This window comes from Glycine soja, chromosome 12, assembly GCF_004193775.1.
Source record: "Glycine soja cultivar W05 chromosome 12, ASM419377v2, whole genome shotgun sequence".
NCBI classification, from domain to species: Eukaryota; Viridiplantae; Streptophyta; class Magnoliopsida; order Fabales; family Fabaceae; genus Glycine; species Glycine soja.
Genome location: NC_041013.1, coordinates 5109434 through 5230543, shown reverse-complemented (window position 1 = coordinate 5230543; position 121110 = coordinate 5109434). Strand labels below are relative to the sequence as shown.

Here is a 121110-nt window from a genome sequence, read left to right as displayed (position 1 = left end):
TATTTAGTTTGGATTCAAGGGCTTCCATTTGTCTTCATAAAAGTTCAAAGAGGTAAACGACACTAGTCGTATTTATCTACTTGTCATGCTCATGCATGAATACGAAAGAAAGGCTATTGGACCACTAAAGAAGTTTCGCTACTTTCTCCTTTTTCTAGCCCCTAGCTTCCACAAAAATATGACAATTTTTAAATAAAGTAGTACTAAATTAAAGAAGGTTTAAGTATCATCCATTATAGACACTACTCAGTAGTTAATATATGTAACTTTTTTTTAAAGAAAATAACATTTTTATAACTATCAAAACCAGGGTCAATCTCTCCTATGATTAAATTATATTATATAACTTTAATAATTATTATGTTATTCTATAATTTTTAACTAGATAATATTTTCTTAAAATTTACAATTGGATTGAAAGTTTTTTCCATATTAATCACATATATAAATTTCATATTAATTCAAAATTATTTGTTATTTCATTTATATAAATAAAAATTAATATAATATAAGTATTTTAAAATATACTAAAATATGAATTATTTAATTATCTTATTATTATTTAATTTTGATAAAATGATTTTGATAATATGTAGATATAATTTAATGATTAAATAAATAAAAATCATATTTTATATAAGTTATAAAAATAATATAATAATTATCAAAATTAGATTGATATGATTTTATCTCTCATTATATATATATGGAGTGTATATCGAAGTGCTTTACGAGTACTTTTCCTTTTACTCCATCATGTTTAGCACTCTATTGCATGAAGAAAGAATTGACCATAAAGCAGTCTCATTTGCAAACTAATAAAATCTTAGCATGTTCATTCAGAGATCTAGGTGTGAACGTACGTACCAGCCACTTAAAAAATCATTAATTATGAAAATATAATGGAAAAGAGATTATGATAATGTTTGATTTGAGTGTTTTTTATTTTTAAAGAAAGCAGAAAATAAAAATAAAAATACGGTTTGCTTAAAATTTAAAAAACATTTCTTTTAAAATATTAAAAAAAAAAACAGGCCAAAAAATAAAAACAACAAATCAACATTTTGTTTTTAAAAAAAATTAAAAACACGATAACATCTTAAAATATATTTTTCTTAACACATCATGTCTTATAAATCTTAAAATTTTTAAAATAAATCCTCAAACAAAACGTAATTTACAACTTTATCTCACACACAAGCACACGAGTTTATACTCTTTTATTCATTCCATTTTACAACGAAACTCTCTTTTCTTAACGCATTAACTCACTGAACTTATTACATATGCATATACCTTCAAATCTGTACAAATAGGTAGAAAACAAATCGACATGGACATCACCTAAAGCTTTGTCTGTCCTCGTGCTAAAGCCATACAAGTTTTTACTTAACCCCCCAAAAAAAAGAATCATGCAAGTTTCAGACGAAGTTGCTTTAGTCCACATCAAAAAGTGGGGATATACAGATTGAACGAAAACTCGGGGGGTGCGATTGCATTTTTCTCTTTTGGTGTGCCAATATGAAAGGTAAAACCCAAAAAGAAGAAGAATAAATCGACTATGTTTTGCTTTATACTTGTACTAATTTGTAACCGACAAGAAGTATCTTACACTTTGCTTAAAGTATATCAATTTGTGTTGCATTTCTAAATCAACTGTAGTAATTAACATACATTAACTTTCAATTAATTAACATTAATGTTTTATATATTTAATACTGATCATTAATCCTTTTAATTAATACTTCAAGTGTTGGCCTTAAAAATTCAACAAAGAACACCTCATCAAAACACTATCCAAGAGCTAATTTAGATGTTAGATGTGTTGCCACAGAAATTTCTAATATAACTATATTTAGCTCTTTAAATTATATATTTTGGTCTTGATCAGGATGACGACAATAATATTCTTCTACAATAGGTTCCATCTTTTTGGGGGTGGAGGAATGTTTCCAATTTTCAAGTATTGGATCTTCATAATATATACCTTCTGTAACTTGCAATTTGTTTCTGGCCCGAGATTCAAAATTGTTTATAAGATATTTTTTCTGTGTGTGAATCAAGGTATATATCTTCTAACTAGAGACTAGTTTCTTTAAAAGCTTAGAAAACATTGAAATAAACTTTGCCTTTATCCTCAATAAAGCATTTTTTATACACATTTAGGACTCAAACCTGATCGATATATATGTCTAAGAGATCTAACCAAGCAAAACATGAAATGTGTCATACTTTAGCTTTTTTTTAGTATGACTACAAATTCACAGAATTTGGTTGCCTGGTGACAATTGAGATGGGATTTAAAAAAAAAAATGTCACCTAATGGAATTACAAAATATATCTGAGAGTGGTGTTTATATATGTATAAATCTAAGATACGTACGTAAAAGAGATATCAAATTAAAATTCCAGCGTAGGTACACGCTAAAATTTAAAAGCAATATAAATTAAATTTATTAAAATAGAATAAAAACTTAAAAATTCTGGATATTGAACTAGGCAAGGCATACTTAATACAAGTTCATATGAACTTCCGCCATGGTGGAATTAGTCAATAACTCATTTTACACGTACATGACCCTTTTTTTTTTTTTGTTATATAAAACTATTAGACGTTGTTTGTTGATTATGAGAGTCACATCTAAAAGATGCAAAATGGTAACTTTTTTAACATTTATTGGTGAACTACTCCATTAAAACAATATAATAATTTTACACATTAAAACACGCCCACATTTTTAAATGTTGTCAATGCATAGTAGCACGACAGATTGTATTTAAGTCAAACTCTGACTCTTAATTATTAAAAGTGGTGTGAATGATGCAAGTTTAAGGAATCTTCTGCATGTGGATATGTTTAGTATTTAAGTGACATTCTTTTACTTTTAAAAAAAATCTCTTTTCTTAATAAAATTATTTTGTAATTTTTTAACGGCTACATGATTTTGGGTGTGCATTACTAGTACTTCATTTTAACTTTTATACAATAATTTATACCTATTTATCATATATAACAACTCTCTCTTTTTTTTTACATTTTTCTTATATTTTATTTGCACTCACTTTTTATTTTTTTTAATTTTCTTTTCTTTTTATTGCGAGATCTATTACATTTTTTTATTTTACTCTTTTATTTATTTATTTATTTTTCACCCTACTCAGATTTTTTTAGGTTGGGATCATAAGTTTATTTTTAGGAGATAATCATGTTTTTTTTATACCATGAGTATCTTTTATTAAAAATAATCTATTTAAGCTAAGTAGAATTATTATGAATAATAAAGTTTTACTTATAAATATTTAATATAATTATATATGTGAAATTCGAATTTGAGAATTAAAAATATTTATTAAACTAAAACTCGAGTCTGTTCACGAATTGGTCCACATATTTAATGATAAAAATAATCTTATTTGAGTCTATTAAGGCTATGACAAATACTAAGGATCTGATTAAGAAAATAAAAATATTTTTTTTTATTGAATGCATGAAAACACTCTTCTATAATTTTAAAATATGTTCTCATGTTATTTTTAATAAAATGTTTATCCTTTTAAATCCTTAACTAACAAGATCCTAAGACTATAGTAAATAGGAAAAATCTCCATCTACTACTATCAAGACCCTAAGATCGTATTAATAACAATTCATACATAAAATTTGAATTATGATATTAACGGTTAAATGAAATGTGTGTAAAAAATGGTTAAATTAATTTTTTAATCCTTTAATTTATTTTTTAATTTAATTTGATCTTTTAATTTTTCAAATCAGTTCAATTTGATCTTTTTCTTTAAATTGGATCAACAATATTAAAAAATCGCTCATTATATTGGTTTAAAACCGTTATAAAATACAATTTTTTTTAACATTGTCAATTTAATTTATACAATAGGATTAAATTAAATTAATTTTAAAAATTAAAAGATTAAATTGAACTTAAAAAAAATTAAAAAATCAAATTAAACCTAAAAATAACAAATTAAAAGAGAAAAGACTAATTAAAAAAAAGATAATTATCCCTTTGATTAAAGAGAGTCATGGGTGAAAAATCAAGAATAGAAAGAATGAAAGAATAGTCCTAGTAGCTACAACTACTTTGATGCGGCATATTGTGCAAACATTCATAATTACAAAGTTGATATTCATGATCATGATGATTTAGGGACCTTTTTTTTTTTATAATATTCACGAAAATTAAGGATGTTTGTGTTGTTGGGTGGTGCACGTGGGAGCAGAGCAGGAGGGGCAGTAAAATTCCCGGCCAGTCCCCCGTGGTTTTCTCTGAAGTCTTTTTGGGATTAGAAACCAGAAACCAGAAAGCTCAAAGCTGTGGCTCAGACAGTGACATCTATATCATCACTTTATTAAAGTCATAGCATTGCATTGCACCAGTCTTCAACAGAGAGACTCCGAAACAAAGAAAGTTTTGTCTCTGTGACCCTTTTATGTTATAAAAACCAAACGCTTCTCTTTCTGGGCCTTGCTACCAAATACACACAAAAGATAACTGACATGTTGGTTTCAGTTGGGTTGGCTGAACCAATTTTTTTCTTTTTAAGCTTCAGTCTTTTTTTACCACCTTCAATTCTTTTATTACAACCTTTTAATTGTAATTTACTGTAATTAAGTAAATCAGTTCATTTAGTTAGTAAAGTTAAATTCAGATCCAGCTGGCCAGTACTTTAAAGACATTGACTAGGGAATCAATAAATAAAATGTCTTAATTGAAGATTAAATTGATATTACATTAGAAATTTTAAGAGAGTAGACTATTATATGTTTGTATTACATGATTTGAATTGTATAGAAAAGTCACTTCATCAATTTTGTTTCTCACGTGTACACAAATTTAATAATATTAAATAGAATGAACAGTTTGAAATAAATTAATATTTAAAAATATCAAATTAAACTAAAATAATAAAAAAAATTAATTTAACCTCTTGTTACTTTCTTATTTTCTTCTCTCTTTTTTTCTCTTTTAATCCACCCCAATTTAAAACGGACTAATATGATTACTCTTTTTCATTTCCTCTAGTAAAGAGACCCAAAATGGGGAACAGACTTTTCTCTTTCACTACTTTTTAAACTAAAAACATGATGCATAGAGAAGTAATGATTGTTATAAGTAACTTTTATTCTATACATGAATGAAGTAAAAAAAAAAAAAAGGAGTTAAGTTGAGCAATTAGGAAGTTATTGATGGTAGTAGGGGACTGATGATGGTCACTTTCCTTCACAATCCAATCACTGGTCGACAAACACAACACAATAATAATCCCTCTTTCTCTTTCTCTCTAATCAATGGGACTTTGTCTCCTCGATTGATTTTGTCTTTTGCTTCTCAATGACCAGCTTTTTCCCTGTTTCTTTTTTAGTCTTATTAATCGCCCGCATTCATCGTACCCCCCATCATATGTCCATGTCTCCCTTCCCACCCCTTTGCTTTCCACACTCTTTTTACGTATGTAACCAAATTTAATCTCATAATAATACTCAGTATTATTTACCTTACATACATGTCCTACTTCATATTTCAATTGACTACCATGTTTTCAATTTCCATGTTGACATGTTCATAATATGTCCCGTTATTGGGAATCAAATTAAACCAATGACTGAGTGCATGTTTAGAAATGTGCTAGACCACGTCAAAAAAATCTTAGATAAACTTAAAGCTACTTTTTGATGTGGTGAAAAACTGTGGGGAGAGTGAGACATTGTAATTTTTGAATTTTCGCTATCAACCCTTACACATGTAAATTTATGGAGAAGACTTAAATTCAATTTTTACATAATTCATTTTCAGAGAGAAATAAAAAACTTTACGTGTAATTAAATTTTATATTAAATATTAGTTTCATAGTCCAGTACTCAAAATCAAAATTCACAAAAAATATAGAGATTCTATCAAAAAAATCAAAAGTTCTAATTATAATGGATATTAAAGAAAAGAAAATACGAAGGACAAGTCGTATCCTATTTATAATATGTTGATATTTAAATTTACAATAAATAAATGAAAGTCTTTAAAAAATCTTTAGTTTGAAGAATTTCTTTGACTTTTTGTATAAAAGAAAGAAAGAAAGAAAGAAAAACACTAGCATGGGCAAGGATGAGTAGATGCTGCACAAGTGAGTGTCTAATAAGGATTGTATGCCATGAAAAGTTGCTCTATGCTTTGCTTAGTTCCAAAAGGCAAAGAGTTGGTGGGTCCATTATAGGAGACAAAGGGTATCCCATGATCAATGACCTGCGATTGGGGCATCACGTACTGCTACAAGCAAGTGCTTTTATCAAAGTTGAGCTTGGGAAAAACATCAAGGAGAAAAAAAAAAGGGGTGAGTGGGTGGGTGCCCATAGTCATTATCTTTTTGGGATATTAAATACTAGTTTCAGGAAGCATAATTATAGATGAAAGATTTTAGTTGAGGTTTAGATTTGTTTCAAGATCTTTCATTATCACTGAATCCTGATAAGGTTATCTTAATTAAACCGGCCGGACCTACTCATGTGGTTTTTTTAAGCTTAAAATTACATAAAAAAGCCCCTAAGCCCTAGATCTTTATATTAGGTCGGGGAATTAGACACTAAATGCATCTACCAAGTAAACGAGGATGGTAATAAATATTAATTAATTTTTAACTATATATATTCATTAAATATTAGTACAATTTGTTTACTTGCCAATAAATATTCATAAATTAAACTATTTTTATTTAAACTATGCTTATATATATATATTAATATTTCACAATAATTTCCCCAACTTTTTTGCCAATGATGATTCAACACAAACACTCAGCATTTTGACAAGAAGACAAAAGAATATTTTTGGGATCTGAGATTAAGCAGGAAAAAGATTAGGACTAAAGTGTACTGATATTTGAGAATAATAATCAAATAACCGTCTAGTGATAATATTTATAAATATTATAAATTATTTTAGGCTGATCCTTCACTATACATGGTTTTCCGGTAAACTCTCAAAAGTTATTGAGAAATTAATAATGATAACTACAATATTCACTATTTTGCTTAAAAGTCTAACTTCATGTAAAGAATTGTTATATTGGTAATTTATATATTAATAAAACGTAAATTAACCGATAAAAAAATTGTTAGAGGAGATAAATCCTCCCAGTAACTATTTTGATTCTTACGAATTAAAAAAAAATTACTAAGAAGATAAAAAGGAAAAATATTTGCTTTTAAATTGCGTACTAAAAAAAAATAAAGGTTCAACAATATCTCTAATTTATAAGATAACAAAACAAAAATGCACACAGAAATGCAATCTCCCTAGTCCTTAATTGGATCCATGCCATCAAGTGCTCACTGTCCCTGCCCACATGTGAATGCTACTGCAACTTCAGAGAATCAGAGTACTGCAGTGGTGTTTGTAAAACCCCACTAAAACCATACATATGCTTAATTGGGGTTCATACAAACCTGATGGATCAGGTTCAAAATTTATTAAATAAAATGTAAGAACAAGATTAAAATTATTTAGAGAAGTCCCAACTAATTAATCGTGTGGTGGAACTATGTCAATTAATTTTTTAGCAGAAGAAAAACAGTGAGATCTTACGTACCTTTTCATGTATTGCTGCCACTCTCCTCCTAAACAAGCTTCTATGATGAATTCCCTTAATTCCAGACACACAAAAAGAAATGGTGGCCCATTTTGTGAGAGATAATGAAAGGAATTATTTAAATTTTCTCTTGAAAATGAAAAAAAAAATACACCGTGCAATCATGGGTTGGTTGTTAGAAAATCAATTTCGGGTGTTAGACACATCTCAATCTAATCGGCAGAACCATGTCTATGTTCAAATATTAATCATTGTTCGTTATTGGGTCATAATCTTTTTTTCAACCATCAATTTTGCACGAACTTGAATGGATTGCTTGTTTTTGTTCACCCAATTGTTTAGGACTTTAGGCTTAGGGGTTTCCCAACAAGATAAACCCAACAAAACAAAGTGTATTATACTATTATCTTTTTGCTTTTAATTAGGGTGCCTTTAATTTGTTAACAAAATGAAAATTAATTTAGATATTGAAGTATATATAAAAGAAGTAATACATAAAAGTCTAAATTAATAAGTTATGAAATCTGAATTACACACAGTTTTATCCAAAGTGAAAATATATATATTAATTTGAGCAACCTCGTCATCTTCAATGGAAAACAATTAGTAAGCCTAATTAATTAGTTATACATGTTACTCCACCTAATTTGTTCTTAATTTTATTGTGTATTGTCGGTTTTAGTGTTTAATGATATGTTATTATGATTTTATCGTTATTAAAACATTTCTTAATGGGTTAAGGAAAAAAATATTTATAAACTGTCATTAATCTTATCTTCTAAATAATGTGAGACTTTTTTAACATACTGAAATAATTTTTTATTTTTATCTCTTTCAGTAAAAAATAATAATTAATAAGCCTAAAATTATTGACTTGGGGTCAACCACCAAACGGTGAACACAAATTACACACACATTTTAAGAATAATTTGTTTTTCATTAAATAATTTTATATTTTTAGTATAAAGGTACTGATTTATATGTGTATTATTTAAAAATAAGGGACACTTAAGAATAACACAAACACTTCCGTTTGAAAAGAAAACAAAACTATATACAGCATTAGTAAATTATTAAATATTAATATAATACATGATACAATCAGTCTAAATTTATAATATTTATACTAACAATTTACTTTTATTAGAGAAAATCATACCAATTTAAGAGATTTTTTGCATTCTTTAAATATAAAAAATAATAACTATTTTAAAACAGTAGTAGTATATCATTTTAATTTAAAAATGAAAAATATGTTAACTAAAAAAGGGTTTAACATGTTAAAAATAAAAATAGTCTTAAAAATAATTAAGATGATATTTATAGAAGAGATGGGGGGGTTCATTTATTTTGGTACGTGGAATCTGAATGGACAAAGCAGAGTTGGTAATGTGTCATTTCCTTTCTATGTTTTGGTTTGCAACAGGAATTGAAGGTTATTGAGTTGCGTCGTAACCCACAACTCACAAGTGATGATGGGTCGAGAGTGTCGGAAGTACTTACTTGTCAAAATGGTATACAAAACTTAGACATCAAGGTCTCCTTAACGGGCCAAACATGCTCCTTAATCAATTTCATTTCTCGGATCTGATTTCAACCCTGAAACTCTCTCTCTCTCTCTCTCTCTCTCTCTCTCTCTCTCTATTATATTTTAATCTATTCAAATATAATATATATATATATATATATATATATATATATATATATGACATGATCCATTAACACCCTATGTTAAATGTTTGTAGTCACCATGTAATAAGTTTGTGTAAAGTGTGAAATTAATCAATTCAATTGTTAAATCATTTTATGATTTGTAAATCAAATTTTACATAAATTAAATACTTATTGGTAAAAAAAAAGTGTTTGATTCTTGTATGTTTGGTTAAACTTGGTTTTGATTCTTATATTTTTAAATTGATGAATTTAGTCTTCCACTATTATAAAATATATGAATCTAGTCTCTCTTTCAATTTGTACATATCAAAATCACAACTAAATGTTAAGTTTAAATTTGAATAAGGACTAAATTCACATATTTTAAAATTTGATGGATTAAATTTTTTAATTTGAAAGTACATAAACCAAAACTAAGTTTAACCAAAGGTATAAACACTAAAAACACATTTTTTTTCTTATTATATAGTAATAGATATTTACTTATATTTTAAACAACTTAATATTTTTTAGAATAAAGAACTACGGTGGTGAAGTATTAAATAGATCTTTGTTTGCGTACAATTTTATAAACTTTATCTAGTTTAAGAGTACTTTCAAATTAACAGTTTGATTATAAAATATAGAGACGTGATCATTTGACACAAAGTGTCAAATTTTTGTACTTGCATAACTTAATGCTTCCTTCGGTGCTTTTTATAAGAAATAAGTATCAGTGTATTTTAAAAAAAATTATTTCTTATTAAAAGGATAGACAGTAATAACATTTTGTAAAATATAAAAAATTAGATTATCTATTGATTAAACATGACACACCAAATTATATTAACGTAAGTTACACAATTGTTACACTACTCAACATTTTTTTAAGGTACTACTCAACAATCTTTAGTTAGATACTTCAAAAAAGAATTTGAATTAGACAAATTTATCTATGAATTAAAAGTTCATTTCATATAAATCATGTTGACAAAAAATATTAATTTTAAAATATTTGAAACCTCAATAATGTATATTAAAATAAAAATAATATATACTTTCAAAATATATAACATATGAATGATAAAACTCACATTTTATATAAAATTATTAATAATGTACTAGTTGATAAAATTTACAGCAATAAATATTTCTCTCCCTTCATCCATAGGCATAAAAAAAAGACATTTAGACAAGGTTGGGTGATAGAGTACTCGAATCCCCAACTATAATATGGTGTGATGAAAATGAAAAACTAATAGGCTGAAGGACCATACTATCAACTAAGAGAATTAATTACTTTTTTTTTGTTCACAGGATGTAGTGTAAATTCCACAAATAGCGTAAAGATATTGCATTATCCATCAACTTTACTGACAATCTTTTTGAGAATATTAGTCATTCATTGATTTCATTTTCATCTATGATTAGTTTTCCTTTTACAACTTCACGACCTGATTCATTTAAATTACTAAAGATTAGCGTTATTGGTTGGTTATGCTTAGAAGCAGGCGAGACTACGAACATCAGATAAAACGGTAAAAACTACAATTAGAATGATTAACTTTGATTCTATCAAAAAGGGAATTTGGTCTAGCCGTATGATTCTCGCTTAGGGTGCGATAGGTCCCGATTTCAATTTTTGGAATGCCCCACCTCTAGAAGTTTTAATCTATTTTAATGCTTAATCTATTTTAAGCCTATCAAAACGGCCTTCATTTCACTTTTTTTCCAATAAATCAAACATATAAATTTTTTGTAACGAAACTGTTTTCTCTCACCACATATATTATTTCATAAATTCTGATAATGGAGATTTTCGAAAATAAAGTTCAAACTGGTATTTTAAATCCATAAAATTGACTTAATATATCTTTATATATAGTTATGTTACACTCAATTTATTATTTACTCTATTTTTTATTTTATTATTTCATAAAAATAAATTTTATTTTACTCCTTATTAAATTAATAAATAAAATCTCCTTTTTATTTCCTAAGAACATATATTTATTTTATTTACCTTAAAATTATTATTTTAATTAATAAAATTATTTCTTCTTATTTATTTAATTATAAAATTCTCACTATTTTTCTAAAACTTTATTTACTTTTAAATAAAATTATTTTTAATTTATTTTATGAAAAAATGGGATATTACCCAATGTGTCTATCTCTATTTTTTTTAATAAAACATAAAATAGAAAGAGGAAAAGAGAAAGAGGGTAGACACTGAATAGAAATGGGAGAATATTCAGTTACATATGTAACAATTAAAGGGTAAAATAAGTAAAATAAATGCGTATACAAAAATGAAATATTATCTTTATTATTGCTATAAATTGTGTATAAAGAGAAAGGAACTAGATAAAATAAAAATTTAAGTACCAAATACAAACTACCTATAATGTAGCAAAATGATCTATCTACCTGTCACAATCTACAAACTAGAGCTAACTGAAGCAAAGACACTGGAGGATCAAGTCCATTTCACTAATGTATTGTAACTTTCCTGTTACATCATCACTTACATTTTTAGATTGATCAGTGGTTGATTCCATTCCACTAGTGTTTGTTGCTTTCAACCTTCAGTAGCCCATACCTAGCAGCAACTTCCCTCCATTCCTTCTGCTCCGATAGGTATCCATGCCTTAACAAATACCTTTTAAGCTCCATCCGGAGGTTCCTAATTGGCTACCCAACACACCAAATAACAAATATCAGGTACAATGTGTCAGCACTTTTTTTTGAATCATAACAAGTTACACACCAAATATTTAAAGATCGGTAACAAAGTAACAACACTTTAATTTTGAACACAGATTTTGTGGAGTTTAATAGACTAGTGTAAAACGTTATCAACTAACGAGAAAATCATCTTTAACCTGATTTTTAAAGATAATTATTATGAGATTTTAATTTTTATCCGCCGTGAGTTTAAAAAAATCACGATATTAATATATCATAAATTATATTTATATGATTTTGTAAGATAATTATCATGAAAATTAACATATTTATTATGCGTGTTAACTTGTAATTAAATAACATTATATTTATGTACTATTAATATATTAATTATTTTTTTATTATAAAAATCAACAAACTTAACATACACGTTATTAATTTATTTATGATTAAATGAAAATATAAAACTAAAATGAAATTGTGTGTCCATGTATTTTTTATTCAATTTTGTGGCATTCATTCTACAGAACACAACATTGCAAATTTTGGTGAACGGCAAATAACTTGATTAATTACCTCAGCCTGAGATTCCAAAGCAAGCCTAAAGAATTCAGAGGCTACAAAATGCTTGCCCACGGACTCAGCCATTTTGATTTGGCCAACCCAATAAGAAGATGTCTCAAGCCTATCAAAACGGCATTTGCTACAATTCAGTGCAGAGTAGAATGGTGTGGTTGACTTGGTTCTAACATGGGACGATGATGCTACTGGAGTTTTTGGCTCTGAAGCAGAACCCTTCTCTTGGGAACTGTTCTTTGATGTTTTTTCAGCAAATTGTTGTGGGAATGTGTGACTTTTCTTGTTCAATCCGAGATTGGCATTTTCTGTGGATTTTTTATTATGTGTGTCAATGGGAAGTTGAGTTGTGCTAATGGATTTGGGTTTTCTCTGTGAAACATCAATTTTTGTTTTGGTAATTGACTTGTCCCACACGGGTTTTCCTGGGATAATGTTTGTGTTCCTAGCGGTACCAAAAACCCGGTTGTGTCTGAAACCAAAGCTAATAATTGAAAGAAAAAAAAAAAGGTTATACTTCATAGCAAGTGAAACTAAATTGGTGAATAAAAATTGTTACTTACCTTTGGGCTTCAGCCGTGCCAATTTTGGTTGCTTGGTTGGTCTTTTGGTTGATTTTTGGCTTCGAATCGTTGGCTTTGCCTGGTACCATATAATCGTATCAAAAAAAATGTAGAGGGGAGGATCAGTGATGCATAATATAACATTGAAATAACAGGATGAAAAAATTGTGTTGTAACCTGGAAGTATAGAGAGAAGAGAATCCATGAAAAAGATATCAGCAGAGTTCAACAATCATGTCTCTGAGATTGTGGGTCATATGCAATTACCACTTATTGTAACCGTTAGAAACTTAAAATGCATGAGCGGGAACAGGTTTTCCTACAAGTTTTTTTTTTCTTCCTTTAAATATTTTTTGGTTATTTTTTTTTCAACAGTAAAAAAAAATTGGTTATTAGAATGTAAAAATTACAGAAAACGGGCCCAGTGACCCAAACCTTATATCATCCATCATTTTCTCAAAAATCCATCATTTTCTCAAAATAATGAATAGAAAAGGGGAAAAAAACACCGCATTCTTGCTTTTAATCTGTTTTGAAACTCCACCGTATTTTCAAATATAAGGTCACCATTTCATACGCAATTTCTCACTTGTCTATATTGTGTATGTATACTAAAGCAGCTTCTCATTGATTTGGTGAACTTGAGAATCAATTTAAGTACCCCCAAACATAAATAATGACTAACGTCACGAATGAAAATAGGACACACATGTTGCAAAAACAAAATTAGTCAAAGATGAGAACAAAATCAATAAATGATTAATGTCCTCACAGGATTATTGATGAAGTTGGCGACCATTAATAATGCAACAACTTTACATTGCTAGTGGAGTTTACATTATATCCCTCCTGTAATTGGTGTGATGGAAACGAAAAACTAATAGGCTAAAGAATCATACTATAAATTAAGATAACTAATCACTTTTTTTTAATCACAGGTGTGATGAAAATGAAAATGAAACGGAAAATTAAGAATGTGTTTGGTTTGCATTTTTATTTTTTGTTTTGATTTTTTGTTTTGATTTTTTGAAAATTGTTTTCATTTTTAAAATATTAGAATTTTGAAAACATGTTTGGTTTGACTTATTATTTTCTGCTTTCAAGAAATAAAAATATTGAAAATGTGTTTTTAAAAGGAAATGTGTTTTTAGATTTGCTTAAAATTACATTCCTTGTCACCGCGTGTTCATTTTATCCAAAATGAGGTTCATGGTTTCAACTGAAAACATTGAAAATGAGGTTTTATTATTTCCAGTTTTTGGTTTGTTTGGGAAAATATTTTCACTGAAAATGAAAATAGAAATCCAACCAAACATATTTTCATTATCATTTTCTATTTTCAGTGAAAATGAAAACAGAAAACAACTAAACCAAACACCCCTAATAGATTAAAGGACCATACTACAAAATGGGAGAACTAATCACTTTAATTTTTGGGTGTTGCTAGGTGCGCTTAGAATTTTTTTAAAATGCCAAAATTGTCTTTGCGCTTTCTTCGCATTTGTGATGAGTGTGTGTAGGAGTGGTTCGTAAATCGTACGGATCAAGTTGATCCATAAGGTTGATATGGATCAAGTTGATCCGTATGTTGATATTAAGCGCATACGAATCAACTTGATCCATAAAAGACTTACGAATCAAGAATATTTCAGTTTTTTTCCCCTTAGGTGTTGGGTGCACCAGCAATAATGCTGGGTGCACCTAGCAACACCCTTAGTTTTTTTGTCACATGATATAACGTAGATTCCACTAGCAGCATAAACATGTTGCATCACCAACTTCACCCATAATCCTTCGAGGACAATAATCATTCATTGATTTCATTCTCATCTATGATTAATTTTGCTTTTGCAACTTCTATATCTGTGTCTATCCAATTTTCATTCATGATGGTGAGTTATTATTTATGTTTAAGTTCATTCTCTCTCTCTTAGTCCCTAATTTGTATGATTTTTATGCCGTGCTTGATTGAAATAGTAATTTCATTAAAATTACACAACTCTTACCAGTTACTAAATACAGATTATCATGTAAAAATATGGATTATTATGTGCCTGGGTTACACTGAAAACAGGTCTAGTAACATTGTAGTCTTTAATTTGATCGTATGTCATGTAAAATCCTATATCATTTGTCATTTTCTCAAAATAATGAAAAAAAGTAAATAAAACACATTCTAGCCTTTAATTTGATCAGTTTTTGCACCGTATTTCTAAGGTCAACATTTCATACACAATTTCTCACTTTGCTTTAGTAGAATATATACGAGAGAAACTTTTTTTTATGCATAAAAAAATAATAATTTGTGATTGATTACTGTTCGCTACAACGAAGAGATAATGCAGCTTATGAATCAAATATTCATAGTATATATATGTTTTTTGTTTGCTATAAAGAAAAGATAATGTAGTCTATGAGTCGAACACTCATAATATATATGTATTTTTCCGTTTGTTGTAATGAACAAAGAATGCAGACTATGGGTTGAATATTCATAGTTCCTAAAGATCTGTTTGCAGTAACGAAGAGATAATACAGCCTACGAGTTAAATGTCGTAGTTCTATAATTACCGTTTTCCACAACGAAGGAATAATGTGGTCTATGTTCACACAGTAGAATGGAAGCTTTTACAAAGTTGTTATTCTTGAATACAAGTTTATATGTAGTTCTAAAAGTTTTCAAGGGAGTATACAATAATTTCTAAAAGTGAGTTATATTTATTTTTCTTTTATTTAATATTTTTTTATGTAAAGACTCGTGCTATGTTTGTGCTTTCTTTCCTGTCCGCTTTGTATTTTATATTCTCACTAAGTCTTCACGACTTATCCCTTTCTTTCATTTTTTCCTTCATATACACAGGTGGTTGAGTAGTTGACTTCCTATGATTTGCTGACTTACCCAAGAATTTGTTTATCTTTTTGGTTGACCTCCATTGCGTTTGATGGAGAGTATTTTTTTTTTTTGCCTCCATTGCGTTTGATGGAGAGTATTTTTTTTGTGACTCCAGTATAATGCAACTATAGGGATAAGGGTATGAATAGATATAGAGAAAATCCCTTTATTTTGAGATGTAGATGATCCTATCTTTTAAATATGCTTATGGCGTAATTATGATATTTTTTAGACACTTTGATGATTAGTATGTATGACCAATATCACTATTAGTTGATATTTTGGATATTATGTCAAGGGTCTATATTGTGATCTCTGACTTTGATATTTTACTCTTGGATCTAGATATATATATATATATATATATATATATATATATATATATATATTCATATGGATATTTGATATGTTTTCACAAGTTATTAATTATGTGATTTGTCCTGTTTTTAAGGAAAACTTTGTTGGATTTTCGATAATCCCTTTTTGTTGATCTTTTAATTGTGATTTGGAGTGAGGTTCTCTTAGGCTAGTGAAGCTAAGAAAATTATAGTGTGTGCATTGATCATGATCCAAGAGTAGGTCGTGACAAATATCTTGTTTATAAATCATACTACAATATAAGTAAATGTAATACTAACAAGCAATTGGTATTAAACTCAATATTCTTTAAGTAAGATGTTGAATTTGAGTTTTGTGGATGAAAAAAAATGTGATTGAAAAAGGAGGCCCACTAGAGATGGACAAATATTTTCTAGCAAAGATTCGTCATTAACAAAATTAATATATATTTTCCACCAATATTAAGTGATCTGTTATATGAAAAAAAAAGTTACTACCTCAAAAGTCATAAAATTAGTATATGAAGTCAAAAGTTATATTCGATTGGTTATTTTTTTCTTAATATAGTTTTATTGTTACTATTATTATTATTAAAAAAAATTCTATTAATAGTGGGAGATTTATAAATAAAACTATAAAACAGAGTGAATTTTGATAAAGTTTTTTATCCCTTCATAAATTTTAATAAAAAATTTGTTTTATTTTTATATATAAAATAATTACACCAGAAAAAGAGGACTCAATTTGTTGATGGATTACAGCTTAACATAGCTTCGCCTCTGTATATATAACATATCTGTCCATTGAAAATAAAAAACACATCCTGGATATATAATTGCAAACCTTATATAATACTAATTCTAAGCTAAATATTAATGTTAAATTTCTGCGCTTTAATCGTAATATATTGCACTTGTATGATATCATCACATGTTTTGGTCCAAGGCATGCTTTGTTCAAGTAAAATGTTATATTATACTTTTCTAAGTCATATCCATCATGAGTGTCTAAGAATTTCAAATTTTCAATTAGTATGTGTAATGCCCTATGTCACTTATTGCGACTGGTATTTCTATTAAGGCGAATTAAACTTAAGACTTTATCATAGTGAGGGCCATTTTTCATGTCTTTATAATGATATTTGAAATTTATATCCTAAAATATATCAACTTTTACTTTTTTTTCCCTTTCCAATACAATGACATTTTTACTTCATTTACTTAAAGATTTAAATATGTTTTTAGTCTTTTAAATTTAGATAATTATTTTTTTAGTCCTTAAAAAAATAATTTATTTTTATTAATCCATCAAATTTTTGAAAAGTTAATTTTAGTTTCTCTTTATTTAATGTGTTCATCATTTTATAATTTGTATAATCGGCAAATATTATTTTTTAATTTTTTTTTGAAAAAATAATTTTTACTAATTTTAAACCGTCAAAATATTTGACTATGATTTGGTGGCCATTTTCTTTTTTACATATTCTATTGATTTTAAAAAAATAGATGTAGAATTGTTACAATTTTTTTACATTCTGATTATTTTAAACTATCAAAAATTATTTTAAAAAAATTAAATTAAGAAAAATAATTTTTGACAGCAACAAAATATCACAAGTTGTAACATCATTAACATAAAAAATGAGACGGACTAAAAGTAATTTTTTGAAAATTTAAGAAACTGATAAAAATAAATTAATTTTTAAAGGACTACAAAAATAATTATCTAAATTTAAAGAATTAAAAATATATTTAAACATTTAATTAGTGATAAAATGACACATTGTATGTATGAGGCATGACTTCGTAAATTTATTTACCTAAGTAAAGTTTATCTGTGGAAAGAACCAAGCAAATGTCTACATAATATATTTTTTCTGGTGCTTAGAGGAGATGTTTACATAAAATTTAATCCCCACCCCAAATAAACACAAAAAGTACACATGATATAGGTTTAATTTGTTTAAAATTAAAAAAAAAAGTATTTTTAAAAATTAATTTTTACGTGGATAGGATTTACTTCTTAAATAATTACTTTTTAAAACAAAAATAGTTTAAACAAGCACATTAAAAATAAAAAGAATGGCTTATTTTTTTTATTAAAAAAGTTTTTTTTTAACAAAGAAATTTAAACAAATGAATCCATTGTCTTACACTTTTTTTTTTAAAAAATATCTATTGAGGTACCATATGTCCAAAATTTGTGTTTGTATTTTTGGAGAGGAAAAAAAAATATGATTAATTAGTTGACATGTTTATCTTAGAATTTAGATGTTAATTCTAAAACAATAATTGATGTTGTTCAGTTGTTGTGGCTACTGGCTATCATTCAAATCAAAACTAACTTGTGTGTACCAATGAATGACATAGATGCCGGACGTGTTTAATTATTTGTCTTCCTATTTTTTGACATGGCGATATGTAGATGTTTATTTCTGTACCTCCGTACAACGTACATACATTTTTTTACAGAACCGTAGAACGTACATGATGAAGGTGATATCTGTAAAAAAATATATAGCAATTTTCATCTCATTATAGCAGAGGTGTTAGAAAGCTTTTGAATATGGAAACATGAAAAACAATTCAAGGAAAAAAAAAAAAAAAAGACAACGTAGGCAAAGTCAAATAGAACAACCGCTAGTCATAAACGAGTATAAAATAAAATCGTTTATTTAGGATTCCTAATTCAAAGCTGCGACGGGAAGCTTTCCTTTTTCTCCCTCCTTATCATTTTCGTACTTTACTGCGATTAAAATTAAGGGTTTGTGATTTTTAGTTACGTGTATGACTCATTAATTTCATTCACATTAAAAATTTAAATTATTCTTCAACAATTTGGGCCACGACAACTGACTTCACTCATTTTGTCACCTTCATCTCCATTTTCATCATCTCTTTGTCATTCACTTTTTCCTCATGTCTTTGTCATTCACTTCACATGCGCATCCGTGTTTGGTAAAAAAAAAGTATTTGAATTAAAACAATGTATAAAAATATTTCACCTTGGTGAAACTTATCATATTTTTTTTTTCTACCAAACACACTCTTGATTGTGTTACCGCCTAATTTTGATGACCTTCCCAAATTTTGATGTTGCTCGCCTGATGTCATTAAATCATAATTTTCTGTGTGCGATTACAATCCTAGATATTTGTGACATGATTTGTAAATATATATTTACTTTTTTCTCTTCATAAACAAACTTAAAATGTGATTGGTGATCTTATTTTGTTTGTAAGAAAAGAACAAATGACTTAATCATTCTGATGAAATCACATATCGACATATGATCATATGATTAATTGGTTATGAGAGAATAATGATTTTTCATAGTTGTAAAAATTTCAATGATTCCAAATATGATTATGGAAACTAAAGAGGATTTATCCTCTTAACTTAGTGTTTGATAAGTTTATTATTAAAAGTTTATTTTTTTAAAATGCGCATTTTAAGACGGTTACGTCTTAAAATGTCACATGGTTATAATTAAGAAAATAAATTTTTTTTGACACAACAATTTTTCGGAATCGTCTATTAGGGAGAACATAAGCAACGGATTTATACGTAAAAACGTAGTTGTTTTTGTTCCCCTAATCACATAATTGTCACTCCCATTTACTTTGAAATCCCTAGCCTCCTTCGACTACACAACATCGACGCTTTCATCGCTTCCTACAGAAACTTCCTCCAATCGCTCAAAGCCACTGCACTTGAAGTCGTGCGATCTCAGTGTCACGCTTTCTACTTCACACTTTCCAATCAGTAACTTAGGATTTACACTCTCCGACGCTCTTCTTGATCTTTCTCTTTCTCTTTTTCGTTCTTTTGCAGCCGAATTAGCAGAGGTTAAAGCTAAACTGTGAGAGGCTGAGGATGAATTGGTAAAGGCACTTGCAGGTACTCACTCTTATATCTCTTTTTTTTGTTTTTTTTTTAATTTTAATTTTTACAGTGTTTTGGTTTGCTCTCTTCACTGCACCACACTGAACACATCAGTAGCAAGTAGCAACGAACATTCCGAGGATGAGATGAACAAAGCTCTCGAGGTTCATCCCTTTCTACAATTGTTGTGTACAAATACAAGCATTAGTATGATTAAATACTTTCTGATGTTGAGGAGTATATAGTAGCAATTAGGGTTGATGTTTTAGACGCAACTTGTGTGTCATGGATTGCTAACGTAGGTTTCACATGTAAGCCAATGTGCACCCCGTGTATGGATATCCTTTTTGCTTTTGCTTAGTCAGATTTGGCGAGAGTTAATGTGGTTGAGCACATCTTGGTAATTGTTAGTTTTAGAAGTTATAACGAATAATGATTTCATGCTGGTATAGATTTTTTACTACATATTTAGGTGATATTTTACCATTGGATAACTAACTACTAAGCATTTACTATTATCGGGGGCATTTTCATGGCCAACGTTAACAAGTTGATTTTTGCAAATATCATGGTTGTTGATAATTCATCGTGTTAATTTCAAATTAGATCAAATTTTTTTACACTTAGAAAAGTTTTGATATTTGACATACATTTTTTTTTGTTGAACTCTTCAACAAATTTTTTTTTGTTGGTGTATACCTTTGACAAATACGATAATTCTTGTAAGGAAAATGCTAAAGAGTACGAAATTCTTTTACACGAAGGCCGCACGAATGTTACATGTCAATTTTTGGCAAATAATTATTTGCTCTCTCTCATTTTTTTTATCTTACCATGATTTTTGTGCTTTCCCATTCATTAGTTAGAAATCCAACTTCTTTTTTATGAAAATAGGTAAAAAAAAAAACTATTCACATAAAAAAGTATGAATGATTTTGTCTTTTACATGTTACAACCAATATAAAAAATACTTATTAAATTAGTTGTAGATATGACAATGTAAAAATTATCTTTTCACGTTGATTAAGTTACAACAATTACCCTTTTTTATATTGGTTGAAAAGATAATGGATATAAAAAATATATATATATCGTATAAATAATTTTTCTATAACACCTTTTACCTAAATAATTTTTTATTTTTATCTATTTTCATCAAAAAGTCTATAATTCTCAATTGATATGAGACATAGGTTCCACAAGTACGTAGGAGATACAGTCAAGAATATATTAATTTATTATCTTTTAAACTTAATTTATTATTTTTTAAAATTAACTGCGCATCATAAACAAAAACACGTCAGCCTTTTGTTTTGAACTAAAACCAAGGCATTTCGTACTTCCTCACTTTCGCAGCATATAACATTGTTGTTCTTGTAATAAGAGTGAGGAGGAACCAGACAGAGGAAGAGATAGGAAGATGAAAACACGATGAGCGAGAGAGGATAAAATATGGAGGGAGAGAAAGAACGGGGAGAAGCTATTTTTCTCCCCCTAAAAGTTCGTTCACTTGGTCTTTTAAAAAATAAGTTGCTTAATTTTTAAGAATATCTTAAAAGTATATTTGTCCTTTGAAAAAATTTATTTGTCCCCACTTCTCCATTAATGGAGAAGTAAAAACCAAAAAAAAAAAAAAAAAAGAAGAAGAAGTCAAAAACTGCCTAAATCTAATAAATAGAAAGAGTTAATTTCTCATAAAATAATAATTAAATTACTATTAAGTTTTTTATTAAATATTATTATTTTACTTTTTCAATGCATAAAATAAATGTTTGTTTTAAATTACTAAAATTTATATTAAATAAAAAATTTAGGTATATAAATATATTATAATTAAAATTTGTAATAAATAAATATTCTTAAAGACATAAATTGTATTTTAAAATTATAATAAACAATTTATATTACGAAACAAAAATTTGTTTTTAACTAACATCTTTTAAAAAAATATTTAACTTCAATTAGAAATAAAAATGAAAATTATAAATTAAAAGAGAAAACGGTAAGAAAATAACTACTCTAGTTAAAGATTTTTTTTTTCAAAAAATATCGCGTTGAAGAATAATTTTTAAAATAATATAGTTTGAAATAATTTTTTTGAAGAAAATTACACAAATATTCCTCAAGTTTAAACATATTACATGTACATTCCTTCTCTTAAAATACATTTCTTTTACACCCTTATCCGAATCCGTTAATTAGCATAGTTACTGTATTTGTGAAAAAATCTAAGCTATCCTTTATAGTTTTGAAATTCTTCATTTCGTTGTTTTCTCACATGTTCTAAAACCCTCCAAATTAGAAACCCCGAAATGTGTTATGCTAAGGTTTGAGTTTTTTCTCAGATTCGATGACCACCGTCTTTGTCTGCTAGGATTTCAACAACCACCGTATGCATCTGCTTGGGTTAAAAGTTATTTTTTCATGGTGGTGTTCGACTTCTGCTAACTGTGAGACAAATTGTGATTTACGTCAACATGTGAAACCTTTAGTACACAAGCAAATAAAACCCACGATCCATGATCAATAACTCATGATCGCATGAAGAAATTGAACAAGGATATGAAGAAATCGATTTGGCCAACAGGAATCAAACAAAAACCAACCAAGAAATAAAGAACCCCTAAAATGTATGATTTAAACTCTTGGTGAAGAGAAGACATAAGTATTTTTATCATAAAAATTCTTTTAAAGGATCATGTGACTAATACGTAACTATTATAGGTAAACGAAATTAATACCGTTACTCTGGAGAAGAAATACTAGTATAACTGGAATCCCAAAATAATGTATATTTGTGTAGAGTCAAATATGAGGAGAATGTATATATAATATATCTAAACTTAAAGTGATGTTTATATATTTTACTCTATTTTAAATTATATATATATATATATATATATATATATATATATATATATATATATATATATATATATATATATATATATATATATATATATATGAGGGCGAGCCCTGGTGCAGCGGTAAAGTTGTGCCTTGGTGACTTGTTGGTCATGGGTTCGAATCCGGAAACAGCCTCTTTGCATATGCAAGGGTAAGACTGCGTACAATATCCCTCCCCCATACCTTTGCATAGCGAAGAGCCTCTGGGCAATGGGGTACGAAGTTTATATATATATATATATATATATATATATATATATATATATATATATATTAGTCACATTTAATATAAATAATTATAATTTAAACACTATTATTCATTATATAATATACAGTAATTAAGATACTCGAGAAGGAAACAAAAGGCACAAAGACGACCATATGTTACTCCCTCTCTTCCCTTTTAAACGTCAAAGTCAAGAGTAAGACCCTTCAAGTTATTTTTAAGACAAAAAGAGAAGTAAAAAGCGCTTATAAATAAATTCTCTTCTTCCTCTCAAAAGTCTTACATAGTGTAATAAGCTATATATATAAAGCGCCCTTGCTTGCCCGAAACCGTACTTCAATCATTAATAGAAGTTGAACATAGATTACCGCCTGCATAACTCCTCCACCCTCTCTTATAATATTTGAACACTTATCTCTTCAATATTTTGCATAACTTTTTCCTCTTCTTCTACCCATCATCGTTCATCTATTTATTATGAACGATTGAAACCAAAAAACCCAATATTATTTAAAGTTGCCAAATTAAGAAGGAATATAATCCATGGCAGGAGGAAGCGGAGGAAGAAACTTGGAGGAAACGCCAACATGGGCTGTCTCCGCTGTTTGTTTTGTTTTGATCTTAATCTCTATAACCATCGAGCACATCATCCATCTCATAGGAAAGGTATATATTTACATATGCACCTTATTTATATATACAACAACTTTTCAACTTCAACACCGTATTTAATTTAATTTTATATATAATCTGCAAGGTGTCTCCAATGTTGTATAAAATATGTTGTTCAGACAATTTTTTCCATATATATATATGAGTGTGTGTGTGTGTGAGCGTGCCATTATGTAGTTAATTTCAATTTGAGTACGAATTAAGAAGGTAGTATATGTTATACATACGATAATGATTATTAATAATATGTGCATGCGTGCAGTGGCTGAAGAAGAAGCACAGAAGAGCTCTGTACGAATCACTTGAAAAGATCAAATCAGGTTCGAGTCCATCTACCGTAATTTAATGATCAGTGTATGAAATTAAACTTAATTTGTAGTTAATAATTAATTGGTGGGTTAATTGTTGTAGAGCTTATGTTATTGGGGTTCATATCGTTGCTTCTAACGGTAGGACAAGGTCCAATATCAAGAATATGCATATCAGAAAAAGTTGCAGGGACATGGCATCCCTGCGACGATAGTAGCAACCATGAGTCAGATAGTGAAGAATCAGAAAACAGAACCAATAGCCGCAGATTATTAGCGGCGTTCTATGGTTCAGACGACGTAAATCCACGACGTGTTTTGGCGGGAGGAGGAGCCGACAAATGTCCCGAGGTTAGTACTATTCTATTATTATTCTTGTTTTCATTATTCAAATGTTTAAATTAATATTTCTAATAAAATTAACAAATCGATAAAAAAAAATTCTTGATAATAAAAAACAATTTGAAAAAGCAAGTCGACTGTTAAAACTACTACTTTAAGAAAAAAAAATTTAATAATTCGAAATCCAATTTTAGATTGAGATTCGAATTAAACATTGATTAATGTTTTATTCCAAAATTATGGCAATTCAATTTGGGCGCTCTCACTTCTCACACCATATGTAATTTCTACCATATTTTCCTTCACAAAATTTCTATGGTTTTTTTTTTTTATAGCTATACAAATCAATTTTTCCGTTTGATTTACACGTTTTTGAAGTACATATGATTTACTACTATCTTAATAACATATTATCTCACTCATTATTTTTTAACTTACTCTCATAATTTTATAAATTTAATATGTTAACAAATATACTATTGTGCTAGTTGCACTCCGCTTTTATTAGACATGCACATGCGGACGAAAGTTTAATAGAGATTGAGTGCGATATATGCGAGTGTTGGTTGAGTCCTATGATTGCGTAGGATATGGTCTATTGTATGTCTATATATTTCTATCTTTCCAACTCACTACAAGAAAAAGCGCATACACTTTTTTAAAACGAAAATTAAATTGTTAGTATATACATTAGATCTATACTGATAGAAAAATCATACTATATATTAATAATTAATATGATATAATGATAATATATAATAATTCTTATATTTATAAAATTATTTATTTATAGACTTATAATGCCTATATTATCAATAATTCAATTTTTATTAAATAAAATTTATATGAACGAAGATAATTCAAATGATAAATAAATAATAAATAATTTTTTTTAGTGATGTGAATGTCAATGTTTAATTAAAAAGACCGATAATAACACCGGAAAAAAAATTAAAAACAGTTAATGTCAATCCAATTATGTCAAGGTTTCTTAATTGTTTTAGAAAAAGTCGTTTCTACATTAAAATATACTACAGTGATACGTATTATATGACTGCTTATTTCTTCTATGGTTATGCCACTTTGTCAAAGGTACTAATTTCTTGTGGGGGCCAGTGTGTGAAAAGCCTTTATGTATAGGAAGGACAAATGCTAATCCAATGGAATCAAACAGTGAAAACAGCACATAAATAAGCCAATTAGCCAACGAAATTTACCTTTCTGCAGGGGTCTATATTGTATAGGATTAGAAAATTATTGCTACCATGTTACGCGGTTGCAATCTGTATATTATTTCACATGCATGTGCCCTTTTTTTACTTGTTCTTATTTTGTTTACGTCATCTACTGAACATTTTATTTAGAAAAAGACTAGAACATCATTAAAAGTTGAAAATAAAGATGAATTTTATGTGGATGCCTATACTTGCACGTAAAGAGAAATTAAAAAAAGGAAAAAGGAAATGAAAGTGATTAAGAGCATACGCGCATGTTCAATAAAATAAAAATACGTAGTATATTTTATTGGTATGATTCACTTATCATTATGAAACCTATTAAACAGGGTCCATACATGCACCAAAAGAATAATGGTATGTCCCAACAGACAAAAATCGTTATTACTAGTCAATTGGATATTCGCCTGTTTTCACTTTATTATAACTTTTTGTTTAATGAAAATTGAATATTTAAACCATGACTTGTCCGACTTGCTTGTACTAGTTTAACCCAATTTCCCTTTTTTCATAAAAAATATTTATAAAATTTGAATATCAATTAACAAATAAGTATATAATTATTAATGTATAATTTTATTAATATAAAAATTTGATGTATATTATTAATGTATAACACCATCAGCACAAATCTACAATAGTTATATACTAATGGATTTAAACAAAGATTTTATTACAATAACAAGTTTAACTAACATTTTCTGTCGTTTGATATATATGATTTTTTTTATTACATATATACAAAATGTGCAGGGTAAAGTCCCGTTTGTGTCATCGGATGGCATTCATCAACTCCATATATTTATCTTCGTGCTGGCTGTTTTTCATGTCCTTTACTGCATTTTCACTATGGCCCTGGGCAGAGCAAAGGTAATTAGAGGCATAATTTTCTTTTACCAAAGCTTTTAAAAAAAAAAAATTCTTTTACCTAATATATCTCCGAGTTACTATTTATTAATTGGTTGCATTGTGAATAGATGAAAAGGTGGAAGCGATGGGAAGAGGAAACCAAGACAACTGAGTACCAATTTTCACACGGTTTGTTTCTGCATGAATAAAAATATACACATACAGTATGGTATATGTATATGCGCATTTATAATTGTATACATTTTGTCAGAATGGAATATATATATATATTTAGATTATTTATACGCTACGCATAACTTAATTATGGTAGTTTGATGTATTTGTATATACATATACGTTAGGTAATTTATTTAATTTTTGTCCGAATTATGTGGATATATATCACAGATCCTGAGAGATTCAGATTTGCGAGGGAGACATCTTTTGGAAGAAGGCATTTGAGTTTCTGGACCAAAAATCCTGTCCTCATTTGGATTGTAAGTCAAATCCATTTTATTAATTTATTTATTTATTTTGATAACTTAAGCCTCATGCATTTTAAGCCTCACTCATTTAATATATTTTAATTTTTTTTCCTATACTTATTTATGAACTCTCTGACTTTATAGAAAGCATTTTATTGTGGTTTTTTATAATAAAAAATCACTTCATTTTGTTAATGACATTAAAGTAATTATATGAATTTTTTTATAAAGATGGAATTAAATGAAGATTTTAAAAAAGTAGAGACTAAAATGACTAACACTACTTTAGTAAAGTAATGTGAAGACTACTACATTTTCATGGTACATGCTCTTATTTTTCTGCATACTTCAGGAAACATGGATTTTAGAAGACTATTCTATGAAAGCGTTCATATATAAAAGTTCGAAACAAAGATGATTTTATTCAAACAAAACACGTTATTTTTCAACATTCAGATAGGGCGTATATGAAATTGAAAAATAACGTTCTAATGCAGAAGAATATATATTTTTTTAAATCTAGAGGGGAAATACCACTCATAAATTCACAAATGGAAGCCACTTCACAGTGGTCCTTGCTGAATTGGACCTTTCTTTTGTGAATATTGTTGCCTTAGGACCACACGGCCTCTTGACAATGGTGTTTGGAAGTTCCAGTAAAGAACTAGCAGTAGTTTCTCTCCTAACATATAATTTAATGATCTTCCTCTTTTTTTAACTCCTGTTCTAAGAAATACACAAGAATTTCTAGATATACTTATTCAAAGTAGTTGCTTAATTTGTCTATTATTCATTCTTGTTAAGTTTTTGCTGAGCTAAGTTGTATCGTTCTTTTACGCCATGATTGCAGGTTTGTTTCTTTAGGCAATTTGTGCGGTCAGTTCCAAATGTGGATTACTTGACCTTAAGACATGGATTTATAATGGTAAATGTACCTCCTTTTTGATAGTTTCACTTGTGGTTTCCTTTAATCAAAAGACCATTAATGATTAATTAATGTTACTATTTTGGTTTTTTCATTTTAGCTTCCCAGACAAAATATTTGTAATTTTTAATTTATTTCAACAATTTTAAATTAAATATTTTTAAATTATGTGCATTAATTAATTGCAATAATTTTGATGTCAACAAGGAATTTATTTACTTATATATACCCTCGAAACTTTGCATGCTTGGGGATTACTACATTTTCCGTATGCAATACTCCAAATAACTTGGAATTTTACGTTCATGACAGGCACACTTGGCTCCTCAAAGTCACTCGAAATTTGATTTTCGGAAATATATAAAACGATCACTGGACGAGGATTTCAAAGTCGTAGTTGGAATCAGGTTTTGTGCACTAGGTCTCTTTTCATTTTGTATTTTCCAATTGAATAATTTTATTACTTTCGTTTTATTTTAATTGATGTTTAAGATTAATTTGGAAAAATTAATTAAGAAGGATTTAATTAATAGATATAAAACGTTGTTATAGTTTAATTGGAATATCTATATTTAACATCTTATTTCCTTGTCCCGTTACATTTGATGTTTAAAATTTGTCACAAGAATTAGGAAATATAATTAATAATTCATAATTGATAAAAGTAGAACAAGTTTTACTAGAACATCAAGTAAAAGGAGACGAAGGGAGTGTTATTTGTGGCGAATTCCTATTTAAGTTTTAATAATTGTCAAATAGAGATATAAATGCAAAAAATCGTTAATGAGAATTCGAAATTATAAAAATTAAAGTTAATAATTTTAGAAGAAAAAAAGGGTTAAAACATCAACAAATCTAGAGAAAACAATCAAAACATATTAATATATTCTTATAAATCTTTATATTTTTCAAATGAAGAAATAACTGAATGCGTTTTACATTTTTTAAAATATTAGATATATTCCTAAAAACAATTAATATATTCATTTTTATTTAGAAAACAATATTTAATTCGATTTGCACGTCTGTATTATAAATTGAGTTTGACTTCTCTTTTTAAATTTTTCAGTCCTCCATTCTGGTTCTTCGCAGTGCTGTTTCTCCTCTTAAACACTCATGGTAAGCAACTACATCTTTCTAACGTGTTGCCGACGTATTTGACTCATTATTTTTTTTCGTTTTTTTGGGTTAAGGACTCGTTATTATTTTTATATACTTACTATAATGTGTCTCAATTATGCATGGACAGGGTGGTACTCTTATCTGTGGCTGCCATTCATTCCTTTGATTGTGAGCACATGCAATTCCCACTTTAAATTAATTTGGTCCAAATGAACGATGATGATATATCCATCTAATTTAATCTTATAATCTTCATAAAATGTAGATAATCTTGTTAGTGGGAACCAAGCTTCAAGTGATCATAACTGAGATGGGTCTAAAAATTCAACAAAGAGGAGAGGTCCTTAAGGGTGTGCCCTTGGTACAGCCAGGGGATCATTTGTTCTGGTTTAACCGACCAGGCCTTATTCTTTACCTTATCAATTTTGTGCTCTTTCAGGTACAACTCATGTTACTTTCACGCTATTAGTTAATAACAATTTTTTTAAAGGCAAGTGTGAAATTCATCAAAAGAAGCGAAACTTGGCACAAGGTGTGTCCAAGTTTGGAAAGATAAAAAAAGGGGTACAAAGCATAAAATATAAATACAACCCCACACCACGCTATTAAATAATAACAATTAAACGAGTAATAACGTATATCTGAGTAATATGACTTTTTTGAATAATGAGGACATTTATTAGTAACTATTTTTCTGTTTCTTTATGTTCAAGTTTTTTTTTTTTTTTCTGCAAAGTATAGTATTATATAATAGAGGGTATAATAGATACCCTGTGAATTACAAAGAAAGAGAACCTATTGTTCTCAAACACAGCCAGAAACAAATGGAACAGAGACTAGGATTTACTAAATCACTGTTCCCACCAAGTGTTTCTAACCCAGCACCCAACTAGCTAGACAAAAAGAAGCATTTGTTTCCTAACAAATAAAAGCTTCCGGCAGTCCCAAACACAGTCTTTAGCATACAATCATATCTCCGAAAATAACTAACAACCACCCCTCTAAACACATCGATCCATCTCATTAGGATTCATTATGTTGTTCAAGATTATTGCACCTAAATTAAGAAAAATAGTTGATAAATTTATTTGTTTTTATTAGAATAATTTATATTAATTTTTAATGTTTTTTTATGAGTTGACCTTTTCTTATTATTGTCCCCTCACGATGGTGATGATTAATTGAAGTCTCCCTGCTTTTGTTTTTGTCTGTTTTTTCATGACAGAATGCTTTTCAGCTGGCTTTCTTCGCATGGTCTGCAGTAAGTCATCATATATATATATATTCACATACAATTGAAATTAACTTGATGAACTTACATTAAAATATGATTAAGACTTATTAGTGCGTTTATTATCTTAATAAATGTTGGTATGGTAATTAATGTACGTTTTCATGTTTGGGGAGGGGAGGGTTTCTCCTTTTTCTGTTGCTTAATGAAACTATATCTTGGTTTGTATTTCGTTTTATAATTTTTATCCAATATTATGAAGCTCTGTTTGATTTAACTTTTATTTTTTAAAATTAATTGCAGCTTCAATTTGGTATTAAATCCTGTTTCCATTCGCATACGGAGGATGTAGTGATCAGAATCACAATGGGGTACGTAAGTTTCATTTCATTACATTTCATCTTAACTCAAACTATACACATCTTTACCAACCTGTATTAAAATGTCAATTATCTTAATAACTATGCATGACTTTGTCAGGGTCCTTATTCAAATCCTCTGCAGCTACGTTACTCTTCCTCTCTATGCTCTAGTGACACAGGTGGTTTAATTTAATTATTATCAGTAAAATCGTTTTTTATTTTTTTTTGGAAAAATTAATATTAGTGGTTAATGTGTTAGATTTTGTAGGCGGAAGAAACTCAAATTCGAACTGAGACCTTTTTTTTCCTCTATAGAAGAGCCAAGAACAATTAATGATATATAACAAACTGATTGTGATTCGGTGAACGTAACAGATGGGTTCGACAATGAAACCAACGATATTCAACGAACGAGTAGCGCTAGGGCTGCGGAATTGGCACCAGACGGCGAAGAAGCACATAAGACAGAACCGTGTGGGGCCGCTGTCGTTGTCGGGGACTCCGACGTCGAGCAGGCCCACAACCCCAAGCCATAACTTGTCGCCGGTGCACCTCTTCCGATACTACCGCTCTGAAATAGACAGCTTCCCCACGTCTCCGCAAAGGTCAAACTTGGACGATAATAATATGGATTCCCCTTCTCCTTCTTATTCGCACCATGAATTGGAAATGGGACACTTGTCACAGCAGCAGCAACAACAACAACAACAAACAACAACCAATGATAACACCACCACACACCATGAGATTGTCGTGGCGGTGCACAGCAAGGAGTTTTCTTTTGATAAAAGACCTACGAGTAGTAATACGTAAATACAATTAGCGACCAAAAAACATGAAAATATCTAAGGACAAAGGATGTTCACTAGCTAAGCTTCTAAATCAGGCCAGCATTAATCTTATTAGATTTATTTAATTAAGGTGTTTCATATTTCTGTAAATGGATTATTATTATTATGTTATTATATTCATGAAGCAATATAAGTTGATCTCTTTTTTTTTTCCCCTTGGTGTAACATTGAGTTGCCTATTATCAATAGTTGGCATCGTATGTAAAGAGATGTATGACGCGATGTAAATCAATTGTCATCTAATGACTTGAGCCTATGGTGCTGTGAGATGATAGAAATTTAAGATGGTAGATTGGAATGAGAATTGAGTCTATTGATTTTATTATTGTTGTACGTGTAAATGGTTTAAGTTAGCAAATATAACACTCACTAAAGTCAACGTAATAGTGCAAAATTTGAGTAGTATATACAAAGTTTTGGATTAAAGTCTTGTTGTCACATGACTGCATACACACACAAAAATAATTGCAAATAAGATTATTGGAACTAACTCCTGCAAACATGCTATTCTGGTAGCTAGCTAATGCAATAATAAATTGTTAACAATTACTTAAAAAAATTGAATAATAATTAGTTGCTAAGCATTTTTTATCAGTTGCATCTAGCTAGAATCTTGATCATATCATACTTATTTTGATGCAACAACTTAACATCTTATACTCCAAGTTCAAACGAGTGGGTGATTGTATTATACCGAGTTTGTTCCTGAGTAAAAATGTGAGTTGGAGAAAGCTTTGGTCAACCAATCAGATGTTGTGTTTGCAGAAGGCACATATGTTATATATGATTATTTGACGATTTGATCTTGCACGGAACATATATGTTGACTTCAATTTGTTATGTTCCAGTGTGTGCAATATTACAAAGATTTGAGAGTAAATGTTAATGACTTTCCGATCAACTTTATCAGTATATCGATCACACCAAAGACTTAATCCAAGATTCCAAGCTATTTCAGCTACCGAATTTGCTAGAGCTCTATATTCTAATTCTGTGTTGGAACATTGTTTATTTGGCCTAGACACACAATGGAAATTAGCTAGTTTCCTTGGAATTGGTGAGTGCTGACAAAAAAAAAAAGTAAAGAAAGTGAAACATGGGAAGGGGTGTTAAGAGGGGTAATTTAGTACAGTAATGTAAAAAAAACCAAAATAATGTGGGGTGTAAAGAGAAAAAAGAGATTGTAACCAATCCCAAATGTAATCGCTAATTAATCCTTTTATTTTTAAATTACCAAAAATAAATTAAAAAATATTTTCCAAGACTTAACTCTGGATCCCAATCACTAATTAAGGGCATTAATCAATTGTTACAATTTAATAAGTGGTATTGAGTTAGAATTCTAGGATAAGCTTTAACTATTTGTAGGAAAAGTTTTACTACCATTTATAATCATCTTATTTGACTTGAGTGGGATTATTTCTCATAAAGCATACTCATGAACTTATAATCCAAAAACCCAATTGGTGTAGTTCAACTAGTAACACACTAAGTTTATGAAAAAAAAATATGAGTTTGATTTCCGTAAAATATACTCTTAAAAAGGGATGATAAGTCTTAAATGTGACTAAATCTCAAAATGAATGATTATAATTATTATTAATATATAAGTTATAATAAAAAAAATCACCACACAAGTAGAAAGTCTAATAAGTCAAAAAATGATAATACATATTTAATCAAATATGATTAATAACTAATAATCATTGTCCTGCACCTATTAAAGGAGAAGAGATTAAAAAAACCATCTTTCCTTTAGGTTGTCTTGTTCATAACTTCCTCATAGGAATTCATATGTGATACCTATTGTGGATGGACTTACCCTACTCATAGTTCGTTAGTGTAGTTGGGCTTTGGCCCTCCATTCAATTAAAAATAAAATCAAATCAAATCAAAAGACTGGACATTTAAATGAATTCATCCACCTTAGGTCAAGGATCTAATAAAAATTTGAATTATCAAGGATCTAATAAAAATAATATATATTGAAATTTGTGAGTTGGGCTTTAGCCCTACGCCTTTTACCAATCACCAAATGATTTGTGAGTACCTGATGTTCTCAAGAAGTGAAATTGGCTTCAAATTAATTTATATTGAAATTTTGTTGTTTTTTTTTTTACTTTTTATCTAATTTTTTCAATCCTAAAAATTTCTATTATGAAGTTCTTATATAGAGAGAGAGACATAACAATTCGATATCCCAACCTAAACTAAATCAAATTTCATCACATTAGTTCTGAGTTAAATTACTCAAAAGTGATACTTATATATATATATATATATATATATATATATATATATATATATATATATATATAAAAGGTTATTCAAAAATGATTTGTAAAACTAACTAGAACCAAGTATATTAATTAATTATATATTTATTTTTCCTCGGATCAAATCTTACCCAACCCACCCATGTGTTGATCCACTAGTAAAGAGTGCCAATTTCCTTTAACAAGTACAACATCACCCCCTTTTTTTTTCTTTCATTTCTTTTAACAATTCCAAGTCCTATTGTTACAAAGGCCATGCACCACCATACAAGAACAGAATCAATTTCTAATCCTTAATAAATCACATTTTATTACTATAAATACATTAATTAACAAGTGGATAAGTGAAGCCAATGATGATAAAATAAACATAATTTCGGGAAACATAGATAATTATGTGCCTCTGTTGAGATCCCATCACAAATCTCAATTCCCAAAACACTGTTTCTTTCTCCCACACCACCACCACCTTTTCCCTCGTGATCATCGACATGGCGAGAGGCGCCTCTCAATCTCAATCCACAGCGTCCCACGCCACCACGCGACCGGGCGTGATGGCTCCTCGCGGCACCGCTGCCGCCACTGCCGGCATGCGCCGTCGCCGCCTCGGCGGAGGAACCAGCTCCGCCTCGGTCAGCGGCGGCTCCGGCGCCGGCGGAAGCAATATGCTGCGGTTCTACACCGACGACGCCCCCGGCCTCAAGATCTCGCCGACGGTGGTGCTCGTCATGAGCCTCTGCTTCATCGGCTTCGTCACCGCGCTCCACGTGTTCGGCAAGCTCTACCGCTATCGTTCCTCCGGCGCCACTGTTTGATTCCACTTCACGATCACAGAGAATCTGATCTGGATCACGAAATTCGGTATTCGAAACCTACGTTTTTTGTTTTTTGTTTTTTTTTTTCTAATTTACGTTATTTATTTTTAATTTTGTAAATTTTCCTAGGGCTTGAATAGGCTTCCTGTTTCTCTAGCTGTGAAATGATTGGATCTTCTTCTTGCTGTTGAAGGAAGTCGCATTTGGCCTTTCCCTGAAAATCGATGACTGCATTCATTTATTATTTTATTCATTCATTATATTATTACACTTTTTTGCTTAAATTTCCTAAACAAACAACGGTTGCATTTCAGCAATTTCTATTATCACATTGCGTTCGTTTCTGTTAATCACGTTTTATTAGTTTATGAAGTGCCACATTTGTTGTTAAGCAACGATGCAATTGAATTGTAATGGTTTTTACTATATTTTATGCTATTGAGTTATATGTTGCTTTTGAAAGGTTGTTGAAAAGGCTCAACCTGAATACATTAATGTGGTTACGAAATTGAATTTAGAAACTATTAGTAAGTTAATTAAATTAGCAACAACTATTGTCTATGTCTATATATAAGGAACATGAGGTAGAAGGGTGTCTAACTCATAGGGATGAACATGATGCCTGAGTTGGTATAAACTTTACTCGTACTATCTTTGATTGCTAAATATATATATATATATATATATATATATATATATATATATATATATATATATATATATATATATATATATATAAAGGAAAATGAGGCATGAGCCTATATTTGAACCTTGCAAATCATATCACTTTTCAGGTACTTGTTAAAATGATGTATATTTCTAATCTGTGATATATTGACCTTTGAAGAAAGGGATTGGAACTGTCTTTTATGGATATAGCCAGGTTTATCATTGGATGGACCTTTCTTTAAAGGAAAATTCTTTTAACTCTTGAAAGTTGATGGTGAGTTGTCACTGAGTATATCATGGACTGGTTTTGTTCTCAATGTTGAGCTTTCTGTTAAATTGATGAGATTGCCATCCTCATTAGATTTTTCTTTTCAGAATGCGAGTGTAACTGCCTTTAATGCGTCACATTTTAACCGTCATGAATTTTCGTTTTAGTGCACAGCCTTGCAGAATTACCTGCTGGTGCCGTTCATCTATGTAATTTTCTCTAATATTATACGTAAAGATCAAAAGGCTGTGTCATGAGTTCTGAAGAGAGCAACACCAAAAAGTAATCCTGAAAAGGCCACATGTCTCTATCAGATAGATAAATTGCCTTTTTTTTTTTCTTTTCTTTATTAACAACAATGTTTTTTTCACACAAATTTAATGTGTGTTGTTAATTAGGTTACATCTATTGAGTTAAATCACCTTCTTTTTGCCAGAAGACCCGTTATACATAAAACTTTGCACAGTGCCATGACCCGTTAAATTGCCTTCTTTTTACTTTTATTTCTTACTGAGCATGAGCCCAATCCATATAATTGGTAATCTTGATTCAAAGTGTTGTCTCAGTCCGCAATTGAAAGTATCATCAACTCAAGTAATCGCTTAAGCACATGATCCCTAAAATTTAATATCTACAGATATCATATTGAAACTAACAAGAATGAATGAATTTCATTTTTTTTAAAAAAATTAACTACAAGTATAAATTGTCTGACTAATATAAATTGTCATAACTACAACTAACTAAAAGAACTCTTGTAAAAATAAACTAACTAAAAAAATAAAAACAAAAACGATAAACAATGTATCTATAACGAGCTGTAATAGCTTTCCTATGCTTGTGGGCCTGGAACAGTTGCACTTGTTTGCAAGGCCCATGGAAAAGGTCTAGGGTAAATGTTCCTGGCTTGGACATTCTGAGGTTAATATATGTTTATTTTATCTCTAAAATATATCACTTTATTAAAAAATTTCGGGCCTTTGTAAGAAAAAAATTCAAATGGTACCGGTGTTTTTTTTATCCTTCTTATTTTTAGTCCTTGTAATATACTGCTAGTATTTTTTTATTTTAGTTTTTATAATATTTTGATAATTTTGAATTAGTTCCTTTCAAAAGAAAATGATAGGAATTAAAAACAAATTATTTTGAGTCAGTTCATTTAATTGAATGTTTTATAAAAATTAAAAGACTAAATTGGATATTTCAGAATAGAGAGACCAAATTAAATACTCCCTATAATCCTTAATATAAAACACTTATAACAGAATTACAATTACCCATAAAAATAAGTAAATTAGTTGATTTTATTGGATTTTAAAAAAATATTACTCAGTTTTAACCTTGTTAACAATCGTTAACTTGTTATGCAAAAATATTAAATTATAAGAACATTATACATCACTATAATAAAAAAAGCACAAATAATTAGAATATTTAATAAAGACAAATAATGAAATGAAAATTAAATGTTTCATAAGAATTATAAAATGTCTTATAAAAAACACCATTTTTTAAAATGATGTCTATATTAAAGATCAGAGAGAATAATATAAATAATCAAACGGACCAAAATTGGTTACCCCGAATTCAAACTGTGAAAGTTGATTACAACGTTGTTCATTAATTGTTGCAAAATTACTTATCACTTTTCAATGCAAAACATATTAATTGATTGTAGCAAGGACATAGCAAGCCTATAAATTGCATAGGATTTTGCTAATCAGTGCCCTTAAGACATTAAGAAACTAAAAAAGAAAAATATTTATTATATAAATCACAAGAGAATGTAAAATTTTTTTGGCTCCCAGTAAAAATATTTACTTTAAATTCCTTAATCAATGCTCTCAGAGATGGGGTGAGTACACAATCAACAATCAATCCTCAAAATTGATGGTTGAAGTAGGTAAAGAAATTATTTTCTCATACTTCCCCAGACCAAGCGAAAAATAGCTTATACTTCTGAACCTAAATTTTTTTAAAAAAAATTAAAAATAAAGACATCTCCCTATAAGGTTGTGGAGGGTGAATAAATTTGTATCCAAGCAAACTCATGTTTGTAAGACAAACTTGCCTCGCAAGAGGCTTCACATGCATACACCACAATTGAAGCCTAATCCAGAGAGTCCATTTCATTGTCAACGCCGAAGTAATACAACAGTTGTGGCAAAATCTGGCACCACCAACATTAGCAAGTCAGTATCTAAAGGAAATAAGCAAACATTTGCTTGAACAAGCAAAAGAAAAAGTTTTAAATGCAGAACAACATTCAGCTTCAACCACTGACATCTAAAATAACTACCTGAAATTCACAACACATAGGTCCGGTGCAGTAACTACAACTAGGGATATCAGCATTTGATGGCAGATCACTTGAAACAGGCCATATTGGCTTAGCATTAGTATTCCTATAATACCTGTTTCACCAAAACTGTAATTAAACACAATATATTGATAAATTGATAAAATCAATACAACCAACAATCTGGTTAGTATACAAATTAATTTTTTTTATCACACTGATTTTAAAGCAATGCACTTTTTATAAGGTGATTCTGAGGGAAACTAAGATGCATAATCTAAAATCCAACTTTCGTCTCTTATAAATTATAATTCAATAAGATAGCTTGATAGGTTTTAGCTAAAAACAAGCATTTTAGCTTTCAGCTAACTTATCAACTACTTTTGCCAAGCATAACCATAACATGTTCCTTCCAAATGGTTGGTATGCCTCAAATGTTAGGTTAGCCAATCAGAGGCAAATGGCTATGAATATATTTCTACTATCTTCCTGCTTATTTTAATTTTTATCTCCGAAGGAAAGATATTTGTCAATCATTTTCTCCCATCCGGTTTAGCAAATAAACTGCCTCCATAAGGGCACACGAGGAAATTCATAAAAAGTTAAGCATTCTAATTTTGCTGAATCTGTATCACCTCAACACTTGTTCTGGGGCCTTGGCAATGCATTGCTGGAAGGAGGCCCAACTCTTTTTGTCATCATCACCCTGTTCACAAATAATATAATTAAAAAATAATATACTTAAACAAGAAACATAATCTTATTAAAAAAAAAAAGATGATACCTGAAAGTTATCCAAAAGTGAATTCATTGTGTCATCAGTCCTGTTCCTTGAAATCAAGGAATTAGCTAAGGTATTTTCCTCAGACATGTCTCTCTTATAGTCACTTTCATCTTCAATGGTGATCTCAAATTCAGGCCATAGATTCTTGCTTCCAACTGTATGGTAATGAAGAATGATCTCGTGTAAAGTAACAAGAAGCTAAATAGTAGATGTCATAAAATTTTATACAGTAATGTCTATGTTTTATTTTGGAATGGTGTCAAGCGTGTTTTAAGTTTCCTGGCAGATACAAATTTAAATATCTTGTCACATTCTTCTTTTTTCAAATTCAGGATTAGATTGTTATGTATGAGCAATGAGCAATATTATAATTAGCCTTGTCATTTTTATATTTCATCTAAAAGTGACTAATAATTTCGTTATCAATGAGAAGCAAATGAAAGTTGTAATAAGAAGTACACAAAACTTTAAACCATTGTGACCTTTATGAGAATCCAAGGAGGCGGTTCCACTTTTGTTGGGTCCAGAAACAGGTGAAGAAACTTTCATCTGCTGGCAAGCAATTTTATGCCCTGTGCGCCAACTCATAACCTGTGAGTTGGGAGAGAAAAGGAATGCTATGAGAATCAAATTTGTGGAAGAAAAGAAACGGATACATTTAAGTAACTCCATAACCTGGTGTTTCTCAGAGCAATATCGTGCTTGTCTGCAACCACTACAAAGCTTGTCTCCTTTCCAGGTGCCGCACCAATCACAAAGAGCGGCTGAAAGTAAGCAGAGATTCTATCAAAATGGAGGTAGATTCAGAACAAATTTGTTTCATAGAATACAGATACATGTAGTCCAACACCTAAGTCATCAAAACTGCTAAAGTATAATAACTTATATGTAAAGTATAATAACTGTAGAAATAATGTAGCAAATCACAAAAATAAGAATATAATGCAACTATGCGAGGGTCATGATCAGGGTAACCAAATTATGTTTGAGAATGACATCATATTATTCTTTTTCTTGATAATAGCATGGTGCCACTATGTGCAATAACAGAAGGAAGGCTAGCAAGTAATCATGAACTCTTATTACTTCATGCAGGGCTCCTTGACACTAGTACTTAGTACTCACAATGAGACAATCATGAGTACAAATATTCAAAAATCAGCATACACAAACATAAGCAAGCAAATAAAGATCCAACAAAAAACAATCTCTCTTCACCATACCAAAGCAGAGGATCTCTAGACAATTATGAACAAAATGTTTCCCTCCGGGGCACAATTTACCCTAAGGCCTAAACAAGTAAACATTCATAAAACTCAAAAAGAATTTACATAAATGGTCACAAGTCACAACAAATACTTCTAAGATGAGATTAGTTAGTTTCTATAAATGAAGCAAAAATACTATAATAGTGATGAGCAAACCAACCTCCACTGCCAGCAGGTTTGTGGCTTTTATTATACTGAGGGCATTCAGGTGAGTAAAATGGATTAGCGCGAGGTAATTGACAACGGAAAACCTTCAAACTTCAATAAATCATTACAAGATCAGAGATCAACAATCAAATGAACTAAAACAATGGAAAAGCTTGTTTTACAGAGGATGATCACTGACCTTTTAGATGGCTTCTCTGGATGGCGTTTCCATTGCTCATGCTGATCCCTGAGAAGACATTTCATGGAGGGACACATAAAAACAAACAACATTCTGTGAAATGTAGTTTCCTTCTCAGTTGGTGCATAAACCTAGCAATTCAAGGGTTTAATACTATATATCACAAGACACAATCCACAGGTACAACACAGACCATGTTGAGGCATTAACTTCATACCTGAAGCAAGAATTGTAAAGGGTCTCCACAATTGTCACACACAAATGATCCCCCTGATGGTATATTCAGAGGGTCAAGCCAAGCCTGTTATTCACATCACAACAGATCATATGACCATCAGAAACTGACTCTTTTGTTCGTTGAATAAAGCAAGATAGAAGAAAAGTGTAAACAAATTCAATGAGACGGTACAGAACCGGGACTCCTCCAGCTTTGCTTGGGAAATATTGACGGCGAAGAGACCAATTATTCTTGGGCTTATCAACAAAACCAAGTGTGATAGGTTCATGTTCTTCGTCGTCATCATCATCATCATCAAAATCATCATCTTGATCTTCTACATTGTCATTCTGGATAGCCTTGAGCTTGTCAACAAGATCTCCAATGGCATCAGTATCCATGTGTTTAGGACTGGAATAGAAAGTGCTAAACACGTGCACCGCATTCACATAAGTCATTGCATTTTCATTATTCGCATGCCATGTTCACCCATGCATGACCCTGGCATATATTTGTTCATGTCATGCATTTTCCCCTGTGTTGCCAGAAGTCGCAATAAAGCGCGAAAGCTTACACCGTGTTCTTGGTTATGTGCATTGGGTACTATGGTGATAGCTATAAACAAACCATGTTGGGGGTATACATTTTTTTCCTGAAAATGATAAAAAAAAATCATGTGAACATGGTACCCAGCGCGTCTAATAGCAAGAAATGATGGTCTTTCGGGCATCTCGTGCTTGTCTCATAAGTACATCTGTCATGCATCACATAAGTATATCGAGCTCATTCACCATATCTCCTCTATGATAGGTTGTGGAAGTATTGGTCATCAAAATTTTTATTCCTTGAAAGATGGAGTTGAACCAAGCGTAATCTTTTAAGAAAAAGGTTTTACAAAGTCAAGGTCAAAAGTATGAAAGTTATCAGCTTGCGAAAATTTGGGCAGCGGATGGAGCTAATGACTTACATAATCAGGAACTACTGATGTGCACGTGTTTTATTTTCAATTGTACTTTGACCTTGACATGATGTGATATTGTTTTAATGAAAATTAGATTTGATTCGACCATATGTTTTATTGAGTGTTCTATGTAAAATTCGCAATACTTCAACAACTTATCATTTACATGCATTCATGCATATTTGATTGTTGCATTGCTCATTACATTATTTCTTTGAAATCAGAAAAAGTAATCATTGTACTAAGAAAGAAAGATTGTGCTTTACAGCACCCATACCACGTGTGCTAAGACTAAGATAATGAGTGACATAGAACAAGTACAATAGCAGATGAAGGCCTATATGGAGGCCATGAAGGAGCAGATGACAACGATGATGGAAATGATAATGAGCATGAACATGATGATGAAGCAGTTGTGTGAGGATTTCAATATCCAACACCATAATTTGACACCTTATTGGCCCAACATGAATGATGCAGTTGAGGCCACCAATATGAATATCAAGAAGATCATTTAAAAGATAACAGTGACATACAAAGACTGGTATGAGATGTTGTGTTTCGCATTATATGGTTATCAAACTTTTGTGCGTACTTCTACTGGGGCAACCCTGTTTTCGTTGGTGTATGGGATGGAAGTTCTTTTTCCTTTTGAAGTAGAGATTCCTTATTTAAGGGTCTATCGGAAGTAAAGTAGGAGGAAGCGGAATAGGCACAGGCATATTCTGACCAGTTGAATCTTATTGAGGGAAAGAGATTGACTGCTATAAGTCATAGGCAGTTGTGTTAAAGAAGAATGAAGAACATTTTCGAGAAAAAGGTGTGGCCAGGTAAATTCACGAGGGAGATCTTGTTTGGAAGAATGTGTCACATGTTTAGAAAGATCTTCGAGGGAAATAGGCCCCAAACTATGAAGGACATTTTGTGATGAAAAAGGCTTTCTTGAGTGGAACAATGATACTCACAAACATGGATGGTGAAGAGCTGTCCTCGTTTGTGAATTTTGATGTCATCAAGTGATACTATGCATGATCCTTAGGGAAATTTGAAGGTTTATTGTTGGACATGCCAATGACTCATTAGGATTTTCATGTTTATGTCATTATTGTAAACAACAACCACAACGTTAATAATATGAATGAATTTGATGCCATCATCTCTCATTCTCTCACAATTATATCTTTGCATATTTATTCAACCTTTCATTGGAATATGAATGCACGTCATTGATTTATTTGCTCATGTGACATGCGCTCTAGAGTTGATCTTCAAGTCTGCCTAATAAGAAATTATGCGTTTTGCCCGTCTGGTGAGGGTGTCATAAGCGATGAGTAAATTAAAAATTGAATAAACATCTAATCGACTATGCTTCAAATTAATAAATACTGAATATAGACATGCATGCGACTTCATCTTATCTTTCTTTAAAAGTTTTGTGAGGAGTGAGTCATTTGGTTTAATTTGTCAATTGAAATTTTTTAGATATTTTCTCGTCTTTGAGAATTCTTTTTCGAAAACCTACACATTTTCTTTCATTTCTTCTTACTACAAAGGCGTGACAAATGTTAGCAGTGGATACCTCTAAACCCTATACTGGGGCAATGACAAACATCATGCATGTGCTTCAAGTGAACCTAAGGGTAAATAAGAAGTTCTCACCCGATAGATTGAAAACCAAAAAACGACAGCCTAGGCAAAAGTTAGGGTATATATATAAGAAAAAAAAAGGAATAAAAGAAAACAATCAGGAACGTGTTTATCAAAGGTTCTATCCCAAAATTCAAACCATAAGAGTCTCCGGTCAAGATTTGAAATGACACATGGTTGTGTTTCTTCATCCCAAACGCTAATTTATCCCTTGTTACCTACTCTGAGCCAAAGTATAATTGTTTTCTTAAATAAAAAAAAAAACAACGTAGGAACCACTGCTAAACTGGCGAGAAGAACAATGCAAGTAACATATGTATGAGGTTTACTAAGCTTTAGGTTGGGCCCCAAATGATGTTAAAGAAAACAAGTCTGCCAAAAGGGAACAGAGCAAAAAGAGACAAAAGTTTTCCAAATTTCACAAGGAAGGCACAAAGGTGCAACGATGGTCAACGCATAAGACAAAGGGAGTAGAGCCCAACCCAAAAAATTGAAATGAATAATAGTGCATGCAAGACACTCAAGGCTCTTACTCTACAAAATCCTTAAACACTCTTTGAGCCTCTTTGACCTTTTCTTTTATAATTCTCTTAACCATTGGTCACGTTACAAGTCCGATAAAACCTATGTGAATCAAAGAAGAACTAATTTTACTTTTAAGTTTGAATTCTTGAATCAAACACGCGCACACTTATGATTGTTAAAAAAAAAAGGTACTAGGCACACTGCTTTAAACTAATTAACTACCTAAGTCAAAGATTGGAATATTGCAAATTATCTATCTACACGCATATTGGTATATATAATCAATTTCTTTCAAATCAGACCTACGACATGAAAGATTTTAAAGGTCTGATAATTGCTTAAAAATTAGGTAGCGCTTATATCCTACGCCGTCCCTGCTAATCAATGCAAACCATGCATATAGGCATTAAGCAATGGCCAAGGAGTTAACCTGTTGTGTTTAATTTTGTTATTGTAGTGCCTAAAGGGTTGGGCGTTTTCTTGTTTGATTTGACTTAAGACCAAAATAATTATGTTATTAATTATCAAATTAATTTAAATTAAAATATAATTTTGATTTATCTATTTCACTGAACCTTTAACCTAACACTATATTGTTGAGTTTTTAATTATTAATTTGATTGGTAAAATGACCTTTTTAACCATTAACTTGAGCATAGAGCATTTGGGAATGATTCCTCTTATGTTAGTAAGGTTAGGATCGGAGCTAGGAGGAAGGGGCAATGTCACCATAATAACTGACCCTTGAGGAAGCATGTGATGACTTCCCCAAAAGTTGTAACAGAAACAATTCCAGTTTTAAATATGCCAAAGCATAGTGGGGAATGAAACTTTGTTGAATGTGTAGTCAAGGACGACGACGTACGATATTTACGGGGGTATATGGATACAGGACCGAGTCAACTCAGTCGAAAAGGGTATTCCTTACTTGTTTTATGATTATTGGCATTTGTCACATTTGACTGGATAGTCAATCACTGGAGGCATCAGTGTGTGACTGACAGAGTAAGTACAGCAATGCACAATAATTTTTTTTTAAAATATTTTCATTCTTGTGACCATTTCAATTTTATTTTATTTTATTACTTACTGGTTTTTGACCTCTGTAATGCTTCGTAGGGGCCGGGTTATTGTGTGTTTGTGTATGGGAGGTGATTTTTTTTTTTTTTTTTTTATATACAAGCAAGAATCATCTTAAAAAATTATATTTTTATTAAATTGTTTATTGTGACATATAATAAATAAAACATCCAAAAAAATAAGTTAATATAATAAAATAAAGATAACATAAGAAAGCAACTGAGTTATTATTATGTAATAAAATATGTATTGATATTTAAAATTAAGTCTCTCATCATTATTTAAACTTAATTTAAACTTATTTTTTAAAAATGACTATAAATTATAGAAACAGATTTGTAATTCTTTAATTATTCATCACTTGTGGAAAATACATTATCAAAGAAAATATAAAAAAATAATTTAGTACAGTGAACTTAATAATAATTTTTTAATCAATTAAGTTATATGAATATATAGTTAATATGAGATATCACATGCAAGAATACGTGATGAATTATATTTTGAAGTTTAACAGAATAAAAATCTTTGTCCTAGTATGTTTTTTATTTAAAGGATGTCAATGTTTCAATCTTATGTGCAATTTTCGGTTAATCTGAAAAATAAATTAATATTAAAGAACATACAAATAAAGAAATAAATATTAAAAAAGTAGACAAAAAATAGTGATAGAAAATAGTAACAATACATGATTTAAATTTTAAAAGATTTATCGATAACAATATTTGAAATCATATTTAAATTATCTCCATCATTAATTGTATATAAGAATCTTCAATCACTTACATGTTCTAACCATTAAAATTACAACATACAATTATTCATGTGAAAAAGGTGATGTTGAAAGATAAATTTTCAACATATTCAAGAGATAAAATTAGAGATTATATAATTTCAACATAATCAATTATTCAAAACTTACTAATGAAGAATACTTTTGTTTGATAAGAGGTCAATTTCTTCTCAAGATCAAGAAAAATAAGAACATTTTCTTATTCACCATCTTCATCATCTTTATAAGCAACCTCATTCTCTTTTTTGTCAGAATCATCTATAGCTATAAGATAATGATTTCGTTCTTAATTGAATCCACAATTTTCATTTTAAAATCATTTTTCCCTAAAGTGGAACCAAACCTCATGTTTTAATATTAGCTTATAAAAATTAGCCACATTCAACATACCACCTAAAATATTTTCATAACGCTAGTATCTTTAGACAAATGGATGAAAAAAATATTATTTTTAGGGTCAATAAGATTTTCATCGCCATCAACCAAAAATTTCTTCCAAAAGAAATAAAAATGTACTACTAAATTTCACAATGTCCTGCAAATATAGCATGACAGTTAGTATTGTAATGACATTTTTATTATTATACAGGAAAATGGTATTTAAAAAAGTAAATTGATTATTGTAAATAAAACTAATATACCTCAAAAGCATTCAATGTAGTTTTAACAGTCATCATAAAGTTATTGAAAAACATAGACAAATTTTTCTTGATAGAAATTCGGTAATAAACTTTACCAAATTCATGTAAAAAATCCTCATTTCAAACCAATTGTTTATAATATATCATCTGGTGAAAAAACATATAGAGTAATTACAATTCTGTTGGGATTAGTTTCGTATGCTAATCCAGACTGCAGTTGATCTCCCCAGTAGAAAAAAGTAGTTGGAATTTTCATTTTGTCCTATAAAATCAAAGAATAATTTAAGAATGAAATATTTTAAAATTTAAGGTAATTACAAATTTACAATTATAAATATACCACTTTAGGAGTTAACTTTGTTGTAAAACTCCTAAACAAATCGGTGAATTTTTTCCTTGAAGAAAACACCATCCTAAAAAGTATTAAAACACACATATAGTTAATAATAAATACAATTGATAATAAATCCAAATCGGAAAAATATAAAACAAATGTAAAAAATCTTACATAAAACTTACAATGAAATTCTTTAGAGGTAGTAATGATGCTAAATAACAAAATAATAGAAAAAATAAATAATAACCAAATCATCTTGCATGCACTATCTTATTTATAGAAGGATGAATCTTGTAACTCCAGGAAATAAATTAATTATGGTTTGTAAATATTTTAACCGTTACAGTAGAAAAACAATAACCAAATCATCTTACACTATCTTATTTATAGAAGGATGAACCTTGTGACTCTAAAAATAAAAATTATGGCTCTAAATATTTTAACCGTTGTTAAAATATTCTATTTTAAAATTAAATAATTTAATATATTGTATGGTCGGGTACATTACAATTTATTCATTAAATATTTAGGCATATTGAAGGCATATTAAATGGTGCAATACGTTACACAACAATTAAGTTATTAAAAATTGAATATTAAACATTTAATTTGAAAATTCATTATTCATTATGAGTGTCACTTTATTTCATCTAGAAATGATACAAAACCACATTTAATTTCTTGATTTCTTTATATATATATATATATATATATATATATATATATATATATATATATATATATCCTTTCATCTCCTAATCTCCAGCACCAGCACACTCATTAAAATCATTCTTCGTAATGATCAGTTACACGTTTATTTTGTTTGGATTCATTAATTTTTTTAATTAAATTTTTTGAAAGGGTTTTCCAATCAATTTTTAAAAAAACTATAATATGATTTTATAACATATCTTTATATTTCCTACAATTCAACATTTATTATAAGGATTAGTTTTAATTTTTTTTAATATGGATATTTTGATTTAAAATTATTTCTTTTATGGTAATTAATGTGAAAATTTGACCAATACAATTTCAATATTTGTTTCAATCTTGCCTTTGAAAATAACTTTGGTGGAAAAGACATTTTTCAATGGCGGATAAAAATACTTGGCAAGTCCAACATATTCCTTTATCAACACAATAATTTAAAATTAGAACACACATTAAAAATATCACAATATTACAAACAATAATAAAATTAAAATCTTGATTTTATAAAAAAATACTTCCAAATCTAGGAGGTTACAAGTATAATTTTTCCCTTCAGAGGATATTTTTACTGTTGTCACTGTATCACAATAGATCAAAAAGTGAATGTTCCTACTAATAAGCACATTAATTTTAAAAGGATTTTTTTTTCAAGTAATCATTGCAAAGTTTTTCTTTACAGCTGATTATTAATAAAATTATTTTTTTTCAAACTATCCACCTACTTATTCTTTTTTTTTTCAAAAGTACCATACCTACTTCCTTTTACATATATAAAGATTATTTTAAGGATATAATAATTAGGAAATTGAAAAACATAAAATGTTTATTAGAAAAAAATACAAAATTTAGTTTAAAATATATCTTCCCCTTGACTTTTACTCTTAATATTTTTTATTTATTTATTAAGTTACTCTAACCATTCTAAAGTTTCATGAAATTATATAAGTTTTTCTTGTTTTTTGTTATCCCTACACCAACCTTCCATAATTGATTAAAAATATTAAACCGACACTCTTTTATATCATTCTAATCATCTTTAATTGTTTGAAAAGTCTACATCTGTTCCCTAAAAGGAAGATCGCAACAAATGTTACAAAAATAAGGAAAGTTTGTGGATTTTATGAAATCTTAGGGATGATTAGTGTAATTTAGACTTATAATCATTTATAACAGAATGAATAATAATGTCAACTTTAATTTATAATATACTTCATTTGGTCTCGAGTATAACTAAACAAAATTTTTGTGTTAGTACTAAATATAAATAAATTTCTAACTAATTAAATTTATTTTATCTTATTTAATGAGATTATTTTCAAATTATCTTTTATTTGGAATTTTATTTCTGATGTCTTGATATCAACTTTGAAGGAATGGTAATTCGGAAAAATATTTACTCTTTAACTAAAACTAGTGCAATCAAATGATGCTATTAAATTTTTTAATAATAATAAGTTATCCCCCTTATATTAATTAATACCATGGGAAATACAGTATTATATACTTACGTTTTTAAAACAATAAAATCATACTTCCAAATTTTGTAAAAATCTCATGTAATGCAAAGGGTAAGATTAAAAATGTGCATGCATTAAATTTAATAAAATTAAATTTTTTGGATCAGCATGTAATTGGTATTGAGTGTCTACTAAATTGTTAATAAATAATATTTGTCCACATTGATTTTTTTAGTAGAGTCTTCTCTACCAATTACTTTTTTTTTTCTACAAGATTTGAATTCTAAGACATTACTTAAGAGGACCAAAACTAGTATCGCTACGACTAACGACTTGTTGGTCGATAAAAATAATTAAAAATACTAAACATGATTAAGATGACCAATAAAGTGAAATCGAAGAGGGGTTGTAAATAAAAATAGATGAGAAATAAAGTAAAAATAAAATGCTTGATTTAAGAAAAATAAGAAAAAGATACTTCTTCCATCCCTGTTTATAAGATCATTTCAATTAATTCATGCCTATTAAGAAAAGTACTTAGTTTAGTCCATGGTGTTAAATTTATCATTTATTTATATCATCATTTCAAAATTACCATTTTCTTATCTCTTTATTCACTTGATGGTTTTTCATTAATGTGTGGAGAGAAAATAATTAAGTAAAGATATATAGAAAAAATAATTAATGCATCTAGAAATGAATTTTTTTTTTTACAAAAAGAGACAAATAAATTTTTGAAAATTATCTCATAATTAAGAATGGAAGAAGTAAATATGTAAATGAGAACAAATGAGAAATAAAATAAAAATAACAATAGCAAGTGAATCTCACATGTTTTTATTTATCTTCTTTCATTTTCTCTCTATCAAATATACTTATTTTTTATTTTTCACATATTTCTTTTTTCTTCATCCTATTTCTCTTTTATGACTTTATCAAATAATACCTTGAGTAAAAACTTAAAATTTAAGTTTTATAAATAAAAAAGCATAATTAAAAAGAATAGAACATAGTATAAGTAATATTCATTCGTAAAGTTAATAAATATTTTATATATAAAAGAAAAACATGATTTGATATGTTTAAATTAATTTAAACAACAAATTTTACTTTAAATATGTAGTATTTTAATAAAAATAAAATTTGAGTGTTTGCCAGGCAAACACGTAATCCGCCTTTCTTAATTGACTCAATAGTTGACATAATTTCGTTGAATCTTGCATAAGGTGCTACTACTACGTGGCATAATGAATTTGAATGATTGGATGAATTAATTTCAAGCATCAGAGTATGCTAGTTCCATTAAAAGTAGTAACATTTGAATCATTATGGTAAGAGAATTTCACGAGGACTATCTGACAAAAAAAATTACATCAAAAATCAAACTCAAATAATATTAATATTCAAACGATTTAATTTAAATTTATCATCACTATACTAACATGTGACTAATCATTTAGTTTGTTGGCGAAGATTTAAATGGTGGCACAGGATTTTTCTGTCAAGAAAATTAATTAATGATATCTATAAAAACAACTTGTTTTTGTATTTTCTTTCTTTACATTTTTTCTCCAATCAAACTAACCATAAATTACTGTTGAGAAAAAAAAGAGGGGAGACAAGATCAGAGATGGCTCACTGGGGGAATTTCTGGAGAAATGTGAAGCGCACACGATAAGTAATTTGATTTCTTTATTGTATTTTCTGTATTGTCTTTTGTGTAATTCTTTAAAATTATATAATTTTTATGATTTTTAAAATTAAATATCGTCATTAAATATTAATAGAATTTTTATGAAGCAGAAAATAAACAACAAAGAACATAACAGAAAAAGAAAGGTTCCGATAAGAACTGAGTGAGTGAGTCACAGTGTGGTTGGGGAAGAGAGAGAGAATCGGAGGCTGCTGGCTCGACACATGAAGCAGTAGCAGTCATGTCTTGTTTTTTTCTTTTATGAAACTCTCTCTCTCTCTCTCTCATTCTGACAGTCATTAGGTGGGCCCCTACTCCCAGCCAGTGAGACCTCACGGACGGCACCACCCTCTTTTTCTCTCTAACTTTTAGTGGAATTACGGTCCTAATACAATTATGGCATAATCATTTTCATACCTGGCTGTAAAGTTCCCTTTTTTAATACTGTTTCCTCTCACCATCTAACTCGCGTTTTCCTTGTCCCAACTTTTTTGTCAAGGTAAAATTTGTTAACAAGTAATACTACTAGGTTGTAGTAAAATAAAGGGATGCTCTCTGATTCTACAATCTCCCATTCAAAGTACACATCATCTTCCTATCGAAGATGATTGATATAGTCGACATAGTATTGGCATTAATAACAATATAAATTCTAAAGAACAGAATAATCACATGTACACAAGATTAACGAGGTTCAGTGCTTATGTTCTCAAATACAGAACTGATGTTTGTATTATTGATTAACAAATAGAATTACATCAATCCATATAACATAAAACAATACAGATTTACAATAATATTATTACTGTTGTATCATATCGTGGGGAGTTTTGCCTCCCGCATTCCTAGTTTTTTGACGTCGTAAACCAACATGGCTATCCAACATTTGTTTGTCCTTATAATATGAACCAAGTATAACAAATTGCATACATAAGTGAAAGTAATTTTCATTGTCTAAGCAGTTAAGTTATGAATATTTCAAATTTTAAGAAGATATTAAAATCTATTTTAATGATTATCATTATACCTATTGAGTTACCTAATATTGGATTATTGTTAATTTTTTCGCAAATTAAATGTTTAATTTTACAAATTGTTTAAAATATTCCATTTTTGACGTACAAAAGTACATGGTACAGATATTAGATTGGTTAATAATTAAGTGAACAACAATCATTACTTCATAAACTAATTTTTAAAGTTGAATTAAATTCAAGACTTTAATTTTGGTTTTAAAATTATGTTTGACAAATAATTTTAATTAGTTTATAATTTTTTTATTAGTTAAAAAATTTATTTAAATTTTTAGTTTGTAAATAAATTTTTTAAATAGTTTTTAACGTTTTGAAACATTATTTAAAATGATATTTTAAAACGTTAATTTTTAACTTTTAATTTTTTAATATTTTATTCCTTTTTATCTTTAAAATATTTATTCAATATTTATTATTTTTATAAATATGTTATTTTATATTTTTAGTTAACTTTTTAGCCTTTAAGTAATATTGTTAAATATAACCTAATAATGTGACCAACAATCTTTATAATCTTTATTTTACTCAAACTTAGTTTTTTAAAATTAAATTTAATTGGAATAAAGCAACTTATTTTTTGAAATTTTTTATTTCAAAAATAAGTTTACACTAAAATTTAGTAGTATTACATTTTTAACCCAACATATGAATGTAATGAACACACACATTTGATAATAGTTGTAACAAGACATTTTGACCTAGCTTAATTGGTCATTCAGTTGACTTGGTAGAATTGAAATCTGAACTGTTTCTTAATTGGATTGATTTATACTGCCACTTAGTATATATAGAGCGAGAAAGAGAAAGAGAGAGAGAAAGTGGTCCGCAAAGTCTATGGCTGACTGACCCTCATCAGAGCAGCCGTGTTAGATAAGGAGAGAATGGAAGAGATCTATCGATATTTTTTTTGATAAATTATTATTCCCTTCTCTCTTCATTTAACTCTCTCAACTATGACTTTGCTTTCCGCGCGATTCACCAGCTAAACCAATTTCAATTTCTTCCCCAGACACACATTCTTTTTCTTTTTCCATGTCTCAAATGATCAGAAAATCAATGGAATGAAGAAAATGACTATCCATCTATCTATGTAGTCTTGCTTTCAATAATATCTACCTAGATATTATATTATCATCTCTTTTCCCAGCACAAGCACCGGTTATAGAGGCTAGCTTCTAACATGCTGCTTTTTGGTTTTATATATATTTGTTTTGGCAGTACCTGCTTCCTCAAAACTACTATTGGTTTTGGAATTTGCCCCAGGTAGCTAGTTTAGGACACACGATTTTTTTTTCTCTTCAAAAATGATGTCTGAAGAAACCTTTTCTGTTCCTCCCAACTCCACCATTAGAGCCACCTCCTTGGTTCATCATGTTCATGTTCAACCCCCAAGCCCAAACCCTAATTCAAATCCAGCTAAGAGAAGGAGAAGTCTACCCGGAACACCAGGCAAGTGATTATTATTAACCCACTTCTTATATATCTCTCTCAATTAATCTCTTTTATTCATTAAGAAAAAAATCTTTTTGATTGATTAATTGCTAGTTAATTTAATTATATATAAATAATATCACTAACATGGATTATATATATATATATATATATATATATATATATATATATATATATATATTATATTATATTACAAGCAGATCCAGATGCAGAAGTGGTGGCTCTTTCACCTAAGTCCCTAATGGCCACCAACCGTTTCTTATGTGAAGTTTGCAACAAGGGTTTTCAGAGAGACCAGAATTTGCAGCTGCATAGACGTGGACACAACCTTCCATGGAAACTGAAGAAGAGAACGAACAATGATCAAGTAAGGAAGAAGGTGTACGTGTGCCCTGAGAAGAGTTGCGTGTACCATGACCCCTCAAGAGCCTTGGGGGACTTGACAGGGATAAAGAAGCACTATAGCCGAAAGCATGGCGAGAAGAAGTGGAAGTGTGACAAGTGCTCCAAGAAATACGCTGTTCAATCCGATTGGAAGGCCCATAGCAAGATTTGTGGGACTAGAGAGTACAAATGTGACTGTGGCACACTTTTCTCCAGGTTAATTAATTAGCATTTCCACATAAATACAATATAGTACTAATAATTTAATTAATACTCCTACAATTCCTTTAATTAATGTCTCATCATCTTAGTAATTACATATGCAATTAAATATTCGGTTAATTCATTAAATCTAGTGCATGCCAGATAATTAATGAAGGAATTTAAAGAAACTAATGTCACATATGAAATGAGTAGTAGTAGTAACTGAGAGAGAATATTTGTTTGGAATAATAAACGAGGGTTCTTAATTGATGTGTGTGTATATCTACATGTTCTAACAAATCAGGAAGGACAGCTTCATAACGCATAGAGCTTTTTGTGACGCTTTGGCTGAAGAAAGTGCGAGGGTAACAACAATTCCAGCAGCTTTAAGCAACTTGAGAAGTGATCACCATCATCATTTGACCAATGCTCAAGCTTCGAGAATCCCTCAGATTTTTTCAGGGTTTCACTCATCAGATCAATTCGGTGGTGGCTCATCAGAAGCATTATTGGCGAATCATCATTATCAACAAAAGCTAAGGCTACCACTATGGCTAGATCACCACCAAGTCAATAATCCTCAAGTACTTCACCACACTCTTGACAACTTCTCAACCGAACCGAGTGCTTTCACTTCAGGAACAAACTCTGTGCCTCATGATCTAGTACAAACAATGGACATGTTTGGGCCACAGACACAGTTTGTGAATTACCGTTACCCAGAAGCATCATTTGGAGGTGGCAATGCCAACTTGTCTGTGCTACCACCACATGGACTGAAGCAAGAACAAGAAGAAAACAAACAACACTTGTCGCATAGCGGAGCCTCTTCTAATAACTTGTACTTGAGTAATAGTATTCAGAACCCACCTCATCATCACTACATGTCAGCCACCACACTGTTGCAGAAAGCGGTTCAAATGGGTTCTACAAGGATCAGCGACAACGTATTTGGCTCCATCGTGGGTACCACCAACAGAAACAACAACAACAACAACAACACCAACCTTGAGGTTCAGAAGCTGAACGAGTTGGTGAGTGTGGAAGCTGGGTGCAACAACAACCTTGGAGGTGGTGGTGATGGGTATTTATTAAATGACTCGTTTGGGGTTGTGAATGGCACCAATAAGGGTTTGGAGCACATGGTGATGCCGGTGGATGAAGAGACACAACAAGAATCAATTGTGGGAAACTCACTATGCTCAAATAACAAAAATCAACTTGGTTTAACAAGAGACTTCTTGGGTGTTGGAGATAATAATAATAATCTTGACCCTATAAGAAGACCTTTTTTTCAACAAGACCTTGTTGAATTTAATGCAATGGGGTCAGCCTCAGCCTCAGTCATGAACCTGCAGAGCCAGTACGGTGGACACTACTGCTAGCGTTAGCTATAGTTTCAGTTTCAACTTAATTTCATACTTTCCAATTTAATGAAACGTAACATAGAGCTAAAGAAACTAGTGAAGTTGTGTCATAGTGATATATATAGCTAGCTAGTAGTATCTAGTAGCTACTCTTATAAACTGAACAATATATTAAACTCGAGTAAGAGTAAGATATATATCTTTCTACTCAACTCTATTATAAATCTTTTTATTATTTTTTAATAAGTATTGAATAAAACATACATATATTTTAATGTCTTAAAAATATAAAACACATTTATTACTTATCATAAAATACAATAGCTATTATTAATTAGTGCTTTTACAATATTGATTAAAAAATTTAAAAAATATATTTAATATAAAAATAATAGAAAAATATAAAAAGGTCATAATTAATATAATTTTATGTATTTTAATAATTTTTTTAGTTTCTTAATTAATGTGTTAATAGTGGTAATTAACATTTGCCATAAAATAATTAGTGAATTTATAAGAGGATGCATAGTTGTTAAACTCTCGATTTAAATCGTAAAATCTTACGATTTTACGATTCTACTGAGGGTTGGCGAGTTAAATCGGAAGTAGAATCGAAATCAGAGTAGACTCGTCCGATTTTGTGTAGACTCGGACGAGTTTGGGTAGACTCGCGAGTCTGCTCCGAGTCCACGAGTTTATGAAAATCTGAAACGGCGTCATACAACAACCCTGAAAAAATTGACACTCACAACTCTCTCTACTCACTTACTCTACCTTGTTCAAGCTACTAACCCCCTAAAATGACTCTCATTGAGCTACTCGCGTCGTGGTGGTTGTCGTCATCGCTGTCGTGCTGGACTGTTGAGCTAATCGCGTCATGGTGGTCCTCATCATTGTTTGAAACTTGAAAGCCTTCACTCGTCGAAAGCCCTCATTTCCTGACCTAGCTCCAAGCTTTGCTCCATGACACTAAGGTGTTTTCTTTCTCAAAGCTTCTTTGTTAATTCATCTCTGTTAATAGAAAGTTTGAAACGATGTTTATTAAGGAAGTATCTGTTAATTGAAATTCTGGCAAGGCTATTGTTAGCTTCATTATAGTGTTGAGTTTTGGGTTCTTTTTGTAAATTAAGGGAGTATCTGTTAATTGAAATCTCTGTTAATTGAAAGTTTGAAACGATGTTTAGTGTTGAATTTTGACAACTCTAAGGTGGTCCCCCCGAATATAGACAAATTATCTGTTAATTGAAATTTTGGCTTCATCAAGGATGGGTAGTGGATTTTGTTACTACTTTTTGAGTAAACTCTTATGAGTTTACGATTTGATTCTACGAGTCGAGTTTACGGAACCTTTACGATTCTACTTAGAATCGTGAGTTTAACAACCATGAGAGGACGAAATCGGAGAATTTAGAATTGTTATTAAAAAATTAAGCAAGTGATCAAGTGGATGAGTAGGTGTCATGCACAGTGAAACGTGGAGGGAGAATTCACGTGTGATATCAAAGAGGGGTCTCGTGAGTTAGGTGGGGCCGATGCATGTGAGAAGGGACAAAAGTAATAGATATATAAATCTATGAGATCAATTCAAAACTCAATGGGTGATTTGATTCTCCGTTATGGATAGGTCCCTACTTAATTACTCTTCCCTCCATGGCCATGCATGTCGATAAGAGGTAATAAACTGATGCAGTCCAAAAAATTGATAAAAAAATTGAAAAACTGAATAAATAAAAAATCAAACGATCTAAATTTTGAAAAATCAATTTTTTTATTAGATTGAATCAGATTTTAAATTTAATTTTAAAAATTGATTCAAATCGAATTTATGTATATATATATATATTTTTATTCATAAATTTATAATATTATTTATTTTTTATTTCTTAAATATTTATAAAATTATTAGAAACTTATATCTATTTTTGAAAAATATATTTAAATAAAGATACTTATACTAATTATTTGAGTTAAGATATATAAATATTTTATGGTTAATTATATAATGACATATAAATAAAATATTTGATATTTTAAATTATTTTTATTGCATATCTTCCTTTTTATTTAGTATAAGTAGGATTAAAATTAAAAATCAATTCAATCTAAATTATTTTAAATTAGATTGAATTAAATGAAAAATTTAAATTATACTGCTTAAATAGTAAATTAATAAAATAAAAATAATTTTTCTCTTCAAAATATTGGATGTATTCGAATTAGTGAACACTCCAAACCTGAATTGATGGATGAAGCAGTGACCCTATCTTTATCTTCTCTTTTACCAAGCTAGCTAGACTTTTTCTCTGACGTGTAACGTTGATAAAACTTTCCATTGTCCTACCATTTACCTGGTGGCTGTGACCTAGTTTTTCTTTCCTTTTCAGTGGCCTTTTAACTGTGCAGGGCGTGAAATGCTCTTTCCACCGTGAAATAAGAAAGACTATATATAATTTATCTGTAAAAAAATCACATGTGCATGATTCATGAGTGGTTGCAACATGTGGAAGTGATTTTAATGAAGAATAATTTTGTAAAAAAGTTTAGTTTTAATATATTACTAATATGAATTGAAGAATTACATTAAATATAACTTGTGAATGGCTTTACACACTTTGCGTCAGCATATAATTGATACTAGTTTCGCGTAAAAAGTATTATAGATTTCATTTGTGTGTGTCATAATAGTTTCGGGTAAAATGTCTTAAAAAACACACACACAGTTCAATGATAAATAGGAATATATGAAGATACTAAAAAGGAATTAATCCGTTTCACTCCCTTCAAATATTAAAATTTTGTGTCCCTTACGTAATGATCGAATGAATAGTTAAATAAACAGAATAAGACAAGAAGATACGTGAACACAAAACAAATAAATGAAACAAAGCTATTTTGCCTCTTATTTCGAAAACAATAAATCTATAGAACAAATTATTATTATTATTATTATTATTATTATTACTTTTATTTCATTCAATCTTTTTTACAATGGAATACAAAAATTGGATTTATGAATGAAAATCACAGTGGAAATGCTTTTGAATAAATTTGATTTTAATAGAAAAATGGAATTAAACAATATAAATTAATTTAATTTAGTTTTTCTGTACCAATTTTTTCTAATTTAGTGACCATCTTATGAGTCAGAAGAAAGCTTTCTCAACCTTAAAGGTATACTATATACCTTGAGGAATACCACAAGTAATCACTTATATCTGCAGTTGTATTTATTTGCTCCAGTAGCCAAAATTTTGAGAATGAATGAGCCTTTGAAATACCGATAGGTTCACTAATCCAACTCCATCCCGAGCCAGAATCATCCAAAGAGCCAACCTCTTCTTTTAAAGATTCAGTTGTGAAGCTTGAAATCATAGATGCAGAGTTAATCTGTCATATCATAAATAACTATAGGATATGCCACTTCTTGTACTAGAAAATGAAAGAAAAGATCTAAACTATAGACTATAGATAGATTAATCACATTATGCATTCCGAAAGGAACTTCATTCGATTGCATCATCTATTTTGATCGCGAAGTTGATAAGGCAAACCTTTGCGGTATTAAGCACTACACTCTTGCAGTCTGGTAAGGTGCTCACAGACCACATGCGGGCAAGTGATATGAATTTCCATTGAAGCTTACTTTTGCATCAGTTTTGGCAATGTTGGCAAGGAAGGCAGCACTTACAGCTCCTATGTTGTAAACTGCAGCCTAAGTTTGAATAGTAAATGTTAAGAGATGTAATTAAAGTATTAAACCATTCATATCATTGAACTGTTTAAGCCTTTGGGATAATTGATTCTAAATGTTAAGGAGTTTGACACTCACGCTTCTTTACCCAACATTTAAGCTTACGGATGGTTCACTAAACAGCCTACATTATGTTCAAAGAAGAGACTAAATCTTCATAAAGCATGTAAAACAAGTATTAACGCAGAAAAGAAAAACTAGCACCATCAGACAACAGTATTTTTCCACAATCAATGTAAAGCAACATAAAATTGGGAAGGAGACAAGAAACATAGAAAACTATGACAAATTGACAAAGATCCAGTGGACCTCCACATTTTTCAAAGCATTTCTTGAGACAGAAACTTTAAAAATAATAAAATAGAGACATTTAGGCCACTAAGATAATCCAGAAAATTGTGGCCGCCTAAATTTAAAACTACCACTTATTACCTCTATATTTGGTCCAAGATATGTAATTGTTGGACCAGTAGCTATCAGCGCTTTTTCACAAAGTTTTATTGCCTTATGCACATTTTTAAGGTGGTCCCACTTAGGCTGTCTAATAATTCCTGCATCATGCAGTTCAGATACTTTTAAAATAGCATACTCAAAATTTTCACTCTAATTATTGTCATCTACATATAAAATGAGAATATGATGTCAAGTTTAAATACTGTTTATTTTTCTTTTTGACTGCATATGGAAGCAAGGTTGACTACTTTTTGTAATTTTACAGAATTGGCAATAAATATGAAATATGAAGATTGAAAGACTGCATACCATACTCATCAATTGGTGTATCAAAATCATAACTAGTAGAAATGAAAGGTCCACCAGTAGTTCGGCCAAAATTAGTCCCTCCATGGTACTGTTTCCAAGCAACCAACCAAAAAAGTTGTGGCATCATCTCGTTTCCTATCTTGAGTAGCTTAAAGTTAAAGCCTTAAACATCATGTAAGGTTGCATGAACATATAGTAATTTTGAAAAGTTCCACCTCGCTGGTAAAAGCGTGCCACAGCAAATGCAAGATCTTCCACTGGTCTGTGAGGCACAACATCACCAAATGAAACAAACCTACAGTTTTATAGAACGCAAAAGGTTACAAGAAAAATAAAAATAGAGTTGAATGTCAAAGGAGATACATTACCAATGAGATCATATTTTGAGTATGACATTCAAATAACTAATGATTTATACAGAAAATGACACTAACCTCCAATTCTCAGTTCATATTGGCAAGTGTACCAAATTTGTCACAAGTAATAAAGTACTCAAAAGTCAGAGTATCGGATCCATCAGAATTTTGTTTGTACTTAGATTAATGAAAACCCAATTTAAGAAATAATAAATTTAAAATAACAAATAAAAAAATATAGAAGATAAGGTAAAAAAGATAAAAGATTTAAAGATAAAATTAAAAGATAAAGAAAAAGGATAAGATAAGAAAAGTGAAAAATGAGAAAGATAAAAGATTAAGATAAAAAAGATAAATTCAAGATAAGATAATGTTGGGACCTAGCATGCCCTATTTGGTTAGGATGTATGATTTTATGATTTTTTTTATCAATTCAGATGATTCTATCATATCCACATCTATTCATTTACTTGCCTTACGATGACAAGCCTATTTTACATATATATCTCTCAAACGCCTTTGCAAAAGACTCAATAGATAAATGCATGAAGTTCTAATTCTAATTCTAGATGTTTGCTTTGACACATGGGTATAATGTAATACTCTATGTCTAACAATGATTTTATTATGGTATCTTTTTTTCTTGTTTTATTATAAGTTATCTTCTCCCAGCGTCTAACTCCTAAAACTAATGCATGCATATCTTTTTTAAATCTTATTTATAAGTTACTCTCTCCCGATCATTTAATCCCTAACAGAATAATAGGAAAAAAAAGGAAATAAAACATCCGATAAATAGTAAAGAGTACATATATGCTTAACTTTCAACATTCATTATATGTATGCATATATGTGATGTTGAAACTCGAAAGTAATTTGATTTTATTCATTTGATCAAAAAGGGTTGTTTGATTGGTGTAAATCTGCCCCTTTTTTTTTTTTTATCTTCGCTTTATGTTTCTTGCCTCCTTTTCCTTTAAACCAAGGTTTTTTTATTTTCTATTTTTTATTTTTTTTACGAAGATTTAAAAAGACTGGTGTAAATTTTTCATCTTCCACGACCCACGTTCCGGAAAAGAAAATCAAAGTTCGTGTTTTTCTTGTTTCTCTCTTCTTCTTCCTCTTGGTCTTGTTTTATTATTTATTTAAGGCCTTAATTTTTTGCAGTTCATTATTGGAGGGGCTAATTATGGTGTTTTGTTTTGTTGGTTGTTGCATGTGCAGAGAGAAGCGTCACGGCTGCAAGCTGTGAACAGGAAGCTAATAGCAGTGAATAAATTACTGATGACGTCTTAAATATCATGGACTCACGAAGGCTAACATTCAAAGTTAGAAAATTAGGGATTGAATTAAGAAGATAAGAGATAAAGTTGTCTTTTAATGAAATATTAAATTAAAAATAAAAATATGAAATTTGTTATAAGGTCCCAGATTTTTGAAACGGAAAAAAAAAAATCAAATTTTATTGATCGATATGATTGTATAATCTACGTAATATTTTATGATTGAACTACATGATAAAATGTGACTTGCAAAATATTGATCCACTGAAGTGTGCATCAAAAAAACATAGAAGCTGTCATAACATATCTCAGAATAAATTCATTAAGGGATACAAATCTCAAATCCTCTAAACTAATCCACTCTGATCATTCAACAAAGTAGTACTCACTCCTTTCTCGCAATCATATATAGGCAATCTCCAGTATTAGCTGTATGATATGTAATAGCTTGGATTCTTTTCTGGTTTATGATAAGAATACGGTCATGAGAACTAGTCCAAGAACAAGGGACACCCACTTGCCATGCGCATAGATTTTCACAGTGCCAGAATTCTCATTTGTAGAATTAATCTGAGATGATTCTGAGGAATCTGGGCACAGTGAATTCTCCTTATCCGCTTTAGGAGCCTTTGCTGAAGGTTCTGGAGGCAAAGAGGGTGATTTTTCGTGGAAGACAATATATAACAGAAGCGACCATAGCATAATAGTCTTGTTTTAGAATAATTTCATAGATACAACAATAGATCCCGTGATCCAGTATTCAACAAATTCGTCACTTCTTTCTCACAATTACATAACTCATCGTAACACTCTCGGTATTAATATATATAGCATATGGTGCAGCAACTAGCTAAACGGTGGAAAATTCAGATATGATATTTTCCTGGTTCTGGTTTATGTTGTCATCACACTCATGAGAAGTGCTCCAAGTCCAAGTGACATCCACATTCCGTACACAGCGATCTTCTCGGTGCCAGAGTTCTGTTCAGTGGGATTAACCTGTGATGAATCTGAAGATGATGACTCGTCCTTATCAGCTTTAGGTGCCTTTGCGGTGTCACTTGAAGGTTCTGGAGCCAAAGAGGGTGATTTTGCAGGTGCCTTGGTAACTGCAAAGAAGTCCATAGGAAGAAGCACTTTCCCCACCTTATAAATAGCAAGATGCTTATCGGTATATATAATGCCAGTGATGGTGGTGTTAACCTCACCCGTTGAGATGTTCACACTCCCTCCGTAACTTATCACATTCAGTTCCACCTTTCCAGGTTTAGCCCCTGCTAGTGTTCTAACAGGGTTCGTCAGTGTATCAAAGTTGGAGCTAGAGACATAGTCTGAAAGAACATGGAACTGTAAGAGCTCGAGCTTTTGCCCATCAGAAAGAGAGTTGAGAAACCCTGCTTTGAGTTCTGAGAAGGCACTGTCATCAGGTGCAAGAATGGTAATGCCACCTGATTTAGTAGTGAGGAGCTGTGCATTGAGTTGGTTGATCAATTGGGTGGTTTTCATGAGACGGATTAGGATGTTGAATGACTTTGCCTTCCTCAGGATTCCAACAATGTCAAGTGCTGGAGTACTTTCAGGAGTGGAATCACTTGGTGACTGTGGCAATGAGGGAACCAATGGTTGTTGAGGAGCCGCAGCTGGTATGGTAGGAGCAGGTTGGGGCGGTTTGAGAGGGGCTGAAGCTGGTGATAATTGGGCTAAGGTGGTTGTCGAATACATAAATGAAATTAGCATTACTAGTGAGAAGGACAAGACAGATTGCTTCTTCAACATGGTTTTTGTTTTGTTAAAAAAAGGTTGTGATGCTTTTGGATATGAATCCAAATGGTTTAATTTGTATTGGCAATGAGGACTTGATGCATTTGTTGTTATGGTGGAGATGGGTTTTATGGAGTAAATATGGGAGTGGAAGACAACGAAAGGTAGGTGATAGGCTTTGTTTTAAAACTATAATAAATTGTAATTTGTGATCATACAATGAGTTAATAGGTGGCATAGGAAATTGAGGTGTTGCATCAAAGAAGATATAAGGTTGTAAGTTACAAACAAAACTCTGCTAAAGGGTTACTTCAGTTCAGATGCTTCACCTGGTTGATTTTTTTTTTCTCTCTCTTTATATTTTTTGTGAGATGGGAAGGCTAACAATGTGTGAAAACTGCTTTTGTATAGAGCATTTATATTTACTCATGATCATGATCAGGATTCATAATGTTTTCGGGAAATTGTGAGTAAATGAGCTATATGAATGGGGGAGTAAACCACTCTGAGGAGGACTTTTTTAATCTCACCGGTGTTTCTTTTTATTTTATATAATTTATTATCATATAATCAATCACAACGGATTAATATGTAAAAATTAGAGTTGAATAGTTTAATATTTAAGTTTAATTTTTACTGAAAATAATTATTAGTAAGATTTTATTTATTCCTCAAGATTTTTTTTTCTCTAATAGAAGAATAAAGAAAAAAAAATTATTGATAATATAAGTTTAAAAAAATTCTAAAATAATGTAAGTTGTAGCTAGAAAATGTCACTTGCCAAAATGAAGTTATACTTATAAAATGTGAATTAATTTTTTTAAATATTATTTAAGTGCGTCGCTTGTAATGAATATAATTTACATATTCTTTAATATATTACACAAGTCATATTTCCTCGATACGACTAGCGTATTTTAAAAAGTAAATAAGTTTGACTTTTAAATATAACTTCGTATTTCTGATGCGACTTTGTATAAACTATTATTTCCCAGCAAATTGGATACACAAAAATACACACAGTAGCTTTCGGTAAAATAAGTATTAATATGTTTAAATATATTTTCGTTTTTTCAGCTATAAATTCACCATTCTCTTCCATAACTTTTTTTGTCTGCGTGAATATTCTCTTCCATAACTAGTAGTTATTTACAATTACAACTTACATTATTTTTTAAAAAAATATTAAAACTTTCACTACTTGAATCATTAAGACAGTCAATTGCACCATTTACAAAAATAAAAAAAAGTCCCATCAAAGCTTATAATCTCCTAAAAAAATTGAAAAAATTAGACAATATTACTTTAAAATTAACAAGTATTTATTTTTAATAAATAAATTATGTTTATAATAACTCATATATCTTGCTTAACCAATTTAAGTATACTCCTTGGTAGTAGCCTAAGAACTAGGGGTACTCATGAGTATGGATTATCCACAAACCAAAATTAACCTAAATAGTTTAGATTAAGTATTTTTTGTGATTGGATTAAATCCAATCCAACCCATTTAAAACTGCTAAATTTTGGGTTGAATCACAGATTTTACTACCTGAACCTATCAACTCGTCCCCTTAACCTATTAATTTGTATTAAATTATTATTATTGTTATATATATATATATAATTTTAAAAATTATCAAACTTAGTAACTAAGAGTGAGATTATCTCTTCTTTTTTCAGTTCTTACGATTTCATTTGGTCACTTCTACAAAATTAGAATTTCAACTCTCAGTTGATTGTAGAAAATCTATTTTATTTTTTTAATTTATTTTAAATTATTTTAGATTTAGTTGAAGTTTCATTTATACTACTCATTTGACTACTTGAGAATATTAAAATTTTTAAATTATTGTAATAGTTTTTGGGATTTTAAGCTTCTTGGGTGTGATTCTTTAATTTGTTTATTATATTTTAATTTTTAAATTATATTTAACATAATATATGTTAGTCTATGAAATGATGATAAAAACAATATAATTTCCTTTATCTTTTCTTTCACTATTTGACTATACATATTTAATTAAATTGAATCATGAATTTTGTCAAAATCAATCCGAACCGACCTACATGCCTCCTTACTAAGAATATACAAATAAGCTTGTAGGTGTTTGTTTTATTTTTTTAATCTTTCCAGACAAACAACCTTTTAAAGAAAACCGAAAACTCATTGAATACTTGTGACACAGTGGAGGACCAATTTTAAATCGAGTTTTAACTCTGACAAAAAAGAAACTTCTAACAAAACACTCGATAGGCTACATGACTTTCTTGAAATTGTGAAATGTCCCATAATTGAAAGGAGACACGAGGAGCTTGGAATTATATCAACATTGGAATTCATACAATGCACGGTGTTTTTAGTAAAAAGAGAGAAAAAAAAATAATAGAATAAAATGTTTAAAATTTTTAAAAGCAAAAATGAAATACATTAAAAAACAAAAAGAAAGTACAAACTGTCCGGATATTGACACGTGATAACTATTGGACAGTTTTTATATATATAATAAATATAATAGACAATCCAAACTATTTTTTTTATTTATAGATTTAGACATTTAGTTCCTCGAGAAAACAAGTATATAAAGCCAGAAAGTAAACATACATTCACCATTATCTTGGAGTAAATACCTTCTAAATTGAACTAAGAATCAAATAGTAAATAACCTCGGACTTCATCATTATATATTCATTCAAAGGAGTCAAATCCAATTTTCATAAAAAAAGAAGAAATGGCAGTATTACAAAATTGATTGCGCCTTAAACCACCATCAGTTTATATAAGGCAATGAATAAATACAGGATTGAAAAAGTATGATAACACAAGTTCATTTTGCATTACTTGTACTTCAATTGAAAAAGAATCTCCTCCATATTCATGCACTCAAATGTGGTGAAACTTGTTTGAGGAACACACTTGAGAATTATCTCCACCCGAAATGAAATGAACTGTAACTATAACTGAAACTAATGGCTGATCATCTACTTTGTTTTGATCGTTTCTTATATTGTTCATATAGCTGTAGTGATAGAGTAGTCCTATCCAACTCCTTTCTCAACCTTTCGTTCTCCTTTATGTCATGAAGAACCATAAAATGGGAACAAAGTTTCCTTTTCAACTCATTGTCATCAAATGAATTTGTAACTGTTGTAGAACCAATGGAAGGTGAAATAGCAGGGCCATTTGCTCGTCTCTTCTTGTTATTTAATTTTATACTGTCACTCTGTTGTGTGAAACATAATTCCTGGTCCAGAGACATTTCCTTAAAAGCTTGTTGAGGAGAGGACTTGGATAAAAGGACCTGGTTATTTGCAGTACTCATGCTTGAAATGCCCGAAGCCAGTGTTGATATAGCTGGATGATAATGACTGGACAAAAGATTGAGTTCCCAAAGTACTGAGGCAAGGGCACCACTTAAATTGGGGTCTGTGGAATATGGTAGATATTTCTGCATACCAAAGAGGGAGACAATCCATAAAAGCATACAGAAAAAGAATGGTCCTCACTAAAATATTTTGCAATGAAATTCACAAGTTTAGCATTTTTACCATAGACCCTTCGACATAAAAAAATTCATACCCAGTCTTTCTTTAAAAAATAAGCTACCTACAAAATAATCTTTTAAATAAAAAGAATAGCTTCAGGCTGATGCAGATTACTTTGGAAGCATTTCTCCCTCCTTCCCCTTTCCTTTATAATTGTACCAGATTCTTGTCATTATCATTCATCTCTAAACAAGAGGCCTCATGCTTCAACACTTTGTACTTTAGGATTTTGAACTAATGCATAGATTTGTTGTATTATTAGCAATTACATAATCCAGAAAAATAATTATAGTACACTTTAAGGTCATAGATCTGAAAGTAATTTAATAATTAATAATATATTGAAAAGAGAAGAGGCACAACCAAAGAACACTCAAATGTATTTACCTAGCAAATATGTTTGTAACAAGAACTTTATTGAAATAAAAGACTACCTATTTACACAATATATACACTGACAAACCAATGTCACAGATTATCCTTAACTTCATATAAATGCAACTTCAAGAAAAATAAGTATCACCTTAAACTTATCTTTTTGGCATCTTAACAAATTCTAGAAATGGAGTTTCAAAAGAGAATATCACTAGTGGATGGATATTTACAAGGAATGGAGGACTTCTTTTGGCATACCCAGTTTAATTTTCCTTTTTTTCCCTTTTATTATGACTCCTTAGGAGGATGTCTTAACATCTGCACTCTAGTTGTACACCCTCTTCTCCCCATTTAATTAAATTTCTCAAACTATATAAAAAAAGGAGAATATATGAAGCAAAGATTCTGCACTTAATGTAAACAAATAATACATGAAAGAAGCTTACATGAATTGTGCCAGAAACAGAGCCCCCTCCAATGTCATTTTCCAATAAATTTCTGCATTTGACATTCTTCTGAAGGAGATGCTTTACTGTGACCAAGGCTGAAATGGGTTCAAAGAAAAACTAAATATAAGTTTGTTTCTCTTTTGTTTTTTTAGTTTTCTATTTCCTGCGATTTCTTACCAAAGGTAGTAGGGCATATGAAATTGAAGGTTGATATAAGAATATTAAAATACCAGCCATGGAATCCGCTGATCCAACACACAGTGAAAGCGTTGCTAATCGTTTTATAAATGCAGCAGTCTTCTGCATGTCATGTTGCTTATCATCACACAACATTATCTTCAAAGCTTCTGCCAACACCTCTCCTTGATCTCTGGTTCATAAAAATAAAGCATATAAATTAAGTGGAATAAGTTAAAAAAAAACTGAAAAAATTTACTAACAAGGTGCATCTCCTCGTACAACATTAAAGTTTAAAAAAGGAAAAAATTAAAAAAGACAAAAACAAAATTCAATACCACTTTATGTTTCCATGCTTCCATTGGATATATATATATATATATTATATCATGCATATATGGAACTAACTGATTCTAAAAGCACTTGCAGTTAGGTGAAGGCCTGGTAATCATTTTTATCTCCAAATCTCTAATGCATTCATTCATGAAAAAGTCGCTGGGGTTTTAGGTGTCAATATATGCAAGCACACTTCACCTCAGGCTAAAATTTTAATTTAATTAGAAAATTGAGGGCAGAAAAGACTGTATTCCTAACTATAGGATAATGAAGAGTTTGGTACCCACTTATTCTAAAAGCTCAAGTCGTTAGGCAGAGATCTGTAGGATGAATTGTAGTCACTAAATTTATAGGCATACTTATGTGTGTAAACTAGCATGTAAGACAACACAAAAACAAGTACATTAATATCATATCCAGATATCCACAGCAATGACCTATCCTGCATGCGTCTAGTAGATTTTCAGAACAAGAACATACTGGTTATTTGGAAAAAAAAATTGAAAAAAAAAATGAATGGGAGACTTCAGACAGAAATTTAATGCAAACCTTCCTGGCCTGTATTCAAGTACAAGATTGTAAAGATGGAGAAAGAAGTCCTGTAAATCAACATTCAAGGCATCAAGATTGTTCCTCATCACTTTAAAAGCAACAATGCAACACTGGAGACGTTCTGATACGGTCAAACATTTAGAACACTTGTCAGAAGTGTTGCCTGAGTTGCTACTTCCAGAAGCAAGTACTCTCAGATGGTTCATTAGATCACCCATGAAATCAAGGTCAATCAAATGTGAAAATTTTGCCAGTCCTTTCAGACATGGAGCAAGCAAAGGGAGGGGTTCCACTGCAGCAGATAATGCCCCAGCGTTTGCTTCAGGCCTGAGCAAGAAAGTCAGGGAAAATTATCAACCATCATGACAGAAAGTGATGAATGCTCATTCAAAAGTTACTTAGTTACACACACAAACAAAAACTACACAAGAAATATTAACACAGCAAAATATAAAGAACAAAAAAAAAATAACGAATCCAATTCAATGGAAAACAGGGTTTATGAACTGAGAACACTAATGTTTCCCTCTGATATAGTAATATACGTGATATAAAAACACACCTGGCACCTATGGACTGCATTGTCTTCTTCAAAATGCGAAAGTATGTCTCAAAGACAGCAGAGAGTGTTTCAGTTTGCATCTGTTTCTTCTCCATAACATCTGGGGCTAAGGATGCAGCCTTGTAATCAGCTTCAACCTACAAACACATAACTAACACATCACTACAATATCATCCATCCCTAAGAAAAAACCAGAACAGTGATTTTTATGGGGAAAAGTAATAACCTCCTCTCTTGTCTTAGAGATCATTTCTTTCTTACTTTTCTTTCTATCATTCTCCAACTGATTTGATGCCTCCAAGTTTTTCCTTTTCTTACTTTTTTTGTTTTTAAATTTCTGATCATCTTCTATCCTTTTAGCCATCACAAGATCCTCATCAAATGAAAGGGACAAGAAAACCTGAAAAGGCATGCAAAGAAGAAGCATTACTAAACAACTCTGTTAAACATTACACAAAATAAAATAGGTTTCACTAAAATATAGCTACAGGACACAATTTGTTTGTGCCTTTTTGAAAAAAAAAACACTTTTTGTTATTGAAACATGTTAAAAAAATACATCATAAGTTTTTCAGAGGAAAAAACCTACAAAAAACTATTTAAGTGCTTTACCCGTGGCATGAGCTAAAATAATTACTTGGGGGGAGGGGGCTCTAAACATAGTTGTATCATAGAATAACTTTTTTTCAGCTTAAACAAGCAGCCCCTTGATGATTTTACCACACAAAAAAGTAAAATAGCAACTGACTAGAGAAACAGTAAATTGACATAGTACAGAATTCAAATGAAAGATACAAATATAGGAGGGGGTGGGTCATACATCAACGGAATCTGGGTGCATTTGGCAATTATGAGCTTTAACATGATCGGCAATCAATCGAACAGCCTCCACAGTAACTTCACCCCCATGTTTACCCTCATTTGCAAAGAGTGAATTAATTGTGGAACAACAAAGTTTCCTGTATGTGTCAATAATAAATTTCAATCAGGTACACAATAGCAAGTATCATGAAATAGAAAAATCATTATCCATATGCATTATCTAAGCAAGAAAATAACTGGTAAGTGGCAACCAACAAGGTATTGTTTTGCCAAAAGATACAGGGATCAATGTTAAAAATTGACGCTGAGTATACAAAACTGTATGTCTTTGAGTCATTCCACTACTTGAGAAATTGAAATTAGAATCCTGCCTGGCCTTCAGAACTCAGCTTCCATGGAAAAGTGAATGATGTCCCAAAAAATGTAACTAATACCAGAAATATTGTTACAGTGCTTAGAGACATAACTTACAATCATGGAATAAAACAAGATATTTAGTTATGAAACTTGGCAACAAGTTCCTGTGGTAGAATTCATTACTGACTACACACCTGAAGCATGTAATATTTTTAAACGATAGTTTTAGTAGTGCAAGCTAATCAACAAGATAGTTGGGGTTGGGGGGTGGATCCCAGTGGGGTATACACAGTGGGCAGTGCTTACAAAGTGCTCAATAGGCACTTATCAGGGGAAAATAATGACAAAGTGTTTAAGGAATTATGGAAGCTCAAACTTCTAAGTAAAGTGTCACACTTTGCTTGGAGGTTGATTTTGGATAGGCTACCAACAAAGGTCAATTTAAGGAGGAGGAATGTGGATTTGAATGATGTATCTTGCCCTTTCTATAGATCTTGCGAGGAGGATGCATCTCATCTATTTTTCAGCTGTGATAAGATTTGGCCTCTATGGTGGGAAGCAATGTCTTGGTTAAACATAGCTGGTGCTTTGTTGGAATCGCCTAGAGACCACTTCCTTCAGCATTCTCACAGATATCTCAAGGGTATTAGCATTCAGCGATGGCAAATGTGGTGGATTTCCTTAACTTGGTGCATATGGTATCAAAGGAACAAGACTGTTTTCTCAAATGAATGATTCAACTGCCAATAGCTGATGGATGATGCAATATTTTTCTGCTGGATATGGCTCAAGAATATGGAAAAAGGATTTGATATCCCTTTTCATTCATGGGCTAGCAATATAAGGGTCGGGTTTTGTAATCAGGGGGGGATTGCTCTATAGGTTACTTTTGGTGGAGGGATGTCTACTTTAATCCAGACCTATGGATGCTTAATTCTTGCAATACAGCTTGTATTAGGACTCCATAGGTCTTTACATAGTACAGGAACAGTATATATATATATATATATATATATATATATATATATATATATATATATATATATCAGTACCACTTGTACTAATCTTATTATAATAATACAAATTAATTTTGCTGATTAAAAAAAATAAAATTCACATCCTCCAATTCTTCTCGATAAGGTATGTTTTCCAAAACTTGGCAAAATATTATGTATACTCTCCAACACTGCCTCAATCTCAAGAAAAAAATATGCACACGTTATTTCCCCCAATAAATGACTCAAAGGAACTTCCATTAAGAAAAATCTTTTTCTGTACATTATAAAATCCAATGGCCAGTAAATTATAAACAATTATCTATGTACACTAGAACTACACAAGGCAGTCTAGCATATTAAATTTTAATCCAACAAGAACCCAATTACCATAGACTTTTGCCTTATGTCCCAAATGAAAGCATACATAGTTTCCTTCTAATAATGAATCTTCACCCTAAAATTTGAATAACATTTATAAAACTAATTTCATGCCTTCCATAGGAAACTCCACAAAATTCAGGAGAAAGCTTATTATAATGAAGTATGGTCAACAGCAAACATACAACATAACCTTATAGCGTCATTAGGAGAGCTTATGTTTCTGACAGTAGCATCCAACAAACTTTCACGAAAGTTGAAATGGGGATTTGCATCAAGCAAAGAACAAATACAACGAACTGCTACATGCTGAAATAAAGGCTTCTTTTCTAAGGCTACTAGCCTTTGCAAGTATGCCTGACAACATGACAAAAGTAAAAAAGAAAACATCTTAGTCGCACAAATATTAACAAAATTCATATTTTATAACAATTTCTAACAAGATATCTCAAAAAAATTGGCCAATGGAGCAAGTAGGTTCAAGAAAAAGGCAATAAGCACCATTGCAAGCACATGAACTGGAAGTCATATATGACAGTATAACTATGTTTCAGCTAAACAAAGTAATTATAGTAAGCGTAACACTTAAGCATGAATATGAACCTTGTATGCAGAAAGAAGAGTTGACTCATAATAACGCATCTTTCTAACAGTCTTTGAAACCTTCATATCTAGTTCCTTTTCAGTAGGAAGCCTGATCCGATAGCTGCCACGTTGTATCCATTGACATGAAAGTTGAAATAATAAGAATAGAATTAATACTGATTGTCGAAGCAAAATAATCATACTATCATCATTACATATAAATGTGCATTATAATATAATACGTAATATATAACTATCAGGCAATACCCAGGGACAATATCTTTGAAAACAGCCAAGAGGGATAGAAGTCCAAGTTTAACAATGGTATCATCATTATCTTTAGATATCTGCACCATCTCCTTCAAAAATTTAATATTGGACTCTGGATCTGTAAGCAAGGCATTCCCCAATTCTGCAAGTTTATGCTTCTTACTTTCAAATGCCTCCTCAGCTGTAAGATCTTCCTTTACCTCAGCCTAAACAAAAGTAAAGAGACCATACAAAAAATTATGCACAACATCAAGTTCTATAATTTCTAGTCTTGCAAAAGTTGGCATTTCAAGAGAATATATGAAAAAACAATTATTTTTACTTTTAAGTGGAATGCTTGCAACACAATATTTCCAGCACATTCTACTATTAGGTGAATTTATGTGGAATGTGGATCCTATTAAATAACTTGGGCACACTCTTTATTTAGGGGGACACACATGAAAATAACTTAACACTAGTGTCTGCTGCTAGCATTTCTCTGTTTTTAATGGATATTATTGTTTAAGTGACATGCTAACATTAGATTCTTTTTAAACAAAGCATTCTATTTGAAAATTGATACAGTATCAGATGTAAAGAAGAAAAGGATCTTTGGTAAAACCATAAAAAGAGTAATATGATAGTCAATTTGATTTGATAATACCAATACTGCTGCTTGTGGTGTCTCTTCCACTTCTGCTTTAGCCACCTCTTTCCCTTGTTGTTTTGCGTCTTTTCTCATTTTCTTAAGCTTGGCTCTCTTTTCAGCCTTAGTTAGCTTGACCATACCTTTGTCTTTTTTGACATTCTCTCCAGTTCTCTCTTCACTTGGATCATTTTCCAATACTGTCTTCGTAGCTACAGTGTGTGAGAACAGCATCCATTACCAAAGCACTTGATAAAAGTAATAAAAGAGCAATCAGACGACAACAATGCATAAATTATATATTGAACACTAAATACCTGTCCGGTAATGGATCTTTCCATCCAATGTCTTGATTGGAAGAGCATCTACACGATCAACCTGCAAACCAGTTTCTTCTTTTTCTTTCTTGAGAGCATTCTTTTGCATGCGTTTCTCATAAAGTTTCTCCAATGCATCGTCTTTGGCATCAGCAACCCGTGTAACATGCCTAAGGATGTGTGAGAAAGTCATTTCCAAAGTAACCATCATATAAAACTCATAACAACAATGTACATTCACATAAGCCAAACAGTTACAATTCAGAAGACATTTCCGCACTGTACAAGTGATAGGGAGGAGATAACCTATGAATCACAGACACTTACACTGAGACACGGCTAAAGTCTAAAACATAGATAGGACATGGGGACACATTATATCTGATCAACATGACAAATTTAAATTGATAATTAAGATTTATATAGTATATACTTATATATTCATCTTAAGACAAGTTGTTAAGCTTTATAATTTTCATATGAAAATAAGCCTCACAAAAAAGGTATTAAGAGTCATCATTTTCCACAATGCAAGAACTTTATCTCATTACAAAAAGAACATAAGAAAACCACTTCCTAAGGTTTTTAATAGAGTCTCACAAAAAAAAAATTACTAAGAGAAAACATCATTGAAAAGAGAAAAAAAAATCTTGTTAATATTAATTTAATCTATAGGTTATTTAAAAAAATGTGTTCGGTGTCCAGGCAATGTCTCCGCTGTGTCCAAGCATAAAAGAAAAAAAAATTGGACACTGCAAAAGCGTGTCCGTCGCGTGTCAGTGTCGGGAATGTCGACACTCCTTCAGCCGACGTGTCCGTGCTTCAAAGGAGATAACAAGCATGCTACATGCCTACTCTAAAAATTCAAATAGCAGGCGCAAGAAGCTTTTTGTCACAGTACATGGACTGACAAAAAAAAAATACAATGCAAAAGGAAAAAAAAAAAAACCTTTTCATTGCCAATCTAAAGCTTAATGATGCTATGGAAATTTCTGACTGATAAGTCTGTAAAAAATTTCTGCTTTCATAAACGGTGAAGTAAAATAATTCAATTATTTCACCTAATTATGCACCTAAACAGTCAAAGTCGACAATAAACAAGGATAAGCCGAGTTTCTCAAATACTAACATAAACTCCGCTACCACTGAAAGGTTTCAAAGAATCCGAATATGCAAAATTTATAATTTTCCCTATTTATAACAGGATATTTTAGCTAACAGTTTACACAGAATATAGCATTGCAAGTAAGGAGTGACACTATAAAATAATGAAGAAGAAAAAAAGGAGAAAAGATTAGAAAAAGGGTTGAAAGCAAGAAGCGAACTTGGTGATTGAACGGGTGTCCAAGGTGGAAAGCAAGGAGGCATAGGCGCGGTTCTCCTTGACGAATTGGAGGTCATCGTCGGAAACTTCAACTTCCTCGTCAGGAATCTCCGGCGGAAGCTCCGGTGGAAGAACGATTCTATCCTTCTTCTTCCCCATCTATGAATGAGAGTGGGGTTTTGTTAGGGTTTAATGCTGTTAGGAAGAAGAAGAAAAAAGCATTGCCCCAATTTAACGTGTAAGCGAAAACGGGTCGAACCGTAAACCCGAAGAACCCGAAAACGGGTGCGAGGATAGAAAATAAACATGGATCCAATTGTCGGTTAGTTTGGTTCGAATTTGCCTATAAAATATCAGAAAATCCATATCAATATAACCCGACACCATTTCAAATCCAACTGCATTAGATTCCAAATTATGAGATGATTTAATGGAAGATTTAATTAGGGTCTTCCTATATCCACTTCCCTTTTCTAAGTAAATAGGGAAGTATATTTTGAAAAAAGGGAAATAAATATAAACTGTCTTTAATTTCTTAAATTTTGGATTTAATTTTAGTCTTTAAAATAAAATTTACATTATTTAGGCCCTCAAATTTGCGAAAAGCATTTTTTAATTAAGTCCATCTTCACTATCTTTTTACCGTTTAGATGCACAATTTGTGATAATAGTTGACAACTAAAAAGATTAAAAAAAATCACATCGGGATTTGAGAGACTAACAAAGAACTATTTTTAAAATATGTTTAAATCTTTTATAGCTATTATTTCAAAAGAAATTATATTTAAAATTTATTATGAGTTATTATTTTTCCTAAGAATAACAATGATGTAATACTTGTTTAAAATTTATAAATAAAAATGTAAATATTATAAACTAACTGATTAAAGATAAATGGTTAATGCGTTAAAATTAATATTAAACCATTTCACATGATTATGACAAAAAAATATAATATCATACATATATATATATATATATATATATATATATATATATATATATATGCACACTTAATATTATGAATAGCATTATTTTAAGATATAAAATAAAAAATACATATAATAATAATAAAACATCTTTATTCTTATAATAGAATTATATATTTATCAAAATAAATATAAAATTAATTATGTAAACTTAATAAATACATACAAAAATTAATATTACATAAAGAAAGAATATTTATATTTACAAAAATACTACATAAATACCATTGCAAATTACATTATTTTCTTAATAAGTTCATTTTATTTTTAAATTTTTTTATTTTAAAATTATTTACATCTAATTAGGTCAACAACTATGTATTTGTTACATCTAGTATAATTACATTATTCTTTGTTTTAATTAAATGCTAATTTAATATAATTAAATTAGTTACATCTAATTAGGTCAACAACTATGCATTTGTTAATATAATCAAATTCATTATTGATAACTAAGCTAGTTAAATTTGATTAAACCAAATGAACATTATTGTAAAATTCAAGTATCCATCAAAACAAGGACTCACATTACATTTAATTATTATTGTTCGTGAAATATATTTTAATAACTGAATTTTAAAAATAAATTATATTAATGTATTTATACTATATACACGAACATAATAATTTATATTCCCTTAATTATAACATATTATTGATAATTAAGAAAAAAAAGTTATATATTGATCATATAAAAAAATTTACATGATTATCTAATTATAACTATCATGTATGATAAGTTTATTAACTTTTAAAATAATTATTTTAAAATAATTTAAACAATAATGTATAATTAGACGAGAGTTTAAACATCATCATATATAGGGCATTTTCTTGTTGCATTCACTTAATCGAGCTCTTCTTTGCTGCTCACATAAGCGAACTTAGCTTATAAGCTCAGTTACTACTGAGTACAAAGCCCAAGGAAAGACAGAGCACCAAAAAAAGTGTTTCAGAGAAAGAACAAGAGTCTAGCAGCTTCTATGCTCAAGGACTCCTCCGTAGTCTTTTCACTGGTTGCTTCTCTTATGGCTATGAATAACTAAATTAACCTTTTGTCAGAGTTAAATGTAATTAGATTACCTTTTGTGTAATTACTGTTTTTCTTATTAAAAAAGCAACTGTTATTGTTCTTCTTCAACCGCAATTATGTATTTTTAGATTGATCACTTAATTTCGTGATTCATTATGTTCAATTGTATTAGGAAAAATTGTTCAAGAATAAGAAAACCAATAACCCATATACGTAGAGATAAGATAAAGAGGATTGAACATCATTAAAGTTCTTATTCTTAATATAAATTATTTAATTATATTAATCAGAGATTTATTGAACCTAAAGAACTAAAGTTGTTTTGCTTAAGAAATTAAAAATAAGTTAATTGGTATATATATTATTTGATCCCAAGAACCTTATTAAAAGTAAGATATAATTAATTATTCATTTGATTTTTATAGTTAAAAAAAAACTTTTTTTTAATTCTTATATTTAAAAATATCTTATTTTAGTTCCTATAGATATCATTTTAATTTCTTTTATTCTTTACACATCATTTTAATTTTAAGCATAATATAAAAAGGGAAGGTAAACAAATGAATAATTAAACCTAAAAATAAAATATAAAATGAAATATATTCTTACAAATCAAACAATAGTGTTTGGTGGTGGTTGTCATTGAAGCAAGAACTTACTTCTCCACCATCCAAATCTCTTATTCCCGTATCTAGCTATCTTCATTGACACAACACCTTAATATGATCTCATAGCCACCATAATCTCCTTGTCGGGTGAGTATGTCTCGCAGAAAACCTCACCTTATTTTTCATGTTCCTTTCAAGCAAGAACTTATTCCTCTGTCACCCTAATCACTTATATATATATATATATATATATATATATATATATATATATATATATATATATATATATATATATATATATATATATATGTATACCCTTATATATCATCTACCATCATTGACACAACACCTTAATATGATCTCATAGCCAGATATGTTCATAAATCACTATTGAAGGTTTTAAAACAAAGCCTTTTCACCTAACTGTCATTCTCTCAGCCTCAATATATATAAAGCCTACTCCTGCATGTCATCAAGGCAACAAGTCCTCATTGCAATTACAAATCCTATCATTTGCAATCATTTCCTATGTCATCTAAACCTTCTTTTAACAAAACAAAAACCATGTTGAAGAAGCAATCTGTCTTGTCCTTCTCACTAGTAATGCTAATTTCATTTATGTATTCGACAACCACCTTAGCCCAATTATCACCAGCTTCAGCCCCTCTCAAACCGCCCCAACCTGCTCCTACCATACCAGCTGCGGCTCCTCAACAACCATTGGTTCCCTCATTGCCACAGTCACCAAGTGATTCCACTCCTGAAAGTACTCCAGCACTTGACATTGTTGGAATCCTGAGGAAGGCAAAGTCATTCAACATCCTAATCCGTCTCATGAAAACCACCCAATTGATCAACCAACTCAATGCACAGCTCCTCACTACTAAATCAGGTGGCATTACCATTCTTGCACCTGATGACAGTGCCTTCTCAGAACTCAAAGCAGGGTTTCTCAACTCTCTTTCTGATGGGCAAAAGCTCGAGCTCTTACAGTTCCATGTTCTTTCAGACTATGTCTCTAGCTCCAACTTTGATACACTGACGAACCCTGTTAGAACACTAGCAGGGGCTAAACCTGGAAAGGTGGAACTGAATGTGATAAGTTACGGAGGGAGTGTGAACATCTCAACGGGTGAGGTTAACACCACCATCACTGGCATTATATATACCGATAAGCATCTTGCTATTTATAAGGTGGGGAAAGTGCTTCTTCCTATGGACTTCTTTGCAGTTACCAAGGCACCTGCAAAATCACCCTCTTTGGCTCCAGAACCTTCAAGTGACACCGCAAAGGCACCTAAAGCTGATAAGGACGAGTCATCATCTTCAGATTCGTCACAGGTTAATCCCACTGAACAGAACTCTGGCACCGAGAAGATCGCTGTGTACGGAATGTGGATGTCACTTGGACTTGGAGCACTTCTCATGAGTGTGATGACAACATAAACCAGAACCTGGAAAAGATCATATCTGAATTTTCCAACGTTGTAGCTAGTTGCTACACCATATGCTATATATATTAATACCGAGAGTGTTACGATGAGTTATGTAATTGTGAGAAAGAAGTGATGAATTTGTTGAATACTGGATCACGGGATCTATTGTTGTATCTATGAAATTATTCTAAAACAAGACTATTATGCTATGGTCGCTTCTGTTATATATTGTCTTCCACGAAGAATCGATTAACAGAAACTCTGTATACAGTTAAATATTTGTTTGTAAGGTTAGACATTAAATTAGTTATAAAACATTTTGGCTGATTAAAGGTGGTGAGGGAAGATGATTTCCCTATCTTTCTTTTGTTTTCCACTGTCTCCTCTTTCTCGATAATCCTGTTCGAGACACTATCAAACATTAAATGTGAAAATGTGAGTATCTCTCCGAGGAAGAACTCGAACCTTGGTTTACTAAGGCTATGGGAGACTAACCTCTTCCACTGTACCCAACCCACGTTGGTTATGATTTCCCTATTTTAAGCAAACAAAAGGTTGCAATACAAATAGATTTAACTCCTTTCAAAGAGATAGTTTGTTTCTTATTAAAATTTAGATTGAAGGCCAGATCTTCTGTTAATCATTAAAGCAGCTCCATAATAATATTCGAATTCTTATAATAGGCTAATGCAAAAGTGGCTCATGTGACGCAGGATAATAGGTATATGACAGTTTTGTTAATATATAAACTTTTAGGACTGATTTTAAGTAATTAAAAAGTGTAAAGATTTTACTGAAAAAACACTTTTTTGACACCTTTGTATGTCTTATGTAATAAATATATTTTTCTCAATAAAACCTTTTACTTTTAATTGCTTAAATTCAATCTTAAAGATTATGTTATAAAAATCCTTAATACAACAGACAGCTATAATTTTTCAAAAAAAAAAATTACACTTGTTTGATAATTTTAAAAGTAAACTACTCTAATTTAGCAGTGAGAAAAACCTTAACTTCTTTCCTTCTTTACATGCTCTAAAGTTAACCAAACAAAAGAACAGACTATACAAATGCACTTTAATTTTCAATTTTAATGGGGCTTCAAATTTGTGAGAATATATAAAATGAGTGAACCAATATGTAATTTTACTTTTGTGTACGATAAAGGATATGATAAATTAAAAAGAGTGAGTCAAGGAAAAAATATTGTATATTCTGAAATTACGATATGTTTATGTTCTCAACTAATTTCTATATGATATGTAGTTGAATTTTTTAATTTATAATTTTTTTAATAAAACTTAATTACGTGTAACATATAAATTGATCGAGATAATTAATAAATACACAATAGTATTGGATCATACAATCATTTTTTCTAGACAAGACCTTAACATCTCATTTTCTTAACTGAAAAATATTATTATTATTATTATTATTATTATTATTATTATTATTATTATTATTATATATATATATATCCTTTTATTATAATTTTTATAAATATTTTTAATACTCTGTAAAGTAAATATTAAATGATAGAGTGAATGCATGTTAAAAATATAAAATATATTGAACTTTGTTCATTTAATTAGAAGATTTATTCAAAGATACTGCAAAAAGGATATAAATAATTTATTATAATTAATATAAGGCTTAAATATGTTTTATCCTTAATAAATATCTGAATTTTATATTTATTTCTTAATAAATTTTTACTTTGCATTGAGTCCCTAATAAAATAATACTTTTATTTTTTATCCTTAATATTTTATTTTAGTCCCTAATAAATTAGAAAATTTTGTGTTTGCTTTTTAATAAATTAGTAAATTTTATTTGTCTGTATCAATAACAAATGAGAAATATTTATTATGGAATAAACACAAAATTTGTTAATCTATTAGAGACTAAAAATAAGTATTAAGGACCAAAAATAAAATTATTATTTTATTAGAAACTCATCGCAAAACAAAAATTTATCAAGGAACAAATACAAAATCAAATATTTATTAGGGATAAAAATATATTTAAGCTTTAATATAAATAAACCAAAGGCTTAATTGTAAATTTTACCACCCAATTTTTATGATTTTGGAAATTTTACCACCCAAATTTTCTTTTTACGGAATTTATCATCCAACTTTCATCATTTCACATATTTTATAACCAAAGTTTTCTTTTCACAAATTTTGCCATTCAATTTTTATCATTTCATGAATTTTACCATTCAACTTTTTAGTTTTTGTGCATTTGATAATTACATTGGTAAGAAAACAATGTCGTTTTATTTTTTCTTTAATTAGCATTTTTTTTACAAGTCAACAATGATAAAATATGTCAAAATTATAAAATTGATTAATAAAATTCGTGAAAAAAAATTAGGTGGGAAGATTTGTAAAATCAAGAAAGTTGGATGATAATTGCAATTAAGGCTAAATGAAACTAGCCTAATGACACTGAAGCCATTTGTGAAACGGTCCCCCACAGTTTCAGAAACAATTGCTGACTGTGCAGTTAAAAAATTCATAATTCAAGCAAATCTCTCTCCCCTTCTTACATTAAAATTACTCTATTGAATTATATAATACAAAACTAAGGGCAGGGGGTCTTAATCAATTTGGGCATATCGTTTTTTTCAGATGTTAGTACTCAACCTACATATATACAGAGTCACCTTTCAATTTACATGTCCCATTATATGCATGCATCCAATTGATATATATAATGAATATTGAAAATGATATGAAAGCATAATAGTTCACAGACAATACTTTTGATTCTCCCTCCCAACTAAATAATCCTCCCTCATCACTACAATAATCAGTGGTGCATTACCTGTACCGGACATCATGCTAGGCAGAGGGAATTTTTTTAGGAATTAGGAGCAAAGCTTTATCATTCTCAACACAATATGTACCCATCATTCATCCCAATAATAATTAGATAAAAGATCCTAGTTCTGCATGACAGATGCGATATACCCTCACACTCCACAACTAACAAATTTCACAGCCATAACATTTCACCAGCCTATCATTTCCTTGGCCTCTATATAACCCGTCTCCTTCACACATGCCACTCATCAAACACAAATTGCAAGAACCATTAATTCCAATCATTCACATTCATCCAGAATCATCAAAGCCATCCACAGGGCTTGACTTGGCAACTGGAAGATGAAGCAAGCAACTCTTTTCTCCTTCTCACTCTTCCTACTCCTTTCCTCCACCACCATGGCCATTTCACCAGCACCTGCAGCAGCACCAAAAACACCTCCTACCCCAAAGGCAACAGCACCATCACCAAAACCATTAGTTCCCACACTACCTCAGTCTCCAGACTCTCCTGACTCAGTCCCCGACGACATCACCAGAATCCTGAAAAAGGCCAAAATGTTCTCAGTCCTAATCCGCCTCCTCAAAACCACAGAAATCATGAACAACATCAACTCACAGCTCATAACAGCCAAGAGTGGCGGCATAACCATCCTTGCACCAGATGATTCTGCCTTTTCCAACCTCAAAGCAGGCTTCCTCAACTCCCTAAACGAAGGCCAGAAAATCGAATTAGTGCAGTTCCACATATTGCCAGAGTTTGTGTCGAGCTCAAACTTCGATTCCCTAAGCAACCCTGTGCAGACAGTGGCTGGTAAAGACCCTGCAAGGCTTCCGCTGAATGTGAATGCATTAGGTAACAGTGTCAACATTTCAACTGGGGTAGTCAATGCCACCATTCTCGGAGTAGTCTACTCGGATAACAAGCTTGGCATTTATCATGTGGACAAGGTTCTTCTTCCTCTAGATTTCTTTCTAACCAATAAGGCTCCAGCTTTGGCTCCAACAACTCTTGCAAAGGCTCCTAAAGCTGCCAAGGAAAACTCTTCTGACGATGATCAAGAAGAAACAGACCAAAATCACAATAAATCCGGGGCAGTGAGTTTGGTTAGCCTTGGTGGAGCAATGTTGATGTCGATTGGGATAGCTTTGGTCACAGTGGCAACCATGTGGAGTTGATCCATATGGCAGCTGCATTTTGAGTTTTCTTTGTCGTTAATTTCTTTTTTCTGCTTTTTATTTTTGTTTAAATTTTTGCATCTTTTGTGGTTTCTTGTGTGTTAATGTTATGAAAAGGGAAAGAATCCTTGAATGGTTAACGATTATGCTGTTAAACCATAATTGTTTGTTTCTAACATTATGGTTTATATGAAAGGCTAGGAATGATTTCATCTTTGACAACTCCTAACTTATTACCTAAGCTAACCTCTTAGCAATAGCAACTGTAACGTCGATACAAAATGTTGAAACTGAGTGCCTTGTGTTTTACAACTAATGAGGGTAACGGAAGAAATGGAGATGTTAGAAAAGGCTTTACAACTAATGAGGGTAACGTATAGACATGGCAACGGGGCGGGGACGGGTATTGTCTCCCCATTCCCCGATCCCGACTCCCTAACGTATACCCGTACCCATCTTCGATATTCGTCGGGTTAAAATTTTTGTTACCCCATTCCCGTACCCGTTGGGTATCGGGTATCCCCGTCCCCAATTAGATTTGTAATTTTTTTTTTAAAATTATATTGAAAATCTGATTTAAAAAAAAAAATGATTGTTACACATCTATTTTTAACTAATTGTATTTGCAAAACATTTGTCTACAAAAATCATCAAGAAAACAATTTTAAATTATGTAAAAATTATAAAAAAAATTAATAAGTAACTAATAAAATTTTAATAATTTTATCATTGGGGCGGATACGGGAATAGGTATGGGACGGTTAGTGACATCTCCGTCCCCGATCTCGACCCCGGTTAAAAAGTTGGATAATCCCCGAACCCGTATCCGATCAACTCGGGTATTCCCCGTCAAAATCAGGACGGGTTTGGGCGGATATCCACGGGTACGGATTTCATTGTCATGCCTAGCAACGTAGTGTCAATCTTTTCTTTTAATGTAATTGGTGTAAAGAAAAAAAGTATTTAGTTAAATCCATGGAGAAATTATGGTTTAAATTCTTTTAGGAGAAGCAAGTAAACTTCAAAATATATTCTTTTGTGATCTTTGAAATTTTAGGAGTACCTGAGAATAAACTAAAATAATTATTTTCGCTTGATTGAAATTTATTCTGAGATTTTCAATAAGGTATTTAAGAATGAATATTGGATTATAGTTTGTTTTATTTATTGTCAATTGATGATTGATTGTCGTTTGCTACAACGAATCGATAATGTAGCCTATGAGTTAAATACTCATAGTATATATATATATATATATATATATATATATATATATATATATATATATATATATGTATGCATGTATTTTTTTCCGCTTGCTGCAACGAAAAGAGAATGCAACCTATGGGTTGAATATCCATAGTTCATAAAGATTCGTTCGCTGCAACGAAGAGATAATGTAGCTTACAAACTAAGTGTCGTAGTTCTATAATTATTGTTCGTCACAACAAAGAGATAATGTGGTCTATGTGCACATGATGGAATGAAAGTTTGTTTATAAAGTTATTATTCTTGAATACAAGTTTATATGTAGTTCTAAAAGTTTTCAAGAGAGTATACAATAATTTCTAAAAGTAAGTTGTATTTATTTTGTTTTTGTTTAATGTCATTTAAATTCTTTTTGGATGTAAAGACTCTTGTTATGTTGTGCTCTCATTCCTGTTCCCTTTTTATTTTATGCTCTCACTAAGTCTTCGTAACTTATCCCCTTATTTCATTTTATTTTCTCAAATACATAAGTAGTGGAGTAACTGACTTCGTGTGATTTGCTGACTTATCCAAGAATTTCTTTATCTTTTTGGTAGATCTTCATTGCATTTCGATGAAGAGTGTTTTTTTTTGTGAATCCAATATAATGCAGCTATAGGGATATGGGTAGTAATAGATATAGAGAAAAATTCTTTATTTTGAAATTTAAATGACCCTCTCTTGTAGATATATATTGATGGTGTAATTATGAAATTTTGAGACACTTTGATGATTAGTATTTATGACCAACATCATTATTAGTTGATATTTTGGACCATATGTCAAGGGTCTATATTATGATATGTGACCTTGATATGTAACTGTTAGATCTGAACATATATTTATATATAGATTTGTTTGGATGTATGATATGTTCTTACAGGTTATTCAATGTGGGGTTTGACCTGTTTTTAGAGGAAACTCTGTTGAATTTTCAATAACCCCTTTTGGATGATCTTTTAATTGTGATTTTGAGTGAGGACACTTAGGCTAGTCAGACTAAGAAAATTATAGTTTGTGCGCTGGTCATGGTCCAAGAATGAGTCGTGACCATGAATAACTCTTGAAAAAAACTCTATTCTACTTCCTTACATAGTAGTTTTAGACCATACAATAATTTTACCTACACAAGACATCACCATCTCAGTTTTCCAATCGAACAATATCATTATATTCTCTTATTATATATATATATATATATATATATATATATATATATAATGCTTTGTATTTTCTAAAATACTTAATAATAACTTATTAATCTTCTATCATATTTTCGTTGTAAATAATTTTTCACTCATAATTTAACTATGACTATGTTGGAGTATATGTGAAGTCTCATAGTGTAAAAATGAGAGGGTTGAATATCATACAAATAAAAATTAAAGTGTAATATCAGATTCACTTATGTGATTGCTCATGACTCATTAATATAAATCTTGTGGATTTATCTCCCTCCACAACAAATCAAATGTATAAGGTGGAACGGTGATGCAGGTTGTCCTTCCCTTTCTCCAACTACATCATTTTTTCACAAAAGATGTAAAAAAGCATGTGCCAATTATTAGAACATCATTATCAAATGTCAAGTATCTCAGTTGTCCATTATCAGCTCATCGTTACCAGCAAAGATGCCAATAATAATTAGATAAAAAAATCCTCATTCTCCACGACAGATGGGATATACCCTCCACAGCTACAAATTTTACAACTTGTTAACCATAACATTTCACCAACCCATCATTTCCTTGGCCTCTGTATAACCCTAGCCCTCCACATATGGAACACAAAATGTACGAAGCATTCCACTCATTCACATTCATTCAGAAGCATCAGAGCCATCTACAGGCTGGACTTAGCAATTGAAGATGAAAAAAGCAAAACTTTTCTCAATTCTCACTTTTTGTACTGGTTTGACTTAACAACCATGCATAATTTCTGATATGCGCAACAATACGCTTACACGTCAATACTATACCTTAGGGAATTTTTTTTAGGAATTAGGTGCAAAGCTTTATCGTTCTCACCACAATATGTACCCATCATTCGATAAAAGATCTTTGTTCTCCATGACAGATGGGATATACCCTCACACTCAAAATCTGGCAAATTTCACAACCATAACATTTCACCAACCTATTATTTCCTTGGCTTCTATATAATCCCTCTTCTTCAAACATCCCACTCATCAAACACAAATTGCAAGAACCATTCACATTCTTCCAGAATCATCAAAGCCATCAACGGGCTTGACTTGGCAACTAGCTGGAAGATGAAGCAAGCAACCCTTTTCTTCTTCTCACTCTTCCTACTCCTTTCCTCCACCACCATGGCCATTTCACCAGCACCTGCAGCAGCACCAAAAGCCACAGCAAAAACTCCTCCTACCCCAAAGGCAACAGCACCATCACCAAAACCATTAGTTCCCACAATACCTCAGTCTCCAGACTCTCCTGACTCGGTCCCCGACGACATCACCAGAATCCTGAAAAAGGCCAAAATGTTCTCAGTCCTAATCCGCCTCCTCAAAACCACCGAAATCATGAACAACATCAACTCACAGCTCATAACAGCCAAGAGTGGCGGCATAACCATCCTTGCACCAGATGATTCTGCCTTTTCCAACCTCAAAGCAGGCTTCCTCAACTCCCTAAACGAAGGCCAGAAAATCGAACTTGTGCAGTTCCACATATTGCCCGAGTTTGTGTCCAGCTCAAACTTTGATTCTCTAAGCAACCCTGTGCAGACAGTGGCCGGTAAAGATCCCGCAAGGCTTCCATTGAACGTGAATGCATTAGGAAACAGTGTCAACATTTCAACCGGGGTCGTCAATGCCACCGTTCTCGGGGTAGTATACTCAGATAACAAACTTGGGATTTATCACGTGGACAAGGTGCTTCTTCCTCTAGATTTCTTTATAACCAATAAGGCTCCAGCTTCAGCTCCATCAACTCTTGCAAAGTCTCCCAAAGCTGCTAAGGATAACTCTTCTGAGGACGATCAAGAAGAAACAAATCAGCATCAGAATAAATCTGGGGCAGTGAGTGTGGTTAGCATTGGTGGAGCAACGTTGATGTCGCTTGCGATAGCTTTGGTTGCAACCATGTTGAGTTGATCCATTTGGCAGCTGCACTTTCAATTTTATTTGTCAAACACGCCATTAATTTCTTTCTTTTTACCTTTTTTGTTTAAATTTTGGTATGTGTTTCTGTTTTCTTGTGTATTGGTGTTATATATGAAAAGGACGTGAATACTTCAATGATTAATGATTCAGTGGCTAAGCCATAATTGTTCCTTAATAATTTTTTATCTTCTAAGTTCTATGTTTTAAGAATTTATATCTTGTAGAGAGTAGAGACTTTACGTAAACCATATATTTAGTGCTAATAATTAAACTTTTATGTGGTTTTAACGTGGAGATAGTATTTTTTATTTTTGTGTGTATTAAAAATATCTGGCAGTAGAAAAATTGAGATTGAACTCTTTCGAGACAGAAATTATTGAAGTAAGCTTAGTTAATGACTAGAAAGCGAATCTTAGTTAACATGTTTAAGGGACCACTGATTTATCTTCTAAGTAGGTCAAGCTTTGTTGATATGAGAAGATGATGACTTTTGGGTAAAAATAGGAACTTCTTGATAACTTAAAAAAAAATATTTATTATGCATCAATTTTTTACACTCTTACTTTCTTTCTATTTCTTTCCTCCCTATTTCAATTCCTATCCAAACACAGTGTAAGAAAAAAGTGAAGAGGAAAGATACTAATTTTTCAGTGGGTGTAAATGTGTAGGTGCATAAAGATACTATTTATTGATGAATGTGTTTCTTCTCTGGCTGGCATTCAGTTGATCACTGATGATTGCTACGATTTACGTCCCTGCTACTCTCTTATTCAACACATCCATGGATCCTATCATGTGGAATCTTCTATCTTGCCAAGGTTGAGAGCATTTGGTCCTTGGGGCCTCTTTGGATTTGAGTTTTTCCTAGCTTTCTTTCTATTCCTCTGTTAGCTGATGTTTTTAATGTAATTTTCCCTTGGTTTTTAGTTTGGCCTTCAGCCCCCTCACACACACAAAAAGAAAAAAAAAGGTTTAGTTTCACTTCTATTCAAATTTTGATTTTGAGTCTTGTGTTCGAAAGATGACTATTGAAATTTGAAAAAGTTAATTTTTTGTTAAAAAAAATAACTTTTTCAATAGTGATATTTGGTACTCAAGACTCGAGACTTAATCATAATTGAAAGAAAAAGAAATAAATTTTCTTGTGTAAAGACTCATCATGTATAGAAAAATCCCTTGTGTGATATTCTTGTGCAGAAACAACAAATCACATCCTTAGAGGCTGTAGCTTGGTTTGCCCTATCTGGTATGACTTAGCCAGATTCTATGCACTTGACATGAATGGATTTTTTTGGCTCCAATCTCAACCGATGGATGGCCCTAAATATTTTTAAGGGACCACCAAGGTGGAATACTGTTTTTGGCATCACTGTTCGGGTGATCTGGCAGGCCAGGAATCAAGTTATTTCAAGTAACTTGTTTTTATTAAAAAAAAATTGTTAGCGTTAAACTTGGTTTCATAACCGGTTATTTCAAGTAACTTGTTTGTCAGATTCCTTTAGATTTCATCTTTGGAGTTCTCATAGAGATTTTGCATGCCATATGGATTTTTAAAGCTCATTAGTGTCCTATGACTTTTTTTTATGCTCCTGCAACAGTGCTTCAACCAATGACAATTTTGTTAGATTTTTGCTTCTGCGATCCAATTATCCAATTCTTTATATTACTCTCTTTTGATCTATATTAGCCTTTTGTCTCCACTTTTTCCATTAGTGATGTCACGGAAAGATTAAATTAGTTACTTTGAATGAATTAGTTGAATAACTCAAAAAGCAGAAAGTTAATTTCACGCATATGAAAATTGAAACTTCTAGTATGGGGTGATTCATGTTGCTAGATTGACAAGTACACCAATTTGTATAAGCAGTGAAGTTAAAAACTCTCGAAGGATTTAAAAAATGAGTAGGGATAGTTCCTATTGTTTTTGCTAGTTAAAGATTTCGTACAATGGAGAGTTGGACAAGTGTCGAGTCCACGATAACTTTATTTATACTTAGATAGATGAATATATAATTATCAAGTAATAATTAAATTGGTTTAAAAGGTTGTGAAAAAAATAGTAAAATAATTGGCATAAAATTAAATTAAAATAAATAACCAAGAAAAATAAACATAAAATTAAATTAATTAATTAAAACAAACAAGATGAGAAAAGTCAATATTAGAAGCAAAAGTTAATTCAAAATATGAGAATGTTAGGGGTTTAGTCTACTAGAACTACTCTTGACCCAAATTCCTTTAAGAGGTAAAACAATTAAATTACATTAAGAATAGAGATATATAACAGGCTAAATAAAATCATTCTATTCCTATAGATAATTACTTAGACACTTTTTTCCGGTTCTATTATAGAATAACACCTCCCAATGTTACCCCTAAAACTTAGGATGCATATGCTGATGAAACCATAAACAATAAAATTAAGCACAAAAAAAGGATAATGAAAAAGTAACAATTTTAAATAGATATAAAGAGTAATTACATCAAGGACAGTTGGCTGCTAAGCTCCAATAAAAGGGATTTTAATCTCTCATTGTCACAATAGGCTTTACAATTGGAAGAGGATAATGGGTAATGAAGGGAGTAGATAAGTAAGAGAATGGAGAGAAGGAATAATTGCTAATAATTGCTTCTCCTGCTTCTAGCTTTTGCCTTTTATAAGAAATTATATTCTCTTGAATATTGTGTGTGTAGATGTATGCCTTTTTTTCTTTTCCTCTTCCTCTTTTTATAGGTGCACTTTAGCTTGGATTTTACGCAACCTTCGCGTTAAGCGCAATTGTCATGCTTAACAAGTATGGCGATAATCTAGCACTCAACGCGTGACTCGCGCTGAACGGGCCTTCATACATTAGACTTCTCCATACTTCCTGGCGCTAAGCGTGTTTTGCCCGTTGAGCGACTGCGTCGCGCATCTAAGACGCGCTAAGCAAGCATCTTCAGATCTTCAATTTGTTTTTGTTGGAAAAAATTAGAAGTCATAAGTACAAAACAGAAACATATAACACAGATTGGAGGTTTGTTGTGCCGTGAAAAATCACTGCCTTGAAAGCAAAATTCGGCTAGACCTTGATGCAATCTAGTTTGCCGACTGCTCCTCAAGGTTAACACAACGAGCCTATGAACACGTGCACTCGTGGCCTTAGGCTATGGAAATCACAGAACAATTGCCCAAAATTTTAGAAGTAGATAATAAGAAAAGAATTGAAAATTATTTTCTGCCTGTGCAAGCCTCTGCAAGACTATGACAGTCCTCTTTTTAATAGCAAAACAATGAAAAACGTCTTTCTCTTTTCCTGTTCACAAATCATAATTATTAGCTACACATTTAACAAATTGACCGTTAGAGAATTGCTAATAAAGTGGAGGTTATGCTATTTGGTTTATAGCTAATCAAGAGCATTAAAAAAGGAAATATTTGTTAAAAGAATAACAATCAAAACTGTTTAAAATCAGTTAGGAAATTTGGGAATAAAGAAAATGAATATTATATTTCCGATGTGGAACATCACAATGAAACAATTGTGGCTTCAGTTTGCCATTGTCCAACAATCCCCCACCAATGGTAAAGCTGGAGTTAAAAAAAAAAAAAAAACCAATTTCTGGGCAAAAGAGAGAGTAACATTTAAGTATCAATATCATAATGATTGAATTGATACATAGTGAAGTAAGGCAACAATTGTGTCTAGGTAGTGAATTACTCTTGAACTACCAAGTTTTTAAATGAGACCCTTACAACACATGTATTTCTCTAATATTTGTGATTTCTGCGATATTACAAACCAGTGCTTTTAATGGCCATGCGCACACCTTGGATACTAATGAGAGCTCTAGAAAGAAAGCCTAATTCTTTCATAGAAGGCGGCCCACCTTCACTCTCACGAAGTTGAATCCATCAAGTGCGTCTCAAAAGCACCACCAAAGAGGCTATGGATTCATTAAGAGCAAAAAAATTCTCATCTTTCAAAATAACAAGCGGTGAGTCCATCAAGTCCAATTCATATGGACCACCTAATAATTAAGGCTATGCACTCATTAAGAACTAAAAGTTCAACCTATCCACAATGTATTACCACATGTCATGGAGATGAGAAATGTAATACAATAGAGTAATCATATGGTTTCGTTTGACCATTGATGGTATCCACCATACTTTCCTCAACACAAAGGCTTAAGCCCCATCCCCCTCGACGATTCAAGTACAACTTTCTTTGTTAGACCTTTAGTGAACGGATCTGCCAAGTTGTTCTCTGATCTAACAAACTGTAATGAGATCACACCATTTTTTAACAATTCTCTGACTGAACTGTGTCTAATGCGTATGTGTCTTCTTTTTCCATTATAAACACTGTTCTTAGCAATTCCAATAGCTGCTTCAGAGTCACAATGAAGAGAAACTGGTATAGGCCGTTTCCCCCACAATGGCACATCTGCCAACAAGTTTCTCAACCATTTAGCTTCTTGACCTGCTAAATCAAGAGCAATAAATTCTGATTCCATAGTTGAACGTGCTATACAAGTTTGCTTGAAAGACTTCCATGATATGGCACCTCCACCTAAAGTAAAAACATATCCACTAGTGGAACTTACTTCATCATTATCAGTAACCCAATTTGCATCACAAAATCCTTCTAACACAGCAGGAAATTTATAAAAATGCAAACACCAATCCATAGTACCTTTAAGATACCTGAGTAAGCGACGAAGTGCAGTCCAATGTTCATTACCTGGATTGTGAGTATATCTGCTTAGTCTACTCACAGCATATGCTATGTCAGGTCTAGTACAATTCATGAGAAACATAACACTCCCTATGATTTTAGCATATTCAGTTTGTGAAACACTAGAACCATTATCACTTTTTCTCATTTTAACTCCAAGAATCACATCAGCTTCTCCTAAATCTTTCATATCAAAATGAGAAGATAAGAATAATTTGGTCTTTTCCACTACAGTCACATTAGTACCGAAAATTAACATGTCATCAACATATAAACATATTATCACACATTCTTGTCCAAACAATTTAGAGTAAACACAAGTGTCAGATGAATTCACAATATAACCATCACTTACCAAAGTTTGGTCAAATTTTTCATACCATTGTTTGGGAGCCTGTTTAAGGCCATATAATGATTTTCTCAACTTACACACTTTGTTCTCTTGACCTTGAATCACATAGCCCTCAGGTTGTTCCACATAAATTTCCTCTCTCAAGTCACCATTAAGAAAAGCTGTCTTTACATCCATTTGATGTACTATAAGACCATGAATAGCAGCCAAAGCAACAAGAGAACGAATTGTGGAAATTTTAGTAACAGGAGAATATGTATCAAAATAGTCAATTTCTTTCTTTTGTGTGTAACCAACAACTACTAATCTAGCCTTAAATTTATCAATGGTTCCATCAGTTCTTAATTTCTTTCTAAAAATCCATTTGCATCTAATTGGTTTACTTCCCTTAGGTAAGTCAACTAAATCCCAAGTATGATTATACATGATAGAATCTAATTCACTATTAATTGCCTCTTTCCAAAAATTGGCGTCAATGGAAGTTACAGCCTCATTATAAGTTTTAGGATCTTCCTCAATGAGAAAAGTAGATACAAAAACATCATTTATTTTATCGACATCATTGTTTTCAACCACGAAGGTAGTAACAAAATCTGGTCCAAAACTACTTTCTATTCTCTTCCTTTTACTTCTTCTAGGTTCATTAACTTGTTCATTTGTTACAGAGGAAGAAGTATGCAAATGTAAAGGCACTGAAGTAGTATTACAAGAAGAAATCAATTCATTAACATGTTTTGTTAAAGGAAATTCTTGTTCAAAAAATTCTGCATTTCTAGATTCACAAATAGAATTATCATTCAAACGCAAGAACCTATAAGCAGCACTATTTTGAGCATATCCAATAAACACACAATCAAAAGTTTTGGTACCTACATTAGTCCTCTTGAAATCTGGTAGAGCTACCTTAGCAAGACATCCCCATACTTTTAAAAAATTTAAATTTGGCGCAAATCCTTTCCATAATCCATAGGGAGTTTTATCTAGTCGTTTATGGGGAACTCTATTTAGTATATAACAGGCCGACAAAATGGCTTCCCCCCACATTTGGGTAGACATACCAGAACTTAATAACATAGCGTTCATCATTTCTAGTTATTACTACTTTGTCAGCTTCAAAAACCAATTTTAATCCAGCTCTATTTAGACAACTACCAGAAATTAGGTTCCTACGCAGAGAGGGAACATACAAAACATCACTCAAAGATAATGTTTTTCCAGAAGTAAGTTTAAGGAGAATCTTTCCTTTACCAAGCACTCCAGCTGTAGCTGAATTTCCCATGAAAACACATTCTCCGTCATCAGCATCCTCAATCTGGTGAAAAAGCTCTTTGTTGGCGCATAAGTGTTTAGAAGCACCGGTATCTAGAATTCAGTCCACCTTGTTGTCGACCATGTTTGCCTCCACTACCACAGCAGCTATCACTTCTTCATTTTCTGCTAGATGTGCTTGAGGAGCATGTGGTGCAGCAGGTTTCGAGTTGTTAGATTGTTGTCCCTTCCTCAGTTTGCACTCATAAGCTTTATGACCTGTTTTGCCACAAACATAGCACTCACCCTTTCTTTTCTGAATCTTGTTATCACCTTTGTTGATATTAGTGTGTGTTTTCTTTTGTCCTTTTTTCTGAAATCATTTTTCTTTTCCTTTTGACCTGTATTGATAAGCAAACTCAACAACATTAGCATTAATTGAATTTACAGAATGTAAAACATGCTTATCTTTAAGTCGGTTGGCCTCCTCTGTCTTCATATGATTTATTAATTCTTGAAGTGACAAGTCCCTCTTCTTGTGTTTCAGTTGGTTGCGGTAGTCACTCCACGAAGGTGGAAATTTTTCTAGAAGCACATTAGCCACATATTTCTTTCTTCCAGCATCGTCATCGCCGTAACGTTTCAGCAGAGTGTCCCATATTGTTTTCGCAGACTTTTGATTAATGAAAAGATCAAACAGATTATCTGCCATGAGTTAGCAAATGGCCTCTAGCAGTTTTGTTGTCCTTTTCATATTTCTTCTTTGCTTCTTCGTCAGCTTTCTTGGTTTCTGCAGGAAGCGGTGTGACGACAGGGGTAGCAGGAGTTTCAGGAGTAGATGATTCAGAAGCGTTGACATCAGCGGGAGGATCTTCAAATAGCACATAATCAACCTCTAAGGCTTCAAACAAAATCAACAGTTTTTGAGACCATCTCCTATAATTTGAGCCGTCTAGAGGTTCTATTTTCGACATATCCGGAATGATTTTTGACAGACTTCCAGCCATTTCTGTTTAGTACTTGATGCAAGGAAAAAATAAAAATTTTGCTTTCAAATTTGTTGGAAAAAATTAGAAGTCATAAGTACAAAACAGAAACATATAACACAGATTGGAGGTTTGTTGTGCCGTGAAAAATCACTGCCTTGAAAGCAAAATTCGGCTAGACCTTGATGCAATCTAGTTTGCCGACTGCTCCCCAAGGTTAACACAACGAGCCTATGAACACGTGCACTCGTGGCCTTAGGCTATGGAAATCACAGAACAATTGCCCAGAATTTTAGAAGTAGATAATAAGAAAAGAATTGAAAATTATTTTCTGCCTGTGCAAGCCTCTGCAAGACTATGACAGTCCTCTTTTTAATAGCAAAACAATGAAAAACGTCTTTCTCTTTTCCTGTTCACAAATCATAATTATTAGCTACACATTTAACAAATTGACCGTTAGAGAATTGCTAATAAAGTGGAGGTTATGCTATTTGGTTTATAGCTAATCAAGAGCATTAAAAAAGGAAATATTTGTTAAAAGAATAACAATCAAAACTGTTTAAAATCAGTTAGGAAATTTGGGAATAAAGAAAATGAATATTATATTTCCGATGTGGGACATCACAATGAAACAATTGTGGCTTCAGTTTGCCATTGTCCAACAGTTTTTACGGGCTTTACTTTGTTTTTTTGTGACAATTATTCACCAAGCATTATAAATTAATAAAAACTTAACTGATGTTAAAAATCCAATTATTCACAAAAGAAAAAGAAATAAGAGAGAAAAATTAAGAATTCCTTTATGATTTAATCCCAAAATATACCTATACATAGTCATTATCAATTCATCCAAGACTAAATTGAAGTTCTACAACTATATATCTCACCATCTCAGTTCTTCTAGTTTTTTCTTCTTTTTAAACCTTGCAAGTTTCTAAAATTTAGCAGCTTGTTCCGACAAAATCCGTGAAGACGAGTTCATTCAATAGGCTCATTTGCAGTGTGTGTTATGTTGCCAGTATTGGTATGTAGCTCTATATTTTATGAAAATTGTTAGGAACCTAGCCTAAGTAAATTAGTTACTGTAAGGGTATTTAAGGAAATACAATTATATATGGAATAGTTTGTTATAGCAATTCTGTTATAACAATAGTAGTGTTGTCTAACAACAAATTAGCAATTATGTGATGACTATTGCTGTCTGCAGTGTCATAGGTTCGTTAATTGCTGCTGCTTGATTCTTATCTTTAGGACCTAGGAATACTATATATAGGTATGTAATTGCAGTTTGTGAGGATATGAAAAAGAATTATCAGCTTTTCTGTTCCTTCTCCCTCTTATTCTGGAGGCCCTTAGTCCTAGAAACTAAGGATTATTATTTCAGTTCATAACATTTGGTGCTCTCGTTGAGAGTCAATGGCTGACTTGTCTTGTTCCACGTCCACTATGGACCGCATCGAAGCAGCCATCGCGAAACTCACCGTTGCCCAAGACGCCACGATCGCCAAACTAGACGAAATTCTTCAGAAGCTGGCCCTTCTCGAAAATCGTTGTCAGTTTTCAAAGGTGTCAAGACTTCTTCGACCTCCTCATCTGAGAAACCCGCTGTTGGAGAGGCTCCTCAGTTGAACACCAAAGACGGAGCCACAGAGTTCGAACCGAGCTCTGTTTGCTTAGACAAAAAGGTGCAAAGCTTCATGGAAGAGTCGCTAAACTCGTTTTCTAGTCAAGGAAGGGTTAGGGAAAATCAAACCATGGAGGCGGAAGTTCCTGGTGAAGATGGTTCCAAATATACACTGGGAAGCAATGAGAAACCAATGTTTGGACGAGGCTACGAATTTAGCATCCACGACCACACAGTGTCTCATCGCCACAGGTCCTTCGAACTCGACCATTCAGACTCAGAGGATGCTAATGCTGTTTCATTCGAAGTCATGAGGAAAAACCCCTTTTGGGTGTACGACAGAGAAGCACTTCAGCTGTTCAGCAAGTTCAACAAAGGTCGCTTGCAACTCAAACACATTTTATTGGGTAATGTTGATGTCTTGATGGCTGCACACTTGGGTGCTGTTTTTATGCCACAAGGTCTGAGGCATTTCCTTGGTATTGACACATTTGACCCTGAAGGTTACTTAAAGGACGCTGGTAAGTGGACTGTTCAACAAGCTGCTGAATTATCAATTGTTGCTCCCACTATTGAAGCATCATTGGATGCAAGGTTCCTAAGTGGGTAGAAGGAGGAAAGGGTTGAAGCTGCAAAGGTCTTTAAATCAGGTGGCATTGGTGTTATTGTGACTGATCAACCTGTAGACAAGCAGAAGTTGATTGATGATGTTAGGAAGGCTCTTCATGCAGCCAAAATCGGCAGTTATGCATAGGAAATGAATTTGATCCGTGCAAAGAGTATTGAAAAGGGTTGGGATTTGAAGTTGGGTGAACTGGCCCGGATTTGGAAAAGGGGTTGCGTTATTAGAGCAATATTCTTAGACAGAATCAAGCAGGCATATGAAGAAAATCCTAATTTGGCAAACCTTCTTGTGGATTCAGAGTTTGCAAAGGAAATAATTGATCACCAATCTGCCTGGAGGAGAGTTGTTTTCCTTGCTATCAATTCTGGTATTAGCACTCCAGGTATGTCTGTTAGTCTTGCTTATTTTGACACCATCTTACTTGCATCAAACTATGATGATGCAATTTGCTATGTTGAGACCATGAATCTTGATGGAGAGACAAATCTGAAGCTGAAACAAGCACCCGAAGCAACTTCAAAATTGCAAGAAGACTCGAACTTTCAAAATTTCAGGGCTATCATCAAATGTGAAGACCCAAATGCTGGGGTTGCTTATGGACGAGGAGTTACTGAAGTTGAGAGAGCTCTGCCTAGGAGGCATGAATCACATCCAGGCCAAGAGTTGAAAAAGATTAGTGGATCAAAGTCATCCATTAAAGGTTTTAACTTTATGGATGAAAGGTAGTAAATGGAAATTGGATCAAAGAACCCAATGCCAATGTAATCCAGAACTTCCTACGATTGCTGGTTGTATGCCATACTGCAATGCCTAAAGTTGATGAAGAAATTGGTAAGGTTTCATATGAAGTTGAATCACCAGATGAGGCAGCTTTTGTGATTGTAGCCAGGGAACTTGGATTTGAATTTTATGAAAGGACACATACAACTATTTCACTGCGTGAATTAGACATCATATCAGACCAGAAAATCAATAAGTCCTACAAACTTTTGAATATATTAGAGTTTACTAGTGCAAGAAAGCGGATGTCTGTAATTGTGAAAGATGTGGAGGGGAAACTATTACTACTTAGCAAAGGGGCTGACAGTGTAATGTTTGAACGAATTGCAAAGAATGGAAGGGATTTTGAAGAGAAGACAAAGCAGCACATTAGTGAATATGCTGATTCTGGTTTGAGGGCCTTGATACTTGCATATCGTGAACTTAATGATGAAGAGTACAATAAATTTAATAAAAAGTTTACAGGGGCCAAGAACTTAGTAAGTCGACCAGGAGCAGATTGTTGAGGGAATAATACAAAATATTGAGAAGGGCTTAATTCTTCTTGGTGCTCCTTTGGCAGATTGATATAACTACACCTTGAGGACAAGGTGTTTGCGAAGAGGGGTGGAATTGTTAGGAACCTAGCCTAAGTAAATTAGTTACTGTAAGGGTATTAAAGGAATTACAATTAGATATGGAATGGTTTGTTATAACAATAGTAGTGTTGTCTGCCAACAAATTAGCAATTCTGTTATAACTATTGCTGTCTGTAGTGTCATAGGTTCGTTAATTGCTGCTGCTTGATTCTTATCTTTAGGACCTAGGAATACTATATATAGGTATGTAATTGCAGTTTGTGAGGATATGAAAAAGAATTATCAGCTTTTCTGTTCCTTCTCCCTTTTATTCTAGAGGTCCTTAGTCCTAGAAACTAAGGATTATTATTTCAGTTCATAACAAAAACAAAAAACACCACAATCATGCAAACCTTTTACACACTTCAGAGTACTTCCTAGGCTAACACATACAAAGCCCAAAACAAGACAACCACAATATAAAGACACGTGCATGTTTTTAAGAGCGAAATTCATAGCTGCAAAAAGCACGCTCTCAATCAAGTTTGCATGGTTGTTGCCACCAAGGCAAGTCCAAGTCCAAGTCCAAGTGACATCCACATTCCGTACACATTTAGTGTTTGATCGTGCCTCGATCAGGATTACCTCTGAAAGAGGAGACAGTGGAAAACAAAAGAAAGATAGGGAAATCATCTTCCCTCACCACCTTTAATCAGCCAAAATGTTTTATAACTAATTTAATGTCTAACCTTACAAACAAAAGAGTTTCTGTTAATCGATTCCTCGTGGAAGACAATATATAACAGAAGCGATCATAGCATAATACTCTTGTTTTAGAATAATTTCATAGATACAACAATAGATCCCGTGATCCAGTATTCAACAAATTCATCACTTCTTTCTCACAATTACATAACTCATCGTAACACTCTCGGTATTAATATATATAGCATATGGTGTAGCAACTAGCTACAACGTTGGAAAATTCAGATATGATCTTTTCCTGGTTCTGGTTTATGTTGTCATCACACTCATGAGAAGTACTCCAAGTCCAAGTGACATCCACATTCCGTACACAGCGATCTTCTCGGTGCCAGAGTTCTGTTCAGTGGGATTAACCTGTGACGAATCTGAAGATGATGACTCGTCCTTATGAGCTTTAGGTGCCTTTGCGGTGTCACTTGAAGGTTCTGGAGCCAAAGAGGGTGATTTTGCAGGTGCCTTGGTAACTGCAAAGAAGTCCGTAGGAAGAAGCACTTTCCCCACCTTATAAATAGCAAGATGCTTATCAGTATATATAATGCCAGTGATGGTGGTGTTAACCTCACCCGTTGAGATGTTCACACTCCCTCCGTAACTTATCACATTCAGTTCCACCTTTCCAGGTTTAGCCCCTGCTAGTGTTCTAACAGGGTTTGTCAGTGTATCAAAGTTGGAGCTAGAGACATAGTCTGAAAGAACATGGAACTGTAAGAGCTCGAGCTTTTGCCCATCAGAAAGAGAGTTGAGAAACCCTGCTTTGAGTTCTGAGAAGGCACTGTCATCAGGTGCAAGAATGGTAATGCCACCTGATTTAGTAGTGAGGAGCTGTGCATTGAGTTGGTTGATCAATTGGGTGGTTTTCATGAGACGGATTAGGATGTTGAATGACTTTGCCTTCCTCAGGATTCCAACAATGTCAAGTGCTGGAGTACTTTCAGGAGTGGAATCACTTGGTGACTGTGGCAATGAGGGAACCAATGGTTGTTGAGGAGCCGCAGCTGGTATGGTAGGAGCAGGTTGGGGCGGTTTGAGAGGGGCTGAAGCTGGTGATAATTGGGCTAAGGTGGTTGTCGAATACATAAATGAAATTAGCATTACTAGTGAGAAGGACAAGACAGATTGCTTCTTCAACATGGTTTTTGTTTTGTTAAAAGAAGGTTTAGATGACATAGGAAATGATTGCAAATGATAGGATTTGTAATTGCAATGAGGACTTGTTGCCTTGATGACATGCAGGAGTAGGCTTTATATATATTGAGGCTGAGAGAATGACAGTTAGGTGAAAAGGCTTTGTTGTAAAACCTTCAATAGTGATTTATGAACATATCTGGCTATGAGATCATATTAAGGTGTTGTGTCAACGATGGTAGATGATATATAAGGGTATATATATATATATATATATATATATATATATATATATATATATATATAAAAGTGATTAGGGTGACAGAGGAATAAGTTCTTGCTTGAAAGGAACATGAAAAATAAGGTGAGGTTTTCTGCGAGACATACTCACCCGACAAGGAGATTATGGTTGTGCATCGATGAAGATCAAAACGTTTGCAAAAAAAGTGATAGCTAAAATGAATGTAACCAAATAAAGTAGTTATACAGATGATCATGGATGTGTTGCTTTCAATTAGGATCTCTGTAAAATCCATCTCTTTCTAGATCAATAGAACTCGTTTTCCAGTGGACTTGGATCCAGTAGCAATGATTGTGGGTGTCTTCATGTAAATTATAAAATATTAGTTAATTCAATTTTTTTTAATAAATTAATGTATGCAAATTCGTTTCCATTTTTTCATAGTTGCCTGATTGATTGGTGTCATATCACTTTTTTATTTTTATACTGTTTTCTATGCTCAAAATATGTTCCTGTGAATCTCTGCAAGATTCACTTCACTGTACTGAATTATAGCATTTTCCACAACAGTTTACCTCATTTCAACATTAAACTTACTAAATTTAATTTTTTATACCAACAAGTTGTTAGTCCAAATAATATTATATTCAATCTCCTTAAGCAATGTCTCACTTTGAGTCTTGTGAATAGAAAAAACATGATTAGAGCAGAGATTTCACTAGAAATGATAAGTTAGATTTTTGAAAGATTAATCATTAACGAAACTAATGAATATTTTGTACCAATATATAATGGTCTAGAAAAAAAATCATATTTTTTTTATAATTTTTACAAAATAAGTATCATGATTTATTTTAATTCTTTATGTTTTATTTTATTAAGATGAAAATAAACTAAATGTATCTAGTCAACAAGTAACCAAAACATGTTCGAGAGCAAGAAGGTAAGGCAAACTGTACAAGTAGGCCATACTTAATTTGACTATTTGCTAGAGACAGAGGCCGAGAAAGGGGTGATCTGCTCGAGTTACGGTTACCCTATTGTTTTTTAGGTTATTTAAATTTTTATAAAATATTATTTAAATTTTTTAAGGTTATTTAAATTATTACACTTCATCAGGGGTCAACCAAACATTTTTCACTTTAAAGCACAAAATTTTCGCAATAATTTTATTGTGTTAAGAGAGGGACAGGAATGTTAGACAAGATAATGTAATGAAAAGAAACAGAGAGAAAGTTAAAAAAATGTTTGGAAATTTTGTTAAAAATATAGTACTATCCTATTTAAAAATTAGATTGGTTAGACATAATATAAATTTAAAATATAAACATAAAAACAAAAACTTATCAGTAAGAACATGTCGTTTGAATGAGGAACTCAAGCAAAAAGAAAAGGTCGTTTGAATGATATATGGTATCAGAAGTTTCCTTACAAGTTACTACTAATAAAGTTTTGTATCATTTTAAGCTATTCATAGGTATGAAATCTAACTGTTGTTAAAAACTTAAAATTGATGCTTGTGGGTGTGATTTCATCAATATTAGGTTGTTTAATTCTATTAAAATCCATTGGTGTGTGCACAACACAAACAAGAAGTCATTATCTCCCTCTCCTCACGTTTCAAGTTGGTGTTTTCTAAAATCTATGATATTGCATTTCTTGTTTCTTGTTTTTCTCTGTTTACTCTTCTTGAATTAATCCACCTATATCAAGCAACAGATTGATTGGCAGTGGCACAAATATTATGTTCAATGTTCTCAATTTTCTAAGATTCAAATTAATGAACTCAACTCAATCCTTTTTGTTTTTAAAGAAGAAAAAAGAAAAATCATGGATCATTGAAGTATTCACGTCCTTTTCATATATAACACCAATACACAAGAAAACAGAAACACATACCAAAATTTAAACAAAAAAGGTAAAAAGAAAGAAATTAATGGCGTGTTTGACAAATAAAATTGAAAGTGCAGCTGCCAAATGGATCAACTCAACATGGTTGCAACCAAAGCTATCGCAAGCGACATCAACGTTGCTCCACCAATGCTAACCACACTCACTGCCCCAGATTTATTCTGATGCTGATTTGTTTCTTCTTGATCGTCCTCAGAAGAGTTATCCTTAGCAGCTTTGGGAGACTTTGCAAGAGTTGATGGAGCTGAAGCTGGAGCCTTATTGGTTATAAAGAAATCTAGAGGAAGAAGCACCTTGTCCACGTGATAAATCCCAAGTTTGTTATCTGAGTATACTACCCCGAGAACGGTGGCATTGACGACCCCGGTTGAAATGTTGACACTGTTTCCTAATGCATTCACGTTCAATGGAAGCCTTGCGGGATCTTTACCGGCCACTGTCTGCACAGGGTTGCTTAGAGAATCAAAGTTTGAGCTGGACACAAACTCGGGCAATATGTGGAACTGCACAAGTTCGATTTTCTGGCCTTCGTTTAGGGAGTTGAGGAAGCCTGCTTTGAGGTTGGAAAAGGCAGAATCATCTGGTGCAAGGATGGTTATGCCGCCACTCTTGGCTGTTATGAGCTGTGAGTTGATGTTGTTCATGATTTCGGTGGTTTTGAGGAGGCGGATTAGGACTGAGAACATTTTGGCCTTTTTCAGGATTCTGGTGATGTCGTCGGGGACCGAGTCAGGAGAGTCTGGAGACTGAGGTATTGTGGGAACTAATGGTTTTGGTGATGGTGCTGTTGCCTTTGGGGTAGGAGGAGTTTTTGCTGTGGCTTTTGGTGCTGCTGCAGGTGCTGGTGAAATGGCCATGGTGGTGGAGGAAAGGAGTAGGAAGAGTGAGAAGAAGAAAAGGGTTGCTTGCTTCATCTTCCAGCTAGTTGCCAAGTCAAGCCCGTTGATGGCTTTGATGATTCTGGAAGAATGTGAATGGTTCTTGCAATTTGTGTTTGATGAGTGGGATGTTTGAAGAAGAGGGATTATATAGAAGCCAAGGAAATAATAGGTTGGTGAAATGTTATGGTTGTGAAATTTGCCAGATTTTGAGTGTGAGGGTATATCCCATCTGTCATGGAGAACAAAGATCTTTTATCGAATGATGGGTACATATTGTGGTGAGAACGATAAAGCTTTGCACCTAATTCCTAAAAAAAATTCCCTAAGGTATAGTATTGACGTGTAAGCGTATTGTTGCGCATATCAGAAATTATGCATGGTTGTTAAGTCAAACCAGTACAAAAAGTGAGAATTGAGAAAAGTTTTGCTTTTTTCATCTTCAATTGCTAAGTCCAGCCTGTAGATGGCTCTGATGCTTCTGAATGAATGTGAATGAGTGGAATGCTTCGTACATTTTGTGTTCCATATGTGGAGGGCTAGGGTTATACAGAGGCCAAGGAAATGATGGGTTGGTGAAATGTTATGGTTAACAAGTTGTAAAATTTGTAGCTGTGGAGGGTATATCCCATCTGTCGTGGAGAATGAGGATTTTTTTATCTAATTATTATTGGCATCTTTGCTGGTAACGATGAGCTGATAATGGACAACTGAGATACTTGACATTTGATAATGATGTTCTAATAATTGGCACATGCTTTTTTACATCTTTTGTGAAAAAATGATGTAGTTGGAGAAAGGGAAGGACAACCTGCATCACCGTTCCACCTTATACATTTGATTTGTTGTGGAGGGAGATAAATCCACAAGATTTATATTAATGAGTCATGAGCAATCACATAAGTGAATCTGATATTACACTTTAATTTTTATTTGTATGATATTCAACCCTCTCATTTTTACACTATGAGACTTCACATATACTCCAACATAGTCATAGTTAAATTATGAGTGAAAAATTATTTACAACGAAAATATGATAGAAGATTAATAAGTTATTATTAAGTATTTTAGAAAATACAAAGCATTATAAATATATATATATATATATATATATATATAATAAGAGAATATAATGATATTGTTCGATTGGAAAACTGAGATGGTGATGTCTTGTGTAGGTAAAATTATTGTATGGTCTAAAACTACTATGTAAGGAAGTAGAATAGAGTTTTTTTCAAGAGTTATTCATGGTCACGACTCATTCTTGGACCATGACCAGCGCACAAACTATAATTTTCTTAGTCTGACTAGCCTAAGTGTCCTCACTCAAAATCACAATTAAAAGATCATCCAAAAGGGGTTATTGAAAATTCAACAGAGTTTCCTCTAAAAACAGGTCAAACCCCACATTGAATAACCTGTAAGAACATATCATACATCCAAACAAATCTATATATAAATATATGTTCAGATCTAACAGTTACATATCAAGGTCACATATCATAATATAGACCCTTGACATATGGTCCAAAATATCAACTAATAATGATGTTGGTCATAAATACTAATCATCAAAGTGTCTCAAAATTTCATAATTACACCATCAATATATATCTACAAGAGAGGGTCATTTAAATTTCAAAATAAAGAATTTTTCTCTATATCTATTACTACCCATATCCCTATAGCTGCATTATATTGGATTCACAAAAAAAAACACTCTTCATCGAAATGCAATGAAGATCTACCAAAAAGATAAAGAAATTCTTGGATAAGTCAGCAAATCACACGAAGTCAGTTACTCCACTACTTATGTATTTGAGAAAATAAAATGAAATAAGGGGATAAGTTACGAAGACTTAGTGAGAGCATAAAATAAAAAGGGAACAGGAATGAGAGCACAACATAACAAGAGTCTTTACATCCAAAAAGAATTTAAATGACATTAAACAAAAACAAAATAAATACAACTTACTTTTAGAAATTATTGTATACTCTCTTGAAAACTTTTAGAACTACATATAAACTTGTATTCAAGAATAATAACTTTATAAACAAACTTTCATTCCATCATGTGCACATAGACCACATTATCTCTTTGTTGTGACGAACAATAATTATAGAACTACGACACTTAGTTTGTAAGCTACATTATCTCTTCGTTGCAGCGAACGAATCTTTATGAACTATGGATATTCAACCCATAGGTTGCATTCTCTTTTCGTTGCAGCAAGCGGAAAAAAATACATGCATACATATATATATATATATATATATATATATATATATATATATATATATATATATATATACTATGAGTATTTAACTCATAGGCTACATTATCGATTCGTTGTAGCAAACGACAATCAATCATCAATTGACAATAAATAAAACAAACTATAATCCAATATTCATTCTTAAATACCTTATTGAAAATCTCAGAATAAATTTCAATCAAGCGAAAATAATTATTTTAGTTTATTCTCAGGTACTCCTAAAATTTCAAAGATCACAAAAGAATATATTTTGAAGTTTACTTGCTTCTCCTAAAAGAATTTAAACCATAATTTCTCCATGGATTTAACTAAATACTTTTTTTCTTTACACCAATTACATTAAAAGAAAAGATTGACACTACGTTGCTAGGCATGACAATGAAATCCGTACCCGTGGATATCCGCCCAAACCCGTCCTGATTTTGACGGGGAATACCCGAGTTGATCGGATACGGGTTCGGGGATTATCCAACTTTTTAACCGGGGTCGAGATCGGGGACGGAGATGTCACTAACCGTCCCATACCTATTCCCGTATCCGCCCCAATGATAAAATTATTAAAATTTTATTAGTTACTTATTAATTTTTTTTATAATTTTTACATAATTTAAAATTGTTTTCTTGATGATTTTTGTAGACAAATGTTTTGCAAATACAATTAGTTAAAAATAGATGTGTAACAATCATTTTTTTTTTAAATCAGATTTTCAATATAATTTTAAAAAAAAAATTACAAATCTAATTGGGGACGGGGATACCCGATACCCAACGGGTACGGGAATGGGGTAACAAAAATTTTAACCCGACGAATATCGAAGATGGGTACGGGTATACGTTGGGGAGTCGGGATCGGGGAATGGGGAGACAATACCCGTCCCCGCCCCGTTGCCATGTCTATACGTTACCCTCATTAGTTGTAAAGCCTTTTCTAACATCTCCATTTCTTCCGTTACCCTCATTAGTTGTAAAACACAAGGCACTCAGTTTCAACATTTTGTATCGACGTTACAGTTGCTATTGCTAAGAGGTTAGCTTAGGTAATAAGTTAGGAGTTGTCAAAGATGAAATCATTCCTAGCCTTTCATATAAACCATAATGTTAGAAACAAACAATTATGGTTTAACAGCATAATCGTTAACCATTCAAGGATTCTTTCCCTTTTCATAACATTAACACACAAGAAACCACAAAAGATGCAAAAATTTAAACAAAAATAAAAAGCAGAAAAAAGAAATTAACGACAAAGAAAACTCAAAATGCAGCTGCCATATGGATCAACTCCACATGGTTGCCACTGTGACCAAAGCTATCCCAATCGACATCAACATTGCTCCACCAAGGCTAACCAAACTCACTGCCCCGGATTTATTGTGATTTTGGTCTGTTTCTTCTTGATCATCGTCAGAAGAGTTTTCCTTGGCAGCTTTAGGAGCCTTTGCAAGAGTTGTTGGAGCCAAAGCTGGAGCCTTATTGGTTAGAAAGAAATCTAGAGGAAGAAGAACCTTGTCCACATGATAAATGCCAAGCTTGTTATCCGAGTAGACTACTCCGAGAATGGTGGCATTGACTACCCCAGTTGAAATGTTGACACTGTTACCTAATGCATTCACATTCAGCGGAAGCCTTGCAGGGTCTTTACCAGCCACTGTCTGCACAGGGTTGCTTAGGGAATCGAAGTTTGAGCTCGACACAAACTCTGGCAATATGTGGAACTGCACTAATTCGATTTTCTGGCCTTCGTTTAGGGAGTTGAGGAAGCCTGCTTTGAGGTTGGAAAAGGCAGAATCATCTGGTGCAAGGATGGTTATGCCGCCACTCTTGGCTGTTATGAGCTGTGAGTTGATGTTGTTCATGATTTCTGTGGTTTTGAGGAGGCGGATTAGGACTGAGAACATTTTGGCCTTTTTCAGGATTCTGGTGATGTCGTCGGGGACTGAGTCAGGAGAGTCTGGAGACTGAGGTAGTGTGGGAACTAATGGTTTTGGTGATGGTGCTGTTGCCTTTGGGGTAGGAGGTGTTTTTGGTGCTGCTGCAGGTGCTGGTGAAATGGCCATGGTGGTGGAGGAAAGGAGTAGGAAGAGTGAGAAGGAGAAAAGAGTTGCTTGCTTCATCTTCCAGTTGCCAAGTCAAGCCCTGTGGATGGCTTTGATGATTCTGGATGAATGTGAATGATTGGAATTAATGGTTCTTGCAATTTGTGTTTGATGAGTGGCATGTGTGAAGGAGACGGGTTATATAGAGGCCAAGGAAATGATAGGCTGGTGAAATGTTATGGCTGTGAAATTTGTTAGTTGTGGAGTGTGAGGGTATATCGCATCTGTCATGCAGAACTAGGATCTTTTATCTAATTATTATTGGCGTATTTGCCAAACCGATTCTTTGTGTCACATATATTTGGGTAAATTTTGAGTTTGATTATGGTGAATTGCGAATGGACACATGAAATACCTGTTTTAAACATCTTTGTAGTATGTAGTTCGACAAGGGGAATGAAAATGTAGAGAGGCTGCAGAGGACCCCGAAAGCAGCTGCAATGCAACTGTTATCTATAAGATGTAATTTAATAATATGGATCAGGAACAGAGAAGGAGCCATTGACACAGATCCTCTTAGTATAAATAAAATCTTGCAGTTCACCAAATTTGGAGTTAAGTAATTGGATTAGAAATCGTCCTAGTGTATTCTGCATTTCCACTTCAAATGGTGCTAATTGTGAGAAGGTTGTTTTTGTCTTTTTACCGCATTGTTTCCCTAACGACTTGATTAATAACAAATTATCTAAATTGTATAGCCCTTAAAGAGGACTTTGAATCCAAAGCCATGTTCCTGATGCATGTTAGTGGAAATAATTTAATTTAAGCTTTATTTTTTGCTTCATGTTGAAACTTTTTATGTTTCAATTTTAACTTTGAACATTGAATCAAGCATAAAATTTTCAGAATTAAAACTTTGATCCTCTATCTTGTCCATGATTAGTATATATATAAAGAATAAAGACATTACAACCTTTTGATTTTAGCACAAATGGAGACAAGACATTTTAACCCATATAAAGTTCATGCTTTTGAATATAGATCCACACTTCTTGCTAAATAAGAGTCTTTTACATTATTACCTTCACAAGACTTTAGATATTTGTTTAAAATATAAGTTTAGTTTTTGTTTTCAAATCTTTTTTTGCACTAAATATAAGTTTAAAATTTAACAAAAACAATTTAGAAAATAAAAAGTTTTTTTAGGTATTTGTTTTTATGTATTAGGAATTATTAAATATTATTTTAACTCAAATCATTCCACAATCATGGCATGAAATCTATTTAAGCGTTGTTTATTTAAGATATTCTAGAATGCATGGATGTTGCTTGTTTCATCTTCCAGTTACTAAGTCCAGCCTGCAGATGACTTTGATGCTTCTGAAAGAATGTGAATGATTGGGAATGATTCTTACAATTTGTGTTCGATGTGTGGAGGAGTGAGGTTGGTGAAATGTTATGGTTAACAGCTTGTGAAATTTGTAGTTGTGGAGGGTATATCCCATCATCTGTTGTAGGAAATGGGGATTTTTTATCTAATTATTATTGGCATCTTTGCTGATAATAGGCATACGAGATACCTGATTTTTAGTATCTTTTTGTTGAAATAATGTAGTTGGAGAAAGGGAGAGGAACCTGAAAAATAGCAAGGAGCTGCTGCAATTGTTTTGTTTATCTATGAGATGTAATTTAGTAGTAACATGGATCAGGAAATAGAGGAGACATTGATACAGATCCAGAGTACAACTGTACAAATAAATTCTTGCAATTCAGCAATTTTGGTAGTTAAGACTTCTATAATTGGATTGGAACTCCACCAACTGGAATTCTGCAGTTCCTCTTCCAATGGTATTAGTTGGAAAAAGGTTGATTTTTCTTTTTACCATATTAGCTCCCCTAGCATCCCTCTTGGTTAATAACAAAGAAAACTGCTAGATAGTAGGAGACAGAGTTCAACAAAATCTTTACTTCATCTTTTGCCACTTCAACACCAGCTTTTAAAATGATACTAGTACTTTTCATCCTTGCTTTGATTATTTGATCTACTATAATAAGTGAAAAAAACATCTGACACTTGCTAACATTTGTCTCTAGCTAAAGATCCATATCCACAATGGCCAATGAAGCACACTTTAGATAACTGCTACATAATTAATGTCAACTGTACTCAGCTGTCATACTCCTCATTCTTGGACATTCTCTTTGAATCCTCCCACAGCGCACCTTCAACCCAGTAAAATCCAAATCCAATAGGTTGAATAAGTTCTGCCAAAAATGGGAAAACTGTTAGCTCGAGACCAAGTAACAATTTATGGAATTGATTTAGCTATAATGTTCATTCAGTTCCAAATGTACAGAAACTTACTGAACCAGCCTTGAATCCTGCAATTCATCCAGCTCATTTTCCTCTAAGTGATAATTCAAGGTTGTAAGATAGTCACCATAGGGTCCTTCAATTTGTCTACAACCTAGAGTCTTTCCTTTTTCGTTCATAATGAAATTACTTATGAAAATTTCTTTAACCCAATTTTTTTCTTGGTCTGCTTTTCAAGTTCTATTTCAAACTTTTCTCTATTGCCAATGCCTAGTTTTACCATACTGTCAAATGTTGGAAACTGGGGAAAGTCTATTTGTAGATATTCTCACGTCATAATATGTATTAACTCCATGTAGTTTGAGATTGAAAATTTTGGTTGTCTTGATTGTATACAAATCACACAAAAACAATCTTAATTGTATCAAAAGAACAACTTGCAAACAACTCAACGCTTCACTATTCACATGTCCCTCAAACAACACTCCTCTTACGCAGCTCAGAAAAAGAACACTAAGTCAAAATCATCAAATAGATTGTATGGTCTGGTCAGGCCAGTCTTCAACTTGAAATAATCAGCAAGGCAACTAAAGCAACTCCAAGGGACACCAACGATGTTCCTTGAGCACTTACCAAACTGCACGCTCCAGCGCTGTCTTTGGATGTTCCAAGGCGAGCATCAGCAGATGAGTTATCATTATCAGCTTTTGGTGCCATTGCAGGAGAGGGAGCAGGAGCTGGTGGCTTAGGCTTGAAGAAATCCAAAGGAAGAAGCACCTTGTCCACATGATATATTGCAAGCACCTTATCTGAGTATACAACTCCTGTGACCGTGGCATTAACCACTCCTGTTGAGATATTCACATTGTTGCCATATGCTGTCACGTTTAGTTGCAACCTGCCGGGGTTATCCCCAGCCAGAGTTCTCACGGGGTTGCTCAGCGAATCGAAGTTTGAACTTGAAACATAAGTGGGAAGAACGTGGAACTGAAGAAGTTCGATCTTTTGATTGTCGGCCAGAGAGTTGAGGAATCCTGCTTTGAGTTGTGAAAAGCTACCATCATCTGGTGCAAAGATGGTTAAGCCACCTGATCTTATGGTTATGAGCTGAGCGTTGATTTGGTTGATCAATTGGGTGGTTTTCAGTAGGCGAATTAGGACGTTGAACGATTTGGCCTTCCTTAATATTCTGATGATGTCATCAGGGGAAGAATCAGAGGTATCTGAAGAGGGTGACTGGGGTAGTGTTTGGACAATTGGTTTTGATGGGGCTGTATCAGGTGCTTGGGCTAATGTTGTGGTTAAATATACGGAGCAAAAAGACATGAAAAGTAAGAGGGAGAACAAAACATCCTTCATTTTTCTCTAGGCAATTGCAAGTTGCTGTTGAAGGCTTAGTGCTTTTGAGGATTGCAAGTGATAGGTAAGTAATTTTTGTTGGGAAGAGTGTTTGATGTGTTGAAGATGTGGAGTGGAGTGTTTTTTATAGGGACTAGGTGGGTGGCATGTAGGATAAAGGCGTGAAGCTTTGGTAATGAAATTTGCCTATATTATATACTAACTTGTGTTCTGTGTGAGGTTTGTGGTGGTCCTGGTGGAGATTAAGGTGGTGCATCAAGGTAGATGAGATAAAGGTGATTAAGAGATTTGCACCTTTTGCTTGGCAAAGCAGGAAAAAGAGGAGTTAGAAGTCAGAACTCAATTGGGTGTGAGATGCACATTAATGAAATTGTGATGCTTCCCCTATGCAGTAAGCTGAAACAAAACCCAAGGCTTACCAAGTGCCAAGTACAAGTCCCATGTATGTAGATTCTGAGTTTTTTTCACAGTTGTTATCAATTATGATTATAATTAAATTTTACACTTAAGTGTTACACTTACTTTTTTTAAGAAATGAAAAAGAGAGTAAAACAATGTTGGGAATTTTCCCCCTCTTTCTCTTCATAGAAAAATAAAAATAAAAAAATGTTTTGGGTAGAAAATAAATATAAAAAAGAATAGGAAATCCATGTTTTCTTAACTACGATGTTGTTTCACAAATTGAGTCTTAGATAAGCCAGGGTTAAGGAAATTCCCATCTTAGATTGTTATAGTTATGTTTGGATAAAAGTTAAAAACATATTTTTTGAGAATTGTAATGCACATTTCTGAATTCTAACGTAAATAAAAGGGAAATTTGTTACTTTAAAAGTAAAAGTACTTTTGAATCTTCCTAACTCCAATCTAAGCATACACTACGTTAGACTATTATATGTTCATTCAATGTTGATCATCATCATTATTATGCCCTCATGGATGAGCCGTGTGAACTTAGGGATCAAATATTATCTTATACCAAATATAATTAAGAATGTCTGAAGTCCCCGAATTTCGAAGGCAAGCGAGTTATGTCTAGGCTACATAACTATGGAGGTGCTTTTGCTAGATAAAGAGACACCTTAATGGCTAATGATGCTAGAAAATTGATCGTAAAACTACCTAAAAACTTATGAGTGGTTTCATATATGTTACCTAATTTAAATTACTACTATATATTGTGAGGGCCAGATCTTTGGGAGGTTTACAATTCTTATATTGGTAAGTTGCTTGTTATAATTAGATTAGATGCAATAAATTAAGATTTTGCCACCTTTTCATAAAGTTCTGAAAAGAAAAGAAGTATACTTTTCCCCTACTTTTAAATCATTTTATGAATAAAACACTTGTCATTTCTTTTTCCTCATTGAACTCCAATATAAATAGAACCTCATGGATTTGAATCTTCACGTTAATCCAAGTACCACTAATTAATTTGAAGTTGGCTTGGGATTATCATTTTTCAGTCTTATTCTTAGATGCAATTTGGGTGGTTCAGATGCAATTTTTCAGTACCATTAATTTAGTGCCTTCGTTGAGGATATTACAGCTCTCTTGTACACTTTGCGAGAAGCAAACAATTGTGCGGATTTTCTTAGTGAAATAAAGGTCATATGATCGAGGATGATGCTTTGGGCATTTGAGTTTGATTCCAACTTCCTTTCAGGTTTCATAAGTTTTTATTATTATTACTATTTTTTTCAGATGATTCTTTGGGCATTGCTTTTATTAGGGGTTAGCTCTCTTTTTCTTGTTTTTGTTTCCACCAAAAAGCACATATTAATTGATCGAAGGCTCAATTTTTTCATGAACTATATTGACAATGGATGGATGTGAGAGAATCAGTGAATTGCATGCTAAGTTTCTGTTCAACCACGTGTTAAATACCCTCAAAACAGACTAACACCAACCCTCTAAATTTAGATAACTTTCTTTTTCTTTTTCTACGTACTGAGTATTTTCTGATATTTAAGAATTAAGTTCTTTCAAGACAAAAATATCCCCAAAATTGATTTTATTTGTCTTAATAATTGTTTTTCAAGTACACTTAAAATTAGAAATCCAAGTTTATTAGCATGTTTAGTAGATCAAATTATCTACTACTCAAACATTCCATTAATATATATTATTTTATTAATTAATAAAGTAATTAAAATATTCCATTTCATAAAGATATTAAATAATTTTAATATTTAATTTTTATTTTAATGATAGCATAATATATATATATATATATATAATTAATAGATAAAATATAAATAACTTTTATAGAGATATCATTCTGTTTTCTTTCTTGATGTAGCTTGATTATATTCTTGATCATGTAATAATAATAATAATAATAATAATAATAATAATAATAATAATAATAATAATAATAATAATAATAATAATAATAATAATAATAATAATTAGAGAGAAAGTTATTGTAAATATTATTATTTTTATTATTATTACTATTATTATTATATATCAAATTATTGCATACTAGAAGGAATAAACTAATACAACTATTCTAATTCATTTAGTCTTCTCAAATTCAAATCTTGGGTATCTATAGTATTCTTACCTATCATGAAAGGTATATACTTGTGATTTCCAAGTAATTGTATTAAACACTCATAAAAGAAAAAATTATTATCTATAATAATCTTATCTAACTTAAAAAAACATAGAGAATTAATAACTTTGGCTTCTTACAAATAATTTATACCTGCATTTTTTTCGAAGAGTCACATTGAGAGGAATGCATCATTCTGTTTAGCTGAACTCATAGTTGAAGATTATTTTTTTTGAAAGAGTGATACGTGAACACCTTTATATACTAATTATATACTTTATTAGCAACATATATATACATGTTGTAAGTTTAAGTGTCTATGTATCATTTATTTTTTAATTTTTATAATTCAGCCACGTTTTTTTAATATATCCAATAATTTTTTAAAAAGAGTACTTTAAATATCCTCTTTGACACCTTACAAAATATTTTAAACTAGCTAGTATTATATAGGATTGTACTTCATAATTTTATTTTTTTACAATTAAATTTATAATACAAATATTTTGAATGTATAAGTAGTATTTTATATTTATAATGAATTATTTAAATTATGAAATAAAACATATTTTTAATTTTCTATATTTAAAAAAAAATGAAATATATTTAATTCAGAGATAGAAGTAAAAGATAGTTGACCGGAATGGATAGACAATTGTGAGAGTGAAATTCTCATTCTTCATGTTGAATATTTTAATTTGTAATATAGGAGTAAATATACAGCATTATAATAAAATAAGTATATTTAATATCTTAAAAAATTAAACACTTTATTTAGTATTATTTTGTTTTCTTTTGTGGTTAGGAGAATCGTAATAGGATGGACTATAAAATTGTGGAAAATGTTTCTTGATTATAAATTGGGACAACAAAATATTATCCCTTTAATTTTGTAATATATTTTTTTGATGCATGGATAAAAAAAAAAAACTTAAAAATGTCATAACTACTCTAAAATCATTGCATACAATATCATATATGATATGTTTTCATGTTGACCAAATCAAATAATAGAACTCTAAAATTATTGACTGTAAATACAATAATAAAGGTAAACAAAACTTCTGTATCATTTTTCTATTAAGATATCTTCGTTGCAACTTATACACAAATTTCTCGTAAGTAATACACAAGATATGAAGTTTTTTCTTATAGGGGGATCGAAGAGAACTAGTAGAACGAAGAAAGCCTTCATAAATCAAATAGAATTTCCACCACATACAACCTGAAACTTGAATCATTATAGAGAGAGAGAGAGAGAGAGAGAGAGAGAGAGAGAACAATTATTTAAAATCACTGTATGTATCTGCAAAATGTTGCTCATATTCACCTTTCACTCCACCCCAATGGTATAGTTTCAGTTCAATGCTTCATTACGTAAATGCTGCAATGAAAAGTGCAAGAACTGCAACCCACATAACATGCCTTTGTTTCACACTGATAGCATCCGATTCAGCATCATCTGCAGTAGTAGCAGTGCTGTCCGCAGATTTCTTCTTAGACCCTTTCGCCTTTTCCGGCGCCGGAGCCGGAACAGGAGGCTTAGCTTCAAAGAAGTCCCGAGGAAGAAGCACCTTGTCCACCTGATACACGGCGAGCTGGTGATCGGTGTACACGGTGCCACCCAAAGTAACGTTAACAACGCCCGTTGTCATGTTCACTTGGTTCCCTCCGGAGCTTGTTATGTTCAGCGCCAACCTATCAGGGTTTTCACCGGCCTGTGTTCTCACAGGGTTGCTTAAAGTGTCGAAATTCGACACGGAAACGTACGTGGGGAGCAAATGGAACTGGATGAGCTCGTTCTTCTGTTGGTCGTTCAGGGAGTTGAGGAAACCCGGTTTGAGGCTGGAGAAGGCGTTGTCGTTTGGTGCAAATAGGGTTAGGCCGCCGCTTGTGGTGAGGAGTTGGGAGTTGATTTGGTTGGAGACTTGTGTGGCCTGGAGGAGGCGGATTAGGGTTGTGAACCCTCCTGCCTTTTTGAGGATTCTTATGATGTCTGTCGGGGGTGCCGAGGGTACCGGGGCCGGGGCGGCCGCGGTGGAGGGGGTGGCCGGGGCGGTCGGTGCCGCGGCCGGTGACTGGGCTAAAGTGGTGGTGGAATGGGAAAATAGTACTATTAGAAGGGGGAGAGAGAAGAGTGGAATGTGCTTCATCATCACCATCCTTTAATTTGTTTGACTGATGTGGGGATGGTGTGGTGATGAGAAAGGAAGGGTGGTCCTTGAAGTGAGGGCTTGTTGATGTGGGGATGATGGAGGGAGGGGAATATATGGAACCCTGAAAGAGTGAAAAGGGCAAAAGGGATTTGTATTCTTTGAGTTAGGTGGAATGTTGTTTCTTTAGAAAGTTTAGTTGTTGGCAGATCTGCATGCTTATACATCAATAAAAGGTGGTGTGTCATAGAGATGCATTAATATACTTTGATAGCCAGTGGGATTTTGCTTGGGAAGGCAGGAAAACCAGTGAGATCTATGTGGTTGTGTGTGGGGGAAAAATTAATTTTTCATTTCTTTTTTATATCTCCATAATTTTTACATCTTAGTTTATACACATATTTTTTAATTTGCTTTAGTATGTCTTGATGTCAAAGTATGTTAACATGATAAGTAATTAGGTATTCCATCTTTGATTAGTGCATATGCAAAAATATATATTAATAAAAATTAATTCTTAATATTTTAAGAGATAATCTTTAACTTTAGATCTTGGGATATCCTAATTAATAGAAAAAAAGTCTTTGATGTCAAAATTGTAGGATCTAAAACAAAATAAAGAGTGTATCTATAGAAATTAAGATGAATTAAAAAGTGAATGTATAAAGATTAAAATAATAATTTATAATTGTAGGAACTAAAACGTAAATTTTTTTGTAGGCATAAAAGATCAAATAAGTAATTAACTTCTAAAAAAAACAGTATGATAGCGTAGCATTCACTTGTAATTCTTGTGAAGTAGCAAAACAATCAAGTGCTAGCGGCTAACTTAAGGAAGCAGTCCCTAATTAACTTTTGCAAGACAATTTGATGATGCAATAGTGCTACTTCGTCGGTGTTGAAGGCCAGCGGGGACTCCTTAATTAGCTTATTATACTAATTGTCTTTTTAAAATTTTAATGTTAATTTGATTTGGCAAAACCACGCTTTAACATATCATCATATAACTTAGACTAAGCCGAAAGAAATTTCTCTCGTATGTAGGGTGTTAGCATAAATTGTTAGATGCTTATTTTATCCTTTACATTTTTTAAGGTTACCATGATGTACGTCGCAAATTATCTACCAATTTATCTTCTGCGTTTAGAAAGGTCAATGCAATCGTGTGCAGAAACGAACGGTGGCCATTTTAAGTCACTCTTGAAAGTTTTTTACCTGAAGCATCATATGATCTGATCAGGTGGGAAATTTCGCAAACTTGACTTTCAGAAAAAAAAGTATATGGGACACCTACGAGTGTATATATAACCATCGAGCCATAAGACTAAAAGAAGTTTGAATATGTTTTAAAATTACAACCAGCTACTAGATTCCGAATACTCACTCTAACATGATCTTTCAAATGATCATTCACAGACAATTATTTGATTGTCTCCACGGAATGTAAGTTGAGAGGTTCACTTCAAGTTAATAGTTTTTCTTCATTCTGGAAATAGGATAGAGACAGCCATCACCATTGAAGCATTGACATTTAACAATCAGGTAATCTAGAACATAGTATATGTATCTCCCTTTCACGTTTTGGTCGGACATCAGCGTAGCTTTGATTGTTAGGCTAGATTTGAGTCAATGCATTAAATAATAATTTCTTTTTCTTCTAAAAGTAAGATATTCTCATAACTAAAAGTTATAAGACTAATTTTTGAAGCCTAAACATTACCAATTGAAGTGGATTTAATTTGTGGCTTCCAACAAAGTATTTTTACTGAGGAAAGTCATGATTGTTAGGCTAGATTTGAGTCAATGCATTAAATAACATATTAAAGTGGGCTCAATTGGACTCCAACTTACAGGGTTTTGCATTATGTGTGGTTCTTAAGAATACATATTAAAGGATGATAGAAAAAGAAACTCATTATGGCTTGGTTCACAGGAGTGCTGATTTTCAGGTTCTGGAGAGAGAATAGGTTTACTTTTGAGTCTTTTCACCACCCTTAATAGAGGAAGCCATATCTAGTGACATCATATTTCTGATTAGCAAATAAAAAAATGAGAGAAAAGTAAAAGAAATATATTTTCGTCTTGTAATATGAAAAGGACAAATGAGCTTCCAATGCAGGAAAATTGAGAATTCCAAACAAGAAAAATTATAGTAGAGGATTCTGAAACTCCAACGAGCTCGTAGCCATTACCAAATGATATTGTTTAGAAACTATAAATATTACTTGAAACATGGAATATGCGAGAGTGTTTCCGCATGACTACTGGAGCATCCATATATCATATATGGCATTCTAATCCAAATATTTAATTAGCAAAACCTTCCTACACATAGGATTATTAAAAAAATACAATATGAAATCTTAAAAGTACAGCATTACTATATATTACTCATCATGATCGATGTTTCCATTACAAAACGTGACATAAGATTAAATAAAGTATAAGCTTAAATTTCCCACTGCTGGCTTGCTTTAGATTTTCTATCATCCTCCTTTGCCTGCTGCACTTCTCTCACGCAATGCATCCTCAGCTTTCACTCTCTCAGGAACAAAATCTGAACAAGCAAAAGCAATGTAAAAAACCTTGTAGGTAGTAAGGTGAATGCAGGGAAAGGTAAACTTAAGAACAAAATAGCATTGCAACAGGGATACGAATTATCAACAAGAAAGTCATATCTCTTATCCTTGCTAACAACGTTTGCTGAAAACAAAAACATGTGATGATTAGCAATTGGAAAATATTTAATAGACTCAATGAGCATGTAATAGCAGACACACAAACAAACACAAGGGTGAAGGTTCAATTTATATGTTCATAAATTAAACGTAAGTAGTTCTACAACTGATTTAGGTCATACCTCCATACTAAATGTTATGGAGGCTAATATTCTAAGTTTTGACTGCCAACAAGAGTTTCACAATATTCACAATCTTCAGTATGGGTATGACGTATCGGTATGGTATGCTACTTGTGGGCCACGGATCACTACACCTAGATTCTAGATTCTTTTTACATGTCACTAAGACACAATTGGTACCGAGATTCTGATTCTTTCAACATGTGAGTAACGCATAATCAACATTCAAGATTTTAGATTTTTCGTACACGTGACTAAGGCGCAATTCACACTAGGATTTTCTAAATTCTTTCTACACATGACAAAGACACAATATATTAACTCCAAGATTGTACACGTGACTAAGGCACAATTAGCATTGATGTTCTTTCTACAAATGACAAAGACACAATTAACATCTGAGATTCTAGATTCTACATGACTAAGGTGCAATTGATACGGGGATTCTAAATTCTTCGTACACGTGACTAATGCACAATTAACAATTATACACTACATTACAGCAAACATACTAGACTATATTAACCCAATTTCGAACATCATTGAACTCGCATATAGATAAAAACATTACCTAGGTGATCATAACTGAGACATTTCTTGCGGTCCTCAGCACAACAGGTATAAGCTTCTTGCACAAATTGCTCAACGAACGTCTCCTGCAAGGAAATTAAAAGGGAAGCGACGAAGGATAGAGACATCGAGAAAGATGAGAACGAATAGAAACCTACCGCGGCAGTGTTGACGGCCATCAACGCGTCCTTTGAAACACGCAAATCAGGATCTTCGAGCTTAATTATTGTCCTGATATGGCTCATCGTAAATGCCAATTTGAATCCCTCGTCTGGCTTTGAATTTCCATTGCTGAGCTTGGCCTACTTATTCTTCTGCTGGTTCTAGCCTTCTTGGTTTTGCTTTCGGATTTGAAGATTTCTGCGTTTTTTGGTATTCTTCTTCTATTTAGGTTTGGGAGTGTTGGAGGAAGCCATTTTAATTGCATGACACTGAAGTGTAAGCACTCCGACACAGGATTTTCAGTTTCACCCTCCGTCGGATTGAGGATGTCCAAGACGAAGAGTGCGAGGAGCCATTTCGAAATTCGAACTTATATATAGTTTGAGGTTTTGACCAATCATTTAATTTTGGTTTAATTAAACCTTTAGTTTTATCATATCTCCCAGTTGTTATCTTTGAAACTAATATTTTAGTTTCTATAATTTATTTTAATTCTTCATGTAGTTTAAATCTATTTTTTTATTTGCATTTTAATTTTTTTAGTTTCTATAATTTAAAAGTAATTTTTTTAATTCTTATATTTTATATTTTAATTCTCTTTTAGTAATATTATCAATTACAATTAACTATAAAAATATTAATAAGTAATTGATAATTAATTTATCACAAAATAATTTATAATAAAAAAATAATTGATAATTTATAATTAATTTATAGTTAATTATATTTTTAATAAGGATTAAAAAATAATTAAAATACAAATTTTACTTTCAAATTATAGAAACTGAAAAAAAATTAAAATATAAATTATAAAGATCACTTTTAATTCTGGGAACTAAAAGGTATTAATAGTGAAATTATAAGGTCAAATGAATAATTTAATCTTTAATTTTTTAAATAATAAATGTTAGGTCAATTTTTAATTTAACCAATATTATTAAAAAAAGGTCAACCAACATTAAATTAAAAAAATTTGACGGACATTTACATTTTGAAAACTACTATGTAAAAATAATTGACCAATATTTAATTTTTTGAAGTATATTTTCTTCATGAATGTTGGTGAATTTTTTATTGATCAACATTAGGAAAAAAATATCCAACATTAAATTGAAAAAATTTACTGATATTTATTTTCAGAAACTATGTAAAAAAGAATTTACCAACGTTTGATTTTCTAAAGTATATTTCTTTTAAATGTTGGTCAATTTTTAATTTTATCATCATTAATGGAAAAAAAAATTGACCAACATTAATTTTAAAATTTTTTACCAACATTTAATTTCCTGGAACTGTATAAAGAAAATTACCCACATTTATTTTTATTTTTATAAAGTCTATTTTTAACATAAATGTTGGTCAATTTTTAATTGGGCCAACATTAATAAATAAAAAAATTGATCAACATTAAATTGAAAAAATTACCAACATTTAATTTCGAGAAACTAAGTAAAAAGAATTAACAATATTTAAAAATTTGTTTGATTTTTTTTGTTTAAATATATTTGAGAAATATGAATACTTCATATGAAAATGGATACGAATATGAACCTTAATTTTTACCATTGGCCCCTCTTAATGTTTTAGTCTGGCTCGGTCTTTGTCATCAATCAAATTAATTCCTCAAGATATAAGATCTCTTATTATTTCGTTTTCATTTATTTAAATTAGCATTATACGTTTTACTTATTAAATTTATTATGATTGGCTTAATAGAGGGTTTGAACAGTTTGCATAAAGCCTTAAGTTCAACTTTATTTTTGCTTATTGTACCAAAAATACTATTTTTCTTATTAATGAGTAAAAGTATTTAAGATATCCTTGTGTGGATCACATAGTAGTTTATTCTAATCACGCAAAAGGTTAAAGATTTAATTTTTTTAATCATTATGATATTAATATGAAATATTTATTGATTTTTTTAATGATTAATTTTTATCAAAAATTTAATTAGTCACGTTTAATTAGTAGGTAAATTTTCCCTTTCAACTATTTTTTTCCATCATAATACTTAAACTCACATCTTTAT

General features: G+C 31.5%; 14 protein-coding genes, 1 long non-coding RNA gene and 2 pseudogenes across 19 annotated transcripts; 6 read left to right on the top strand and 11 right to left on the bottom strand.

Annotated features, from left to right (window-relative positions):
* Nucleotides 1-7193: 7193 nt before the first annotated feature.
* Nucleotides 7194-7710, bottom strand: LOC114378633. Its single transcript, XR_003659384.1, has 2 exons — nt 7600-7710; nt 7194-7456 (listed from the first exon to the last, which is right to left on the bottom strand). It is a non-coding gene; the product is annotated as an uncharacterized LOC114378633 (long non-coding RNA).
* A 3884-nt stretch (nt 7711-11594) lies between these two features.
* LOC114379652 lies at nt 11595-13334 on the bottom strand. The gene is made up of 4 exons (XM_028338339.1): nt 13257-13334; nt 13080-13158; nt 12517-13000; nt 11595-11946 (listed from the first exon to the last, which is right to left on the bottom strand). Exons 1-4 carry the CDS (start codon nt 13282-13284, stop codon nt 11818-11820), a joined length of 720 nt encoding a protein of 239 aa, XP_028194140.1. The 5' UTR covers nt 13285-13334; the 3' UTR covers nt 11595-11817.
* Nucleotides 13335-23657: 10323 nt separating this feature from the next.
* On the top strand, nt 23658-31964 carry LOC114379269 (MLO-like protein 6). Of its 4 annotated transcripts, none has more exons than XM_028337900.1 (15): nt 23658-23994; nt 24263-24320; nt 24412-24659; nt 26639-26755; nt 26863-26923; nt 27143-27231; nt 28070-28144; nt 28457-28551; nt 29214-29263; nt 29394-29434; nt 29532-29705; nt 30492-30527; nt 30801-30872; nt 30978-31038; nt 31235-31529. In XM_028337900.1, exons 1-15 carry the CDS (start codon nt 23872-23874, stop codon nt 31393-31395), a joined length of 1461 nt encoding a protein of 486 aa, XP_028193701.1. In that variant the 5' UTR covers nt 23658-23871; the 3' UTR covers nt 31396-31529. The 4 variants fall into 4 exon arrangements, with proteins under 4 accessions (XP_028193701.1, XP_028193703.1, XP_028193702.1 ...); XM_028337902.1 differs by having other exon boundaries at nt 30801-30868; nt 31119-31336; XM_028337901.1 differs by having other exon boundaries at nt 31119-31336.
* A 2337-nt stretch (nt 31965-34301) lies between these two features.
* LOC114379296 (protein transport protein Sec61 subunit beta-like) lies at nt 34302-35234 on the top strand. Of its 2 annotated transcripts, none has more exons than XM_028337934.1 (2): nt 34302-34847; nt 34942-35234. In XM_028337934.1, exon 1 carries the CDS (start codon nt 34478-34480, stop codon nt 34799-34801), a length of 324 nt encoding a protein of 107 aa, XP_028193735.1. In that variant the 5' UTR covers nt 34302-34477; the 3' UTR covers nt 34802-34847; nt 34942-35234. The 2 variants fall into 2 exon arrangements, with proteins under 2 accessions (XP_028193735.1, XP_028193734.1); XM_028337933.1 differs by having other exon boundaries at nt 34311-34847; nt 34931-35234.
* A 2298-nt stretch (nt 35235-37532) lies between these two features.
* On the bottom strand, nt 37533-41053 carry LOC114378334 (annotated as a pseudogene).
* Nucleotides 41054-52338: 11285 nt separating this feature from the next.
* On the top strand, nt 52339-55153 carry LOC114379870 (zinc finger protein BALDIBIS-like). The gene is made up of 3 exons (XM_028338662.1): nt 52339-52983; nt 53187-53586; nt 53879-55153. Exons 1-3 carry the CDS (start codon nt 52839-52841, stop codon nt 54957-54959), a joined length of 1626 nt encoding a protein of 541 aa, XP_028194463.1. The 5' UTR covers nt 52339-52838; the 3' UTR covers nt 54960-55153.
* Nucleotides 55154-58106: 2953 nt separating this feature from the next.
* LOC114380302 lies at nt 58107-59735 on the bottom strand (annotated as a pseudogene).
* A 2037-nt stretch (nt 59736-61772) lies between these two features.
* On the bottom strand, nt 61773-62962 carry LOC114379871 (fasciclin-like arabinogalactan protein 12). Its single transcript, XM_028338663.1, has one exon. It carries the CDS (start codon nt 62867-62869, stop codon nt 61988-61990), a length of 882 nt encoding a protein of 293 aa, XP_028194464.1. The 5' UTR covers nt 62870-62962; the 3' UTR covers nt 61773-61987.
* Nucleotides 62963-65507: 2545 nt separating this feature from the next.
* LOC114380029 (nucleolar complex protein 3 homolog) lies at nt 65508-74747 on the bottom strand. The gene is made up of 13 exons (XM_028338923.1): nt 74532-74747; nt 73207-73376; nt 72908-73101; nt 72259-72467; nt 72010-72112; nt 71600-71763; nt 69672-69810; nt 69078-69251; nt 68852-68988; nt 68287-68616; nt 67455-67594; nt 67222-67319; nt 65508-66303 (listed from the first exon to the last, which is right to left on the bottom strand). Exons 1-13 carry the CDS (start codon nt 74687-74689, stop codon nt 65833-65835), a joined length of 2487 nt encoding a protein of 828 aa, XP_028194724.1. The 5' UTR covers nt 74690-74747; the 3' UTR covers nt 65508-65832.
* A 2877-nt stretch (nt 74748-77624) lies between these two features.
* Nucleotides 77625-78822, top strand: LOC114379160 (fasciclin-like arabinogalactan protein 12). Its single transcript, XM_028337761.1, has one exon. It carries the CDS (start codon nt 77689-77691, stop codon nt 78604-78606), a length of 918 nt encoding a protein of 305 aa, XP_028193562.1. The 5' UTR covers nt 77625-77688; the 3' UTR covers nt 78607-78822.
* Nucleotides 78823-81658: 2836 nt separating this feature from the next.
* On the top strand, nt 81659-82825 carry LOC114378203 (fasciclin-like arabinogalactan protein 11). The gene has a single exon (XM_028336752.1). It carries the CDS (start codon nt 81773-81775, stop codon nt 82607-82609), a length of 837 nt encoding a protein of 278 aa, XP_028192553.1. The 5' UTR covers nt 81659-81772; the 3' UTR covers nt 82610-82825.
* A 3207-nt stretch (nt 82826-86032) lies between these two features.
* Nucleotides 86033-87151, top strand: LOC114378202 (fasciclin-like arabinogalactan protein 11). The gene has a single exon (XM_028336751.1). The coding sequence runs from the start codon at nt 86130-86132 to the stop codon at nt 86970-86972; it is 843 nt and encodes a 280-aa protein (XP_028192552.1). The 5' UTR covers nt 86033-86129; the 3' UTR covers nt 86973-87151.
* Nucleotides 87152-98672: 11521 nt separating this feature from the next.
* Nucleotides 98673-99872, bottom strand: LOC114379207 (fasciclin-like arabinogalactan protein 12). The gene has a single exon (XM_028337813.1). The coding sequence runs from the start codon at nt 99804-99806 to the stop codon at nt 98889-98891; it is 918 nt and encodes a 305-aa protein (XP_028193614.1). The 5' UTR covers nt 99807-99872; the 3' UTR covers nt 98673-98888.
* Nucleotides 99873-101838: 1966 nt separating this feature from the next.
* LOC114378206 (fasciclin-like arabinogalactan protein 11) lies at nt 101839-102931 on the bottom strand. Its single transcript, XM_028336756.1, has one exon. It carries the CDS (start codon nt 102828-102830, stop codon nt 101988-101990), a length of 843 nt encoding a protein of 280 aa, XP_028192557.1. The 5' UTR covers nt 102831-102931; the 3' UTR covers nt 101839-101987.
* Nucleotides 102932-106131: 3200 nt separating this feature from the next.
* LOC114378207 (fasciclin-like arabinogalactan protein 11) lies at nt 106132-107297 on the bottom strand. Its single transcript, XM_028336757.1, has one exon. The coding sequence runs from the start codon at nt 107182-107184 to the stop codon at nt 106348-106350; it is 837 nt and encodes a 278-aa protein (XP_028192558.1). The 5' UTR covers nt 107185-107297; the 3' UTR covers nt 106132-106347.
* Nucleotides 107298-109756: 2459 nt separating this feature from the next.
* Nucleotides 109757-110936, bottom strand: LOC114378558 (fasciclin-like arabinogalactan protein 12). Its single transcript, XM_028337184.1, has one exon. It carries the CDS (start codon nt 110777-110779, stop codon nt 109982-109984), a length of 798 nt encoding a protein of 265 aa, XP_028192985.1. The 5' UTR covers nt 110780-110936; the 3' UTR covers nt 109757-109981.
* Nucleotides 110937-114386: 3450 nt separating this feature from the next.
* LOC114378189 (fasciclin-like arabinogalactan protein 12) lies at nt 114387-115722 on the bottom strand. The gene has a single exon (XM_028336733.1). It carries the CDS (start codon nt 115496-115498, stop codon nt 114710-114712), a length of 789 nt encoding a protein of 262 aa, XP_028192534.1. The 5' UTR covers nt 115499-115722; the 3' UTR covers nt 114387-114709.
* Between the last annotated feature and the right edge of the window lie 5388 nt (nt 115723-121110).

What these genes read in the sequence shown, in the direction of transcription:
- LOC114378207 (XM_028336757.1), bottom strand. Translation starts at nt 107,184, where the DNA reads ATGAAGCAAGCAACTCTTTTCTCCTTCTCACTCTTCCTACTCCTTTCC.
- LOC114379160 (XM_028337761.1), top strand. Translation starts at nt 77,689, where the DNA reads ATGTCATCTAAACCTTCTTTTAACAAAACAAAAACCATGTTGAAGAAG.
- LOC114379269 (XM_028337899.1), top strand. Translation starts at nt 23,872, where the DNA reads ATGGCAGGAGGAAGCGGAGGAAGAAACTTGGAGGAAACGCCAACATGG. An exon ending in AAAGTCGTAGTTGGAATCAG is followed by an intron (nt 28,552 to 29,213) that starts GTTTTGTGCACT and finishes TAAATTTTTCAG; the next exon opens with TCCTCCATTCTGGTTCTTCG. An exon ending in TCAATTTTGTGCTCTTTCAG is followed by an intron (nt 29,706 to 30,491) that starts GTACAACTCATG and finishes TTTTCATGACAG; the next exon opens with AATGCTTTTCAGCTGGCTTT.
- LOC114378203 (XM_028336752.1), top strand. Translation starts at nt 81,773, where the DNA reads ATGAAGCAAGCAACTCTTTTCTCCTTCTCACTCTTCCTACTCCTTTCC.
- LOC114379296 (XM_028337934.1), top strand. Translation starts at nt 34,478, where the DNA reads ATGGCGAGAGGCGCCTCTCAATCTCAATCCACAGCGTCCCACGCCACC.
- LOC114380029 (XM_028338923.1), bottom strand. Translation starts at nt 74,689, where the DNA reads ATGGGGAAGAAGAAGGATAGAATCGTTCTTCCACCGGAGCTTCCGCCG. An exon ending in TGCACCCAGATTCCGTTGAT is followed by an intron (nt 69,252 to 69,671) that starts GTATGACCCACC and finishes ATGCCTTTTCAG; the next exon opens with GTTTTCTTGTCCCTTTCATT. An exon ending in TCTCTAAGACAAGAGAGGAG is followed by an intron (nt 68,989 to 69,077) that starts GTTATTACTTTT and finishes ATGTGTTTGTAG; the next exon opens with GTTGAAGCTGATTACAAGGC.
- LOC114378206 (XM_028336756.1), bottom strand. Translation starts at nt 102,830, where the DNA reads ATGAAGCAAGCAACCCTTTTCTTCTTCTCACTCTTCCTACTCCTTTCC.
- LOC114379207 (XM_028337813.1), bottom strand. Translation starts at nt 99,806, where the DNA reads ATGTCATCTAAACCTTCTTTTAACAAAACAAAAACCATGTTGAAGAAG.
- LOC114378189 (XM_028336733.1), bottom strand. Translation starts at nt 115,498, where the DNA reads ATGGTGATGATGAAGCACATTCCACTCTTCTCTCTCCCCCTTCTAATA.
- LOC114378202 (XM_028336751.1), top strand. Translation starts at nt 86,130, where the DNA reads ATGAAGCAAGCAACCCTTTTCTTCTTCTCACTCTTCCTACTCCTTTCC.
- LOC114379871 (XM_028338663.1), bottom strand. Translation starts at nt 62,869, where the DNA reads ATGTTGAAGAAGCAATCTGTCTTGTCCTTCTCACTAGTAATGCTAATT.
- LOC114379652 (XM_028338339.1), bottom strand. Translation starts at nt 13,284, where the DNA reads ATGGATTCTCTTCTCTCTATACTTCCAG. An exon ending in GGCACGGCTGAAGCCCAAAG is followed by an intron (nt 13,001 to 13,079) that starts GTAAGTAACAAT and finishes TTCAATTATTAG; the next exon opens with CTTTGGTTTCAGACACAACC. An exon ending in CTTTGGAATCTCAGGCTGAG is followed by an intron (nt 11,947 to 12,516) that starts GTAATTAATCAA and finishes TGTGTTGGGTAG; the next exon opens with CCAATTAGGAACCTCCGGAT.
- LOC114379870 (XM_028338662.1), top strand. Translation starts at nt 52,839, where the DNA reads ATGATGTCTGAAGAAACCTTTTCTGTTCCTCCCAACTCCACCATTAGA. An exon ending in AAGTCTACCCGGAACACCAG is followed by an intron (nt 52,984 to 53,186) that starts GCAAGTGATTAT and finishes TATTACAAGCAG; the next exon opens with ATCCAGATGCAGAAGTGGTG. An exon ending in TGTGGCACACTTTTCTCCAG is followed by an intron (nt 53,587 to 53,878) that starts GTTAATTAATTA and finishes CTAACAAATCAG; the next exon opens with GAAGGACAGCTTCATAACGC.
- LOC114378558 (XM_028337184.1), bottom strand. Translation starts at nt 110,779, where the DNA reads ATGAAGGATGTTTTGTTCTCCCTCTTACTTTTCATGTCTTTTTGCTCC.